The sequence below is a fragment of the Lycium barbarum genome, chromosome 7, assembly GCF_019175385.1.
Source record: "Lycium barbarum isolate Lr01 chromosome 7, ASM1917538v2, whole genome shotgun sequence".
Lineage (NCBI taxonomy): Eukaryota > Viridiplantae > Streptophyta > Magnoliopsida > Solanales > Solanaceae > Lycium > Lycium barbarum.
Window position 1 is genome coordinate 55906193 of NC_083343.1, and position 144179 is coordinate 56050371.

A 144179-nucleotide genomic window follows, 5' to 3' on the forward strand; every position below is an offset into this window, starting at 1 on the left:
TTTATTTAATTTTTCATCCTCCATAAGTCTGGAGAGCTCAAAACCCTTCTCCAAACATATTCCACCCCAATCCAAGAGAAAACAAAGATCAAGAGACAAGAACCAAGGTACCCATGTGTTAGGAGCTTTGCTATGGTTAGTAGACTACAAGGAATTCTTGAGTATTGAAGCTAGGATTCTCACCCAAGATGATAGCTTCTCCGAAGCTCATTCCCATGAGATAAAAGGTTAGTTTTCATGCTTATTTCATGTTATCATGAATGCTTGGTTGTTGAAGAACTTGGGTAGAAGAAGAAAGTAGAAAATGAGGGTTAAATGTAACTTTTGTGATGTTTTTGAGTAGTAAGATAACTTGAGTCATAATTCATAGTATAATATGGATATAATCTTATTATGGAAGGTAGTAATGGTGATAAGGAAGCATTGTATGAAAATGTGCTAAAATGGGTGTGATGTTGTTGGTATAAGTTGAACATAAGGATGAATTTTGAAGGCTTAATGGAATGTGATTGCTTCATTAGGATATTGTGGGTGTATTATGGATGTTTGAGAGTTCTTTTGTAATATGATGGAAGTTGACAAAATAGGGCAAATGCAGTCCAATTTTCCTTAGATCATGAATTATTCTAGTTTGAATTTAAGAGTGTCATTAAGGCTTAACTATGGTATGAATCCTTCTAAATGTAGATTGTCCAAGCTTCGACGGTGCACATTAAGTAGTTAAGAAGACGAAGAGGTATGTAAGGCTAACCCTTCTTTCATTAAGGCATGATTCCTTTGCTATATACCCTCTCAAGAGTTCCATCATATCTTCCAAATGACTCTGTCTCTAAAATTACTAAAGCTCATGATTCTCGATGCTTTCATGATATTAGTACCTCTTTTATATGATAGTTGATCCTCTAAGGAAAGATGTAATGAAAACGATGATAACAATGATGTTGATGATACTTATGGACTTTTATGTATACGTGTCTAAGTATGTATGACTATTATGTAACACCGAGCTTATATGGCCGGGTATGATACTTCTCGCGCGCACACCTCTACAGTTGGGTATGGATAACACTGAGCCTTGGTAGGGCCAGGTATGTATAATCACCGAGCCTTGTCATGGCCGGGTATGTGAACCACTGAACCTTCATGGTTGGGTATGATATGGATATGAATACGGGTATAAGTACGAATACGAATATGCATATGCATATCGCGACCCAAACCGATAGGCCATGACTAGTGCCCGAGCCGGACACTCGTACACGAACCTGTTAGCTATAATCAGAGTGATACTAGGACAATGCGAAAAATTTGCAAAATCATGTTGTAAACTCATAATGCCATATATCAAAATGAACCTGTCTCCTGAGGAGTCACAGTTAACCAAACATAACAAAATATGCAAGCCGACAAGGCTGCCACTATACGCGGGAATATCCAAAATGAACTACATCGATATAGCTGACCAAACCGTATATACACAACCCACATATGTCTACAGACCTCTAAGAGTATAGTAGAATCTATGTCAAAAGGATCTGTACCAAAATATCTCAAGCTCCGGAACAATGGAGCTCTCCAAGTGGCTGGGCAGAAGTCCTAAGCCGGAGGATCACCAAACTGAGTGTCTGTACCTGCGGGCATGAAATGCAGCCCCCGAAGAAAGGGGGTCAGTACGAATAGTGTACTGATTAAGTAAGGCATGAAATCAACATATACATAAAATCCTGGAAAACATTTGAGGCATGTCAATTAATGGGTAAAATAAATGCATCAGATTAACTATATCAAAGAAACACATATATCCATAGAAATATCACAATAAAGGCCACAACGGCACCCCCTGTCAACTGTGCCTTATATATACACATCACAACAAAGGCCACAGCACACCCTCTGTCAACTATGCCATATATATATACACAACAAAGGCCACAACACACCCCCTGTCAATTGTGTCATATATATATACACAACAAAGGCCACAGCACACCCCCTGTCAACTGTGACTTACATATACACATCACCACAAAGGCCACAACACACCCCCTGTCAGCTGTGCCATATATATATACAACAAACGCCACAACACACCCCCTGTCAACTGTGCCATATATATATACACAACAAAGGCCACAACACATCCCCTGCCAACTATGCCTTACATATACACATCACCACAAAGGCCACAGCACACCCCCTGTCAGTTGTGCCATATGTATACACAACAAAGGCCACAACACACCCCCTGTCAACTGTGCCTTACATATACATCAAGAATGAAAATGAGTGCAGTGCATAATCAAAACGAAATAATAGAACTCTCTATAATGTCACAAAATAGCCATATACATGTATTATACTCATGGCATGCATAGGGGTTCAAATGAAAACTATCACTCTATCTCACCTTGGAGGAACAATTTATAAGGTGAGATCAACAACAATGAAATAAATTGAGAAAATCATGCAATAGCTTAACATTTTCATATCATCGTTGAAATCATATTTGAGACCTTTAAGCATAAATCATCCTCAACGTAATCCTTATAAAAACATTCTCATTTGTAACGTCATAAGAAGCTTTAAAGGTCATAACATCTAGCTTTTGAAATCAAGGAGGTTATGGAAACACTTATGGAATCATACCATAGAAATCATGCCTTTGAAAGAAAATGACGATCCTTAACATACCTGTTCAGCCTCCTATTTTCTACGCTTATCTGTCCGTACTCGTAAATCTACATTTAAGAGAATTCACACTATCGTTAGACTCATTGTTGCATACGTGTACTAAGCTTTCAATTTAAACTACTTTATATTCTGCCGAAAATCGGGCAGCATCTCCCCTATTTATATGCCTAGCCCGAAATCATAATCCAATAACCAACAACACAACAACAATACCAACATCAGCAACATCATTTCAAACACCAATATGTACCATAGAACAGCCCACACACTGTTTTCCAACTTCCATAACTAACCAACTTACTACACAATTAGTTAACGACTTTATCTCCGTAAATAAATCTTAAATAATACCAAAAGAGAAAGATCCATACCTCTTTTCTTGTTAAGACAGAAATACCCTCAATATCCACGCTAAAATAAACCGCAAAACAATACTAGAATCACAACTATGCGTTACCCGGACTTAAACCACTACTCCGCGACTTAAAAATTGCATGCTTTTGATTCCCTCACTTTCTCTCTTCCAATTTCAGGAGATTTCCAGCAAAATCTGGTGAAAAAAGAGGTTCTTCAAATTCGGGTTGGGTCACTGTAGCATTATGCTGTAGCAGTACTGTACCAAGTCGGTTACTGTAGCAGTATGTATGTATCTATGCATGAGTAAGCATTGGAAGTGGAAGGTCCCTATGAAAGACAAGTAAGTAAATATGATGATCGTTAATAGAGGTACAAATGGCTCTATTACCTCCTGATTCTCCCATCCTACGCTACTTCCTATGCTATTTCTTATGTTATTTCTTATGCTCCTACTATGATGTTGATTATGCTTTACATACTCAGTACATTATTCGTACTGACGTCCTTTTGTTTGTGGACGCTGCGTCATGCCCGCAGGTGGACATGGAGACCGGCTTAATCCATAGATTTCTTTTCAGGGACTACATAGAGGAGCTCCATTTCATCCGGAGCTACAACTTTTGGGTATTATTCTTTTGTGTACATACATATGAGCATGGCGGGGTCCTGCCCCGCTTATATGATATTACCTACTCTTCTTGGAGGCTCGTAGAACGTTATGTATAGTTAGATGTCTTGTAGCCTTGTCGGCTCATATTTTGTATACAATTTTGATAGCCTCGTCGGCTCATGTATTGGGATGTGGGCATTGCTAATGACGATGATATAAATGTGTTGTTGCCCAATGAGATTTTTACTTTTGATGTATGTGAATACAAGAGTATGATAAGGGGTGCCCTGGTGGGTTAGCACTGGGTGCCCGTCATGGCCCTCCGGTGGGGTCGTGACATCAATCCACGATTCTGAGACTAACATCAGATATCAGACTCTCACATCACTCTCATTTAATAAACAAGCGCAACACATCACAGTGTTTCATTAAGTACCAACAGGGTATCAACAGTATATCATAAAGAATGAAAATGCGTGCAATGTATGTATCAACATCAATAATCGAATCAATATCACAAGTACCAACTTGGGTATGCCAACTATATCATGAAAGATTATACAAGTCATACGGAACTCTATCCTCGTATCAATATCAATAAGTAAGTTACTACCATATCAACATTAAGATATAAACACAGTTTCCAATATCTACTAACAACACGTGGCATTAAGCCAATACAATAGAACAATCAAGCCATAACACATCAAGGTGGCTAGCCCAAATCAAACAACAAGGCCTAACCTTGGGCAATATCCAACCCAACTTTATACCCGAAGGTTTACATGCTGTCTCCGACAATATCATCTAAATATATGCTTCGCTACACGAAGTCTCACCAAGGGTAAGCCATAACCTACCTGGATGGCCGAACAGCAAACACCAACAAACTCTCTTTAGCCTTGCCCTTCCGTTGAGCCTCAAGATCAACGAAGTCTAGGGTTTTTTTAATACACACTTGGGGGGAACGGGCCCCCACAAGGGCAAAACGAGAAACTCGGGGATAAAATGTTAAATTAAACAACAGGTGATCAAAACCCCTCAACTAATTGCTAAATTAACTCAGAGATTCACCTAATTTTGAAATTCAAGCAAAAACCCTAATTTTAGGTATAAACCCTAACTCTTTGATTCAAGGATTCAACACTAATAATAGAAGATATATGATTAACAACCTTAGATACATAATAATCTAGGATAAACTCATCAGTTCATCATTTAAAAGCCTAGGTATAATATTAATTAAATCCACGTTTATCTTCCATTACTAAGGAATTAATAAGGAAAGAGGAATTCTATGATGATTAGGAATAAGGATTTAGTAAAGAGATTAGCAAGACTTACCACCATGATTTTTCCCCAAGAATCTTCTAAAACAGTTCCCAAGAGCTCAATTTTCATAATGGTGATTGTCACGACCCATCCCCGTAGGCCGTGACTAGTGCCCGAACTGGGCTCCCCTACGTGCTCATTTACCAAATTCAGCATTCAGACGACTCGTATATAAATGAATATCAGACATGGCTCCACACTGGTGCCTACAACCATATATACTGCATAGAAGCCGGCAAGGCTATCATACTATACATAATGTACCAAAGCATACATACATGCGGCCGATAGGGCTGCCACGGCTGATGGGCCGCCCAAACGCAATTCACACAAAGCGTCCAAACAAAACTGTACATTTCCCACGTCTATGTCTACAGACCTCTAGTACGGAACAACAGAATCAGATGGCGGGACAGGGCCCCGCCGTGCCCTGAATAAACATAAACATATACATCAGAAGAGTATGTACCCAAAACGTCGGCTCCGGATCAAAGGGAGCACTTCGAACAGCAAAAGGGAAATCCTACGCCGGTGGGTCACCAAAACGTGAATCTGTACCTGCGGGCATGAAACGCAGCCCCCGAAAAAGGGGGTCAGTACGAAAGATGTACTGAGTATGCAAAGCATGAAGTACAGTAAACGAAGACATAACCGAAGTAAAATGTACAGAAGGTGAGCACAATAGCCAAAATACCAAAGTGTTGCATCTGACGTACAAATCATACATAAAAGGTTCCGGAAGACAAATACGGCAATCAAAATTCCAAAATACTTTGCTTTCCTTTGAGGAACATTTCCGTCTCATACACACAGAAAATCAACACACAATTACCGCGGCCAAGAGTCCCGCGGTCACTATCACATACCGCGACCAAGTGTCCAGCGGTTAGCATCCCAAACCCGACATACCGCGGTCAGGGGTCCAGCGGTCAATGTCGCAGATACCGCGGTCAGGGGTCCTGCAGTCAACATCACATAGTGCGGCATACCGCGGTCAGGGGTCCAGCGGTCAATGTCGCACACACCGCGGTCAGGGTTCCAGCAGTCAATACCACACAGTGCGCACAATAATACAAGTGCTAACTTTATTACTTTCCAAACATAAGTCACACATGCCAGAATCATGCATCACCCGAGAATCGTATATCAGGAAAAATACAGAAGGTAAGTAGCTTATCCAGAATATCAGAATACTTACTTTTATATCATACAAGAATAGCTCAAGTGAGACAAGCGAAGGAAGTTTCGAAACTTGTGGGCCCACCTCGGGTCAAGTCGAGGTGGCGGATATAAATTACAAACATTGGACTCTATGGAGTCATCCAAGAAAGTTTCAAAGCAATCCGAATACGCTTGTGGAAGTTATGGATGTTTAGACACTTTTCCAACAAAACATAAGAATTATAGTTCAATTACATTGAACGAATAGTATTCAAAATCAAACTCGGGTTTCGATGGACAGAATTGTTCCCGAGGCTCAAGTCTTGACCTAGTATACATAGGACATGCCAAAAGAAGGAAAGAGTGAGCTTTACATACCTCGTACGCACTCCAAGCAAACTCAACTCAAGCTAATCCAACCTACGCCTCGGGCTCCCCAAGGTCTACAAATACGTCAACGAGTATTACACATTAGCCATCGGCACTAGGCAATTTATTCCAAACTAACACTTAATTCTACAGTAATTTGGGCAGCATTTCCCCTGTAAATAGGCCTATCCGAATTTCCAACTGCTCTCCTGTTGACACAGAAATACCAACAATAACATATGGACACAACCATATCTTCAATTCTTTTATTTCAACAAGAACAACAACATATCAAAACAGCCCCCAACTATAACATAACGATGCCCGAAATTCTAACGAACCCTTACAACACACCAAGCAGCCCATATACACTTTTTACACCTTATTTCATGCAATCTTTTCAGCAAATTTCAGGGAAATACAACAGCAGCCACACGACACCACATCATCTATTCAAATGCAAGTAAACCACATTATTATCTCTATAATCCTTACAACAACCCACAACAATTTTAACTCCAACTCTAACCATTAAATTCCTTCATTATCATCACATAATCCATGATTACAACAACCAAAATATTAATTCAAATCAGTCCATCAAATTTCAATTAAAAACAGCCCATACGGCATTCAACAACATTCCAACATGCGTGCAATTCATGTTACCAAGTTACAACTATGCTTCAACATCAAGATACATAATTTCATGGCTTCAACCATGCTTCAACATTAACACACATAATTTCACACATACAATTTACATTTGCATATTCCCTACACGTCCAACTTCATCATCAAACACATAGAAAAATGATCAACTCTTACCTTAACAAGTTGGCTTTTCCACTTAGCTAGAATTTGTGAAATGAACTAATACTTGTTCTTGTTGCTCCAAATGACTTCTCCACGTTATTATCACCTTCCTAAGGGCTGAAATACCTAGAAAATCGGATTTTTGAATCAACAAATTTGAGCTCCAATTTTGCTAGCCATGGCCGAATGCCATGGCTTATGCTCTCTCTCTCTCTCTCTAGCTTGTATATCAACATTTCCTTCACGTATACACCATATTAAACCTTTAATCCAAATTAATAACATGAGTAGGAGGTTGAAATTACCTTTAGCAATCAGAATCTTCAAGAATCTTGTTCCTCTTTCCAGCTGCTTGCTTAACAACACAAAGAAAACTTAGGCTACAACTTCTCTTTAACTAATATCATGTCAAGGGTCTAGGATTTAGCTTATATGATGGCTCAATTAGAAAGGGGGTTTGGGAGAGAAAATAAGGGTTCTTGGATCTGTTTTAGGTCGTGTGAAGTGATATAGGGCAAAGTGGTGACTTATATATTGAGTTTAATGGGCCTCATGGGCCGAAATATGAGTGTTTGGGTCGGGTCCAAACTTGCTGCCCTGCCAGCCCAAATTGCATCGTTCATATGTCCTTATCCAAATATAATTTTGACGAGCGGTTTGTTCATATGTCCTTATGTACTTCATTTTAGTCTTTTGAAACACCTTAAAATTCCTCATATACTAGGAGATATGCCTCCAACAATATGGGCTAAAAATCTGGTCCGAGATTTTACTGAAGTTGTCCCGATTCATTTCGTTTAACTTCTTATCCTCTTCCAACCTCATGTAACCTCTTATACATATATATACACACTCATATACATCCATTAAAATCCATATACGCATATCGAAGGGTCCGGAGAATCACAATAACCTTAAACATAACTAGAGAACTCACAACGCTTCGACGAAACTCCAATCGCAAAAGTATATTCATATCTTTTGTCCATCTTCTATATCATTACTAATAATCTCAAATACTTTAAAAGGTCACTCACATTACCTCATATACATACTCATAACGCGATTTCAAATCCTTTATGTTACCATGTCACCTCGGGATACTTAAGGCAACCATATATATAACGATATTCTTACTAACTCGATTAACTTTCCTTGAACCTTCTTAACTCATTCTTTCTTGTTTTACTTCAAGTAGCACGGATTATTATGGAGTGTAACAGTGATAAATGATAGACTAAGGTTTTTTTTAATACACACTTAATAAAATAACAGGCCCGATACCACCATGGCGGCATCGGGGCCGCCACTGCCCAGGCGTCCCTTCAGACCATCGGGATGGTCTGGGAAAATAGGCTTGGCCGCCCCAACGGTCTTCCCACTGCTACGACGGTGCCGCTGGGACGGCACTGGTGCCACTTTGGCGGACACCAGCTACCAGAATCCTAATATTCTTCTAAGTCTCAATTGAAATTCCGACCCACTCCCGAGGCCATCTGCTCACAAACCACATACACAGACCCACATAAAAACATGCTAAGAACGTACTCGTAGCCTCGGAATGTCCAGCGGATGTCTCGTTGACCGAGTCTACCCCAGATAGTTCATTTCTAACTTCCCAACCCAAGTCCCAAAATGCATCCGAGTGTATTAGGAATCGTACCAGATATACACACAAGTTCTAAAAGACTATCCGGACCTCTCAAAATCGATGGACTTTCGATAAAGGTCTGTTTACCCAAAATTCAAGTTTGAGTCAACTCTTTTTCTCTTAAAGCCCAAATTTCACAAAAAGTCACCCAAATCAAAACTAGACACCTCAAAAAGCGTGTCAACGGTCCCCTCGGGCCAAAAGTGAGCTAACCAAGATCAAATGAGGGGTGGAAGTGCCAGAAAGACTATAACGACCAAATGGGTCGTTCAAATACCAATTGAACCATCGCTTGTCCTCTAGCGAATAAGAGGAAGGAGCGAAAAAATACCTGAATCAGTGAATAATTAGGGATATCGGCTGAGAATGTCAAACTCAGTCTCCCAAGTAGTCTCCTTGACGGGACGGTGCTTTCAATGCACCTTCACAAAAGCAATCTCCTTCGGCCTCAACTTTCAAACCTCCCTATCCAAGATCGCAATAGGCTCCTCCTCATAGATCAAATTCTCATCAAGTAATATCGAATCCCAACGAACAATGTAGGTACCGTCGGCATGGTACTTCTTCAGCATCGAAACGTGGAAATGCGGATGTACTCTCGCCAATCCTGGAGGCAATGCCAACTCATAGGCTGCCTCGCCCAAACGGTCAACAGTCTCAAATATACCACTATACCGGGGGCTCAACTTGCCCCTCTCCCGAATCTCATAACACCCTTCATGGGCGTAACCTTCAATAGAACCTAGTCACCAACAGCAAACTCTAAATCTCAGACCTTCCGGTCTGCATACATCTTCTGTCGAATCTGAGCGGTCAAAAGCTTGGCCTGAATAACTCTCACTGTATCAAGGGACTCTGTCAATAGATCCGTACTCCAAGGTCAAGCCTCAAACCCATCAAACCAGCCGACCAGAGATCTATATCTCCTACCATATAAAGCCTCAAAAGGCACCATGCTAATACTCGAATGATAACTGTTGTTGTACGCAAACTCTACCAATGGTAAGGGTTGATCCTAATGACCACAAAAATCAATAACACATGATCTCAACATGTCCTCAAGCACCTGGATGGTCCGCTCGGACAGACCATTGGTCTAGGGATGAAAAGCTGTACTGAGATCCAATCGGGTACCCAAATCCTCATGAAAAGCCCTCCAGAATTGGGAAGTGAAGATAGTACCCCGATCAGATATGCTAGAAATAGGAACCCCATGCAATCTCATAATATCTGGAATGTACATCTTGGCTAACTTCTCTGCGGTATAGGAAACCTGCACTGGAACAAAGTGTGCGGATTAAGTCAACAGATCAACTATTACCCAAATAGAATCAAACTTGCCTAGGGTCTTCGGAAGACCCACAACAAAATCCATGGTAATCTTCTCTCACATCCACTCAGGAATGGGCATCCTCTGAAGCACACCATCGGCTTACTGGTGCTCATACTTTACCTATTGACAATCCCCACACTTAGCCACAAAATCAACTATATCTCTCTTCATCCGATGCCACCAATAGTGCTGCCTCAAATAATGATACGTCTTAGTCGCCCCCGAGTTAATGGAATATCGAGAGTTTTAAGCCTCAAACAAGATCAACGGAATCAAATCACCAGCACGGGGAACGTACAGGCATCCCTTAATCCTTAAAATGCCCTCAGATTTAATCATGGCCTCTTTGGCCTCACCCCTTAAAACTCTATCTTGAATCTTGGTAAACTGAGCTTTCTCAAACTGATAGGTCCTGATCTGATCTAACAAAGACAACCTCGCCTCTACACAAGCCAAAATCCTACCTGGGGCTGAAATATCTCGGCGAACAAAATTGTTGGCCAGAGTCTGAACCTCCATGGCCACCAGATGCTCGGAAACAATCAATCGGGCTAAACTCCCCATACTCACTGTCTTGCGACTCAAGGCATCAGCCACTACATTGCCTTTCCCTGAATGATAAAGAATCGAGATGTCATAGTCCTTCAGGAGCTCTATCCATCGGCGCTGCCTTGAATTAAGATCTCTCTAGGTAAACATGTGTTGGACACTACGATGATCGGTGAAAACCTCACAATGGACATCATACAAATAGAGCCTCCAATCTTCAAAGAAAAGACCACAGCCAACAACTCCAAATCATGGGTAGGGTAATTCTTCTATGAATGTTCAACTGACGGGAGGCATAAGCTATCACTCTAGCCTCCTACATCAGCATAGTACCCAAGCCCACATGAGAGGCATCACAATAGACCGCGAAATCCTTACCCTCCATGGGTAATGCTAAGATCGAGGCTAAAGTCAAAAGAAGCTTGAGCTTTTGAAAGCTCTCCTTACCATCATCTGACCACTGGAAGGGGGCATCTTTCTGAGTCAATCTACTCAAAAATGAAGCAATAGCAGGAAAACCATTCACGAAGCGACGGTAAAAGCTGGCGAAACCCACAAAACTATGAACCTCAATAACAATAGTGGGCCTTACCTAACCCCTTACAGCCTCAGTATTCTGTGGGTCAACCATAATCCCATCCTTAGGCACAACGTGGTCCAAGAAAGCCACAGACTCTAACTAGAACTCACACTTAGAAAACTTAGCAAACAGGTTATGCATCTTCAACAACCCAAGAACAGTACTAAGATCGCTCTCATGCTCCTCTCTACTCTTGGAATACACTAAGATATCATCAATAAGCACAATCACGAAGGAATCAAGGAATGGCCGAAATATGCCATTGATCAAAGTCATAAATGCAGCTGGGGAATTGGTAAACACAAAAGACATCACTAGAAGCTCACAGCGGCAATATCTCGTCTGGAATGCTGTCTTTGGAATATCTTTTTCCCTGATCTTCAATTGGTGATAGCCTGAACGCATGTCAATCTTCGAAAACACCAAAGAACCCTGAAGCTGGTCAAACAGATCATGAATACGAGGCATAGGGCACTTGTTCCGAATGGTAACCTTGGCCAGGTGGCGATAATCAATGTACATCCTCATGGTCCCATCTTTCTTCTTCACAAATAACACAAGAGCACCCCAAGGGGAGAAACTCAGTCTAATGAACCTGTTGCTCAATAAATCCTGTAACTGCTGCTTAAGCTCTCTCAACTCGGCAGGTGCCATCTGTTATGGCGGAATGGAAATAGGGCGAGTGCTCGGATCTAAATCAATACAGAAATCAATGTTACGATTAGGTGGCATACTCGGCAAATCAGACGGGAATACTGCGAACTCGCTCTTAATAGGAATAGACTTAAGGGGTGGAGATATAACAGTCGTGTCTCGTACATGGGCCAAATAGGCTAAACACCCCTTATTGACTAACTTCTTCGCCTGAGGAAGGAAATGATCTTCTTCAAAACAGGACTAGGAGCATGTTACACCTCAAAAATTTCGGGTTTATTGCGTTATGAGTAGGCTAATGTGAGCTTAAGGTGATTATGAAATCCTTACAAGATTAAGAGAAGTATTAGATAGCTTAAAGTGCATACTATAAGATTTTGAAGTCATATAAATATGTGAAATTTGGTTTGTTGAAGGAAGTGAAATGTAAGTCGCATTCGGAAAGGTTTTTGCTATAATTGAGCTAATATTTATTTGGTAATATCTTGAGGGTATGCTATAGGGCCTATTGTATGGTTAATGAATTGTTATATAAGTGCCAAGAAGGTTCTACGAGGATTGGAAGTCAAACGAATCAACGAGAGAAAGTTTCGGATAACTGTGAGTGATACGACCACTTATACAGTCCGTATAACCTTATACGGTCCGTACAAGGGGGTCCGTATAACATAACCCTTACAGAGAGGGGTATTTTCAGGGTGGTATTTTATGGTCCACTTATATGGACCGTATAAGTTGTCCGTATAAGTCCATCGGGCAGATTTTTTATTTTTGTATAAATATATGACCCTTGTTCTTTTATTTCATTTCCCACATTTCCAAAAGTCTTGGGAGCTCCAAAACCCTTCTCCAAGAATATTCCACTCCAACCCAAGGGAAAACAAAGATAAAATAGCAAGAATTGAAGTGTTCATGTATTATAAGGCTTACTAGGGTTAGTAGACTTCAAGATCTACTTAGGTATTGTTGCTAGGGTTTTGCACAAGTTGGTATATTGCTCTAAAGATCATTATTGTGATATAAAAGGTTATTTTTCATGCTTATTTCATGTTATTAAGAATACTTAGTTGTTGAACAAGTTGGGTAAAGAAGAAAGTAGAAAATGAGATCTAAATGTTGCTTTTATGATGTTTTTGAGTAGTAAGCTAACTTACTTTCTGATTCTTAGTATGATATGGATGTAATCTTATTATGGAAGGTAATAATAGTGATGATGAAGCGTTGTATGAAAATGTGCTAAGGTTGGGTGTGAAGTTGTTAGTATAAGTTGAACATGAGAATGAATTTTGAGGACTTAATGGCATGCGATTACTTGATTACGATATTGCGGATGTTATTATGGATGTTTGGGAGTTGTTTTGTAATATGATGGAAGTAGATGAAATAGGGGAGATGCTACCAAATTTTTGTTAACTCATGAATTGTTCAAGTTTATATTTAATAGTATCTTTAAGGCTTAACCAAGGCATGAATCCTTTAAATGTAGATTCTCCAAGCTTCGACGGTGAACGTTAAGTAGTTAAGAAGACGGCGATGTATGTAATGCTAATCCTTCTTTCTTAAGGCATGATCCCATCTGTCACGACCTGACTAGGGGCCGTGACGGGTACCCAGGGCTAACCAATGAGCACCACTCATTCCCTTACTTACCATGCTCAAATCATAAGAAAATCATTTCTCATTTGGAAACATAATTACTTTTCATATATATATATATATATATACATACACATAAGCCCTTCGTCTATCCACATAATACATACATACCTGTGGAAAATCGTGAGACCATACTACCCACACATACGTATCTACGAGCCTCTACTAGAATACTAGACATATGGACGGGACAGGACCCCGTCGTGCCCAAAACATACATGTACAGAAAATGGTAAATCAATGGCACCTCCAAAATAATGGAGTGCTTTCAAAACTCTGCTTATCGACTTCTATAAATCTGGGTCGCCTCCTTGTCTACCTATGGGCATAAACACAACGTCCAAAGTAAACGGACGTCAGTACGAATATTGTACTGAGTATGTAAGGCATAAATGAAATAAACATAATAGAGAATCATAAGACATAAGATGAGGACATAACCTGCGTAACTTTTAAGGGAGGATACCTTTCATGCCTATATCATATATTATCACGGTACATGTATCATCATAGCTCATACATCATTGTATCATACATACATATGTATTATAACACCGCATCTGCTCATAAACATTAAACGTTGTCCGTATAGGGCCACATAGTGGCTTGACAATATCACACACATATTTTCCGGGCTTTTCCTACATATATCATATTCATGTCTATATCATGTACGTATCCATATCATATACATATTCATATCAGATACATATTTATATCATATACATACCTGGCCAACCAAGGCTTCAGGGTTACACATACCTGGCGAACCAAGGCTTCAGGGTTACATATACCTGGCTCTACCAAAGCTTCAGGGTTATCTGTACCCAACTGCAGAGGTGTGCGCGCGTTACATAAATATATATATACATATACATATACATTCTACCTGGCAATATTAGCTCGAGGTTTCATAATAGTCATACATAGGTACATAGATATATACATAGAAGCCCATAAATATCTTTAGCGTCATCACTATTATCATCGCCATCATTATCATCATCACTATCAACATAGTCATCAATATTATCACATATATCTCATAAACTTATCATAACCTCTCATACATTTGGATCTGTGAGAATCGCATCGCATTCATAGCGTGAACTTCATAATAATGTCGCATAATAAACTTTATAATCTCTAACTTAGGCTCATGATTACTATCATCGTATCTATGGCATATCTCTTTCCTTAATCTCATATGGAACACCTTATGAACATAGACTCGTAACTTTTCGGAACATTGGTCATAGGACACGTATTAGAGCTTGTAGACAACATATAACAATGTCGGGGTGACATAAGGTCAAGAGCCCCCCGATTCCATTATAGAGTATTCATAAGCATTATGCCTCACCTTGAAGGAATAAGCATATAAGGTGAGTGTATTCAATGAACAACATCAATGGATCATAATATGGATCATTAGCCTTGTAGAACCATAATATTATAGGCCTTAGAATATTTAGACTTAGACTCATCATCATCATTATCTCATTCGTAAAATATCTCTTATCTTATCCCACATGGCTATTCATGAACATAGGCTCTTAGTTTTCCGGAAGGTAGGAAAGTCATGGAGAGGTAAGGAAAATACTATCATCGGAATCATGTAAGGATCATCGGCTTCTTAGGAATATCATGAGCTTTATGACTTCTAGACTTAGATTCATCATCGGTATCGTCATATTCGTAACGTATCTCTTTTCTTTATCTCATATGAAGTTCTTTATACTCGTAGATTCATAGTTCCCAATGTGTAGGAAAATCATAGAGAGATAGGAAGATTCATACCATAAGATTCATGCCTTAGAAAGGAAGGACTAGCCTTACATACCTCTTTCATTTAACAATTTCCATCGCTTGGTTGTTCTCCTTCAATGCTCACGTTTCTACCTTCAAGAGAATTTGCATTCACATTAGCGAATCGATTATATGAATGTGCCTACTAGAGCTAGAGAAACTTGGGCAGCATTTTCTTTTCTTATACAACCTTTCCCATATTGTATATCAACTCCCAAAAATTCATAAGAACGTTCACAATATCATAATCATCAATCGTCATTCATCTACATTACCCTCATTTCACAATTTCACTTCAATTCATCCATAATCATGGTCATAGTATAATAGCACGTTTTCTTGCATATAATACCTGTCCCTTGTCATCAATATCATTGATAACATAACCATATCACAACACATCAATAATCGTGACTTAATTCAAGTTATCACTCAAAATGACACTATTCACACTTTCTTGACCCATTTTCTATATCCTTTCACAATCGAAGTGTTTCAACTTTCAAATACCTTAATCAACATGTAAATACCATAAAACTTACCTTAGATGGTCTAGGAATGACCCTTGAGTGCAACCACTTCACTTGAGAAAAACCCTAGTTTCACCTTCACTTGGATTCCTTGACTTAGATGAACTTTAATGAGTTTCTTACATTTGATTCACTTGGTTTGATGTAATTGATCACAAATACCCCTTGAATTCTTATTGGAGAAGTATAGAGAGATGTTTTATAGAGAAGGGGTGTGAAGAGAAATGAAATGAAATGAACTTGGTCCCTTATTAAATACACATAATTCTGTCCCGACCCATTTATACGGACACACATACGGTCCGTATGTGTGACCATATAATGGTTCCAGTGGAGTATCTCCTCTGGACAGGTTATACGGCCATACCTACGGTCCGTATCTTTTGTACGGTCCGTATAATGGACCGTACAATCCACAGTTTTCCGAAAATAATTTTCGTCGACTCGTTTGATCTCAAATCCTTATGGAACCTTCTTGACACTTGTTTATAAGTTCATTAACAATCTAGGGGATTGTCACGACCCGACCAGGGGCCGTGACGAGTACCCGATACTTGTACCGAGCACCCCTTAGCTATCCTGAATAAGCAGTGCCATATTTTGTTTTTTCTAAACATTAACATTTGCAGTAAACTTTCTAATATCGCGTTACACCAGAACGCGGACCATTCGGAATAAAATACATTAAACTGTACATAGCTGACTGTGTATATCTGTCTACGAGCCTCTAGACATAGTACATTTATACAGAGAAAGGGCCGAGTACTGTCGCGCCCGAAAATACATACACAAAATAGTACCGGTGAAATAAGGCTCCGGAACAACTGGAGCGCTGTCGAATGCTGCTGATAGGGCACTAGGAATCTGGTCCGTATACCTGCTGACCTGCGCGGCATGAAACGCAGCGTCCACAAGAAGGGACGTCAGTACGAATAATGTACCGAGTATGTAAGGCATGGAAAACAGTTCAAGCAGTAACATAAAGTACGATCAATAATAATATCACAGAGTCATAGCGCGTATAACGAGGCAAGAACGTAACCTGTAAGTAGGGAGGCCCCTTTTCGGGCCGGCTGTCATGTAGACTTGCCTTTCCATCCTTGAAACGTTTCTTTTCATAGGCATAGGACTCAACATTTTCATATTACTTATTCTCGTGTACAGAAATAAAACAGTACGTTTCAGTAACGGTATCTTTTGCTTACATTTACAGACGCCGAATACAATCGGCTCCCCCAATCCCCTCCCCAACGATAACCCAACATATTACATCACACATGTATCACACATTATATATATATATACAGACGCCGCGTACGGCTCATCCCATATCCCGCGTCCGGGCATCCCGCGTCCAGGATGGAATCCAGCTGAATCAGGTGGTGATATAGCAGTGGCCCTTCCCTTTTTCCCCATATACACATACATATACGCTTACTCCTCTTTTATGCATATACATGTCTCATATACAATTTCTTTATCTAGTATACATACATATCCATACACGTTTACTCGCTTTATATACATATATCCTATAAGCACACAAGAGAGCCAAGGAAAATCATGTATCCATCGGAGTGACGTAAGGTCGGTAACCTCCGATTACAGTACGAAATGCTAGTGATAGCTTTGTCTCACCTAGAAGGAACAAGTATTTTAAAGTGAGATTATTAACGGAGAATAGTGTTACAGTAACCAAAAATGAAATCGCAGGCATTTTAGGTGACAGTCATAGGTTTTGGAATCTTAGAAAATAAGATTATAACTAGAAGGTATAAATACGATTTAGAAAATTAGTTTATCAATTTAATGTTTACATAAGGTACTTGGCTTAGTCATAGGGTCGTTCCGGTCGTATTTATCATAGCTACATTCTCTTGCCCGACATTGTCATTATCATTATCATCATAGGGGCACTCCCGTTGGGGTAGTCATAGCACTTATTACTTGGTGACGGAATCGGGATCAAAGGCCCCCTTTAGATTCACTGCAAGTACGTTAACCAAGACTATAGGAAAATCCGAGAGTATCGGGCCCACCTCGGGCCGAACGAGGTAGCGTATACAATTTACCCATATTACGTGTCATAGAGTTACTTGTATGAGTCTTAGGGTAATCGGGTCCCACTTAGGCAAGTTATAGGGGTCTAGAAGGTCTTTTCATCATTTTGCACACTTTCTACTTCAATTCAATTGAACGAAAAGTTGAAAACTTTAGGTACGGATTCCGGGGAACCGGGTTGTCCCCGAGGCTCGTGCCCGACTCATTATATCTAAGACATGCCATAGAAAGAAGGGCGAAGCCTTACATACCTCTTTCCGCTCCTTTAGCTACTCCAAATTCACATCACAATCTCGTCGAAATCAGCGAATTGGTCATTTTTACCAAAACTTTCATTAGTACATTTTGAGTTAGAATCTTAAGGAAGCACTTTGCTACCGAAATTTCGGCAGCATTTCCTCTGTAAATATACCATCCTCAACATTCAATTTCGTCAAATTCTCATCAAATACAACCCGGGAATTCAAACCCGGCCAAACGGTTAACATAATTCGACAATTACACTAGCGCTTCACATATTCCAATCAAGGCACATAATATCGATTTGCTACCTCCCTCAAAACTTTACAACTTCAATGAATACAATATCAACCTCATAATATACATTCCGATAACCCCATACTAACGTTATTGTCATTCATACATACAAAGAGACATCCCGTTCCATTCACATAGCTCCTAAACAAGTCCCTAATTACAACAACTTCACTAGAGTCATTATGCATTCATTAACAACACAGAACCCGCAACATAACCACAACCAATACGCTACATAAAATTGACTCATTCCCTTCCATACCCTACCACAAGCTCACGGCCACACCTTACACACACATGCACGGTCATACACGCACTTACAACACACGGCCAACATGCATGTATACCACAATTTTTCCAAATTCATTCAACTTTCATTTTCCACATCTCAATATAGTATTCACAACAACAACAACCAACTACTAGGCAAAATAATTGAAACATAACCCCTACAACTATATACATGCACACGGCTATATATTATATTCCTCTACTTCATGGATTTCATCTATTTAAGCATACTACAACACATATAAACCATATAGAACCCATAAACAAGATTGAAACTCACCTTTCTTCCTCAACTTCTTCACTTGTCTACTCTTGGCAACTTGTATGATTTTGAACTTTCCTTGCTCCAACAACAACTCCACTTTGTTGTGTACCCTCTAATTAGTTGAATACAATTTTTGGAGGAATTTTACAATTTCTTTCTTGGAATTTTCCTTATGGCCGAATGCCTTGGGGTTTTTGCCCTTCCTTTCTATTGTTCTTCTTTTCTTGAAAGTTCTAGAGAGTAAGGTGATAAAGATGACTTATTCATCTTATTTATTTCACAATATATTCAATTTTGGGCCTAGCCCATCAATATGGACGGTTGGGCTTATGATTTTCCCTTAAAAAAAATGTCAAGCCCACTTTGTCTTTTGGCTAATTCTTGCAATTCTTGAAAACAATTTTTCCGACTTCCAATTTGCCCTACGTCTTCCTTCGTATTTCCACGAGTCATGTCGCGAATTCCCCTTTATGCTCTTAACCATTCTCATTGTCTTCACTTCTAAATTTTTCATAACCAACTCATGTGCCAAGAAATCATAAAATGGGGCCTTGCTTGTCGTCTTCCCGCGATTGTCTTGAATTATCCAATTGCATAAAATGCGGGATATAACATCCTCCCCCCCTTTAGAACATTTGTCCTCGAATGTTAAACTGGCCTCATAACACAGTATAGTACTTCGGGGAGGTCTCCTTTGTAGACACCTTATGTCGCTTAGCATGTCCACCTTAGAGGCTTAGGTTGCCCACTTGCGATCTTTACAGTTGTGCTTCTTTCTTGTGGCGTCTGCTGCGTCTATCCCCTCACTAAACATGTTACTGTATGTCGCCATATTAGGAATTCCTTGCCTTAGACAGTGTGGATTCAATATTGGTCCCACCCTGCGACACCTGTACTTTTCTCCTTCATTCCCAAGGCTTTCTGTTGTCATGGCTTTTCTTTTTCTGTTAGCTTCATCCGTCTCAGCCTATATGGCTCGTATGGGGTTTCTAACCACTTTCCACACCCCAACTTACTCTGGGCTGCCTAATTTTACACTCGTCTCTTGTTTCCTCATTTATGAAATTTTCAGCATATTTCCCAGGGGGTCACCCATCATGGAATTACTCCCACCTGAGCACGCTTAACCTTGGAACTTTAATGCATTCCGATATCTCGGCGTCAATATTTTTACTTCCGCTTCCCCGTACTACTTATGTCACATAATATGGAACAAGTTGAGGTCTCGGCAGTTTTCGAAACGTCCGCGTCACACGTCTTTTCCTTCATTTACGGTTCGGACCTTCGCAATTTCCCGTATTCGCCTTTTTACCTATGCGTATGACCATTTTTTCGTCCAAATTCTCAGTGTGTTCAGTAATACAGAGGACAGTATAGGGAAAAATAAAATTTGAGTTAATTAACACACGTCTATCACAGAAAATACTGAAAAATTACCTGTGGCCGCGTCTGCGGAAGGCTCAGGGTCCTGTCGTCCTGTCAGTGCATATAGGCGGTGCGGAGGACCGGCTGAACTAGGTGCTCCTCCCCTACCTCGGCCGCGGCCTGCTGGAGCCTGAGAAGTCTGTCCACGAGGGCGCACGGTCGACGTCGAACCGATCGCTGATCCGGCTGGCTGAGTTTGGCCTCCTCCATCCTTTAGCGGGCAATCACGTACAAAATGGTCAGTCCGACCACAGGAAAAACAACCACCGGTGTCTAAGTAGCACTGCCCAGAGTGTGGCTTGCCACACCGAGCACATCGTGGTGGGGGAATCCCCGTCCTGCCGGAATCAATTCTGTACTGGGAATCCGAAGCTCTGGCACCCTGACCTGGTCCTGAATAAGTAGGGCGATCAAATCCCCTATCCACAAATCGAGGTGGGGCACTGGCCGCTGATTGGCCTGAATACCTGGATTGCTCTTGTGCTTGCCCCCCTCTATACTCGCTTCTAGCCCTGGAAAATCTGCCTCTTTTTCTGGAACCCCTTTCTGGATAGCTCTCCTCTCTCCGTGGCTGATACTGCTCTTCCAGATTTTGGGCGTGGGCCTGGATGCGGGTAATAGTCATCCCGTCCTGGAGTGAGGCCGTCAAACACTCCTTAACCAAATGTGGCCCTAGCCCACTTACAAACCGGTGCACATGGTCTCCCCTATCAGCTATCAGGGCGGGGGCATACCTGGCTAGCGAGTTGAAACGAAGACTGTATTCTCGAACGCTCATATTTCCCTGTCTCAGGTTCAAGAACATATCGGCTCGAGCCCGTCGAACCTCTGGCGGTAGGAAATGTCGTAGGAAAGCCTCAGTGAACTCCTGCCAAACCGGAGGGGGTGCATTTGCTCCCCTCGATGATATCCAGTTACCGTACCACAGAACTGCCACATCCCGCAGCCTGTATGAAGCCAACTCTACGGACTCCGTATCCGAAGCATGTATGATCCTCAGAGTCCTCAGCATCTCGTCTATAAAACCCTGCGGGTCCTCCTCTGGCTTCGATCCATAGAACTCTGGCGGCTTCAGGGTAATAAAGTCTCGGGCCCTTGCGCTTACCGCCCTGCCGCCTGTGTCCACATCTTGCCGCTGAGCTTGTGCGGCGACTAGCTGGGTCAATAACTGGATGGCCTCTGCCATCTGCTGGCCCGGAGCTGCTGGCGGTGGAACTGGAGGTGCGGGGGCTGGAGCTGGAGCTCTTCCCTGCTCTGCCGGTGCAGGGGGTGCAGGAACAGTCTGAGGGGGAGCTTCATTGTGAGATTCTTCTTCGTCTAGCTCCTGTTCAACTCTGCGGGCCGCCACCCCCTTGGCTTTCTCGGTCGTCGTAGCCTTTCTCTTCGGCGGCATTACTGAAACCATAACATCGGTTTTAGAAAAGGAGCATGGAAGCCTGGTAACATAGCTCTATCGCACGATTTCAGAATACAAAGAAGGTCACATTTCCTAAATGCCCTGTAGCCTCCCGTCTATAAGTGTGGCGCGCTACACACCCATAGACAAGACTCTACTGGACACGGCTCGTAGACAAACCCTAGGACCGAACTGCTCTGATACCACTTCAGTCACGACCCGACCAGGGGCCGTGACGAGTACCCGATACTTGTACCGAGCACCCCTTAGCTATCCTGAATAAGCAGTGCGATATTTTTTTTTTTCTAAACATTAACATTTGCAGTAAACTTTCTAATATCGCGTTACACCAGAACGCGGACCATTCGGAATAAAATACATTAAACTGTACATAGCTGACTGTGTATATCTGTCTACGAGCCTCTAGACATAGTACATTTATACAGAGAAAGGGCCGAGTACTGTCGCGCCCGAAAATACATACACAAAATAGTACCGGTGAAATAAGGCTCCGGAACAACTGGAGCGCTGTCGAATGCTGCTGATAGGGCACTAGGAATCTGGTCCGTATACCTGCTGACCTGCGCGGCATGAAACGCAGCGTCCACAAGAAGGGACGTCAGTACGAATAATGTACCGAGTATGTAAGGCATGGAAAACAGTTCAAGCAGTAACATAAAGTACGATCAATAATAATATCACAGAGTCATAGCGCGTATAACGAGGCAAGAACGTAACCTGTAAGTAGGGAGGCCCCTTTTCGGGCCGGCTGTCATGTAGACTTGCCTTTCCATCCTTGAAACGTTTCTTTTCATAGGCATAGGACTCAACATTTTCATATTACTTATTCTCGTGTACAGAAATAAAACAGTACGTTTCAGTAACGGTATCTTTTGCTTACATTTACAGACGCCGAATACAATCGGCTCCCCCAATCCCCTCCCCAACGATAACCCAACATATTACATCACACATGTATCACACATTATATATATATATACAGACGCCGCGTACGGCTCATCCCATATCCCGCGTCCGGGCATCCCGCGTCCAGGATGGAATCCAGCTGAATCAGGTGGTGATATAGCAGTGGCCCTTCCCTTTTTCCCCATATACACATACATATACGCTTACTCCTCTTTTATGCATATACATGTCTCATATACAATTTCTTTATCTAGTATACATACATATCCATACACGTTTACTCGCTTTATATACATATATCCTATAAGCACACAAGAGAGCCAAGGAAAATCATGTATCCATCGGAGTGACGTAAGGTCGGTAACCTCCGATTACAGTACGAAATGCTAGTGATAGCTTTGTCTCACCTAGAAGGAACAAGTATTTTAAAGTGAGATTATTAACGGAGAATAGTGTTACAGTAACCAAAAATGAAATCGCAGGCATTTTAGGTGACAGTCATAGGTTTTGGAATCTTAGAAAATAAGATTATAACTAGAAGGTATAAATACGATTTAGAAAATTAGTTTATCAATTTAATGTTTACATAAGGTACTTGGCTTAGTCATAGGGTCGTTCCGGTCGTATTTATCATAGCTACATTCTCTTGCCCGACATTGTCATTATCATTATCATCATAGGGGCACTCCCGTTGGGGTAGTCATAGCACTTATTACTTGGTGACGGAATCGGGATCAAAGGCCCCCTTTAGATTCACTGCAAGTACGTTAACCAAGACTATAGGAAAATCCGAGAGTATCGGGCCCACCTCGGGCCGAACGAGGTAGCGTATACAATTTACCCATATTACGTGTCATAGAGTTACTTGTATGAGTCTTAGGGTAATCGGGTCCCACTTAGGCAAGTTATAGGGGTCTAGAAGGTCTTTTCATCATTTTGCACACTTTCTACTTCAATTCAATTGAACGAAAAGTTGAAAACTTTAGGTACGGATTCCGGGGAACCGGGTTGTCCCCGAGGCTCGTGCCCGACTTATTATATCTAAGACATGCCATAGAAAGAAGGGCGAAGCCTTACATACCTCTTTCCGCTCCTTTAGCTACTCCAAATTCACATCACAATCTCGTCGAAATCTGCGAATTGGTCATTTTTACCAAAACTTTCATTAGTACATTTTGAGTTAGAATCTTAAGGAAGCACTTTGCTACCGAAATTTCGGCAGCATTTCCTCTGTAAATATACCATCCTCAACATTCAATTTCGTCAAATTCTCATCAAACACAACCCGGGAATTCAAACCCGGCCAAACGGTTAACATAATTCGACAATTACACTAGCGCTTCACATATTCCAATCAAGGCACATAATATCGATTTGCTACCTCCCTCAAAACTTTACAACTTCAATGAATACAATATCAACCTCATAATATACATTCCGATAACCCCATACTAACGTTATTGTCATTCATACATACAAAGAGACATCCCGTTCCATTCACATAGCTCCTAAACAAGTCCCTAATTACAACAACTTCACTAGAGTCATTATGCATTCATTAACAACACAGAACCCGCAACATAACCACAACCAATACGCTACATAAAATTGACTCATTCCCTTCCATACCCTACCACAAGCTCACGGCCACACCTTACACACACATGCACGGTCATACACGCACTTACAACACACGGCCAACATGCATGTATACCACAATTTTTCCAAATTCATTCAACTTTCAATTTCCACATCTCAATATAGTATTCACAACAACAACAACCAACTACTAGGCAAAATAATTGAAACATAACCCCTACAACTATATACATGCACACGGCTATATATTATATTCCTCTACTTCATGGATTTCATCTATTTAAGCATACTACAACACATATAAACCATATAGAACCCATAAACAAGATTGAAACTCACCTTTCTTCCTCAACTTCTTCACTTGTCTACTCTTGGCAACTTGTATGATTTTGAACTTTCCTTGCTCCAACAACAACTCCACTTTGTTGTGTACCCTCTAATTAGTTGAATACAATTTTTGGAGGAATTTTACAATTTGTTTCTTGGAATTTTCCTTATGGCCGAATGCCTTGGGGTTTTTTGTTACATCCGACATTTTTGTTCATCCGGAAAATTCAAGATAAAATGACTTGTGATGAATAAGGCCACTATTGGACCTTACTTGGTATGCATGTGTAGGTTATGAATACACTGATGTGGAATTACGAAAGGTGGCCAAGGGCAATAATTGGAATTTTGGAAACTTGTTCCATGAATTACCAAAATTAGCCACCACTTTTGGGCCAAAAAAATAATAATAATAACAACAAAACAAAGGCCCAACTTAAGGGGGCCCAACCGGCCACCATAGGTCCAAGCCAATGGAATAATTAAATTCCATGGGAAATTATATATTGGATAAGTGTGAGGAATATTCAAGAAGCAAGAACAAATCAAGAAAGAAAAAAAAGAAGAGAGAGGGTTCGGGTTTGGAGAGAAAAAAGGAAAGAAAAGAAAGAAAATTTTTGGAGCCAATCCCTTGGTTTAAAGAGTTCATCTCTTGAGAGATTATTGCTAAGCACAAGATTCTCTACAAGTTGATATAAAGATTGTGGCAAGAAAACAATTTCATCCTCCAAGTGAAGAACTTGAAGAAAGGTAAGGATTTCATGCTTTTGTTGTGTTATAAATGGTATATGTATGTTGTAGTATGTGTGAATGAATGAAAAATATGGAAATTTGGTGTGTTGGAATTTTTGGATGTGTGGCCGAATGCATATAGGGTTATTGCATGATTTTAATGGTTTGAATTCTTGTGTAAGTTAGTTGTAGTGTGGTGGAAATTGTATTAGAAATGAAAGTGGAATGAACTAGTGAAATTTGGAAAATATAGCATGTGGCCGTGTGGTGTGTGTTGGTGTTGGAAGGTGAATTGAATCTTGTTAGCATGTTAATTATGTTGTTATGGAAGATTGGTTATTAAGTTGTTGAAGGAAATTATTGAACTTTGTTATGATTTGTGTATAAGTGAAAATGAAAGTGTTAAGAGGCAAATTATGCTTATGACAATGAACTTGGAATATAAAAATGTGTTGATGAGTTTGCATGTTGAAAGTTAGGAAGGGATTGGAAAAGTAGTGACTTGATGGAAAGTTGAATGTTTGTGAATTTTATGAATATCTTGTGAATATTATGTGAACATGTTATGGATTCCTCCGATGTGTGTCGTAATGATTTTGATGGATAATGGATATGAAAATAATAAGTTTTGGTTGGAAATGTAAGCTTGAAACGAAAGATGATTCGTCGTGTCGAAGGGTGGCTAATAATGCCATAGCGTATGATTTAGTGGTTATTGATGTTTGTTGTTGTTTGGATGTCTCCTCTGGGTTGTTGTGTTGCTAAGTTGAGCCGAGCTAAGTCTCGGGGATGTCGTATATACAGAGGAAATGCTGCCGAAATTTCGGTAGGCAATTATGTGTAAAGATAGAGTATTGAAAGAATGAAACTAACCAAATGGTAAACTTGACCATTTCCAGATTTTGGGCGAAATTTGGATTGACGCCCAGAGAGAATAAGGCGCCATCGAGGTATGTGAAGCACTTCTCTACGTTCCTAGGCATGTTCTGGATGTGGTAGGCTCGACCGCGAGCCTTAAGTCCGACTCCGTTCCCCGGAATTCGAGACGGAAAAACGCTCCAATTCCTTCAATTCAATTGAAACTATTTTATTGCAAATTGCCCTTAAAGTGAGATTTTGTACAAAACTTCCCCAAACGGAGTCGGAACACTTCCGAATGAGTATGGGTGACCTCATAAGGTCAATCATCAGTAATTTACGTATGTAGCCTCGGGTTGGTCCGAGGTGGGCCCACAAGGCCCGATACTTCCGGTACGATTTTTAAAATACTTCTGTTTTGGTCCGATCTTCTCCAAAAACTTCTGAACTATTATTTTGTGAATATTATGGATATTTTTGTGTAATTTATACAATATTATTTCTGAACATCCGAGCATCCCACTCTGATAATCTGTCGTGCCTTCCTAATTAGGATATGAGCGCGTGCTATGCATACTATCTGGATATTCTGATTTTGGCTCGCCGTTTGGCACCCTTCTGATTGATCGAGTCTGTATGTTGAGTCTGTAGGTAGGTGGTTTCTCATTTATCGATTCGTGTCTGTCTCAATGCATTCTTTCACTGCGACCCGGGCCAGGTTCTGTTATCGTGCATATTTCTCTGCATTGTTCACCGCGTCCCTCGGCGTACGGGCCGGGATCTGTATGTCTGTATGATCTGTGTATGGGGATGGCGGCCAGGATGGCATATGATCTGATATGATTCTGTCTGTCCACCGCGTCCCGTACTAAGAGGGCCGGGTTCTGTTACCGCGCCCCCAGACAGGGCCGGGATCTGTATGAATATATGCGTGTGCCATCTGTATTTATAAAGCACACGTCTTTGTATGATTTTGTGTGACTCTGTGCTACTCTGCATGCATAATTCTGTCCGTCATACTACTGGCTGTCTGTCCGTCTATGTTACGACTATTTCTGTTTGTCCGTATGGCTTCTGCTTCTGTATGTCCGTATGGATTCAGATTCTGCTCGTCTGTCCGTATTATGATTCCGTCTGTCTGTCCGAACTATAATTCTGTTCATTTGTGTAAAACGATTCTATATGTCTGTCTGGATCATAATTCTGTCCGTTAGTTTGACTTATGATTTTGCCCGTTATATTTCTGTGACTCTAGTTCGGACTATGTTTATATCTGTTACGTTTCTGCTTTACATACTCGGTACATTTTCCGTACTGACCCCCGTTCTTCGGGGGCTGCGCTACATGCCCGCAGGTACAGACGCACCAGGTGATACGCCGCCCGCGTAGGTTTCCGACTCTGCTTTTTGAAGAGCTCCTTTGACCCGGAGCATATCTTTTGGTATATATTTTCTGTCTTCTGTGTACTCCGTATGTGTGTATATTCTGGGTACGGCGGGGCCCTGTCCCGTCATATGATTCTGTATGTCTGTAGAGGCCTGTAGATGGATATGTGGGTTACGGGTTTCGTCTGTATGTTAGCCTCATCGGCTTATCTGTAAATGTCTGTATGTTCAGGTATATATGTATATATACGCATGGTTGCGCGCGTGCCGTATTTGCATCGGCCTATTTCCGTACTTCTGTTTTGAAACGAAAAAAAAAATCTGTATGATTCGAATTCGATCAGATAGGTACGCATGGGTATCAAGTTAGGGTACCAGTCGCGGCCCACGGGGTTTGGGTCGTGACAAAAGTGGTATCAGAGCGGTTAGTCCTCGGTATGTCTACAGGCCGTGTCTAGTAGAGTCTTGTTTATCGATGTGTTGTGCACCACATCTATAAACGGGAAGCTACAGGGCATTTAGGATGTTACCCTTCTTTGGATCTTTAGATCGTGCGATAGAACTGTATTAGTAGGATGAACCTCTCCTAACGATCTGCTATGTTTCAGTGATGCCTCCGAAGAAGGCAACAGCTGCCCAGAAGGGCAAGGCCAGGATTGAGGCAGGAGAGACCAGCCAGGCCCCGAGGGTTACCAGGGCCAGTGTGCACCCTGCACTTGAGGATGTGCCCCCGTCGTCTGGATCTGTTACACCCCCCTTGCCGGAGGATATCAGAGCAGCAGGAGCTGCTAATCGGGAGACGGCTCCACCGCAAGCCCCTGAGGTTCCAGTGCCCGAGCCTCCAGCTCCACAGGCAGGGGCGGAGGGTAGGGCCATGCGAGATGCGGTTCAATTATTGACCACATTGATGGCGGAGCAGGTTCGCAGGCATGGATTTGGGGGTGGTCGTGCGGATAGGTACGAGAGCTCCAGGGCTCGTGAGTTTCTGACATGTAATCCTCCAGAATTCTCCGGGGCAAAACCTGAGGAGGATCCCCAGGAGTTCATTAGAAAGATGGAGAGCACACTACGACTGATTAAGGCTTTGCCGACTGAGTCTGTGGAGTTGGCTTCGTATCGATTATATGAGGTGGCAGCAAATTGGTATGAGTCTTGGCAGCTCTCCAGGGGTGACGATGCTCCCCCAGCGGTATGGGCAGAATTTACTAAGGCCTTTCTTGACCATTTTCTACCACCAGAGCTACGAAGAGCTAGGGTCGATCGGTTCTTGAACTTGAGACAGAATGGTAGGAGTGTTCGCGAGTACAGCCTAGAGTTCGATTCATTGGCTAGGTATGCACCCACCATAGTAGCTGAGATGGCCGACAGGGTGCACAGGTATGTGATGGGACTGGACTCTTATCTGATTGATGGTTGTTTGGCTGTGGCTGCTCAGCCAGGGATGCATGTAGCCCGGGTACAGGCACACGCCCAGGGCATGGAGGACCGACGTAGGGAACGTCGGCCTGATAGGGGTTACGACAGGGGCCAGCCTAAGAGAGCCAGATCGGCTGGGTATTCAGAGGGATTTCAGAGCGAGCCTTCCCAGCGGCAGAGAAATAGGTATTCGTCCCAGCCAGCCTACAGTACGCCCCCACAGTTCGCAGGACAGAGCTCCAGAGGTCCCGGTCAGTCGAGGCCACCCATACCCCCGTGTTCTTACTGTGGGAGGCCCCACCCGGGGGAGTGTTACCGCGCTACGGGCGCTTGTTATTTTTGTGGGAGCCCAGACTATCGAGTCAGAGAGTGCCCACTTAAGGGCAGTTCGGGTTCAGCCCGGCCTGCTGGGTCCGTTGCAGGCTCATCTTCTCCTTCAGCGGCCATGCGCCCTGCGGGGCGAGGAGCACCAGCACCAGCACCAGCGCCAGCGGGTCGTGGCAGAGGACGTGGTGCAGCTTCTGGTTACAGCGGTCCTTCGAACCGCGTGTTTGCTTTAACCGGCCGGCAGGACCCAGGAGCGTCTTCGAGTGCACGCCCAGGTACGCCAGCCAATCCTTTTTGAGAAATGTATGTATGGATAAGTTTGTATTTTGCTGAATTACGTGATCTTATACTTCTGGGTATTAGAAATAGTAAGATAAATGTTAATTTGGTGGATACCGAGATTCAGAAAAGCAATATGGTAATGGTATGACTTAGCCGGGGGTGGGACCCGCTACCAAAATTTTTCCGAAAATCTGCGAAGACCCCGATTTACTCTAAAATTACGTGACAAAGGTCGTGAGGGGCAATCGACGAAATTATATTAGCCCTAACGTGTCGAAATGCATGAAAGTTTCGGAGTTAAGCGTGCTCAGGCCATAGCAATTCTGGGATGGGTGACCCCCTGGGAAGTAATGCAAAGTTTTTGCTCAAGTGTAGGTATGACCAATATAAATGAAAATTTGGGGTAATCTAAAGGTGAAGGAGAATGTGTGGAGTAATCAGAGCCTTTACAAAAACCACACAGTCCGACGCGGATTAAATGGGCAAAAAGAAAAGATGCGATACCGCTCGGAAAATTGAACGAATCTGGATAACAGTTAGCGACGACCCGAATGTTATCAGGGGATAGGAAAAAGCCCAATTACATCATAAGTTAGTCTGGTATGACGATGGTTGAAAAAGGAAAGAGAGTATGGATAGTAGGGAAGAAGAGAGATAAGAAGGGCGAGTAAGAAGAATCTTTGAAAGAGTCGATAAGCGACACCTAAGACGATTTGTATGATTGATTCTGAATACGTTCCTGTCTGACATGTCTCTGTACGATTAAACCTGATTACGAATCTGTCTGACACACCTCTGTATGTCTGACTCTGGATATAAATACGTCTGGTGTGCCTCCGTACGTCTAATTTTGGTCACGCATCTGTCTGATACATCTCCGCATGTCTGATTCTAAGTGTGACTCTGTATGATACATTTCTGTAAGCCTGATTCCGATTTCGAAGTCCGTCCGATACCTTTTTATACATCTGACTCTGATCTCAGATCTGTCTGACATACTTCCGTATCTCTTCTTTTGATTATGAATCTATCCGCCATAGTTTGGCATGTCTGCTTCCGATTACGAATCCGTTCGATATGCTTCTACGCGTCCGGTTCCAGTCCTGAATCTGTTGGTAAGAAGTGTCTGGTATGAAGTGGGATTATATTGATGTGGTAGAAATCTCCGGAGTGTAACAAGAAATGATACGGACTATGACGTCTGGAAAGCGTTCGTCAGTTACAAGAATATAGCTTATGGTTCGACGATTGCGTGGGGTACGAGAAGATATATTATGAAGGTATTTAAATCAGTGATGTGAAAAATTACCCCATAATGTGGGCAGAGAAGCCATGTCGGAAAGTCGGTAAAGGACGATTGTAAAGAGAACCCTCCCGAAGTAGTATGACGCCCCATAAGGTCAATTTAACATTCGAGGACGAATGTTCTAAAAGGGGGGGAGAATGTTACATCCGACATTTTTGTTCATCCGGAAAATTCAAGATAAAATGACTTGTGATGAATAAGGCCACTATTGGACCTTACTTGGTATGCATGTGTAGGTTATGAATACACTGATGTGGAATTACGAAAGGTGGCCAAGGGCAATAATTGGAATTTTGGAAACTTGTTCCATGAATTACCAAAATTAGCCACCACTTTTGGGCCAAAAAAATAATAATAATAACAACAAAACAAAGGCCCAACTTAAGGGGGCCCAACCGGCCACCATAGGTCCAAGCCCATGGAATAATTAAATTCCATGGGAAATTATATATTGGATAAGTGTGAGGAATATTCAAGAAGCAAGAACAAATCAAGAAAGAAAAAAAAGAAGAGAGAGGGTTCGGGTTTGGAGAGAAAAAAGGAAAGAAAAGAAAGAAAATTTTTGGAGCCAATCCCTTGGTTTAAAGAGTTCATCTCTTGAGAGATTATTGCTAAGCACAAGATTCTCTACAAGTTGATATAAAGATTGTGGCAAGAAAACAATTTCATCCTCCAAGTGAAGAACTTGAAGAAAGGTAAGGATTTCATGCTTTTGTTGTGTTATAAATGGTATATGTATGTTGTAGTATGTGTGAATGAATGAAAAATATGGAAATTTGGTGTGTTGGAATTTTTGGATGTGTGGCCGAATGCATATAGGGTTATTGCATGATTTTAATGGTTTGAATTCTTGTGTAAGTTGGTTGTAGTGTGGTGGAAATTGTATTAGAAATGAAAGTGGAATGAACTAGTGAAATTTGGAAAATATAGCATGTGGCCGTGTGGTGTGTGTTGGTGTTGGAAGGTGAATTGAATCTTGTTAGCATGTTAATTATGTTGTTATGGAAGATTGGTTATTAAGTTGTTGAAGGAAATTATTGAACTTTGTTATGATTTGTGTATAAGTGAAAATGAAAGTGTTAAGAGGCAAATTATGCTTATGACAATGAACTTGGAATATAAAAATGTGTTGATGAGTTTGCATGTTGAAAGTTAGGAAGGGATTGGAAAAGTAGTGACTTGATGGAAAGTTGAATGTTTGTGAATTTTATGAATATCTTGTGAATATTATGTGAACATGTTATGGATTCCTCCGATGTGTGTCGTAATGATTTTGATGGATAATGGATATGAAAATAATAAGTTTTGGTTGGAAATGTAAGCTTGAAACGAAAGATGATTCGTCGTGTCGAAGGGTGGCTAATAATGCCATAGCGTATGATTTAGTGGTTATTGATGTTTGTTGTTGTTTGGATGTCTCCTCTGGGTTGTTGTGTTGCTAAGTTGAGCCGAGCTAAGTCTCGGGGATGTCGTATATACAGAGGAAATGCTGCCGAAATTTCGGTAGGCAATTATGTGTAAAGATAGAGTATTGAAAGAATGAAACTAACCAAATGGTAAACTTGACCATTTCCAGATTTTGGGCGAAATTTGGATTGACGCCCAGAGAGCATAAGGCGCCATCGAGGTATGTGAAGCACTTCTCTACGTTCCTAGGCATGTTCTGGATGTGGTAGGCTCGACCGCGAGCCTTAAGTCCGACTCCGTTCCCCGGAATTCGAGACGGAAAAACGCTCCAATTCCTTCAATTCAATTGAAACTATTTTATTGCAAATTGCCCTTAAAGTGAGATTTTGTACAAAACTTCCCCAAACGGAGTCGGAACACTTCCGAATGAGTATGGGTGACCTCATAAGGTCAATCATCAGTAATTTACGTATGTAGCCTCGGGTTGGTCCGAGGTGGGCCCACAAGGCCCGATACTTCCGGTACGATTTTTAAAATACTTCTGTTTTGGTCCGATCTTCTCCAAAAACTTCTGAACTATTATTTTGTGAATATTATGGATATTTTTGTGTAATTTATACAATATTATTTCTGAACATCCGAGCATCCCACTCTGATAATCTGTCGTGCCTTCCTAATTAGGATATGAGCGCGTGCTATGCATACTATCTGGATATTCTGATTTTGGCTCGCCGTTTGGCACCCTTCTGATTGATCGAGTCTGTATGTAGAGTCTGTAGGTAGGTGGTTTCTCATTTATCGATTCGTGTCTGTCTCAATGCATTCTTTCACTGCGACCCGGGCCAGGTTCTGTTATCGTGCATATTTCTCTGCATTGTTCACCGCGTCCCTCGGCGTACGGGCCGGGATCTGTATGTCAGTATGATCTGTGTATGGGGATGGCGGCCAGGATGGCATATGATCTGATATGATTCTGTCTGTCCACCGCGTCCCGTACTAAGAGGGCCGGGTTCTGTTACCGCGCCCCCAGACAGGGCCGGGATCTGTATGAATATATGCGTGTGCCATCTGTATTTATAAAGCACACGTCTTTGTATGATTTTGTGTGACTCTGTGCTACTCTGCATGCATAATTCTGTCCGTCATACTACTGGCTGTCTGTCCGTCTATGTTACGACTATTTCTGTTTGTCCGTATGACTTCTGCTTCTGTATGTCCGTATGGATTCAGATTCTGCTCGTCTGTCCGTATTATGATTCCGTCTGTCTGTCCGAACTATAATTCTGTTCATTTGTGTAAAACGATTCTATATGTCTGTCTGGATCATAATTCTGTCCGTTAGTTTGACTTATGATTTTGCCCGTTATATTTCTGTGACTCTAGTTCGGACTATGTTTATATCTGTTACGTTTCTGCTTTACATACTCGGTACATTTTCCGTACTGACCCCCGTTCTTCGGGGGCTGCGCTACATGCCCGCAGGTACAGACGCACCAGGTGATACGCCGCCCGCGTAGGTTTCCGACTCTGCTTTTTGAAGAGCTCCTTTGACCCGGAGCATATCTTTTGGTATATATTTTCTGTCTTCTGTGTACTCCGTATGTGTGTATATTCTGGGTACGGCGGGGCCCTGTCCCGTCATATGATTCTGTATGTCTGTAGAGGCCTGTAGATGGATATGTGGGTTACGGGTTTCGTCTGTATGTTAGCCTCATCGGCTTATCTGTAAATGTCTGTATGTTCAGGTATATATGTATATATACGTATGGTTGCGCGCGTGCCGTATTTGCATCGGCCTATTTCCGTACTTCTGTTTTGAAACGAAAAAAAAAATCTGTATGATTCGAATTCGATCAGATAGGTACGCATGGGTATCCAGTTAGGGTACCAGTCGCGGCCCACGGGGTTTGGGTCGTGACATTTTTGCCCTTCCTTTCTATTGTTCTTCTTTTCTTGAAAGTTCTAGAGAGTAAGGTGATAAAGATGACTTATTCATCTTATTTATTTCACAATATATTCAATTTTGGGCCTAGCCCATCAATATGGACGGTTGGGCTTATGATTTTCCCTTAAAAAAAATGTCAAGCCCACTTTGTCTTTTGGCTAATTCTTGCAATTCTTGAAAACAATTTTTCCGACTTCCAATTTGCCCTACGTCTTCCTTCGTATTTCCACGAGTCATGTCGTGAATTCCCCTTTATGCTCTTAACCATTCTCATTGTCTTCACTTCTAAATTTTTCATAACCAACTCATGTGCCAAGAAATCATAAAATGGGGCCTTGCTTGTCGTCTTCCCGCGATTGTCTTGAATTATCCAATTGCATAAAATGCGGGATATAACAGGGATGTTATAAATCTTCTCCAAAAGTCATCGTTAATTCTTTATTCATAAATCATTTCCGATCATCTCGTATGTCTTGCCTCCTCTTGACAACTTTTTTCTCTTACTTCGAATGTCTTTGAAATCTCCTTTGGAATCGTCAATTGTTATTTCTTACTTATCCAAACTTCGCATACGTCGTACCCTTCGTCAGTCTATTCACTGTGCATGAACGGAAAATTTTCCAAGGTGTAACATTCTTCCCCCCTTGGGAACATTCGTCCTCGAATGTTAAGCTATCCGAGATTCTACGAAAATTTCGCGATATATTTTTCCTTCAATTGACCCGGAGTATCATAACCACACTATTATTGATTACCTCTTACTCCTCCTTTTAAGCACCCACTCGGTTTCATCGGCGATGCATAAATACTTGCAAGTTACATAATCATTCTTTCGTGATTCGTGTACGTATATATCTATACATAGACAAGTGTCGATATCCGTATCCGTATTCATAATCGTACGCATTTACCCATCGTATCCATAGTCATATTCATATGCATATCATTTACATAGCATGCCCGACCACGAAGGTTTGGTGTTTCGCGCGCCGGACCATGGCTAGGGTCGGTGATCAGATATACTTAAACTCTTTTGTCTATCTGTAGTAACTTGTCTCATCATGCTCTCTTCCTTCGTTTATTCTTCCCCTTGATTATCATATCTTATGTTCTACTATAGAAACTTTAAGTCTCTTTCTTCATTGTCACTTATAAATAGCAATACCATTAGCAACGACTTTACCGTTAGTGCTTTTGCCTCCATTCTAGTATCACATTGCCATCCTTTGCAATACCCCTTGAGTTATTTTCTCTCAATGTCACGTGGTTCAAGGTCTCCATGAATGATATCCCGTACAGTCTCTGATGCTTGCACAATTGGTGTTCATTCATTTACTAGTCATTAGACTTATTTTTGCATAACTCTCACTCTTTGTTTTAGAGTCTATATTTGTCACATCTTAGAGTCCATCATTTCAATCTCTACACTCGTATTCTCTTTACTCGCTTCCCCTCTTGAATTGTTTTACTTGTACCATTTTCAAATTCGTTGCCTCACCTTCAAATCTTGAATTCATATATCCCTTACTATACTACATCTCATTTATGCCGTTACCCATAATTTATAGCTACGATAATTCATGTGTGAAGTCTTAACATACTCACCTTGCAGTTTATAATCAAGTAATACAACCAACATAGCAATCCGAACAAGGATGTATTTTACTTAGCTCATCTGGTCAATGTCTACATCCGCTCCAATTAACAACTTTTTGCCCCATAGGGATGCACACAATAGTAGTAGGCCTAGTTATCCATACCATCCATATAATGCCACTTGCCCTCTTCTTCGGTGCTCAAAGTCCACTTGTAGCACCATCTTTGTTTTCCAGGGCCTAATTCTCAAACGCGCTAATACTCCTTATGCCTCATACTCTTTTACTCTTGTTTTGAACTCAACATTGGTTTCAAAACACATCATAATCATATTGATTTGTCGTTGATGATAGCTTTACTCTATCGGTTTATCGTCGTACAGTAAACTCATAATTACTGTCGAGCTCTTGGGGATTGTTCTTGGAGATTATTGGTTAAGGTTCTTGTTGGTAAGTTCTCCAAATCCTCTTTATTAATTCCTTATTCCTAATCATCATAGATTTCTCTTTCCTTAGAAATTGCTTCGTAATGGAGGATAAAAGTGGAGTTAATGAATGTTCTATCTAGGCTTATTAATGATGAAATTGATGGAGTTTATGCTAGATTTTGATGAATCTAAGGTCGTTAGTCATATCTCATCCATTATTAGCGTTGAATTCTTGAATCAAAGAGTTAGGGTTTATACCCAAAATTGGGGGTTTTGATTGAATCCCAAATTAGGTGAATCCATGAGTTAAATTAGCAATTAGTTGTTGGTTTATGATCACCTAGTGCCTAAATTGATATTTTGCTGCCGAATTTTTCGTTTTGACCTTATGGGCCCCGTTTTCCCGAATTCTAGGGTTAGATTTGACCTAAATCGAATGATAGCAATATTAGTATCGTTCTTCTTGATTTCTAATCTAGATTTCAAATATTCCTAGACTTCTTTGATATCGCGGCTCAGCGGAAGGGCAAGTCTAAAGAGTGATTGATTGGTGTTTGTTGTTCGGCCATCCAAGTAAGTTATGGCTTACCTTTAGTGAGACTTCATGTAGCGAAGCATATATTTAGATGGTATTATCGGAGAAATTATGTAAACCTTCGGGTATGAAGTTAGGTTGGTCATTGACTTAGGTTGGGCCCTGTTGCGTGATTAGGGCTAGCCACCCCGTTATGTTGTGACTTGATTATCCTATTATGTTAGCTTGATACCACGTGCTGTTAGTCGATATTGGAATTTGTTGTTCCTTCTTGACTGTGATATTATAGTATCTTACGGGTGACGTTGATACGGGGATAGAGATTTATATGATTTTTGTAGGTTTTCATGATTTGTTGGCGTACCTATAATGGTACTTGTGACAGTGATATATTGCTGGCATACCCCTTTGTTGGTACTTGTGCTATTGATCTAATTATTGATGTTGATACATGTATTGCCGTACTCTCATAATATATTGTTGATGCATTGTTGGTACTTGACGAAACATTGTGATGAGCCGGGCTCTATTTTTTTTAATGAGAGTGACGTGAGAATCTGATATCTGATGTTAGTTCTGGAATCGTGGATTGATTGAGTGCTTAGACTCTGCGGGTCCCCCAGAGTGGTGTCGGTGAGAACCCCCGTATGCAAAGATCCAGTTCTCATCTGTCTGTTGGGCAAAGATCCAGGATGAGTGGTACTTAGACTTCGCGAGTCACCTTGGGTTGTGTGTCACGACCCAGCCCCGTAGGCCGCGACTGGCGCCCGATCTGGGCACCCGAACCCATCTATCAAATGCGTTCAAGTAAATAGCAGAAGCTGACAAGTCTATAATCCAAATTTAGATAATTTCCAGAAACATTTCGGCAGAGTTTCCTTTGTTTTACAGACTATCCAAAATAAACCTGTACACAACAAACACCAACAAAGGCCACACAGGGCTAACAAAGCAACGTATAAACATATGCGGGCCGGCCGCCTCTGTTATATCCCGCATTCTTTTCCGCATTCGGATAGTTTAAGGTAATTGCGGGAGATTAAGAGCAAGATTATAATTTTGACCTTGTTGGTGTACAAGTTGTTTATAAAAAATTTTTAGTGGAATTAATGAGGAAGGTCAAGGGCATAAAGGGAAATTCGCAATATGACTCGTGAAAATATGGAGGAAGACGAAGGGCAAATTTGAGATTTGGAACATACTTTTTCATGAATTAGAGGAAATTTGCTAGAATTTTCAAGAAAAGGGGCCACTTGGCCGTGGACCCCACTTTCAACTTGGCCAAATGAAATCAAGCCAAGCTAGGGGCAAAATGTTTAATTACTATTGGAAGGGACTAAGTATATATACATGTGGAAAGATGATTTATTCATCTTATTTCCTCTAGAATTTTCAAGAAAAGAAGAACAAAATAAAGAAGGAGAAAAGCCCTCAAGGCCTTTCGGCCAAGATCAAATTTCCAAGGAAAAATTGATAAAAACTCTTCAAAAATTATTTTCTACCAAGTAAAGGGTGCTTAACAAGGTGGAGTTGTTGTTGGAACAAGAAAGATTCAAAATCATACAAGATGCTAAGTTGTAGTTAAGTGAGAAGTTGAAGAAGAAAGGTGAGTTTTGATCTTTCTTTATGTGTTGTACATGGTTTATATGTGTTGTAGTAAGTTAAAATGGACGAAATTCATGAAAGAGAGGAATATGGTATGTGGCCGTGTATATATGTATATGTGTAGGAATCATATTTCAATTATTTTGTTTAGTGTTTGGTTGGGTTGTTGTTGTTGTAAATACTATATTGATAGTGGAAGTTGAATGAATTTTGAGAGGTTGTAGTGTGTATGTTGGTGTTGGCCGTATGGTTATGGTGGAAGATGGAAGAGAATAAGTCAATTTTATTTAATATTTTGCTTGTTGTTATGTTGTGGACTCTATGTTGCTAATGAATGTCTAAGGACCTTAGTGAAGTTGTAGTAGTGGAGACTTGTTTTAGAAGTTATATGAATGGAATGTAATGTTCTTGCATGCATGGAAGGTAATGTGGTTAGTATGATGTTGTTGGAATATAGATTATGAGGTTGCTATTGTTTTCATTGAAGTCGGAAGGTTTTGAAGAAAGTAGTAAATTGAGATCAAGCATATTGAATGGAATATGTGAATTGCTAGTGTGATTGTTGAATTATGTTAATAGTTTGGCCGGGTTTGAATTCCCGGATTGTGATTGATGAGAATTTGGTTGTGTGGAATATTGAGGATGGTGTATTTACAGAGGAAATGCTGCCGAAATTTCGGTAGCCAAGTGTTTCCTTATGATTCTAACTCTAAGAATCCTAATAAGAGTTTTGGTAAACATGACCAATTTGCAGATTTTGACGAGATTGCGATGTGAACTCGGAATAGCAAAAGAAGCGGAAAGAGGTATGTAAGGCTTCACCCTTCTTTCTATGGCATGTCTTAGTGGTAATAAGTTGGGTACGAGCCTCGGGGACAACCCGGTTCCCCGGAATCCGCACCTAAAGTTTTGTACCTTTTGTTCAATAGAATTGAACTAAAAAGTGTGCCAATTGTTGGAAAAACCTCCTACACCCTTAGAACTTGTATAAATGGGACTCGATTACCCTAAGACCCTCACAAGTAACGCTATAACGCGTAACATACGTAAATCGTATACGCTACCTCATTCGGCCCGAGGTGGGCCCGTTACTCTCGGGTTCCCCTATAGTCTTGGTTGACTTACTTAAGGTGAATTCAAAGGGGACCTTTGATCCCGATCTTGTCACCGAATGATAAAGTACTATGACTACTCTAACAAGAGTGTTTCTATGGGATAATGATAACGACAATGTTAGACAAGAGAATGCGCTTGATAAGTACGACCGGAACAATCCTATGACTGAGATTTCTAAGCTAAGGATCCAATGTGAATATGAAATTGATAAACTAATTTTCTAAATCGTATTTATATCTTCTAGTTATAACTTTATTTTCTAAGACTCCAAAGCCTATGACTGTCATCTATAATGCCCACGATTTCATTCTACGGTTACTGTAACACTATTCTCCGTTGATAGTCTCGCCTTAAAATTACTTGTTCCTTCAAGGTGAAACAAAGCTATCACTAGCATTCCGTAACGTAATCGGAGATCGCCGACCTTATGTCACTCCGATGAATACGTGATTTTCCTTGGCTCTCTCGTGTGATTATATGATATATGTATATACAACGGGTATATGTGTATGTATATGTATGTGTGTATGGGGAAAAGGGAAGGGCCACTGTTATATCACCACCTGATTCAGCTGGATTCCATCCTGGACGCGGGATGCCCGGACGCGGGATATTGGAAGAGCCGTACGCGGCGACTGTATACATATATATATATGATGTATGATACATATGTAATGTAATGTGTTGGGTCACCGTTGGGGAGGGGGTTGGGAGAGCCGATGTATTCGGCGCCTGTAAATGTGAATGAAAGATACCGTTATTGAAATGTACTGTTTTCTGCACACGAGAATAAGAAATATAAAAATGTTGACTCCTATGCCCATGAAAAGAAACGTTTCAAAGATGAAAAGACAAGCCTACATGACAGCCGGCCTAAAGAGGGGCCTTCCTATGTACAGGTTACGTTCTTGCCTCGTTATACGCCCTATGGCTCCGTGATATTATTATTGATCGTACTTTATGTTACTGCTTGCATTGTTTTCCATGCCTTACATACTCGGTACATTATTCGTACTGACGTCCCTTCTTGTGGACGCTGCGTTCATGCCGCGCAGGTTAGCAGGTATACGGACCGGGTCTCTAGGGCTCTATCAGCATCATTGGGCAGCGCTCCAGTCGTTCCGGAGCCTCATATCATTGGTACAATTTTGTGTATGTATTTTCGGCGCGACAGTACTCGACCCTTTCTATGTATAAAGGTACTATGTCTAGAGGCTCGTAGACAGATATACACAGTCAGCTATGTACAGTTAAACGTATTGTATTTTGAATGGTTCGCGTCCCGGTGTAACGCGATATTAGAAAGTTTACTGCTAATGTTTATAAAAAAAAAAGAAAGGTGCCACTGTTCATACAGGATAGCGAAGGGGTGCTCGGTACAAGTATCGGGTACTCGTCAAGGCCCCTAGTCGGGTCGTGACAGCCTCGGCGTATGGGATCGCCCAAACAACATATACACATATCCATACAGAAAGACCATAACCCACAAACATGTCCACAGACCTCTAAACTGACCGACAGAATCATATGGCGGGACAGGGCCCCGCCGTACCCAAATAGTCAAATATACGGAAATATATACATAGCAAAAGATATATATACCAAACGTGGACTCCGAATCAAAGGGAGTACTCTGAAATAGCAGAAGTGGAGCCTATAGTGGTAGATCACCGGCGTCTGTATCTGCGGGCATGAAACGCAGCCCCCGAAGAAAGGGGGTCAATACGAAAGATGTACTGAGTATGTAAAGCATGAAGTACAGAAGTATAGGCCACAACTGAAAGCGAACAGGATACAAAAGAGAGAAATGCCGAACAGTATATCAAAATGTGTATCCAAATCATATATACATAATGCAAACGAAATCATGCAAAGCTCAGGAACGTGGTCACCACTCCGACGCTGGTGCCACACACAGCATAACACCAGAAGGTTCAAATCTCCGTACATCCCCGAGCACACACATATCAGCATATCATATCACCAGCCATATCACAACATAACACCAAACGGAACCCGGCCCTATGGCGAGGTCTCGGGAACCGTAACACAGCATACGGCCGAATTTATCATAATGCGCACGAATCATAACCAGCCTGGGAACCGGTGAACGAATCATAATAAGGACACGAGCGGAGTCATGAGCAAACAATGCAATTTGTATGTCAAAATATCCTTTGAAACTTGTCAAAATCATAAGTCAATTTATTAGTCAAAATAGTCGAGCGATTAGTTAGTACGGAGTTCTTTTCACAAAGATATTTCCAAAGTAATATTTATGGTTCAAAATATAGTTTAGAATATCGTGGCAGTTATAACATTATTGTATGATAGGCAAATTCATAACAAAAGTCTTTTACCGACTTTGTACACAAATGGGCATAATAGAGCAAACAAAGAAGTCTCGGGGTTAGCGGGCCCACCTCGGGTCAAGTCGAGGTGGCGGACATGAATCACGGACATTTGAGGTCTATGGAATCATACATGGAGGATCCGAAGCGATTTGATTATATTTGCATAAGTTTCGAACATTTAATTACTTTGAAAGCAAAAGAAGAACTTTAAGGTTCAATTCGATTGAATGAATAGTAGAGATTCTCTAATTCAAATTTCGGGGAACAGGATTGCTCCCGGGGTCCCGATATTGACCTAGCATACTAAGACATGCCAAAAGAAAGAGTGGGGAGCCTTACATACCTTATATACGACTAACGCTCGCCCAAAACGTAAGTCCCGTTTCGCTCAGAATCTGCAATTTGTCAAAGTTACCAATTAGAGATTTCAAGGCTTAAGAATGCACTTAATCCCATATTTGCCTACCGAAATTTCGGCAGCATTTCCCTTATATATATAACACCCCGAGACTTAGCCCGGTGCCATATACAACAACACAACAGCCCACAATATCACAAACATCATATGTCGCAACAAAATAAGTTTAACGTCAATATTCTTTCTTTCTACATAATTCAACAACTTTCATCCAAACTTCACAACATCAAACTAACATCCACATTATCATATTCATTTACTCATTCAAAGTTATTCAAACACATTCCAATAATATTCCAAGCGATATACATGAATTCAAGTAATCCGCCACTTTCCATATTCTATCTGAAACATCAACAACTACGACGAACCTACTAACTCGCATTGTTTCCTCCCAAATTTATTAACAACAACCATAATCCACATTTAAAGTCTTACTTTCACAATTATATAAGAAGATACAAAAATCATATAATTTCCCATAAAAACCCGCAACCATCTTCAATGCCAATTCAACTCGTTAAACATTCATTTACGTCATAAATGCCACAACGACGCAACTAACAAACTAAACAAAATCAAATTCACTCCCCTTCCACACCAACATGGCTCACGGCCAAACACACCCTTCACACACACACACAGCCATGCTCAAACACAACACAATTCCAAAATCTTCATGCTACTCTAATCACTATAGCATATATATCCATTCCATAACATAAAAACATAGAAATCTTACCTTTTTCTTGAAATTCTGACTTGCCGCAAACGTCGCTCTCTCGCTTAACTAATTGTATCACGTCGGAGAGCGTCTTGCATACTCTACGAATACAAGAAGAACAAGATTTTTAAGACCAAGATCAAGGCTAGAATTTTTTTTTCTTTTTCCCCTAGGTTTCGGCCGAGAGCTTTTCTTGGCTCTTCAATGGTTTGCTTTATTTTGTTCTTGAACTTTCTAATGGCTAAGTGTATATATACTTATCCTCTCTTAATTAATTGATCACATGATCAATTAAAGGGGTTGGGCCAAGACTTGGCCAGCCACCCCCTTAGTTGGGCCTAATTTTTTTCCTTAAGTTTTAGTTGAGCCCAATTCATTAAAACTCTCGTTTTGTAATTCCCGAAACTAATTTCCGAAATCCCAATTTTGTCCTTGGACTTCCTTCATATTTTCACACCAATATTTTTCATAAACAACCTAGACATATTAACTAAAATCAAGATATTGCCTTATAACATACAAGTCTTAATTATTTCCAAGACTTTCCAATTATGCGAAATTACGGGATATAACATTGTGCTACCGAGATGTCGGTATTTTCGTCCAGAGTACATATGTACTCAACATTTGCATGGCATTGCGTTGCATTCATACATTATTGCATTGCATTGCATCACGGCTTACCTTCAGATGATTTGGTGTTTACTTGTGATGTTGGATTCGGATTTAACACATTGAGACTTTGCACATTTGGGATTAGATGCTCTATTAGGCAATGACGTGTACTTGGCTTCGATTATGTTTGACTTATACTTGTTGTTTTATCTGCCTATTTGCTTTATTGTCTGAATTATGTTAGCTATACTTAGTCGGCCTATGAAACCTATAAGTACTGTGGTTTTGTACTGATCTACATTTGCTGCATTCTTTTGTGAATGCAGAGTACCAGGTTGGGTCTTCCTCCGTCTCCCGTGGCTGACGGTCGCCTTCAGCTTAGCATCGAGTTTCCAGGGTGAGCACGAGTTGTTAGCCGCCTTGAAGACTCCTTTTATCATTGTGTCTTACTTTTCTACTCTGCGACATAGACAGATTGATGTATTATTATATTATTCCAGACTTGTATTTATTCCTGTTAGATGCTCTTGTATGACTTAGATCAGCCCTGGGGGTGTTTCCTCATTTCCGCACTATTTCTATTATATATTATTGTGAGACTTACATAATTATTCTTTTCCTCTTGCTGGATTTATTTATTCATGCCTTTAGTTATCGTTGGGTTAAGGGTTCGCTTACGGAGTTGAGAAAGGTAAATGCCCGCACGACCTAGTCCAAATGGGTCATGACACCTATACCTTTCAATTCCTAGGTACTTTATCATCTTGCTCACTCCCTATACTCAATATTCTTTATGATCAACACTACAAGGACAAACCATCATTATATTTCATTCTAGTTTCGCATATACTCTTAAGTCTCGTAACCTCATTATAACACTTCTTCAAAATATTAGCTATACCATAATAAAGTCTCACCACATATTCTAATAACCAATTAATTTAGTGCAACTAGCCACTACCACCAATCTCATGTTATGAGCAGGTTAAAAATAGAATATTGTCCAAAGTTCCTGAGTTGGTCTAAAAAATGGAAATCTTGAGAAACTTAAACTCTATGGTTCTCATTTATTAGATAAAATATAATATCATTATTCTTTTGAATGTGCTCTCAAATATGCTTTACAGGTAGCTACTGTAAAGTAAGGTAACAAGGAATGAGTATAAGTGTTAATACCTTATTCTTTTGAATGTGCTCTCAAATATGCTTTTCTCCACTTGCTATTACGATATATCCCCAAATTACATTACCTCTTTGTCAATACCTAAGGACATAGCTATCCCATTCTTCACTTAACGACGCTCAGCTACATACTTTCATGCATCACTGTATCATATTTTTCCTACTACATCTCCTTTTTTTAGCAGAATTGAAAACTTTATCCGTCTTAACAATTCTCGTAGGTCTACCAAGATTTCGATAAAGTTTCTCTGTAATTAGAACTACTGTTGTTCCTACACATGTCTCAATTATCAAAACCCACATGCTACAATCACCCTATATACACACCTACTATTGGATTCCAAGCGACTTCGTACCAGCCTTCACACTATACATTACCACCAATGTGTACCGCATAGCACCATTGTTCCGATAGTTAGCAGGTGCATTGCAAGTTTAAACCATTTATGCGAGGCACGAGTATCAAATACGTCAGAACGATCCTAAAGAGAATTTCAAACTCTAAAGCACAATCTAGAATCAAGAAGAGTAATAAACTCCTATAATGTCTTGGCAGTCATACATCCATACAGGTGCTGTTTGAAGAGGACTCCACTAGACACAGCTTCACAGACAATCCTAGGACACTTCTAAGCCAAGTCAACACCGAAAACACCTTTTAAAATCAATAAACATATATCCTCTTTCAGTGGTCTTTCAATATTTATTTAAAACAGTCATTTACAGCTAACTGAAAGCATACTCATACTTATAAAATCAGCGGATGTCTAATATGAATAATCAATTATAAAATATGGCAAAGGCCTCCATAAGTCGAGCGAGACTTCAACAACTACTCGCAATAGGACAACTATCTATGGATCTTCTAAGATAAATAAATGAATGAACTAACTTCGAGACGCAACCTGAAAACAAAAAGCAATAAATTTTAACATAGGGTTGTCCCACGAACAAACATTTGGGCTCACCAACAAGTCTTGAAAGCAGCGAATTCTCCTAGTCCGTATGCGTATCACAAATCTACTCTTCTTCATTACCTAACATACAATAAAAAACAACAATGATATGCCTGAGTACTTGTTACACCTCAGAATATCTTCCGTTGGTACGCAAGTGAATGAACTAGTGAAATACGAGTATCGGGTTAATGATGACTTAAGGGCATTTTGGGAAAGAGTTATAACGTCCCTTAGATTGCTAATGAAGTGTTAAACAAGTGTTAAGAAGGTTCCATAAGGATTGGAGATCAACGAAGTGACGAGAACAAGTTCAGTGGACTGGTGAGTTTTACGGCACATTATACGGACCGTATAATGGACCGTAAAACCATCACAGCGAAGGTTGTTCACTGGTGCAATTTTACGGTCAATTATACGGACCGTATAAATTTTTACGGCCCGTATAATAAACCGTCAAATGGTCACAGTGAAGGGTGAAGGAAAGACATGTTTTACGGTCAATTATACGGACCGTATAACGATTATACGGACCATATAATGGACCCGACAGATTACTGAATGGGTTATGTAATAGGGACCAAGTTCATAAAATCATTTCCACATTTCATCCCTTCTCTCTAAAACATCTCTCTACATTTATTACACAAGTTTTCAAGGATTATAAGCCATCAACAACATAAATCAAGTGAATCAAGGGTAAGGAAACCCATTAAAGACCATTCAAGTCAAGAAATCCAAATGGAGGAAAACTAGGGTTTTGCTCAAAGTGGAGTATTATCAACTAAAGCTTGTTCCTACAACATCTAAGGTAAGATTCATGATATTCATATGTTGTTTAAGGTATTTGAGAGTTAAAATGCTTGGTCATTAGAAGAGTATAGCAAAATGGGTTATGAATGATGAATAGTGACATTTTTGAGAAATAGTTTGAATTGAATCATGATTGTTGTTGTGTTGTGACATGAATGTGTTATAAATGGCGTTAAGACCATGAAATAGACATTGTATATGAATGGACGAAGTTGGGTGTTGTGACCGTGAGCATGGACAAATAAAAGTAAATTGAGAAACCTTGATAATGTGGATAATGTGGATGATTAATGGCCATTGATATGATATTATGAATGTATTGTTGACGTTTGGGAGTTGAATTATGATATGGACAAATGTTGTATAAATAAAGGAGATGCTGTCCGATTTTCTCTAGCTTTGCCATGTGTGTTAGTTATCGATTCTAATGATAGTATGACCTTAATGAAGGTAGAAACGTGAGCACCGAAGGAGTACGTGCAAGTGTAGAATAGTTCGTCGAAAAGGTATGTAAGGCTAACCCTTCTTTCATAAGGCATGGTTCTTTGGCCAAACGTCTAAATCCTCTATGAGTCTATGATTTCTTCAATGATTGATCTTCTGAGCTAGTAAGCTCACGATGCTTGAGATGTACTACGATTGTACTAAGTTCCTCATATGACGAGTAAGCCTAGAATATAGATGTCACGATAACGATGATGATAGTATGATGATAAGAGTAAAAATGATGTTAAAGACGCTTATGAGCTATTAGATGTATATGTGCCTATGAAGGGCTATAATGAGACCCCGAGCTTATGATGCCGGGTAAGAATATATGTATATGAATATGTATAAAGTATGTATATGATTACGTAACGCGCGCGCACGTCTGCAGATGGTACGGATAACCCTGATGCCTTGGTAGGGCCAGGTAGATATAACCCTGATGCCTTGGTAGGGCCAAGTAGATATAACGTTGAGCCTTAGTTGGCCAAGTATGTATGAAACACCGAACCTTTATGGTCGGGCACGCTATGTATCTATGTATATATGTATATATGTGAATATGCTATGTATAAGAGATGTAAATGATTATGAGGGTAATTAAGTACGGATATAGATATATGTATGCGGATACGCAATAGGAATGGAAAGTCCCTATGGAAAGTAAGTGCCATCATGATGATATTATTGTCTCCCCTCCTATGCTACTTCATATGTTGTATATTGTGCTTCTATATCGATATTGATCATGCTTTACATACTCAGTACATTCTTCGTGCTGACATCCTTTTGTTTGTGGATGCTACGTCATGCCCATAGGTGCACAGGGAGACAGACTTGATCCATAGCAGCTTTCTCAGAGATTACATAGCAGAGCTCCATTTCATTCAGAGCCATAGCTTTTGGGTACTTATTCTTTTATGTATATAGTTATGGGCATAGCGGGGTCCTGTCCCGCTCATGTGATATGTATACTCTTCTTAGAGGCTCGTAGACATATGTATGTGGGTAGATATGTTTGGCCTTGTCGGCCTATGTTTTGTATATCATTTTGTTGGCCTCGTCGGCCTTGTACAATTGATGTGGCATAGATGCCTATGATGTTATCCAAGATGAGTGTCACCCAACGGGACTAATATGATTGATGACTAGAATGCATGACTTGATTAATGAATCGCCTAGATATTATGTGAATGTGTGTTAAGGGGTGCCCGGGTGGGCTAGCACCGGGTGCTCGTTGCGGCCCCCTAGTCGGGTCGTGACAGTACTGGGCACTCAGTGAGTGTCTAAGGGTCGATAGTTAATCGCAAAATATATAAGTCGTAACTGTAATTGAAAACAATACTGAGAAACAATTCAAAACAAATGATAACATCTCATGAATATCTAGTATAAGTCAAAGATGAAGAAATAATCACTTTGAATCTTTAATTCATTCTCGTCACCTTAAGTTCTTTCAAAAACAGTTTGAAATCTAAAGATAGAGTAAGCCAATAAACTTAGTGAAAGTCATCTGGGACGAAACCAATAACAAAGAACACTCAAGCTTAGCTCATTTACTCTTTACTATATTAAGTGTTCACTTACGAATCATGAATCATCAACAAGCCAACTTATGGGCAACCAAAGAATCAACACATGCCAACTCATGGGCAAACAATCAATTGATGCACTGAGGTTACCATCCCTCAAAGGCTAATCGTCCTCTGGACTAACATAACAATAGATACACCAGGGTTATTTTTCCAGGGAGGCTAATCGTTCTCAAGAATAACAAAACAATAAATGCACCGATTTTAATTTCCCACGGAGGTCAATCGTCCTTTGTACAGACACAACAATGCTCAAAAGAAATACATTAGGATCCATAACGGCTAATCATCCTATGGACTAGCACAGTTTGCCCATACAGGCCCAAACACAAACAAACCCAAGTCATGGTATATCAACTGAATCATCAATCGTGGCTTATATATCACTTCTCAAGTTATATTCTCTCAATAGAGCTAGTTCAAGTCACAACAAATTGATAAACCTTATTTAAATAACTTATTAATTTCAAGTTATTTAAATAACGTATAATTCGTATAAGGTTCGATGCGGGCGAGACTCTACATTTGCATGACCTTATTCAAAATATTGCATTTAATTCGAAAATAAATTCAAAAAGGATCAATCACCAAATCATGTTTTCAACATGTACAACAATCAAATGAGGATTCTAAAAACCAATCAAGCTTTCAAAAACATTCTTAAAAGTAGACATGTTTCAACCAATGGTTTCAAAATATAATGTATATCAAAACATTTTCGAAAAGGTAGACATACCTCAATTTTCGCTCAAAATTATTCTTCCCAGTTCAACAAATCTTTCTACAATGATTATTAATGATAAATTTTAGAACTTGAACCAAATTCTAAGATTTCTGCCCTTGTCGAAAAGCTAGGGCTTTATCATGCCCAAAAACATATTCTTTAAACCCCCCACCCCCACCCCTTTCCCCGTGAATCACCCATGGATTCTCATAATTCTATAACCCTCCACTTGTATAGATCCTTTAAACATTATTAAGCATCAAAGATCGTAGCAGTAAGAGATTTCCCAGAGTCTCCGACGATTTCTCTTTCTTCGATTTTCAAGAATCTATGGGTTCGAAGGATGAACTAGTGTAAATTTGATGTTAGATTGATTTAGTAATGATAGGAATCGATCAAGAACTTCCTTAGAGGTTTGGCGAGGCCTTAGGTTTGTTTTCTCTCCAAAATACGATTTAGAATGAAGTCTAGAATGTGAAAAATGACAAAATCGTCCAAGGATCATATTTATAGGCCTGGAAATTTTAGACCTCATACCTCGCTAAGAAAGGCCTACAGTGAGCTCATATCTCAAGCTCCCCTGACCAGTTCACACAGCCAAAAAAATTTGATTTTTCACTGTGCAACAGCGTTCCGTAAAATGGGTATAACTTCTAGCACCGAGTTCCTCTTTTCCTCCACCATATATCCTTGGAAAGCTATTTCAAAGGACTACAACTTTCGTATTTTAAGTTTTCTCAAATTCCCAACAGATTTGCATATATACAAGCTTGAAGGAATACTCAGTGTAAACTTAGTCGATTCTATCAAATCTTATGCACCTCACTATTCGACTTGATCTTAAATAAACTATTTCCTCTCAAACTCATCTTGATGAGACTTCATATGCCTAAAATTCACATTACTTCTCACTTAACACATTTACACCTAACCCAAATTCATGGAGCATTACAAAAAGTTAGATGACCCGAAGATAAAATTGATATCTACAGCGGTAAAACTTACGTGTTAGATTCCATGCCTCCGGGATAGGAATGTATATTTGTCACACCCTAATCTCCCTAGGGTGTGATGGGCACCCGACCCTTACTTAGGGCCGAGCGAACCCTCAGACCCTTAGTGCACACATAATCTTCTTAGACTTTGAAATCAAATAAAGATGAAATACGTAATACAGCTCTCAAAAATATTCTTTTTCATTGTTATTCTCAAATCAAACAAAATCTGTAATCATGTAGAATTTATCACATAACACAGAATGACATATCGACTGTTGGAGCCGCATACAAAACTGACATTCTATACCCACGACTCTGTCTGCAAAGTCTCTAACTCCAATCAGAAATCATAACACATGTACTCTGACTCGGCAGCACTCCCTCTTATGAAAGTCGGTATCTCACTTTCGAAAGAGAGTCTCGACGTGGCGGTGTACACCTAGCTCCATAGCTGGGCTAGTCACTGGCTAGAGGGCGACCGACCTACCAGACCGGAGGCAGCCGAGAATGTTATGTAAAAAGGACCAGGAGCAAAGGGAGCTTGCCAACGCCGCTGGAACATCTTCTATAATGGCTTCTACTCATCTGGGTGTACCTGCGCGGCATGAAACGCAGCCCCCGAAGAAAAGGGGTCAGTACGGAATATGTACTGAGCATGTAAGGCATGGAATACAGAAAACTGAACCATAATCGGAACAATGGTACAAGAAGTAAGTACATTAACCAGAATACCAAGGTGCTTGTTTTCCGAACGTAAATCATACTTACCGATGTCATATGTCAGAAAAAAGTACCGAAAATGAGTAAAACATCCAGCGTACCAAAATACTTACTTTCCAAACACAGATCATACGTGTCGACATCATATGTCACCATATACCTATACATATAACCGACCCATACGTAATATGATAGTGCCGAGGAACGTACGGCCCGATCCATACATAACATATTAGTGCCGAGGAACATTCGGCCCGATCCATATGTATAACATATTAGTGCCGAGGAACGTTCGGCCCGATCCATATATATAACATATTAGTGCCGAGGAACGTTCGGCCCGATCCATAAATATATATTATACTGTTGCGGAACGTGCAACCCGATCCATTTATATATATATATTATACTGCCGCGGAACGTGCAGCCCGATCCATACATATATTATACTACTGCGGAACGTGCAGCCCGATCCATATATATATTATACTACTGCGGAACGTGCAGCCCGATCCATATATATATTATATACATATATCCATAGTAATACTTCCTTTGAAAAAAAACATTTCTTGTTCATATATATATACCGAAAATAGAACATATCATGTTACCGAGGCGTCGGCTCCGATCCCTTTAACCCCATATAATATTGCCGAGGCGTCGGCTCCGATCCATATATATAACATAACATGTTAGTAGCGAGTATAACATAGTGAACACAATGATATAACCGACTCGAGGCTCGGCGAACGATATAATAGTAGCACGCACGAGTGGAGTAGTGAGAACCATATGAATATAAATCAATTCTAAGACTCGATGGACAAGTATACTCACCGACCCCTGAAGGCTCAGAAACAAGTTTCGGGTCAATCCGACTTAGTATAAGAAAGTTATGAGCGTTTGAAGTACAGAACCTTCTACAAGCGTTTCAGAAGCCGTTTTTGAAAAACCAAAGCCATAATCATGTTAGGTACCCTTCGAATATTGTTATGGCTCACATCCGACAGAGCCTTTGGAACCATATGTACGCATCAAAATGTATCAAAGACTCGATGGAATAACCAAACGTGCTATCGTTTGAAAACAAAAACATTGATCACATCAATTATCTCTCGAATGCCATTCGGAAACATATCAAACTGAACTTCGGACATCATAGGTACGCGTCAAAACCATATGGGACAACTTATGGAAATCAAGAACGTTAGCCATCCTAGTGGCTCTAAGAATGGGAGTTCCTTTGGAATCATATACATATCGTCTATTCGTTTCACAAAGATCATGCCAAAAGAAAGAAAGGGTAAGCCTTACATACCTGTCCCGCGTCCAATTAGCTATGCTTATTCGTCCAAACTTGCTAGTTTACATTCAAAAGAATTTACATAATCATTAGATTCATCGTCATATACTTGTTTTAGTTCTTTCAAATGAACTCATTCATAATCTGCCGAAATTTCGGCAGCATCTCCCCTGTAAATACACCATCCCCGAGAATGCAACTCGGCCAATTTATCAACAACAATCCGAGAATTCAACTCGGCCAAAGTATCAACAACAATATCAACAATCGTATCTCCAACTTCAACAATTAATTCCAAATGCATTCTAACATTAGTAATTCCTTTTGCATAGTTCGACGACATTTCATTTATATTCAATTCAATCACATACAATCAAGCCAACATTAATACTTACACATACTAGTCCGAGAGCTTCCAAACAAGACTCAAGAACAGTTTAACAATCCGCGCAATATTTAAAATAGCCCAAACAATATGCAACACCATCCGAAACCTTCCAACTCCATAGGAACAACATCGACACATTCTTTTCTTCTAAATTCACAAACTACTCCAACAATCCGCACATTAGCAAATTTATCCGTACAAATATGAGAAACCATACTAATGTCTCATTAATTTCTTCCATAATCCCACAATGATCACAACTTCATTTCAAGTTATCAAAACTTCATTTTCATTATGGAATCCACAACAACAACAATCAAAATACTAAATAAAAATCAATTCATCACATCCTACCATCATCACTACTATTCGGCCATACCACACTTATACATATTTCATGAATTTCATTCATTTCTCAATACCACAACATGCATAAATCATTCCTAACACAAGTAAAAGAAGATTGAACACATACCTTTCTGCACACATCTTCTTCACTCGGCTAGAGTCCCCAACTCACGCAACGAATACTTTGCTTACTCCAACCATTACTCCATGTTAAAGAGGACCTTCCAATTAGTAGGAATGCTTGAAGAAAATAATTTTTAATCAATATTTTCAAGGGTTCATTTTTGGTTGGTCATGGCCGAATGGCCTTCTTCATTTTTCTTTGTCTCCAAGTTTCTTGAGTCTTCTAAAGATGAAGATGGAAAAATGACTAATTGGTCATCTAATTACACACATATATAATTCATTTATTTGGGCCAAGGCCCACCCCATAGTGCACGGCCACATGGGCCTTTTTCTATTTCAAGACTATAATTTTTTTTTGTCTTGCAATTCATGAAAAATTATTTTTCCTAATTCCAAATTTGCCCTTAGCCTTCCTCCATATTTCTATGAGTCATCTTGCGAATTTCCCTTTTTACCCTTAGCCTTTCTCAATATTTCCATACTAATAAACAACTTGTTCATTAAAATAATTTTGGAAAATAGTCTTGCCTTTAACTTCTCGCAATTATCTCGAATTATCCAAACGTACAAAATGCAGGATATAACAATATCTCCTAAATGATTTTTGTCATTGGTACATCAACAAATCTTTCCATCCAGCCTCAGTCATTATCTTGATCTAAGTTGGTGATGAACGAAGATTTTCCACGCATGGATATGGTAATGGTTTCGCCTCGAAAGAGTCTAGGTGTGTAAAGATAGATGATACCATCCAAAGCAAAGGGTCGATTCGCTTCATAGACTAGGAACTGGTTGCATACTACCTGTCACACCCTAGCAATGGTAAGGCATGACGGGAATCCGACTCTCATCAGAGTCGAGCGAACCCTTAAACATTCGCTCTATCAAAACCTATCATTTCAAAAACTTTTAAAAACATGAAACTTTTCCAAATAGAGAGCATTATCTTTGTAATGATTATGAAAACTTTCAATCAATTAAGTACTTTAAACCAATTGAAATCATCTAAAATACATACTCTTTTAAAATCTACAATTGATTCGTCTGACATCGTTTTGTCGACATCTCGACAAACATACCGCAGGACACTATCTGCAGAAGTCTCTAAGAAGTGAACTGAACATTATGAGTCAGGACAGGGCCCCAACATACCCATAATCACGCATATCTAGACATGACTCAGCACAACTCCAGGATGAGGTGGAACTTTCCAATCCCAGCAGATGTCAGAGCATCCTAGTTGTATACTCAACCTGCCAAACAATCTGGGGCTGCGGGCATGAACACAGCGTCCCCAGGCAAAAGGACGTCAGTACGGACAATGTACTGAGTATGTAAGGTGGTAACAAATCATAACCATAACTTGATTTAGGGGAGAAGAAATCACAATCAAACTCAATACCTGCAGCCTTCGCTGGAAGAAACATAAATGTATACATGAGGTCTCAAAACAATCTTTAAGTAAATAATGCAATCTAACACACATTCTTTAAGTAAATAATGCAATCTAACACACGTTCCGCTTCCGACATGTTAACAAAATAGTCCCTTCTGACAGCCGCTTCCGGCATAGTAATGATGGCCCCTTCGGGCAGCCGCTTCCGGCTTAATAACAATGATGGCCCCTTCGGGCAGCCGCTTCCGGCTTAATAACAATGATGGCCCCTTCGGGCAGCCGCTTCCGGCTTAATAACAATGATGGCCCCTTCGGGCAGCCGCTTCCGGCTTAATAATAATGATGGCCCCTTCGGGCAGCCGCTTCCGGCTTAATAATAATGATGGCCCCTTCGAGCAGCCGCTTCCGGCTTAATAATACTGATGGCCCCTTCGGGCAGCCTCTTCCGGCTTAATAATAATGATGGCCCCTTCGGGCTGGTTTTGAAAGTCTAATAGTAAAATCTCGCACCCCCTTTGGAGTGGTTTTGAAAGTCTAAATAGTAAAATCTCACACCCCCTTCGGAGTGGTTTTCAAAGTCTAAATAGTAAAATCTCGCACCCCCTTCGGAGTGGTTTTTAATGTCTAAATAGTAAAATCTCGCACCCCCTTCGTTGTGGTTTTAATGTCCAAATAGTAAAATCTCGCACCCCCTTCGGAGTGGTTTTGAAAGTCTAAATAGTAAAATCTCGCACCCCCTTCGGAGTGGTTTTGAAAGTCTAAATAGTAAAATCTCACACCCCCTTCGGAGTGGTTTTGAAAGTCTAACTTTATGTTTCCTTTAGTATAAAACCAATTTCCTCGAAATCATTAGTAAAACCATATGTGTATAAGTCAGTTTTTAGGACTCAGTAGGTAAGTACACTAATCGACACTTGAAGGATCATAAACACGTCTCGAGTCAATCCGAGTTAGCATAAGAAAGTTATGGACGTTATTCATTACAGAAACCTTTATGAACGTTTCAAAGCAATCCGAGTTAGCATATGAAAGTTAAGGGCATCAATCCTTATAGGAACCTTTTAGAAACAGAAACTCTTTATGCTTTGCTCGTCATTCCATCATACAATAAGCTCGACCATACTAAGCATGCTCATATCAAGAAGCGAATAAGAATCATAAACAAGCTCGGAATTAAAGAATAGAGTTACCCCAAGGTGCGTGTCATATCTTACTTAGCTCTAGGACATGCCAAAGAAAGAAAGGGTAACTGTTCAACCTCCTATTAGCTACGCTTATTCGTCCAAGCTCGTAAATCTACATTCGAGAGGATTAGCACTACATTAGTCTCCATATCACACGCTTATTCCGAGTTTCAAATTTTTACTATTCTATATTCTGCCGAAAATCGGGCAGCATCTCCCTTGTTTATATGCCTAGCCTGAATTTTCAATTCAACAACCAACAACACAATCACAATACCAACATTAATAATAATACTTCCAACTCCAAAATATTCCATAGGACAGCCCACACGCTGTTTTCCAACTTTCACAAATAATCAACTCAGTATACAATCATTTAATCACGCTTTCGTCGTAAATAAACCGGTATTAACACAAATAGAAAAAGATTCATACCTTTCTCCCTTTAATATTTCTTTATCTTCACTTTTCCACGCTAAGTTTAGGCCACCACACGCCGCTATATGATTTTGCAACGAAAACTATACGCTACTCGGACTGGAATTTTAAAATTATACCTGGTTTAGGCTAAAAGTAGGTGTGGAATTGTTAGGGAACTTTCCAGAGAATTGGGGTGTTTTTGGGTGGGTTTGGCTGAAAATGGGGGGTTTACCCCTTTATATAAGGTTCTGGGTTCTGCTCAGAACCGATATAAAATCCTTCTGCACGTTCGCGCCCCCTTTGGGCTCGTTCGCGCAGAGTTAAACTTTCTGACTAGACCTTCGTTCTGTAACAAGGTCATAACTCTTGATCCCGATATCGTGTGAGGGCCCACGACCTATGGTTGGAAATATCTTTCCATTATCTACAACTTTTATTTCTGGGAGTTTTCCCAAATTCGAAACGTATAATGCCGTTTTCGCCCCTCCAAGTCAGATCATCCGAAAACGTTTCCTTAAATCGTCCTTTTGGAGGGCTTATGTCCATATTTGGTTTATGGGTCTTTCTTAGGACTTGCTCAACTTCACATGTACTACCCATATATCTCTTCATATGTTTTTTATAAAATCCCGACATCTGGGCCCCACCTTAACTTATGGTTTCGACGGCTATTATCAGGTAACTTGTTAACTGATTTATTCCATACGATCTCCAAATGTCACATGAATACTCTTATACGCAGATAATACAATCTTCATCCCTGATTCTTGTATAACTCTGCTCTCTGTTATACCTTCTTATTTATTGTCACGACCCAACCCCGTAGGCCGTGACTAGTGCCCGATCTGGGCACCCGAACACACCCATCTAATGTTATCTCAAATTCTATCAAACGCATTCTATGACATGGCAGAAGCCGACAAGGCTTTATTTCAAATTTAGATAATTTCCAGAAAAATTTCGGCAGAGTTTCCTTTGTTTTACGAACTATCCAATATACCCTGCACGCAGAAAATACCAACAAATGCCACACAGGGCCAACAAAGCAACTGTTAAACATATGCGGACCGGCCGCCGCGGCGAATGGGATCGCCCAAACACAACATATACACACATCCCTACAGAAAGACCCCAACCCACAAACATTTCCACAGACCTCTAAACAGACCGACAGAATCATATGACGGGACAGGGCCCCGCCGTACCCATGAACGAGAATATACATATACAGTAATGACAGACTGTACCAAAAGATGGGCTCTGAATAAAAGAGCGCTCCAAATGGCAGAAAAGATATCCTAGACGGACGGATCAGCAAACCTGTCGTCGGTACCTGCACGGCATGAAAACGCAGCCCCCGAAGAAAGGGGGTCAGTACGAAATATGTAAAGCCTGAATTACAGAAACAAAATCATAACTGGTACAGAACGTACAGAAAGTAAACAGAAAACCCAAAGTATCAGATACATATTTTCAAAACATGCAGAGTGTGTACAGAAACATATGTCATATCAAATCCATCCCCTGCCAAGGGACTCGGCAGACAGAACGTGGCCACCCTCCCGACGCTGGTACCACAACACAGAAGAATCAGAATAGGGGCATAACCCCGAACATAATATGTCATATCAAATGGCCATAGCAAATCATATCAGAACAAGCGGACATGGCACATCATACTCCACAGACCCATGTACGCGGATACCTGCCCCCTCACATCGAGGCACGACGAACAATGCAGAGGATCACGCTTGACAACATATCCTGGCCCGGGCTCAGTGTGGGAAACATTGGGGCATCCACGAATGGAGTAGTGAGAGACTAATGCAGTTAAAATATCATAAATGTTTCCATAGACTCGATGAGGCATATCAAAAACAAACCAATCCAATGAAGTCGGAAGGGATCATAATAACTGAGCTTCGGATATCATAGTGAATTACAGAGTATAACCTTTCTGAAGTCGTTCCGAGTATCAAAACAATTTATCAGACTTAATGGAATATTTAAAACAATGTTTGTTAAGTAATTAGAATGGTAGTCAAAACATTCCTTTCAAAAATCGCTCGAAAGTAAGCCTAGAGTACAATAAGGGCAAAACCGGGAATAGTGGGCCCACCTCGGGACAAGCAAGGCGGTGGGCTCAAATTGCATGTTTTAAGCTTGTGGGGTCACCTTCAAAGGTTCTACGGACGTTCTATAGCTTTCCAAGTAGTTTAGGGAAAGTTTGCATGATTATCAAGAATACAAACCAAAAGGGCTCAATCTTACTGAAGGAAAAAGCGAGATTTTCAATAGCGGATTCCGATGGGCAGAAAGTCTTTCGAGGCCCGAATTCGATTCTAATGCACTTAGGCATGCCAAAAGAAGGATCGGGGTAGCTTTACATACCTTTTGAGCTTTGCACGCCTATCCAAGCTCACTTCCCGTTTCGTCAAAAATCTGCAAATGGTCACATTTACCAATTGTAAGTTATAGATGCTACGAATTCAATTCAACTCATATTTGACTACCGAAATTTCGGCAGCACTTCCCCTATACATATAGCACCCCCGAGAATTCAACTCGGCTCAAACCCATCAACAACAACCAAAACAACAACATCAACATCAACAACAAACATTAGAAACACAATATGACACAACTAGTTCTACTTGCCGACATAATGCCGTAACCCTCATTTCAACTTCGATTTCCAAACCAATCTCAATGGTTTCACATTCATTATCAGTCTAGATCATCATAACATAGTTTAGAAGCGTTTCATATCGTTTTCTCAATTTATACACACGATATACCTAATATACTAACTTTCCGCCAAAGTCATAACTCGGTCAAAACATCTAATCTTTGGCATACATATTCATAACATGTTTCCAACTTCCAAATCTATTAATGATCATCATAATTAGCAACCTAATAACTTCATTTTCATAATGTCGTAAAATCATACTTAAGCGACATAAGTTCCTACATTCCATTTCAAAGCAAACTCATATCATTTTACTTTCATTTACATTGCAAGAATCACAATAACACAACTAACACACTAAACAAACTTAATCCATTTCCATTCCACACACACCATACTACACGGCCAAACACCCCACTACCAACTTCTATCAAATTCATTCAATTTTCGTTTCCAACATGCATTTCACCACAACCACAACTAGAATATAACATAATTCAACACATTATAGGTATACAGCACATATACCCTCACGGCTACACACCATATTCCAAACCCACTTTGAAATCTTCCATTTTTCCATACAATCAACTCATTCCCACATACTACAACACAAACAAAACATCATAACACAATAAAAAGAGATAAATTCTTACCTTATTTTCTAGTCTTCTTCACTAGAATTTGTGCTCACTTTGATAAACCAAGGGCTCCTTTCTCCAAACCAACTACACCAAGTTGAAGAGGCTACTCAATTTAGTAATAAAACCACAAAATACAAATTTTTAACACAATATTTTTTAGGGTGAAATTTCCATGGCAAACCCGAACCCTCTTCTTGTTTTTTCTCTTGTTTCTTGCTTGCTTTTCTTTCTTGCTTCTTATCTTAAGTCTTCTAAATGATAAGATGAAGATGATATATAATATATAATATGGTCCCTTAGTTAATTAGTCACATGGAGAATATAATAAGGCCATGGGCTTTGGCCACCCCATGGCCGGCCACCCTTCAAGGAAAATGGGCTTCATTTGGCTTCTTATTTTACAAGCCCAATTGGCTACAAATTTTATTTTTGCAATTCCCGAAACTAATTTCTGAAATTTCACGTTTTGCCCTTAGCCTTCCTCGACACTTCCATATTAATATTCTTTCACAACAACTCAAGTGCTAGATGTAATCAATTATGACTTTATTTCATACAAGTCAAGATTATTTCTAATTTTCTAAATGTGCGAAAACACGGGATATAACATCCTCCCCCCCTTTAGAACATTCATCCTCGAATGTTAAATTAATCTTATAGGGTTTGAAAATACTTTGGGGGAAGTTTCTGTTTATAGACAGCACATATGACACACATTCATTATTGAAATAAAATTAAGCAAGGATTCAAGATTACCTGTGGGCATAGGGAACAAATGAGGATATTTCTTCTTCATTTCCTCTTCGGCCTCCCAGGTCATTTCCTCCCTATTGTTGTTCCGCCACAGCACCTTAACAGAAGCTACATCTTTATTTCAGAGCTTTCTTACCTGGCGGTCCAAGATGGCTACGGGCTGCTCCTCGTAAGATAACTGCTCCGTCACCGGAATGTCATCCGCAGGGAATATTCTGGAGGGATCACCAATACACTTGCGGAGCATAGATACACGAAATACCGGATGTACCGCTTCCAAATCAGATGGCAGATCTAGCTCATAGGCGACATTTCCAATTTTCCGCACAATCAGATAAGGCCCAATATAACACGGACTAAGCTTACCCTTTCTGCCGAACCGCATTACGCCTTTCATAGGCGATACCTTCAGAAATACCCAATCACCGACCTGGAATTCCAAAGGACGACGCCGTTTATCTGCGTATGACTTCTGTCGACTCTGGGCTGCTAACAGTCGCTCTCGGATAAGTTTCACCTTATCAACGGCCTGCTGGATCATATCTGGGCCAATTAACTCTATCTCGCCAATATCAAACCAACCAATAGGTGACCTGCATTTCCTGCCATACAAAGCCTCGTACGGAGCCATCTGGATGCTGGAATGGTAACTGTTATTATAAGAAAATTCAATCAATGGCAAGTGATCATCCCAGCTACCTCTGAAATCAATAACACAGGGCCTCAACATATCTTCAAGCGTCTGGATAGTGCGGTCGGCCTGTCCGTCACTCTGAGGATGGAAAGTTGTGCTCAGGCTCAGCTGAGTCCCTAATCCTTCCGGAAAAGATCTCCAGACGTTCGCTGTGAACTAGGCACCTCTGTCAGTGATAATAGATATAGGAACTCCATGAAGTCGTACAATTTATTTAATATACAGCCTGGCATAATCCTCAGCGGAATAAGTAGTTCTGACGGGGAGAAAATGGGTTGATTTTGTCAGCCTATCAACAATAACCCAGATGGAATCATACTTCCGTGGAGTGCGAGGTAAATCTGTAATAAAGTCCATATTAATGATCTCCCACTTCCAAGTCGGAATTTCCATTTCATGCAACAGTCCACCCGGTTTCTGATGTTCAATTTTGACCTGCTGACAATTTGGACACTGGGCGACGAACTCTGCGATATCCCGTTTCATGCCATCCCACCAATATAGGCATCTGAGATCATGGTACATCTTCGTAGACCCAGGATGAACAGAATAGCGAGCATAGTGTGCCTCGCCCATAACCTGCTGCCGTAGCCCTGCAATATCAGGTACACACAACCTGAATCTGTATAGTAAGGTTTCGTCTAGTGTAAACTCGAACGGAGTCTTTTCCTTTTCATGGGCTGTGTCTCTGTACCGAGCTAAAACATGATCTTCATATTGATGCCGCTTAATATCTTCCTTAATGGATGATTCAGAAGCCCCTCGGACAGAAATCCGTGTACCGCCAGAATCGGCCAGACAAACCCCAAGATTAGCCAACTGATGAATATCACGTACTATCTCTTTCTTGTCTGGCTGTAAATCTGCTAAACTGCCCATAGATTTCCGGCTGAGTGCATCTGCAACAACATTAGCCTTACCCGGATGATACAGAATATCCACATCATAGTCTTTCAGGAGCTCCAGCCACCTCCGCTGTCGCAAATTAAGCTCTTTCTGCTTAAAAATATACTGGAGACTCTTATGATCTGTATAGATATCAACATGAACGCCATATAAGTAATGTCTCCATATCTTCAGGGCATGAATCACCGCTGCAAGCTCCAGATCGTGGGTAGGATAATTCTTTTCATGCTTTTTGAGCTGTCGGGAAGCATAAGCTATAACTCGGCCGTGATGCATCAATACACAGCCTAACCCCACACCAGAAGCATCATAATAAATAACATACCCGTCTGGTCCCTCGGGAAGAGTCAGAACTGGAGCTGTAGTCAGCTTCTCTTTCAGCAACTGGAAGTTTTGTTCACAAGCATCAGTCCATTGGAACTTGGCTCCCTTCTGAGTTAGCCTTGTCAAAGGCGTTGAAATCGAAGCAAACTTTTCCACAAATCTTCTGTAATAGCCGGCTAATCCCAGAAAACTACGTACCTCTGTGGGCGTCGTGGGTCTAGGCCAATTCTTCACGGCCTCAATCTTCTGTGTATCCACCCGGACACCATCAGCTGCAATAATATGCCCCAGGAATGCCACTGAAGCCAGCCAGAATTCACATTTAGAAAATTTTGCATATAATTTTTATGCTGAAGTACCCCTAATACCGGTCTCAGATGATCTGCGTGCTCTGCCTCGGACCGAGAATAAACCAGAATATCATCGATAAATACAATTACGAACATATCCAAGAACGGCCTGAATACCTGATTCATTAAATCCATGAATACCGTAGGAGCATTAGTTAACCCAAACGACATAACTCTGAATTCATAGTGCCCATATCTGGTCCGGAATGCTGTCTTAGGAATATCGGCCTCTCGTACCCGTACCTGGTGATAGCCTGACCGAAGGTCTATCTTCGAAAAATATTTGGCGCCCTGCAACTGATCAAACAAGTCATCAATTCTGGGGAGGGGGTATTTATTCTTTATAGTTACCTTATTCAGCTGCCGATAATCAATACACATACGCAGCGACCCGTCTTTCTTACGCACAAATAATACCGGAGCTCCCCAAGGTGAAGTACTGGGTCTGATGAAGCCTTTTTCTAATAGATCCTTCAACTGCTCTTTCAGTTCTTTCAATTCTGCCGGTGCCATTCTGTACGGGGGAATAGATATCGGCTGAGTATCTGGAAGCAAATCAATAGTAGAATCTATCTCCCGCTCTGGAGGAAGGCCTGGAAGCTCATCTGGGAATACATCTGGAAATTCATTAACCACGGGAACTGACTGAAGAGTCGGCGTTTCTGTTGTCAAGTCTTGTACCCGAACAAGATGATAAATATAACCCTTTCTGATCATTTTCTTCGCCTTAAGGTATGAAATAAACTTACCTTTCGGCGATGTTGTATTACCGGCCCATTCTATAACTGGCTCCCCAGGAAACTGGAAACGAACTACCTTATTTTGGCAGTCCACATTAGCATAACAGGAAGCTAGCTAGTCCATACCCATAATAACATCGAACTCGATCATATCTAACTCCACCAGATCTGCCTTAGTCTCACGGCCACATACAATTACAGAACAGTCTTTATATACCTGTTTTGCTACAATAAAGTCCCCAATCGGTGTGGCTACCTCAAATGGCTCTATAGGTTCAGACGTTATACCAATTTTTCCAGCAACAAGAGGCGAAATATATGACAAAGTCGAACCTGGATCAATTAATGCATACACAGACCGAGAGAAAACCAATAATGTACCTGTAACGACATTAGGCGATGCCTCCTGGTCCTGGCGGCTGGACAAAGCATAAATGCGGTTCGAAGGACCGCTAGTACCAGAAGCTCCACCACGGCCTCTGCCGCGACCCGCCGGTGCTGATGTACTCGGCCCTGTAGGGCGCATAGCCACTGACGAAGATGATGACCCGGCGGCTGATCCGGTAGGCTGCGCTGCACCACCCGAACTACCCTTATACGGGCAATCTCTCACAGAATGGCCCTGACGGCCACAAGAAAAACATGCACCGGTGGCTCTGTAGCACTCCCCAGGATGGTATCTTCCACAATAAAAACACTGAGGCCTAGGTGGCCTCGTCTGACCAGAACCCCTATCTGTCCGCGAACCTGAAGCCCTGGAGCTCTGACCTGCTTCTGAATACCCTGGGCTATCAAATCTGCGACCTGTAGGCTGTGGAGGTGCGCTCTGTGCCGGCTGGGATATATGTCTGCTAGGCTGCTGCGGCTGCTGAGGCTGTCTGCCCCGAAAATCTCCAAAATACCCAGATGATCTGGCCCTCTTAGGCTGTCTCCGATCCTGACTCCTATCAGGCTGACGCTCCCTATGCCGGTCCTCCATGCCCTGGGCGTGCGCCTGAATCTGGGCAATATCCATGCCGGGCTGAGCAGCCAATACCAAACAGCTGTCAACAAAATAACGGTCCAGCCCCATAATATACCTGTGCATCCTGTCAGCCATAGTAGCTACCACAGTAGGCGCATATCGGGCCAATGAGTCGAACTCCATACTGTACTCTCGGACGCTGCGGCCCCTCTGTCTCAGCAATAAGAATCTGTCAGCTCTGGCCCGCCGTAACTCCGGAGGCAGAAAATGGCTAAGAAAAGCCTCAGAAAACTCATCCCAGACTGCTGGGGGAGCGCCGTCGCCTCTGGCCAACTCCCAAGACTCGTACCAATTAGCTGCTACATCATACAACCGGTACGAAGCTAACTCGACTGACTCTGTCGCAGAAGCCTTAATCAAATGTAAGGTGCGCCGCATCTTCCTGATAAACTCCTCAGGATCCTCCTCGGGCTTTGTCCCGAAGAAATCTGGAGGGCCACAAGTCAAGAACTCACGAGCTCTCGAACTGTCACGCCTATATGCTCGTTCACCTCCCAATCCGTGCCCCTGAACCTGTCCCGCCACAAGTCTGGTCAATAGTTGGACTGCCTCTCTCATAGTCTGATCCTCAGTCCCTGGCCGTGGAGCTGGAGGCTCAGGTACTGGAATCTCGGGAGCTGGCGGTGGAGCCGCCCCTCGACCTGCAGCTGCTGCTGCTCTAATCTCCTCTATATGTGGCGGTGTGGAAGAGCCCTCTGTCGGGGGCAAAATATCAGGAGCAATATATGCATGGGCCCTGGTAACCCTCTGGGCCCGACTAGTTTCTCCCACAGCTGCTGCCTTGGCCTTTTGGGCCGCTGTCGCCTTTTTTGGAGGCATAACTGCAAATGTAACAATTCGTTAGGGAGGAATCATCCTGATAACACAGCTCTATCGCACGATCTAAGACAGAAAGAAGGGTATTATCCTAAATGCCCTGTAGCCTCCTATTTATAGGTGTGGTGCACAACACACCGATAAACAAGACTCTACTAGACACGGTCTGTAGACATTCCGAGGACGAACCGCTCTGATACCACTTTTGTCACGATCCAACCCCGTAGGCCGTGACTAGTGCCCGATCTGGGCACCCGAACACACCCATCTAATGTTATCTCAAATTCTATCAAACGCATTCTATGACATGGCAGAAGCCGACAAGGCTTTACTTCAAATTTAGATAATTTCCAGAAAAATTTCGGCAGAGTTTCCTTTGTTTTACGGACTATCCAATATACCCTGCACGCAGAAAATACCAACAAATGCCACACAGGGCCAACAAAGCAACAATTAAACTTATGCGGACCGGCCGCCGCGGCGAATGGGATCGCCCAAACACAACATATACACACATCCGTACAGAAAGACCCCAACCCACAAACATGTCCACAGACCTCTAAACAGACCGACAGAATCATACGATGGGACAGGGCCCCGCCGTACCCATGAACGAGAATATACATATACAGTAATGACAGACTGTACCAAAAGATGGGCTCTGAATAAAAGAGCGCTCCAAATGGCAGAAAAGATATCCTAGACGGACGGATCAGCAAACCTGTCGTCGGTACCTGCGCGGCATGAAAATGCAGCCCCCGAAGAAAGGGGGTCAGTACGAAATATGTACTGAATATGTAAAGCCTGAATTACAGAAACAAAATCATAACTGGTACAGAACGTACAGAAAGTAAACAGAAAACCCAAAGTATCAGATACATATTTTCAAAACATGCAGAGTGTGTACAGAAACATATGTCATATCAAATCCGGCCCCTGCCAAGGGACTCGGCAGACAGAACGTGGCCACCCTCCCGACGCTGGTACCACAACACAGAAGAATCAGAATAGGGGCATAACCCCGAACATAATATGTCATATCAAATGGCCATAGCAAATCATATCAGAACAAGCGGACATGGCACATCATACTCCACAGACCCATGTACGCGTATACCTGCCGCCTCACATCGAGGCACGACGAACAATGCATAGGATCACGCTTGACAACATATCCTGGCCCGGGCTCAGTGTGGGAAACATTGGGGCATCCACGAATGGAGTAGTGAGAGACTAATGTAGTTAAAATATCATAAATGTTTCCATAGACTCGATGAGGCATATCAAAAACAAACCAATCCAATGAAGTCGGAAGGGATCATAATAACTGAGTTTCGGATATCATAGTGAATTACAGAGTATAACCTTTCTGAAGTCGTTCCGAGTATCAAAACAATTTATCAGACTTAATGGAATATTTAAAACAATGTTTGTTAAGTAATTAGAATGGTAGTCAAAACATTCCTTTCAAAAATCGCTCGAAAGTAAGCCTAGAGTACAATAAGGGCAAAACCGGGAATAGTGGGCCCACCTCGGGACAAGCAAGGCGGTGGGCTCAAATTACATATTTTAAGCTTGTGGGGTCACCTTCAAAGGTTCTACGGACGTTCTATATCTTTCCAAGTAGTTTAGGGAAAGTTTGCATGATTATCAAGAATACAAACCAAAAGGGCTCAATCTTACTGAAGGAAAAAGCGAGATTTTCAATAGCGGATTCCGATGGGCAGAAAGTCTTTCGAGGCCCGAATTCGATTCTAATGCACTTAGGCATGCCAAAAGAAGGATCAAGGTAGCTTTACATACCTTTTGAGCTTTGCACGCCTATCCAAGCTCACTTCCCGTTTCGTCAAAAATCTGCAAATGGTCACATTTACCAATTGTAAGTTATAGATGCTACGAATTCAATTCAACTCATATTTGTCTACCGAAATTTCGGCAGCACTTCCCCTATACATATAGCACCCCCGAGAATTCAACTCGGCTCAAACCCATCAACAACAACCCAAACAACAACATCAACATCAACAACAAGCATTAGAAACACAATATGACACAACTAGTTCTACTTGCCGACATAATTCCATAACCCTCATTTCAACTTCGATTTCCAAACCAATCTCAATGGTTTCACATTCATTATCAATCTAGATCATCATAACATAGTTTAGAAGCGTTTCATATCGTTTTCTCAATTTATACACACGATATACCTAATATACAAACTTTCCGCCAAAGTCATAACTCGTTCAAAACATCTAATCTTTGGCATACATATTCGTAACATGTTTCCAACTACCAAATCTATTAATGATCATCATAATTAGCAACCTAATAACTTCATTTTCATAATGTCGTAAAATCATACTTAAGCGACATAAGTTCCTACATTCCATTTCAAAGCAAACTCATATCATTTTACTTTCATTTACATTGCAAGAATCACAATAACACAACTAACACACTAAACAAACTTAATCCATTTCCATTCCACAAACACCCCACTACCAACTTCTATCAAATTCATTCAATTTTCGTTTCCAACATGCATTTCACCACAACCACAACTAGAATATAACATAATTCAACACATTATAGGTATACAACACATATACCCTCACGGCTACACACCATATTCCAAACCCACTTTGAAATCTTTCATTTTTCCATACAATCAACTCATTCCCACATACTACAACACAAACAAAACATCATAACATAATAAAAAGAGATAAATTCTTACCTTATTTTCTAGTCTTCTTCACTGGAATTTGTGCTCACTTTGATAAACCAAGGGCTCCTTTCTCCAAACCAACTACACCAAGTTGAAGAGGCTACTCAATTTAGTAAGAAAACCACAAAATACAAATTTTTAACACAATATTTTTTAGGGTGAAATTTCAATGGCAAACCCGAACCCTCTTCTTTTTTTTTCTCTTGTTTCTTGCTTGCTTTTCTTTCTTGCTTCTTATCTTAAGTCTTCTAAAAGATAAGATGAAGATGATATATAATATATAATATGGTCCCTTAGTTAATTAGTCACATGGAGAATATAATAAGGCCATGGGCTTGGGCCACCCCATGGCCGGCCACCCTTCAAGGAAAATGGGCTTCATTTGGCTTCTTATTTTACAAGCCCAATTGGCTACAAATTTTATTTTTGCAATTCCCGAAACTAATTTTGCGAAATTCCACGTTTTGCCCTTAGCCTTCCTCGACACTTCCATATTAATATTCTTTCACAACAACTCAAGTGCTAGATGTAATCAATTATGACTTTATTTCATACAAATCAAGATTATTTCTAATTTTCCAAATGTGCGAAAACACGGGATATAACATTTATCTTCCCGTTTCATTCTTTAGCCTTCCATCTCAATCATACATGCAATACACTTACCTTACCCGACATGCATCTTTCGTGCCATTGCTTACCTTTGTCCAGTTCAAAGATTTATGAATGAATTCATCATCACGAGATACATTTAATCAATTCCTCTACTTGTTCTTACACTGACCTACCTCTATGTCAACCGATCCATCATCATCATATATATATATATATATATATATATATATATATATATATATATATATATATATATATATATATATTCTGATAACGTAGCCTCAACGAAGTGACTTACCTCTGTGACTTCCCATGTCATCACTCACTTTCTCCCGTCGATACTGCGCTTCTGCTGAGATCAAAGGTTAGTATAAGGAATCTCATTTCCTATGACTTGGCTCTATCGCACGATCTTAGATGTGAAAGAAGAGTACCAACCCTGGATTCCCCATAGCCTCCTGTTTATAAATGTGGCGCGCTTCACACCATAAATAGTACTCTACTGGACACGACTTTGCAGACAACCCCTAGGACGAACCTGGCTCTGATTCCACTTTGTCACACCCTAGCAATAGTACGGCATGACGGGCACCCGACTCTCATCGGAGTCGAGCGAACCCTTAAACATTCGCTCTATCAAAACCTGTCATTTCAAAAACTTTCAAAAACATGAAACTTTTCCAAATAGAGAGCATTATCTTTATAATGATTATGAAAACTTTCAATCAATTAAGTACTTTAAAACAATTGAAATAAACTAAAATACATACTCTTTTAAAATCTACAATTGATTCGTCTGACATTGTTTTGTCGACATCTCGACAAACATACCGCAGGACACTATCTGCAGAAGTCTCTAAGAAGTGAACTGAACATTATGAGTCAGGACAGGGCCCCAACATACCCATAATCACGCATATCTAGACATGACTCAGCACAACTCCAGGATGAGGTGGAACTTGCCAATCCCAGCAGATGTCAGAGCATCCTAGTTGTATACTCAACCTGCCAAACAATCTGGGGCTGCGGGCATGAACGCAGCGTCCCCAGGCAAAAGGACGTCAGTACAGACAATGTACTGAGTATGTAAGATGGTAACAAATCATAACCATAACTTGATTTAGGAGAGAAGAAATCACAATCAAACTCAATACCTGCAGCCTTCGCTGGAAGAAACATAAATGTATACACGATGTCTCAAAACAATCTTTAAGTAAATAATGCAATCCAACAAACATTCTTTAAGTAAATAATGCAATCTAACACACATTCTTTAAGTAAATAATGCAATCTAACACACGTGTCGCTTTTGACATGTTAACAAAATGGTCCCTTCGGACGGCCGCTTCCGGCATAGTAATGATGGCCCCTTCGGGCAGCCGCTTCCGGCTTAATAACAATGATGGCCCCTTCGGGCAGCCGCTTCCGGCTTAATAACAATGATGGCCCCTTCGGGCAGCCGCTTCCGGCTTAATAACAATGATGGCCCCTTCGGGCAGCCGTTTCCGGCTTAATAATAATGATGGCCCCTTCGGGCAGCTGCTTCCGGCTTAATAATACTGATGGCCCCTTCGGGCAGCCGCTTCCGGCTTAATAATAATGATGGCCCCTTCGGGCAGCCGCTTCCGGCTTAATAATAATGATGGCCCCTTCGGACTGGTTTTAAAAGTCTAATAGTAAAATCTCGCACCCCCTTCGGAGTGGTTTTAAACGTCTAAATAGTAAAATCTCGCACCCCCTTCGGAGTGGTTTTGAAAGTCTAAATAGTAAAATCTCGCACCCCCTTCGGAGTGGTTTTGAAAGTCTAAATAGTAAAATCTCTCACCCCCTTCGGAGTGGTTTTTAATGTTTAAATAGTAAAATCTCGCACCCCCTTCGGAGTGGTTTTTAATGTCTAAATACTAAAATCTCGCACCCCCTTCGGAGTGGTTTTTGAAAGTCTAAATAGTAAAATCTCGCACCCCCTTCGGAGTGGTTTTGAAAGTCTAACTTTATGTTTCCTTTAGTATAAAACCAATTTCCTCAAAATCATTAGTAAAACGATATGCGTATAAGTCGGTTTTTAGCACTCAATAGGTAAGTACACTAATCGACACTTGAAGGATCATAAACACGTCTCGAGTCAATCCGAGTTAGCATAAGAAAGTTATGGACGTTATTCATTACAGAAACCTTTATGAACGTTTCAAAGCAATCCGAGTTAGCATATGAAAGTTAAGGGCATCAATCCTTATAGGACCCTTTTAGAAACACAAACTCTTTATGCTTTGCTCGTCATTCCATCATACAATAAGCTCGACCATACTAAGCATGCTCATATCAAGAAGCGAATAAGAATCATAAACAAGCTCGGAATTAAAGAATAGAGTTACCCCAAGGTGCGTGTCATATCTTACTTAGCTCTAGGACATGCCAAAGAAAGAAAGGGTAAGCCTTACATACCTGTTCAACCTTCTATTAGCTTCGCTTATTCGTCCAAGCTCGTAAATCTACATTCGAGAGGATTAGCACTACATTAGTCTCCATATCACACGCTTATTCCGAGTTTCAAATTTTTACTATTCTATATTCTGCCGAAAATCGGGCAGCATCTCCCCTGTTTATATGCCTAGCCCGAATTTTCAATTCAACAACCAACAACACAATCACAATACCAACATTTATAATAATACTTCCAACTCCAAAATATTCCATAGGACAGCCCACACGCTGTTTTCCAACTTTCACAAATAATCAACTCAGTATACAATCATTTAATCACGCTTTCGTCGTAAATAAACCGGTATTAACACAAATAGAAAAAGATTCATACCTTTCTCCCTTTAATATTGCTTTATCTTCACTTTTCCACGCTAAGTTTAGGCCACCACACGCCGCTATATGATTTTGCAACGAAAACTATACGCTACTCGGACTGGAATTTGAAAATTATACCTGGTTTAGGCTAAAAGTGGGTGTGGAATTGTTAGGGAAATTTCCAGAGAATTGGGGTGTTTTTGGGTGGGTTTGGCTGAAAAATGGGGGGTTTACCCCTTTATATAAGGTTCTGGGTTCTGCCTAGAACCGACATAAAATCCTTCTGCGCGTTCGCGCCCCCTTTGGGCGCGTTCGCGCAGAGTTAAACTTTCTGACTGGACCTTCGTTCCGTAACAAGGTCATAACTCTTGATCCCGATATCGTGTGAGGGCCCACGACCTATGGTTGGAAATATCTTTCCATTATCTACAACTTTTATTTCTGGGAGTTTTCCCAAATTCGAAACGTATAATGTCGTTTTCGCCCCTCCAAGTCAGATCATCCGAAAACGTTTTTTCTTAAATCGTCCTTTTGGAGGGCTTATGTCCATATTTGGTTTATGGGTCCTTCTTAGGACTTGCTCAACTTCACATGTACTACCCATATATCTCTTCATATGTCTTTTATAAAATCCCGACATCTGGGCCCCACCTTAACTTATGGTTTCGAGGGCTATTATCAGGTAACTTGTTAACTGATTTATTCCATACGATCTTCAAATATCACATGATTACTCTTATACGCAGATAATATAATCTTTATCCCTAATTCTTGTATAACTCTGCTCTCCCTTGAGCTCATACTAAGCCGCCGACAGTCTTGGTGATGTAAGCTTTCCGGGGTGTAACACTACCGTCCTCTATATTGACGCACCAACTTGAGCAAGGCAAACATTGCAACGTTTGCATTTCAATTATCACTGGGTCATTGCCAGTTTTACACCTAACGTGAATGGATTGGAGAAACCTGGTCTTAGTTTTTGGTCAGGGATAATGATATCAAATAGGATTTCCAATTAGAATCCTCGCGGACTATTTTATGACAAGCGGCAGTAATAGAAGAAGGGTAATTTTTTACCATATCACCTCGGCCACTTAGGGTGAGTGCTTTCTTTGGGGAGAATCCATCAGTGAAATTAAATAAGCTGGATATAAATGGAAAGAAAATTTCTCTAACGGAAACCTGGCTATTACCATCATCGACGCTGTCACGGGCGTCCGGTGGTAGGTAAGAAGTTGGAGTAGATGGTGCATTTGTGCAGAAGAAGGAGTTCTAATCCTTGCCATACTTTTGTATCTGGGATTTGGGTGTAAAAGCTGAAGATTAGGAGATTTGAAAGGTGTTGGGAAAATTTTCAAAGAAAATAAGATCGATTAAGAAAAAGTTTTTGAATGAAAAAATAAGAATAAGTAAGATTTGGGATTTTTATTAAGGAAAACCATCATTACGAGACAATTCAAAAACCAGAGCCGGCCATTTTGCCCAGTCATAAGAAGGCACGTGGACGGAAGTGATACAATTGAAAGGATGCACATCCCATCAAGAGCAAGAGGGAACGTTTCATTTTCCTGCAAAAAGAGAAGTAATAGCTTTTGAAGCGTTTCAGATGAGTTTTAACGTTTCGAATCCACTCCTTGGTCTCACTTTTCCATCGGGAAGTGAGGGGACTATTTGTATACATAAAAAATATAGCTATACACAAGGCATGAAGAAAGAAGGACACGTGGCAGATGGAGTCAAACGATGGAGTGAAGTTTGATTCATCTGGAAGGAGTAATTTCATATGCAGATCTAGTGCTACGGAACAATTGATACGGGTCGTTTATGAGCAACTAACGTTACGTAACCGGTTCGGATTCAGAGCCGAATGTTACTGTAACATCTCGTACCTTAAAATAAGCTATGCTCATGATTTGGGACTTAGAAAATCAGACGGGAAATGTTGGAATTAAATTCGTCTCAGTTCAGCAAAGTTCCATTTTTAGGACGAGATATACGAACCGTATATTATTATACAACCCTTACTTCCAGTACGTATTTTTTAGGTGGAAAATCCCAATTTCTGCCAAGTTTTGAAATGCTTCGACACGGACCATATAATGGTATATGGACCCTATAAAGATATACGGACCGTATTTCAGTCCTTGAAACTCATTTGGGAAGTCCTAGTTTCTGAAATTTTAATTGTTGTTAAATAAGGTCAGTTTATATGGACCATATAACTTTATACAGATCGTATAAGTTGACCGTATAATTTTCCAACTCAGTTAAGTATGAATACGTCATGTTTAGTTCTTTTTCCACTTTTCACATTCTCCAAGCCCTAGAACAAAGGTTTTCTCCTCCCAAAAATCCAAAACACCAAGCTAAGCCTATTCCAAACATTCCAAGTCCATTCTAACATGTATTCATGTGATCTAATGAGAGTTTATCATTCCTAACCTTGGAATTTCAAGAAAACCCACCCATATAAAGGATTCAAGACTAAAGCTTTAGGGATGCTTCTTCAAGTTCAGATTATTGATACAAGTTTTGAAGCATTACCTAGGTATGGAGGGTTTCTATCTATGTGTGGGAGCATAATTGTTCTTCCCCATGCCTTGTTCCTCCATGATTATAGAAGGATTCACAAAAATTAGGGTTTTAGCCATGTTAATGATAACCCTAAGTTCATATTCCATGATATACCATGTTTGTATGATTACTTCATAATTGTGTTCTTAATATTCCCTTTTGGTTATTGAGAATCTGTCTGTAATCCATGAAAACCCATACTTTGCATTCCATGGGTTCTTACATGCAAGATATGAACCACTATGCTTATTTTCCTGAAACTCCTACATGTCTCTATGTTTTTATACAAGTCATGTTATAAGTTATCTCCATGTTGTAATACAAGGAAGAATCATGTTTACAAGAAAGGTATATAATTCATGGGCTACTAAGCCAACTATATCCATGTTCATGTTTTGGTAGTAGTACAGATTACCGAGAAGGCTAGACAACCCAAAACTACATATGGTAGCGTAGGATAAGGATCGCTCCACCCAATTAGGATTATACCTTCATGTTTACCCATTGTGGTTATTAGATCCATTCATGTCATGTTTATGTCTTGTACCTCGGCAAGGTACAAGATGGCTTAGCTGATCGGGCAGAGATCGGACGCAACGTTCTTACGTGGTGGTTACATGTCGATTATACTAAGGTTGTCCGCTTAAAATATTTTACTTATGTTATATGCATATATGCTCATGATAGATATACTCATGTTCATGTTCCATTTACAGTCTCAGTTTCAGCTATATTATTTCATGTGCCATGCTTATTTCATTCAGTTGCTTTACATACCAGTACATTCAATGTGCTTACGTCCCCTTTCTATTGCCCGAGGGCCTGCATTTCACGATGCAGGTATGGATTTACAGGACGACGCATCTGCTCAGTAGGATTTGCTTGTGTCAGCTTTTGGTGAGCCCTATCTTCTTCGGGGTTTAGTCATTAATTACTTTCATGAATGTTTAGCAAGTTAAGGTATGTTGGGTGCCTTATCCCAGCAAGTATGTTTTACAGTTTAGATTCATGATAGAGGTTTCATAGACTAGACAGTCAGTTATGTCAGATGCTCAAAGTTGTGTAGCCATCATTGGCTCAGTTTATGCTATTTCTGCATTTATGTTTTATGCAAGTATTTTATTAAATATTATGACTTCTCATATTTTATGAAGGCTCATCATGTTTCATGTTATATTCTGCTCATGTTTATCCACCATTTTGATTCAGCAAGCCATATGGTTCGCTCAGTCACATGCAGTTAGGCATCGAGTGTCATGTTACTCCCAGGCTATGGTTCGGGGCGTCACAAAGCTTGGTATCAGAGCATAGGTTCGGGTGTCTTAGGGAGTCCATGAAATCATGTCCAGTGGGGTCACTTTTATATGTGTGAGGGCCCCACACATATAAACAGTTGACCACCAAGACATCTAGGATTGTCTCACTTCTTTCATACTCTAGTTCGTGCAGTTAGAACTACGCTTTCAGGAATTCCTCTAACTCATGCGTATTGCATATTTCAGACAATGCCTATGAAAAGAAAGTACTCCAAGAGGGCTACAGCTACCAGTCAGAGGACTACTGCTAACGTTACTCCAGAAGTGGAGCCTCGGACTTAGGGAATTGCATCAGCTGCAGGATGTGGCTCACATTTGGTATGAGACTTGGGACAGTCCCGAGGGAATAATGCACTTCCCACTACTTGCGATGAATTGTAGATGCCTTCATTGGCCAGTTCATGCCATATGAGGTTAGGGAAGCAAAAGCTATGGAGTTCGAGAGGCTAAGGCAGATTATTATGACTGTTCAGGAATATTATCTCAAATTTGTGTGGTTATCCAGACATGCTCCCCGCATGGTTCCCGATATGAGGGTCGTGGTTAGAAAGTTCGTGCTCGGGCTTAAACCCAAATTGCACAGAGATGCTAATACGGAAGCTCAAAATGACAAGATGACTATTTCCTAGTTGTTGGCGTTTGTGCAAGGTAATGAGGAGAAACTGAAGGAAGAAGAAGCACTGCAGCAGCAGAAGTATAGGGACCTCAGCAAGAAGGCCAAGTCTTCAGGTAACTTCATTCTGGGTGGAGGTAGACAGTTCTTTAAGAACAGGTGAGCGGGACCCGCTCCATCCGCAGCCAGTGCCCCAGCCCCGAAGTTCAGGTATGATCAAAAGAAATAGAATTTTAGACCAGCAGGTTCCTACTCTCAGGCTAGTGTGGGTCAGCAGGCCTATACTAATCCGATTTGCGGCAAGTGTGGTAACAGACACCCAAGTGAGTGTCACATGGTATTGATATATGCTATAGTTGTGGCCAAAAGGGTCATATTTAGAGATATTGTCCGTCAGTCAGGCAAGGTACCGGAGGATATATGGCTCAGTCCACAAATTCAGCAACTCCATGTAACAATCAGGCCCAGCAGAGGCGTGGAGCAGCAAAGTGTGATAATACGAGCAGTGGTCAGAACCGTTTGTATGTGCTACCAGGTCGTCAAGATACAGAGGCCCACGGAGATGTGGTCACAGGTATGCGAACCTTCCTCATGATGTTTATGCTCTCATAGATCCCAGATCTACCCTATCATATGTAACCCTTTTTATTTCTAAGAAATTTGGGCTGGAACCAAGAAAGTTGCATGAACCCGTTGAGGTCTCCACTATAGTTGGAGAGCCAGTTATAGCTAGACGTATTTATAAGGGTAGTCCAGTGATGGTCTATCAGTGTAGAACTACAACAGACTTAGTAGAACTAGAGATGGTAGACTTTGATGTAACCAGGTTGAGCTTGACCCAGGGGACTTTCTGGTCATACTTATGAGTCGACCTGTTTTGAGACCATCTTTTGTGCCCTCTCCCCTTTTGACCAGTTCGAAGAATGGTCTTCCGGCCATTGAAAACATTCACTTATAGAAGTTCATTTCTTACGAACGGATAAATACCAACAATAATGTTTCCTCGCCCATTGGTGGTTGTACCCCGAGCGGCTTCTGTTCTCTACCTACTTGCACACTCGTGGAAGTTCATGGTGGATTTAAGTTTGACCTTTTCGAAATAGTACCTGTCAGGTACTGTTTCAATGTTAAAGCAGAATCTTTCCATGAAGGTCGTAGCCATGTCTTCCCATGTGATCAAATGGCATATGTCTTGCGCTGTGAACCACTCTGAGGCTTCTCTTGTCAAACATCGGCTGAACAGTCTCATAATAAGCATTTGGTTGTCTCGGTCTCCAACCAATTAGTAACAGTAAGCCTGTAGATATACTTTCGATGTCCTATTAAATAGCTCAAAATGTGGCACCTTAAAGCCTTCGGGTAAATCCAAATTTAGATGCATACTCAAATCGTCATAGCTCAAGCACGTGCCAGTGAGGGTGGTATTCATGGACCGTTCCAATATTGCGGTTATCTTCCATTCAAGCCTTTCTTCCTGTTTTTCCTGCTTGACCTTCCATGCCTTTTCCGTCTCCTCATAGTGATCAATTTCCTGATCAGGTGAAAAAGTACTTGGGGTGACAGGTGTATGGAAGGAAACAGCAGGGCAAGTTCGGTGGGTAGGGTTAGTTTTGGCGGTTGGTAGCGAGATGATGCTTGGTTGTGTAGTGATGCCGGGATGGGTGTTTTGTGGTGCTGGGTAAGAGGGGATAGAGTGAGCGTTTTCGGGAATCTAGGTAGTGTTAAGTGATGGCGAGGTATGGTGCGAGGCACCAATGTGTCCGTCGATTGGAGGAAATGGTATGGTGGTCATAATGGACTGGGCGGGAAAGTGATCAGGTAATGGTGAGATTAGGGACGGAAACGGCGGCGGAGGCCTTCTTGTTTCATCTGGCGCCTCTCGAGCAGCATTAGCGACTTTGTTTCACTCGACTTCTTCTTGCAGGTCAACAATTGTCTCAAACATCATTTGATAACGTCCTCAGTAGGCGAGAACTCAGGAAATTCTCGAAGAGGTGAATCTCTGAGAGTGATGTCAGTTTGAGCAGTCTCCTTGTCCAAAGTACTAGTCATTTTTGCTTTGCCTTTGTCTTGTTAGGATAAGGATGCTATTGCAGCGTTGGATCTAGAGAAGTATGCCAGTGTTAACACGAATAAACCTCTTTTTCTATAAGAAAATAATAGTAATAGAAGATAATCAAGATATCACACATAGATGATAGTCAAAAAGACTTAGCACATAAATAATCATGTTTGATTTGAATGCTCAATTGATCTCTTATACTAGGTCTTGGGTACTTGGGCTTTTTTTATAAGTGGGGGAAATAGAATATTTATAATATATGAGGGACCGAGTCTCACATATACTACCTACGTGTCCCTTCGCGAAAAATCAGGCCCTTCCGTAGTTTTCTTTACATAAGATAAGACTCCCTACCTTAAAACCTAGCTGGGATCAGGCCCGATTGGGGCTTCCTGCGTATCCTTCCATAGGACATCAGGTCGGCCCAGTTCCATTTAAATAAAATGGAAGGGGGGGGGGGGGGGGAGGGAGGGGGGAATCTGTATTAAATACAAAAAATGGGATCCCCTAAAACTACCCAAAAGGTGATCTTTCTTTTGAGGTCAAAACAAGTTGTTTGTCGGTTTAACCATTTCCTGGCCCTACATTCTAATACTGATGTGGGAGCACCAACCAAATGGCGCCTTTGTGGACCAGGTTCTCCACCTCAAAATTGAATGCCTCACATTCTTTTATGTCGTGCCCCAAAGCTCCAGAATGGTACAGACACATTTTGCGGTGGCCAACCCCTTTAGTTTGGGCCCTTCTGGTTCTGATGGGACTAATCTTTCCGATGCTGACCAACTTCTGAAAGATGCTGGCGTAAGAGTCCTTAAATACTGTAAAGTCATAATGCCAAATATTAGTGTTCCGCTTAATCCCTTCTGTTGGGGAGATGTTTTCGTGGACCAAAAGTGAAGGTGGGCTCCACATCTTAGTGATGCTTTCCTTGTCTATCAGCTCGATGTTTTTTTTCTTGAACGACAAACATTCGTTGATGGTGTGCCCTGCTTGATCCTGGTCAAAAGGACATCTCTTGAGCATGAAAGTCGGAGCACACGGTGGCAACCTTTTCAAGCTGATACTGACTATCCCTCTGCTTCGAAACTTGACCATCACTTCCTCGCTTGTTACGTGCTTAGGCGAGACGCGGTAGGGAAAATCTAACGCCTTGAGTGCAATAGCCCACCATTCAAGCGAAGTTGGTCGGACATACTTTATTTGTTCCTCGGGTTCTCCTGGAATTGATAGCACAACAGAAGCTCCTTCTTTTTTTGGGCTTAATGGCGCAGCGGAGGCAGCCTCTCTTGATGGCCAAGTAGGCTCCTGTGGGTCCGATTCAATTTCTTCCTCCTCAGACTCCTCCATTATCGGGATGTATTCAGGAAGGATTTCTTTGCCCTTGTCCAGGACATTCTCTCCTTGAGTTTCAGTTGGTTCCTTGGGTGGATTTTCAACCGAATCCATCAACTCATCAGCTTCTTCGATCTTTCCCTTGACTGCTCGGATTTGCTTTTCGAGGTCCTGAATCATTCGACAAAGCGAGACGTTATTCTTTCTCGTAGCTTCCAGCTCTAGTACGGGTATTTTTGTTGATTATTTTTCTTTGGGGGAGTGGATGGTACTTGAGATCATTAAACATTTGAGCGCAACATATGAAAGCAAGTAAGTCACATAAAGCAATTTGTAAAATTACACTACTCGCGTTCCTAAACATACTAATCGTTTGAAGCATAAATGTGCCATTTGAATCAAACCATTGCCCCATAATCATTAATAATAATATTCTTCCCCAAAAGGGTACAAAAGATAAAGTAAAGACAGTGCATAAAGTAAATTAGCAAAAGCGTCCTCTGGTGGTGGATGATGAAGCCCGATCTCGGTCGGTCTTGGCCTTCTTCGCCTTTTGGAGGGTAGTCTAGATATGAAGATGGGCCAATGTCAAAGTGGCTTCCATCAAAATTCCCTTATGTGTGAAAGTCAGTGGAGCAACATCATCTAAAGTCTTCTTCATCGGATCATCGAGCTTAACCAAACAGTAACTCATGTCTCAGACTCTCTATGACGGCTTTATCATGCTCAATCTTCTCCAAATACTTGGCATCTCTATCGTCAGCTCTTCTCTAAACCAAACAGGCTGGAATCTCGGCTTGCGAATCCTTATCTTGCACACAACTATAGAGAATAGGTCTGGGAGGAAGTGTACTGTTATAGCCCGTATCTTGTACATTTGGAAATCCCAAAGTCGTCGTGGGAAGTTAAGGACGAGATCATTTTCAAAAGTTATTTTAATAGACGAGTTGGTTATAAATATTATTTATGAATATTATTGCATGGAAATATTGAGAAAGGTTAAGGGTAAAAAGGGGAATTCGCAAAGTGGTCAATGGAAATAATGTGGAAGCTTAGGGGCAAAATGGTAATTTTACAAAGTTCAAGGAAAAAAATCCATGAAGGAGCCATGTTGGCCGTGCATTATATGCCTTTATTTTAAGTATTGGGGGCTATTTGTAAATTCTAAAAATGTGGGGGTTAAAGCTTCTTCAAGAAGACAATTAGTCTTCTTTGACTAAGCTTAAGGAAAAATCAAGAAAATGGGAGAATTTTCTAGAGAGAGGCATGTGCCCCTCACATGATTGGACACACACACACACACACACACACACACACATATATATATATATATATATATATGTTGTCTTCTAATTCAAGACAAGTTCATGAAACTTCAAGAAAGAAAAAGAAATGGAGAGCAAAGAGAAGGGCAAATTCGGCCAAGCCATGGAAATTCAAGCCATAGAAATATTGCTCCAAAAATTATTTTCTTGTGGTATCTCCACTAATTCAAGGGTCCTCTACAACGTGGCATAATTGTTTCGGAAGATAAGTCATCCGTTTCGTCGTTCCCGCATCCGAGGCAAGTTGAGAAGTTGAAGAAGAAAGGTGAGTTTTAACCTTGTTTTATGTGTTATGAAGGGTTTATATGTGTTGTAGTAGGTTAAGATGGAAGAAAGTCATGATAGAAATCAAGTTGAAGTTGAGGCCGTGTAAGTGGTGTTGGGCCGTGTGTGTATGTTGTGATGAAAGTTATGAATTAATGTTAATTAGTATGTTTTGAATATTGTAGTGTGAGGAAAAGAATGAAAATCATCCTTAGGTGTGTGTTGAAAAATGAACAAATTGTCGTTAGCATTTTAGTTGCCGTCGTTATGGATTCTATGATGAGAAGTGTAAGTTTAATGACTCAAAATAATGTTAGGTTGGTTGTGGGATGATTTGGAAATTTATGTGAATTTTATGTAATTTTTGTATTTAGGAGAATTGTATTGTTAAGGTGTGGGGTAATGGTGTAAGTTATGAATTTGGAAGACAAGAATGTGTTTGGTACAGTTCTCGGGTTTGGAGGCAATTTCGGGTGAGTTGGAGCCTTCTTTGAGTTGTTTGAAATATTGTGTGAATTGAATTTGATATTGAAGTTGAAATATAAATGTTGGTATTGTTATTGATAATTTGGCCGGGTTGAATTCCTGGAATGTTGACAATTGGCCGAGTTGAATTCTCGGGTGTGTTGTTGTTGATTTGGGGCCGAGCCATATTCTCGGGGTTGGTATATTTACAGGGGAGGTGCTGCCAAAATTCCGGCAGAATATAAGTGAATGTGTTTGAAAGGTTAAGGCAAGTATATGATAATGAAACTAATGAATGGATGGATTCTCTTGCATGTAGACAAACAGGTTGGATGCATAAGCGTAGCTGGTAAGGCGCGGCACAGGTATGTAAGACTTACCCTTTCTTTCTTTTGGCATGTCTTAGAGCCAAGTAAGGTGTGATACTGATATATTGGGGTTATTCCATTCTGTGATTCCGAGTCTGTTTATGATTTGTATGTCCTCCCTAGTTTAAGTATCTAATAATCCTGATAGGCGGATTCTGACTTAGGTGTTCTGACATCTGTATTTTGACATAAGTATTCTGGTCTGAGAATTCTGACATAAACATTCTGATGTAAGTATATGGCATAAGCGTTCTGGTATGAAAAGTTCTGATACAAATAAGTATTCTGAAGTAAGTATTCTGACATAAATACGCTGAGATAAGTATTCTGGCATAATCCTTCTGATATAAGTATTCTGGTATAAGTAATCTGTTACGGATATTCGGATAGTACGTTAGGTTAATCCCTTGAGTCTTGATTATGTGCATTTAGTTTTCTCATTTTCTGCTCGTGCATAGAGTCTGTTTCCTTCACCGAGTCTCGGGCCGGTTTATATCGTGCGCGCGGTTTCCGAGTTCCTCGCTTGAGGGCCGGGCGCCGTATATGAATTCTGAAGTATGATGTGTTACGAAGTATGATGTGTTCTGGTTCGCTCAACCACATATGATCTGCTATTATGATATGATATGATGATTGTGTGTCGGAGATTGGAGCAATACTTCTGGATTTAGATGTGTGTGGCGCCGAGGGCAGGGCGGCGCCACATTTTCCCTGGGTCCCGCAAGGGACTGGATACCGTTCTTGGCATGCATGGTCTGTATTTCCCGTAAGTTGTTTCTATCACTTTGCATATCGTACATAAGTTCTGTACATCTGTATCTGATTATGACTCCGTCTGTTATACTTTTGTACCTTTGATTCTGATTATGATTCTGCTTACTGTATTCTTGCCTTACATACTCAGTACATATTCCGTACTGATCCCCTTTCTTCGGGGGCTGCGTTTCATGCCACGCAGGTACACCCAGATGAACGGAAGACTTGGCTAGGAGGTTTCAGCGGGATTGGCGAGCTCCACTTCCCATCGGAGTGTCGCCGAGTCTGAGTATGCATAAGTTGTGCTTTCTGATTTGTGTTAGAGACTTTGCAGACAGAGTCGTGGGTACGAAGAGTCAGTTCGTAAGCAGCTCATATGTCCACAGATTCTGTTTGGTTTGGTCCGAGATCTGTGTCTTAGGCGGCCCTGTTTGCTATGGTGGCCTAATGTGGCCTATATGTTCGTAAATGTACGTATGTTCAGGCGATGTACATTCCGCCTGCTTACAGGATTTGATATGATATGTTTGATATGTTTGATACACGTGGCCGCTTAGGACGATGTCTCTCCTCTGTTTCTGTTGAAAGTCCTATTATATGCTTCATGTGATTTGATCTGTAAATTGGAAATAATATGTATGAAATGAGAGTCTGAGGGTTCGCTCGGCTCCGTATGTGGGGTCGGGTGCCCATCACACCCTAGTAAATTCGGGGTGTGACATGTACCTTGTAAGTTGACCCTCAACCAATCTTTATACTCCACAACACAACCTGGACAAAACATATCTTCGGATAAGGTATCAGGACCCCAAATCATGTGACCCTTCCATTCTCGTATGCAATCTAAAGCCCTCAGTGGTCTATTGATGTCATAGTCAATGACAAAATCTCTCATGCCTCCGACCTGCGGTACGACTTGAATCCTCCCAAATTGTCTCAAGACCCTAGCAGCTGCATAAGGACGAATCCCTCGGATTCCCATAAGCGGTTAGAATGGACACTTTCTACCCTTAACCACAACTTTGTCGGACACGAAATCGTGGAACATCCATTGAACGTTTTCTTCTTTCAACATGGAAAATGTAAAAGTCCAACTTTGTTTGTTTTGCTCCCCGAAGCTCGGCCAAAAATCCAGAAGGCCATCCCTTTCGGCTGGCTCACTTAGGTGCTGTTCACCCCTGACTTTGATCATATGCTTAAGGATCCACCATTGTAGGAGTAAGTTACAACCTTGGAAGTATTTGTAATGGCTTCGACAGAGGCTCAAGGCTCGGTATAAGTCAGCTAGGATAATTGGGGTTAGGTCAAAGTATTTACTTTCTTCTTGTTGGGTTATGCCGTAGAAGATGGCATGGACGACTGAAATGACTCAGGTGTCTATGGCTAATGACCAATCTTGAGAAAAATCATGGTTCCCAGAAAGCAAATGGTGAAAGCTAAATGTCTGGTGGCCGTCCATTCGGCATAAGTCTTGAACTCCCCAGGATGGCTTCCAAACCTTTTGTATAGCTCTCTAAAGGGTATAGTTGGACCATGGGCCCAATTGGCGTAGTTTGAGGAAAGCATTTTGCAAATTTGGGAGTAGGTGGTTTTTCTGGGATTAAGGCATTTTGGTCGGGTTTTCTTTCTTCTTTTCAATCCCAAGCCTACGCTAGTCAACATATCTCTGAACTCCTTTAATGTAGGCGTCATCTCGACCTTGTCCCCAAATTGGAAAACCATCCAATCTCTGTCCCAAAACCCGGTAATTACTTCTATTAATTCCTTGCAACCCGTCATAGTCATAATGGATGTGAGATCTCATAAATGACATGAAATCCCCTTTTTCTCATCTGGGGACATTTGACCCCACCAAATACGTAGCAACTCTAGTGTAGTTAAAACGATGTCAAAATTCAAGTTGATCGACATCTACAAAATAGAAGTTAAGGTTAATTCCCCCCCCCCCCCCCCCACCACTAGGCAATAGTTCCATTCATAGGAACAAAACATGTTTCCAAATAACACATAATATGAGATGTGGTGTTTTATCGGGTCATAGACCGTACCTGAAATGGGGTAGTCTTCCTATGGGGTTTGGATACGTCTAAAATATCCAAACCACTCGGTCTACTTCATATTTGGATTTGGCTTAGCTCTAACATATGCATATGCAAGAGTGGGCTTTTCGAATTGACCTTGGACCCGAGTAGACTACTCGGGGTGAACCGTTGTTGGTCATTGGGTAACCGCACACCAACTTAATGTTCAACGCGTTCCAAAGAAAGGGTGTTTCGGGTTTTTAGTGAAGGCTAGACTACGATCCCGCGTGTCCCCTTTGAAACCATACTTTTTGCCAGGAGTGGCGGAGGTTTAGATATGAATGCCTAACAGTTCAAAATTGCGAAATTTTAAACACATAAGCAAATAAAACAGGGTAAACCACATTATATTAAAACCCTTATGGTTAGAACCTAGAAACTTGTCACGACCCAACCCCGTGGGCCGCGACTGGTATCCTAACTGGATACCCAAATGTACCTACCTGACAGAATCGGCATACCAGACAGATAATTCACACTAGCTGTATACAGACTTAAGCCAATACAAATGTAGCGCGCACTATAACATACATACCCGAACATGCTGAAATTTCATATAGGCTGATGAGGCTAACATAACGGACAGAGTCACAAAATCGTACGTACCTACCCAAATCGTAGCAACCCGTAACCCACATACATATCTACAGGCCTCTAACAGACATACAGAATCATATGACGGGACAGGGCCCCGCCGTACCCAAAACTACCATACATACAGAATATATAGATGTCAGAAGATGTATACCAAAAGTACACGCTCCGGATCAAAAGGAGCTCTCCAAAATGGCAGAATCAGTGCCCTAGACTGGCGGCGTATCTCCGGGTGCGTCTGTACCTGCGGGCATGTAATGCAGCCCCCGAAGAACCGGGGGTCAGTACGAAAAATGTACCGAGTATGTAAAGCGAAAATATAACAACATAATCATAGTCTGAATCAGAAGCACAGAAATATAGCGAACGGAATCATAATCCAACGGACAGACAGAGGTGTACCGGACAGAGTCATAATTCAGACAGACAGACGGGAGTATACCGGACAGAATCATAATCCGAACGGTCAGACAGAAATGTACCGGACATAATCATAACCCAGACGGACAGACAGAATCATAGTCCAGACGGACGGACAGAATCATAGTCCAGACGAACAGACAGAATCATAATCCATACGGACAGACAGAATCATGCATGCAGAGTCATACAGAGTCATATGCTTATACAGATGCAGATAGCATATACATACATACATATATCAGATCCCGGCCCTCTCATGAGGGACGCGGTAACAGAACCCAGCCCTCTTAGTACGGGACGCGGTGGACAGACAGAATCAGATCATATGCCATCCTGGCCGCCATCCCCATACAAAAATCATAATATCATACAGATATAAACAGATCCCGGCCCGCACACCGAGGGACGCGGTGAACAATGCAGAGGAATATGCACGATAACAGAACCTGGCCCGGGACGCAGTGAAGGAAGCATTGAGATATCCACGAACAGATTAATGAGAAACCACATACATACAGATCATTATACAGACTCAATCAAACTGAAGTATGCCAAACGGCGAGTCAAATCAGAGTATTCGGATAGTGTTCATAATACGCGCCTATATCCTACTTGGGAAGGCACGACAGATTATTACCGGAATCAGATTTCCAGATGTCAAAACCATTTTGTAAGATTTATATAAAAAGTAGTCATATCATGATCAGAATAATAGTCCAGATGTTGCCTGTGAGGATGGACAGACATAAGGCAATTTAGGTTATACAAAAAGTGTCGGGGCCTTGTGGGCCCACCTCGGACCAACTTGAGGCGACATACGTAAATTACTGATAATAGACCTTATGAGGTCATCCATAGTCATTTGGAAGCGTTCCGACTCCCTTTGGGACAATTGCATACAAAAGTTCACTTTAGAGACAAGTTATAAGAAAAGTGATTCAATCTTACTGAAGGAATTGGAGCGGATTTCCACCTCGAATTCCGAGGAACGGAGTCGTATTTAAGGCTCGCGGCCGAGCCTATTATGTTCAGAACATGCCTAAGAATGAAGGGGTAGGCTTTACATACCTCAATTGCGCCTTATGCTCGCTTGGCTTCACTTTCAATTTCGTCCAAAATCTACAAATGGTCATGTTTACCAATTGTCAAATTCAAACCTTAAGACTCCAAACTTAAGCACATATTTGCCTACCGAAATTTCGGCAGCATTTCCCCTGTATATATAACATCCCCGAGACTTAGCTCGGCTTAATATATCAACACAGCACCCAACAACAACATCAATAACAACAACAAGTATTACAAAATGCACAATATGGCATAACTAGCCATCTTTCCGACACAACACAACGTCTTTCATTCTGATCTTACAATTCCAAACCAATCTTACCATTTTCTTATTCATCACTTCTCAAGATCACTACAACATAATTCGGAGGCATATCATATCGTTTTCACCAAATATACATAAGGTATACACAATATACAAGTTTCCTACCAAAGGCATAATTCACCCACAACTTCCAATCTTTTAGCAAACATGTTCATGACTTATTTCTATCTTCCAACTTCATCAATGACAATCATAATTTGCATCTTACTACTTTCATTTCCATATTTACATAAGTTACAATAAACTTGTATGTTTTTCTACAACAACTTAACAACCATTTTTCCATAGCAACAAGAAGCATTATCCTTTCATTCACTTCACAATAACACACTTAACATACTAACAAGATTTAATTCACATTCCATCATCAACATGATGCCACACGGCCATGCCTCATATTTTCCAACCTTCACAAATTTATTCAACTTTCACTTCCAATACAATTTATACCATAACCATAACTAGAACACAACATAAATTCAAGTCATCATAAGCATGTAACATATACATACACACACGGCCAAAACCTCATACACACGGCCCAACTTCAACATTAGTTTTATCATGAATTTCTTCATCTTTAGCTTACTACAACATCTCCAAACCATGTATAACACATAAAACAAGACTCAAACTCACCTTTCTTCTTCACTTCTCAACTTGACCAAAATTGGTGGATAGAGAAAACAAACAACCGATTGTCCGAAACAACGACTCCACGTTACTTAGCACCCTTGAATTAGTAAATTTACTTGAAGAATCAAATTTCTTGATGGCTAAATCTTGGTCTTGAATTTCCAAGAGAGGGCCGAATGGTCCCTTGTTTGTGCTCTTCTTTTTGGTTTGTTCTTTCTTCTAGTTTCTTGAAAGCTCTAAAGGATAAGGCTCATAATATAATATGCTCCTTTATTTGTAATTATCACATGGAAATTTAATTAATTCCATGGTCTTGGGCCCTTGTTTGGCCGGTTGGGCCTCCCCCCTTTGGGCCTCATTCTCTAATTTCTTTTTGAGCCCAATTGGCCACAAATTGTTTTGTAATTTCCGAAACCAATTTCCAAAATTCCAATTTTTGCCCCTTGGCCTCCCTCCGTATTTCACACCAATAATTTCATAGCCAACACATTCATACTAAGCAAAGTCCAAATTTGGCCTCATTCATTACGAATCAAAATTATTTCGCATTTTTCGAATATGCAAAAATGCCGGATGTAACAAAACTCCCCAGTAGAGTCACCATCTATTACGATTCACTTTTACACGGGCACATAAAAGCTATTAAGAGGTTGTTGGCGCTCTAATTGGATTTTAGTATTTTAGAGTCACCACCTAATTTATTAAGGGAAATTAGAAAAATTGGGTAAAAGGGTTTATCAAGCAAGAGAAAAACCCTTTTTGGACCAGCGATTGAGGTAAGGGTTCTGGTGATTCCCTAGGGAAGGTTTTAAGCACCTTAGTATTAAGGATCCGTAGAATACGGTTGACCGACGAGCTTCAATGTGTAATTAATGTATTTATTTGCTTAAGAGTGTTTAATTTTCTGCAAAATGTCATTCTTTTATCATAAATTCAAAATTTCGGCAAAATGTCCCTCTTAAAAAGGGAGTTTTGTTTTCAAAAATTCGTATAAATGTTCAACTCACTTTATTGCCGGACTAAGACACACCCGGGATTTCTCCCAGTAGAGTCACTATTATTTTAGTCCTAATAAAATGAGTTTAGTACTTATAGGTTTTATACATATATATAAGAAAATATGGAATATATCTCCTATTTTATAGATATACGTAAGAAATGAAAGTTTTTATTAAATCCAATTTTTTATTTATTTGAAGCTCATATGGGCCAACTTATAGTCTAGTCCAAATTCCATCTTACTTCAAACTTGGTCCCTTTGTTTTCAATCTGTAGTATCTTGGGCTTCTCGGCCCAAACAGCTCAAAACAATCATTTAAGTCCAATTTCAAAGAGTCCATTTCTGTTGCCAAATGGTCACAAGTTTTCGACTTTCAAAATTCTAGAATTTATTCCATGTTTTTGAAGTATTTTTACCAAAGTAGTTCCGCCCAAAACAATCCTTGAGTTGCATCTTTATTTCTTTACCTCAAATTTCATTTTTTTAAATCTCAGCAAAGCGGTTCTCGGTTCCAGCAGCAGGCTTGAGGCCCCAAAACGAATTATCAGAATTTTGCTAAAGGTGGAGGGCCTAAAATTGATTACTATTTAATTGCCTTTTTCAAACCTTTGAACCGTATCAAACCAGTTCTTAAATTTTAACAAGAATCCGAATTAAGTGCCATATTCATGTCAAGTTATATTAACTGATTTTGTTTTTAAAAAAAAAGATTTAGGTGACATCCAAATATACTATGCGTTTACTAAGTTCTACACATGCGTAAGGGGTTTCATTTTTTTTTCATGTCTTTACATATACATATATAAATTCAAAATAAAAGAAGAAAGTTAGGCTGGTGGGCCTACCTAAGCCCACCAATTGGCTATTTTCGCCCATAGCTGGGCCTTCAACCATTTTCACCCATGGCTGGGCCTTCAACCAATATTAGCTTCCCTTTCATTTATCGAACTCGATCACAGAGGAGTGGTTGGGCCTGAGGCCCAATAGGTTTGAACTGCAGAATGGTGGCCCAAATGGCCTCATAATTATTTACATGAAACACATACAAAGATAAGGATTGGGACATGTTTAAGGTTTGCATGCATATGATAAAGGATATATATATACATATAATTCTCAGAAATAGGATAGGGACTGGCCCAAGACGTAGAAGCACAAATGGCCCAACTGGGTCGAATAGAGAGCCCACATGCTATCAGAAAAAAAAAGGGAACAGACCAAACATAATAGGCCCAATCTCATTAGATCCCAATACAAGAATACACATATACTTAGCATTCAAACAGCCATAGGATATAGGTCAGTCAAAATAGAGGATATACATCATATATACTAAGTATACAAACTCATATACACTTGAGGTGTATAGAATTTTGGGTATACTTAGTATATTTTAGATTACCCCCTGTATACAGTCATTATACTTAAACTGACCGTTATACATGCTTATGAAAGATTTAATCATGGCATAAGTCACCTAAAAGGAACATGAAGGCAATTCAAGAGTTATGGCAAAGATGATATACCCCATTATACCTTCAATGTACAGACATAGAGTGCTCAAAACCACATGAACAAGCAAATCCCAGTTTATTTATCATGTTATACCCTTATCATAAGCCTAAGGTTACTGATACTTCACATAACTGGCACACACAAACCCTTTTAATTTAAAAGGTCACATAATGAGTAGGTTCACATGAGAACCCCAGCAGCCTAGATTCAAAGTGATTGGACTGAGTTAGAATTGTAACTCAAAGCCTCATCACTTCTTCCTGGCGCTAGGTGAATCATTCATGATCCTTTACACAATAAGTGACCAAACTCTAAGCTAAATTTCTCAAATTAAGTTAGACCCTAGAAGGACACAAGATGCAGAGAACAATAAAAATGTTATAATTTAAGACCAGTCATGCATAATTATCAAGGATATTAGTGCTTCAAAGTTAAGAAAATCAGTGATTCATACATGATTCAAGCACATGCTGTGGATGGCAATAAGTAGACAAGGTATGCATATGCTTTTTAGGAAACTGCCTCTTTAAAACATCTAAACAAGTTTCTTTTGAGTCAACTCCTATATGCATCTCTAAGTCTCAATTTAAATCTCATAATAATAATACTGTACCACTAGTATACAGTGAAGATAACTAGAAGACTAATAGAGGTACCATCAAGTTTCAAACAAACATAAAACATGACACTTGGCATGGAAACATGAGCATACACTTAATGGAAAACATGACAATAGACGCAAAGGCTAATATTGGATCATTTTTAATCATAAAGCATCATATATCACAGGTTTATAGACACATATACCAGCTTATTAGTCAGACATAGGTAGGGTGCATATACTGATGTATCTAGATCAGATTTTAAACAATATGCAAGATACTAAACATGACCTCCCTTGGCTAATACACAGATTCAAAACACCATATAGAGTGACATTTAGACTAACTCTAGGTGATCTAAAATCTATTAACATAGGAGTATATAGGGTCCCATTCTTAGTTTAGCATGCTAAATATTACTGTCAACTTAATAGAGTTCAAATTGAGTTCAAACTAAACAAAAGCACATAATTCATTTCTTCTAATCAAATAAACATCTCAGTAGAGAAATAGACCACAGTTTGGTCACATGATGACTCACAACCCTCCTTTTAATCAATACTGATGTATCCCACACAAGTTATCATTCATGTATGTACTGTTATTAATCCCTAGGAATGTAACATAGCTTGTAGTCATGCATTTGACAAGGTAAATAAAGTTTAAGCACGCAAGATATTAGTAGAATGTGGTTTTGAAACTGTAATTATTACATTCTGACATGATAAAGACTGATTCATTAAGCACATAGCAACTATACAGGGTTTAGGCTAATTAACATGTTAAATCAGGTCTAAAGTAAGCATAATAACCTTAAACATGTTGAGTCTAGACCAACGAAGAGCTTGAACCAACTAGTGACACATAAACAGTTATTAACCATTTTTAGACATGATCAAACATCTCAAATGAATCATACAAATCACAGCTAGACTAGTATTTTAACATATATGTAGTTAAACTAGGCTAGCAGTGCCATTAGCAGCCTACATAATCAAACTTGAAACAGGAAACCCAATCTAACAGGGGTATACCTAAAGCAAGATAACATGCTAAGATACACTTAATAACATACAAACTAACTACAAGATTCTAACAATACCTTAAGCTAAACAACATGATTAACAAGCACATAATAAATTCAACGACAATAGGATAACCTACTAATTACTGCAAACTGAATATACAACCAGCATTTAAAATATCTCAAAAGACTAAAATAAAAGAGAATAAGAAGATTTACCTTTTATGAGTCCAGCCGTTTGTCAAGACTCGAACTTGGAAGATTTTTGCATCCTCAAACCCTAATGCTCAAGCCAAACCCACACATGAACAAAGAAAATATTTAAATTTTTTAACTTAACTCGAACAATGAAAGTTCAAAGCAAAATTGCCAAAAAACTTAAGTATTTTGAGTTTTTTGTGAATATGCAGTATATTCGGTGCTGAGGTCTATCTAAAATGGTAGAAATGGGGTTCTTTGTATAGAACCCCAAATCTGAAACCTTTGCCCTAAATTTTGATGTGGGATAATCAAATTGGGGGAAAACCCCCTTAGTTTCCCCCTCAGATCACCCATATCCAATGAAATTCGTGGATTAAAAAATGAATACAACAAAACCCATTAAGAGTTCAGTCCTATTTGACCGTTAATTTGCCAAAAAAAAAGCAAAGTAACACCTCGTTTGGTTGAAAACTCAGTGGAGAGAGGGGGGTAGCATTAAATACTTACCCCAATCGACCATGACAACGATGAAAAAGGCGACGTACGCCTATGTTTTTGCCATTATCGGCAAAGTGACACATAAGAGAGGAGAGAGGGTGGGGCGGCGCACTAGGGTTTACTCGAAACCCTAAAGGCTTCAACTAATGAGACCTTAAAGGTCTGTTTGGTGAAGTTGTGTATAAGTGATGGCAGATTTGGGCCGATCTGGCCTTGTTAGGCTGAGCTCGGTCCAAATTTTAAGGGAAGGGGGGAGGAGGCCGATATACATACATACATACATATATATATATATATATATATATACATGATATATGTGCATATAAGTGTATAAATATTGTACGTGCTTATATAAAGAGGGCTAAAAAATGCAAGTTATGCAATAGCCATAATTCAAAGTTTATTCGTAACTTGAACATTTCAAAATATGGCCCCATTTAATCTAACTAACCTAATTAAAGACTAATTTTGTAGAATATAACATAATTAACTTAAATCATGTAATTTGGATATTTCAAATATCGCCAAAATTACCACGTAGCAAGCAATTAAACACATAGCAAGCAATTGGCTATTTCACATTATAGCCACAATTAATCACATGGCTAATTGTAGTTAATTTGAACATAAAATGCCAATAAAATTATGCAATTTGTGAAATTGAGAGGCGAAATGATTATTTTATTTAATTAATCAATTTTCTTGAATTAACGAAGTAAAATACTTGTTAATCAAACCTTCGGTAATTTTAACAATTAAATAATTATTTTAAATCATTTTCTGATTAAGCTTGGAAAATGCTTCCTATTAATTATAAAAATATGTAAATTATTTTCTAAATGACTTACAATATGAAGTTATTTTGCCAAATGAAATGCCAAACATTGTCTAATAATTTTTATAAAATTATTTTGATTCGTAGAGAACACATACTTTACTCCGTTTGTTATCCGAGGACTCTAGTCAGTTAAAATAAATTATGGAGGTAAAAAATTAGGTGTCAACATTCTCTGCCCAACAATCCAAAACACCAAGGTAAGACTATTTCAATCATTCAAAGTCAATTCTAACATGTATTCATGTAATCTAATGTGAGTTCATCATTCCTAACCTAGGGTTTTCAAGAAAAATCATTTAAAGGATTCAAGACTAAAGCTTTAGGGATACTTCTTCAAGTTCAGATTGTTGATACAAGTTTTGGAGCATTACCAGTATGTAGGGTTTCTATCTATGTGTGGGAACATAATTGTTCTTCCCCACGCCTTGTTCCTCCATGATTATACAAGAATTCACCAAAACTAGGATTTTAGCCATGTACCATGATATACCGTGTTTGTATGATTACTTCATTATTCTGTTCTTAGTATTCCCTTTGGTAATTGAGAATCTGTTTGTAATCCATGAAAACCCATACTTTGCATTGCATGAGTTCTCACATGCAAGATATGAATCATTATGCTTATTTTCATAAAACTCCTACATGTCTCTTTGTTTTCATACAATTCATATTATATATTATCTTCATGCTATAATACAAGCCAGAATCATGTTTACAAGCAAGTTATATAATTCAAGGGCTACTAAGACAACTATATCCATGTTGATGTTTTGGGAGTAGTATAGATTACCGAGAAGGCTAGATAGCTCGAAACTACATATGCCAATTACGAAGATACCTTAATGTTTACCCATTATGGTTATGTAACAATCCTCCCGATCGTTATGCAAAATCTAGGATGACTCTACCAAATAGAACCCTCCCAAGGGTAGAGCGAGGTAATAGAAACTTGAATGTAGAAGTATATGAACTAAAAACTTTTCTTGTTTGTGATTATTGTTTGTTTGTGTTGAGTCCATTTAGGGGGTGACGTAGGAAATTGGACCTCCATTGGGGATTTTGAGATCATGGGTGAGTCCATATGGTGTTTTAACATTAATGTGCATGTTTTGTTGTATTTGTGAGGCCTCAGATGAAGTGTAGTGTGGTAGAGTGAAAAACTATGGAAATTAACGAGCTCACTGGTCCAGTGGCACCACTGCGGCAGACGAAGTACCCCTGCAGCGGGGCCGTTGGAGCAGCAGATCTCTCCCCGCCGTAGACAGATGGGAAATGGGGGTGTCCACTATGGTGGAAAGTGTACCGCTGTAGCCCTTGCGCTATGGCGGGTCCGTGCTTACTACAACAAAGGTGAGCATTTAGTGGAGTTCCGCTATAGTGGGACCTTGCCCGTATAGTGAGACCGCTGTAACGGATAGAATGACTGCCGTAGCGGTCGACGAGGGTAGAATCTCGATTTTTAAACACTTAATTTCGAATTCTTTATTCATAAAACTCCAACACAGTTTCCAAGGAGCACCTAGGGAGAAATTCTAAGGCTAGTGCAAGAATATTCTTAAGAGGTAAGTCGCAACCATTCCTTTCTTCAGTACGCTTTCATATCTAAGATCATCATTCTAATGTGTCAACAATGGTGAATTGAGACTAGAAACCCTAGAACTTAATAAACCTTTAATAAGTGGTGGGTTATGAATATTATTGAGTGGTTATCCTCTAAAGTCATGGGTTATCACTTTCTAATCAAGAATTGAACTGTTAGAGACATGAACTTAGTGAATTGAGACTTAGGGTTTCATAAAGATGGTAGCTTAACCATAGAAATTGTTTGTAAGAGATAACTTGAATGAATAACCCTATGAATTGATAGTTTATGGTTGCTAAGGCCAATGTTAGGATGATTTACAACTAGTAAGAATTCACCCATTAGAAAGGGGTAAAGTGGAAGGGTGTTCATTGAATTGATATTGTTGACTAGAGTGATTGTGACGTACTTAGCATCTTAATTGCTAGACTTTGAGCGTTCTGATGCATTATGGAAGGGAAAGGTCATAGTGGAGTGATTCGCACTGTTCCAGCTTTGCAGTTGAGGTAGGTTATGGTCTACTTAAGTTAGACTTTGATTATTTTATTGTATGTGTTATGAGATTGATAGGAGAAAGCATGCCTAGTCTTCGGGCATAATGCGTGGTTGGAATTCCTATATGCTATTGATTGATTGATAATGTGGGCTTAATGCCATTATTTGATGTGTTGTGATCTATATTTTGATGACAATTGTGGTAAGAAGTTAATATGATCTTCTTGATGAAAATGAGATACTACTTGATAATCGATCATTGAAATGGATGTGACAATATATATATATATATATATATATATATATATATATATATATGTGTGTGTGTGTGTGTGTATGTGTGTATGTGTGTATGAAAAGGCATACTTGACAGGGGACGAGGATGTGACCAAGATTATGGGCAGAATTGACAAGGGGTGAGGATGTGACCTAGATTATGAGCTCATGGTTCAAGGTCAGTTTTGGGACGAGTGGTACATGAACACCATGGGTCCCCTGCGGGTCATAGCTATTGGGCAAGGACACCAATTAGCATGTATATACATGATTGATCAGTGGCTGAGTAAGTGAGAATGTTGTTGGGAGGTTTATTCCATTGCTTGTTTCCGTTGACTTGATTGTTAATATCATTGGTTGACTTAATTGTTAATATCATTGATTTACTTGGTGTTGGCTATCTGATTATGTGTTGTTGACTGGTCTTTCTATTTTATTGATTTTATGATTCATGCATGATACTAATCTTAGTTGGCCTATGATATCTACCGGTACATAGTGTTTGCACTGATACTACCTTACTGCATTCTTTTGAGTGCAGATTGTGATCCAGAGAATGCTACTCGACCTCGCATTTAGCTTGAGGCCATTTGTTGACAGATTGAGGGTGAGCTTTTATCCGTACCAGGACGCCTGAAGATCCTCATTTATCTGATGTCTATTTCAATTCCAGACTGATGTCATTTATTTCTAACAGTATGAATTCCTTAAACATGTTTTGGATTAGAGTCTTTGTACGGTGACTTTCATATTTTAGGGTTGTAATAGTTATGACTTCTGCATTTACATTATTGTTTTATGGCATGACTACTTTTGATTAATCTTGTATTTAATTTGTTGTGAACTGAATGAATTTGCTAAATAAAAATGGACCTTGAATAAGTAGATGGTTAAGCGTATTGGTTCGCCTACTAGGAGTTAGTGTATGTGTCAGTTATGGCGGGTTGGGATTTGAAAAGGTTTGTATTAAAGCCTTAGGTTCATCGATCTCGCGTACAAGGAGATGTCTATTTGAGTCTTGCGGATTGGTATGGAGATGTCTGTACTTATCTTCGGTAGGCTACCAGACACTAGGAAAATTCCCTTCCTTTCTTTCTTTTGTGCTACTTGATTCCAATTGGTATTTGGATGATTCAAATTGGTATCTAACTATCCTTCATTCTCTCGCAGATGGTGAGAACACGCGTGGCAGCAGCCAAAGGTAGAGGTGGAGGTAGAGGAGCAGGTAGAGGGGCAGTGTTGGTTGAGGGCGGAGTCCTAGCAGTTGATCTCATGCCTGCAGTTGCTCCTAATGAGGCCGCGGGAGATGCAGCCGCACCAGCTCAGCCAGCGGCTGTGCCAACTCCTCCAGAGGCTGCAGCTGCTCCGGGTTTACCTGGTGCGATGGCTCAGGTGCTGAACTGGTTACATGGGTTGGCACAGACCGGAGAGATACCGGCCATTCCAGCAGGTAGGGGTGCAAGGATAGTAGTCCCAGGTTCGGACAAAGTTAAGGTTCTGGGAGTTCAACATGCCATAGCCGTGGCTCCTTGCTTGGATGAAGTTTCGGGTTTCTAGGCATTTCCAAGGCTAGTTGCAGGGCTGGTGATGACCGGTGAGGAGCATGATTTATTTTATAGGTTCACTAAGATGAAGCCTCCGGCTTTTTATGGTACTGCGTTAGAAGATGCATAAGAGTTCATTATAGATTGTTATGACAAGCTCCATAAGATGGGGACAGTGGATAAGTACAAGATTGAGTTTGTGACTTTTCAGTTCTTGAGTGATGCCAAGTTGTGGTGGAGGGCATATGTGGAGTGCAGGCCAGCTGGGTCACCTCCGTTAACTTGAGTTCAGTTCTATTCAGTGTTTTTAGAGAAGTATGTTCTGCGTACTTTGAGGGATATGAAGAAGGACGAGTTTGCTAATATTGATCACGGGAACTCATCTATTGTTGTTTATGAGTCCCGTTTTCATTTCTTGTCCCAATATGCTCTTTAGTTGCTGCGTACTAAAGAGGAGATGATCAAGCGTTTTGTGAAAGGATTGAACACCGGACTTCAGCTATCAATTCTTCAGCTTGTAGCCACTAGGGCTTCATTCCAGGTGGTAGTGGATCATGTCCATGTTGTTGAGTGGATTAGACAAGAGAGTTATACAAAGCAGGCAGAGAAGAAGGCCCGGAAGGGTGAAAATTTCAGCAACTCCTTCTCCAGGGGTCGAGTTATCAAGTGTATTCAGGGCGTCCAGTTCAGTTCACTATGCAGGTGTCTGTTTGGGGCCCATCAGTGGCCAATTATCATTCTTCGGGATAGCATGGGGGCTACACTACTTCATCAGCTTCTGTTCAGTGACCTACACTGGACCGTTCTTGTTATGAGCGTGGTGAGCAAGGACATATTAAGATGTTTTGCCCCAGACTCAGATAGGGTGGTCAGGGGACTCAGTATCAGGCTCTCCGAGCTCCATTCGTACAAGATATGGGATACAAAGATTGTGTACAGGCCGAGTGGGGCAGCCACACCGTGGGTAGGGGTGGCGCTGGGCCTAACCGAGGTGGATCACAATAGGGCAGAGTTGGGCAGCAGCCCTACAAGGGCGGGGCTCAAACTGGACAGGGAAATTGGAATGGTTCACCGGCTATAGGAGGGCGCGGTCACTTGTACGCCTTTCCAGGCAGACCTGAGGCTGAGGCCTCCGATGGCGTCATCACAGGTACTATTTTAGTTTGCGACCGGATGACTTCTGTTTTATTTGATTCGGGTTCTACTATTGATATTTTGATGTGAGTTCGAATGTGATTTGTGATACACTTGATTCCTCTATTCATATATCTACTCCGATCGGGGATTCGATGGTTGTAGATGGAGTCTACCATTCTCACTGTTACATTTATAGGATACAGTACTTGGGCGGATTTAATGATCATATACATGGTAGACTTTGATGTCATCTTGGGCATGAGTTGATTGTCCCCGCATTATGTGATTCTAGATTGTCACTCTAAAACACTTACCTTAGTTATGCCCGGGGTACCTAGACTTGAGTGGAAAGGTAACCTTAATCCCCTCCCTAAGAAAGTTATATCCTTCATTCGTGCTAAGAAGCTAGTAGAGAAGGGTTGTTTAGCTTATTTGGCATATATCCGTGATACCAGCACAAATACTCCACTTATTGATTCAGTTCTAGTGGTACCCTAGTTTGCAGATGTGTTTTCCGCATACTTGCTAGGTATGCCACCTGACCATGACATTGACTTCCGGATTGACTTAGACCCAGGGACTCGCTCTATCTATATTCCATCATATAGGATGGTGCCAGCAGAGTTAAGAGAATTGAAAGAGCAGTTGCAAGATCTCTTGAGTGAGGGGTTCATTCGCCCGAGTGCCTCTTCTTAGGGTGCTCCCGTATTTTTTGTTAAAAGAAGGACAGATCTATGCCCATGTTTATTGATTATCATCAGCTGAATAAGGTTACTATCTAAAACAAGTATCCCATCCCCCGTATTGATGATTTGTTTGATCAGCTACAGGGAGCTTCTGTGTTCTTTAAAATTGACTTAAGGCTAGGGTATCACCAGTTAAAGATTCGGACAGAAGATATTCCTAAGATAGCGTTCAGGACCAGGTATGGACACTATGAGTTCTTGGTTATGTCTTGGGCTTACTAATGCCCCCGATGCGTTCATGGATCTGATGAACAGTGCTTTTAAGCCCTATTTGGATTCTTTTGTGACAGTGTTCAATGATAATATCCTGGTGTATTCTAGAAGTTTGGAGAAACATGAGAAATATTTGAGGATTGCACTTAGGGTATTGCGGGAGAAGAAGTTGTATAATAAGTTCTCCAAGTATGAATTTTGGTTGTCTTTTATGTTCTTCTTGGGGCATGTAATTTCGAAGGAGGGTATTAGTGGATCCGCAGAAAATTCAGGCATTAAAGAATGGGCTAGGCCCATATCAATGAATGAAATTCGTAGTTTTGTGGGTCTAGCTAGCAATTATCGTCGGTTTGTGAGGGAGTTTACCTCTACTGCTTCTCAGTTGACCTGTTTGACTCAGAAAGAGGTACCGTTTCAGTGGTCCGACGACTGTGAGTAAAGCTTTCAAAAGCTTAAGACCTGACGACAGCTCCTATTCTAGTGTTGCCCGTGGAGGGCAAGAATTTTTTCATTTATTGTGATGCTTTATGCTCTAGTTTTGTTGTTGTATTGATGCAGGAAAAGAAGATAATTGCTTAAGCTTCTAGACAGTTGAAAGTGCACGAGAAGAACTATCCTACTCATGACTTGGAATTGGCAGCAGTGGTGTTTGTGATGAAATTCTGGAGGCTCTACCTGTATGGTATCCGTTGTGAGGTGTACATTGATCATCGCAGCTTGCAGCATGTGTTCACTTACAGGGATCTGAACTCTAGGTAGTGGAGATGGATGGAGTTGCTGAAGGATTATGACATCACTATTCTATATCTCCCAGTAAGGAGAATGTGGTGGCCAATGCATTGAGTAGAAAGTCAGCCAGTATGGCAAGTCTGGCTCGTTTGATCTCTTCAGAGCGTCCGTTAGCTAGAGAGATTCAGACTCTGGCTAACAGTTTTATGAGGCTGGATATGTCTAGCACGGGCAGAGTGTTGGCTTGTGTTGAGGCTAGGTCATCGTTTCTAAGGCAGATTAAGGCTAAACGGTTTGAGAATTCTAAGTTGTGTAAAATTCATGACAAGGTGTTGCGTGGTGAGGCCAAGGAGGCTGTGATTGATGAAGAGGGGGTGTTACGGATTAAGAGGCGAGTGTTCGTACCACGTGTTGACACCCAATTTTGTCCCGCCTCTCCTCCGAAATACCTATTTACGCTTCTAATATTATTTTTTTGAAAAATTAAAAATATATATTTATATTTCTACTATAATTATTAGCCTCTTATCAATACCGGCGTTTCATTATTCTATTACAGTTACTATCCATCATTATTATTATTATTATTATTATTATTATTATTATTCACATTTTTTTTATCATTTCGGCATTTTACCAGCTTACGCAGATGCATCGCATTTATCTTTGCATAATTAAATAATAGTGTTTATTGCACGACTATTACAACGCCATTTTTTATTATCTGAGCACTAATGATTGCATATTCTATGTTGAGTAATATTTTAACACAAGCTATTTAAATAGATGTAGTAGCCCAATCAACTCATACTATTTTCAGACTAATTCACAAAACCAGTCCACATTTTAATACCCAATCCACATTTCAAATACCAGCCCAATATTTCAAAACAGACCAGCCCAACCCAAATTATTACCCGACCCGACTGGCCCAAATTTTTTCCTAAAACCTAATCCTCCCCCCCCCCCCCTATTCTCTTTCTCTTTCACCTGCGCCGCTTCCCGCTCCCGCTCCCTTCTCTCTCCTTCTCTCCCACTTCTCCTCCACGCCCACGCCTCTGCCACTCCACCATGCCCTGTCCCCCCACGTTGCTACTGCCACCCCACTTCTCCTGTTCCCCACTCCTCTGCATCCTCCACCTCCGTCTATCCCCCCCCCCCCCCCCCCCCCCCCGCTCCTCTCTCTCCTTCTTCAACACAAAAACCTAAAGAACCCTATAAATAGTGGTGGAGTGGAATCGAGAAGGAGGATTGGATTCATGAAATTACCCCAAAAACAAAAGGTCTTTCGATTCACGAAATTCCCCCAAAGCAAATTTTCAGCCGCACAAAATCCCCAAAATATTGAGCTTGTAGTAGTTGTGATAATCCAAAATATTGAGTCAAAATATTAGAATATTTGTTTCCTGTTTTTTTTCGTCTGCCTTGTTTGATGCTGCGAATTCGAGCATCGCAAGCTCTGATTTAGTAGTCTTCGAGGTAGATATCGAAACTTTCGCCTCACTTCGCTGCACCCGAAGAAGGTAATACCCCTTCCATTAGTGATTTTTTTTAGCAAATGTTTGAGTGCTTAAACTGCTTACGTGACTCGTTTGATTATTGATGATTTAGTTCCTGTTTGTGTTCGGTTTTAGTTGTATTACGCGTGTTTGAGCTTAGTTTAATCCTGTGTGTAGTTCTGTAGTTATTCAGTTCTATGTTAGGTATCAATTCAGATTAATCATGTATTTTTTTAGGTTCACATTGCTTATTTGTTCTTCATAAGATTAGTTCTGTATATTAGTTTGTGGTTTGCTAACGATGTGTATGGGTTTACTTTTCAGTTTGTTCCGCGATGGTTCATTTTATGTTTTTGTTTTGATCAACCATATGCATCCAACTTATAGCAGTTTAAGTATATTTTTATGCTCAATAATGTTTGTTCACATATTAGTTCAGGTCTGTAGCTACTTAGCTATGCCATACATGTCCAGCTTTGACTAATCATGCATCAGATAAACCTGTGGTTTACCTGGCTATGGTAATAACATTTAGTTTAGGTATATTATTATCCCCCATACTAGTTTGGCAGAAGTCCTATCGACACAATTGCATATGTTTACTCAGATTGTTTTAGTAGTTCAATAAAGAATGTGAATGTTGTTTCAGCTTAGTGTCTCTTTCATATCGGTTTGGCATAAGCATATTGATCTTTTGTGCCTCTGTAGTTGTTTGGTTTGATTTGAACGTTGTTTGGCAGTTGTGTCATGGTAACCTCACTCAGAATATGACAATGGCCTTCCTTATTTGACTAGAATATGTTGTAATAAAAAATGAATGAGTTTCAACATGTTAGACTAAGTCATTAAAAATCTATGTTCTGAATCTCATCTGTTTGCACTAGAAATGGCAGTTTTTGGTTTTGTATTGTTTGAATCCCCTGGGTATGAGTTCATACACTAAGGTCTCTGAGTGTTCTATAAGAATTTGGATAAACATTTGACCCTAGCATAAGTTCATTTTTGTCCGCTTGGTGGAGTGTATATTAGTCCAAATTAAACATTAGCCTGTTTCTTTTGTTGCCATTCTTAGTTTGGTTGCTGTTGTAATCTATACCTAGTCTAGATATTAGCATATGGTGTAACTTTAAAATTGTTTTGAAGCCACTACTGAGACTTCAAACTGATGACAGTTTTAAAAGTGTAACTTTGTTTTTAACATAGTTTGTCTAAATTTCTAGTTTGTAGCTGTTTCTTGGCAAGAATCTGCATTACTGCTGTTAATCTCCAGATCAGCCCTTAGTTGAACTCTAGGATCCAGGATCATATATTGCATCTCAACCATGCATTTGTAGGTCATACTACCCTTAGCATCATTCATTGACTAGTGTATCCTGTGGGAACACCGTATTAGCTTCATCCTGGTTTATGACCTCTGTGCATGTCAGCATTTGCATTGTACCTACACTGTTCTGATTAATCTCCTATATGTTGATGTTGATATATCTTCCTTCCCTGCTATCCTGCCTCTCATCGTAAGCATCCCCTCCATCTCTGTGTATGTTTCCTTACAGTTCATAGCCTACTTGTATCTCTTTGCATCCATTCCCTTTACCAAGTTATGTCATAAAATCTAGCACTTCTTAAACCACCTATTCTATTGACTAACTGCAGTAGTTGTCTCTTGATGATCCTGACAACCTTGTGATCTTGCATCTGTTTTATTTGTTTTAATTTAGGAACATATAATGATTTTGAGAAAAAGAGGTAACTATGACAATTATTTTTTAACTAGATAATGCATTCTTCTTTTCATTTGCTGAAAATATACAAGTGTTAAGATGATTCAGTATATATGAACTAGTCCATTGAACTTCCACCTGCCTGCTCCCTTACCAGAAAAGTATTTTGTGAGTCAATCATGTCTGATGTTTGTCTGCGTTTGCAATAGCCGTAACATTATCATATATTACTTGTTTCAAAATGACTTTGAGGCCTGGTATTCTACCTGTCTGTGTTATGTCTCTGCCTCAATATTTTGTCTTCCTCTTTATATGTTCATGATAAATGAGAAACTGATTGAATAATGTGAACTGAGAGGCGACGATGTTTTGTTATCGCTCTAGTATTATAAGCTACAGGCAGAGACGATTTTTACTATAACTACTGGTGTCTTGCCTTGTTAATATAAAGATATGAACTAAAATGTGTCTGAATGCCATAAATGTCCCTCCTAAATTCAGTAGATGTTTAGTATACCATGAATCATCCCAAAATCTGCAGACCCTCGCTACTGCTAGTGCTGGGCAGATGTTGCCTTAGTATGTATAAATACTCTAATGCTGTTTGCCTTAGCATACTGGGCAGTTTTCTTGCAATATTCACCGCTATTGCTGTGTTGATGTTGTTTGCCTTAGCATATTGTATAATTTTTCTTGTAATGTCCACTGTCGTTGCTGGGCAGATTATGTGCCTCAGTACGTTATAAATGCTTTAACGTTGTTAAGGCAGTGAGATCGTATACCTATGTATACACGAGGTATACTTCAAATATACATAGAATATACAAATTTGTTTGAGTTTATATTCTACATGTTTGACCTTATTCATCGATTATATACTAATCCTTTTCTTCCGTTTTTGTGCATGAACACCGCATACGAGTCCAAGGGACTCGTTCTTCTACCGCATTCGGTGTTGGGCTAAAAGCCCAACGTAATCTCCTCGGGTCATCGTCCGTCAATCCTGTCCGCAGCTGTGTATAAAGTTTCTGCTGGGTCGAGGCCCAACAGCAGCAAACAGATCCTAGCAGTTCCAAAATGGGCAGAGCCCATTTAATGTTATTTGCTCCTTATTTTATTTTATGCATTTAATTTGTATTATGCAACTAACTCTTGGTTTGTTTTTGTTTTTGTTTTTCTTAGTTTAGAAGAATACTAATGAATTAGTAGGTTAGTTTTAGTAATGGGTAGTTAGTTAAAGGGAGATCAATAATTAATTCCATAAATTTCATTTTCTTCTTTTTATATTAAAATTATTTATAGTATACATAATATTCACTTCTAAAATAATTGTTAGTGTAAATTCATATTTTCGAATTAAAGGAGTCATATCCTTATTATCTTAATTTAAAAACATCACTAATATGCAAATATAAATTCAAACATATTTTAAATAACTCGTCAAGTTTTGAGTCAATCACGCATATTCTTATTTAAGCATAGTTAATAAAGATAATAAAATGGATAAAGAAAATCTATTAGCTATTTTGTATTTTATTCACACTTCTAAAACTTAAAGTCAATTAATACCTCATCGCTTAGTTCGTTTTAAATATTTATTAAAACATTGCATAAACTCGCATCTTCTTCTACTTATATGTAAATTATCATATTTCGTAAATTTCATTTTCATTATGCTGCTTCCATTTAAACCATTAGCAACATTTATAAGCTTTATTTTAAATAGCATTTTAAAACCTCCTTTTATGCAAGTTATTATATCTTCTACAAGCCTTATTTTATATAGCATTATTATTTTCAACATTTATAAGTTTTATTTTAATAGCATTTAAAATCATCTTTTATGCAAGTCATTGTTTTTTTTGTAAATTTTATTTTAAATAACATTAGTATGTTTTCCTTTAAAACGTTAGCAACATTCTTTAGCCATTTTTCTTAAAACTTTAAAATGCTACATTAATATCTTTAGTCTTAATTAATTAACCTAAGTTTGGCCGGATAACCGTAAGTTAACGGATCTTAAAGGATGCCTAACCCCTTCCCTTTAGGATAATATAGAACCCTTATCTAGAATCACACTGGTTAAGCAGACCATTAACGGAGGTTTAGTTTTAACTTTACCTTAGTTAACAATTAGGTGCCCTAATTCACCTTAAAAATTAATTAGGTGGCGACTCCTTAAAGTAAAACAAATAGGAATCACCAATATGTTGTACTCTAATTTAACCCGATTAAAATGGGGTATAACAGCTTGGCGACTCTGCTGGGGATTATAGGTTCTAACCATAACAAACTTAGGTTAATAATTAATTTGTTGGATGATTGGTTGTTTTTCGTTATTTTTGCCTTTATTGTTGCTTTATTTGTTTCTCTTATGTTCTTTTAAGTGATTGTTTTATTATGTGAAATTTTCTATGTAATAATATGTTACTGCTTTCATAAACTGGCATTCCGTTCATATTTCCTCCATTCCTGGAAAATTCACACAAATTCACACACTTAAAGCGGTTTCGCGGTTCGCGGCCGTGCACTACTAAATTACCCTTTCGTTGGATCGATCTTGTGGATTTAGTCGATCGGCGGTGCAGTCGATGGCCACGGACTTTCCACCCCCAAGTTGTCCGCTTGGGTGGAACCTTGCGTCATAGGAAGCCAACTCCTAGTCAGCCTAAGATAGAGCTAAACCAAAACTCTTTTAAGGACATGCACGAGCCTAGGAGGCTTAATACCCAAGGTGTATTAAGTCCATTAGTCAGCCTTGTCCAAATGTCCGAGTGGGTCTATGACCCCACGCGACGGTCATCATGTTATGTGTATTGATTTGAAGGATAAACATGTGTGTTATATGGACCGTGTGCTATTTAGGTTGAACTAACCATTTGTGAACGCAAGTAGCCATGAGTCAACACAACATTTACCCGAGGTTTAGCATGGTTTTGAGCGTTCCTCCTCAACTAAAAGCATGGTGGATCGAATTGGGTGACTACGGACAGCGGGTAGTACGTGGAGCGTTGGGGCATTTACCGTCTTTGATGGATATCCCACCGTGTAGAGACATCATCGAGGCAGCAACTGTGTTTTGGGACGAGAAAAGGGTCGTGTTTAGGTTTGGCAATAATGAATGGCTCCATTGTTAGAAGAAATAGGGGGCTCTGTAGAAAATGCTGCTTTGTTACGTAAGAAGAAAAAATGGCAAAATTGTGGCATGATTATTCCAAAAGAGCTTTCACCAAAAGAATTGGTTGACAGTTTCGGATTTAGGAAGGGTAAAGGCGTAGAATGCTTACAAGGGTCTGCAATACTGTTTGATTACTTGTATCATAGATTTGGCTATCATCGGATTTTCACCCATCATCAAGATGAATTCTTCTCGCATGACTCTTGGGAACAAAAACGATGCTTTGCCTTCGCAGTATGTTTTTTGGGCACTATGGTATTCCCTAAAGGAACAACAAGAGATATTCACACCCGTCTCATTACCGTAACTGAAGCTCTATTTAGTGGCATTGAAGGGAAGTACTACACAGTGGTCCCCATGGTCGTGGCAGATATCTACCGAGCATTAGGACGTTGCAAGCACGGCTACAAGCATTTTGAGGGATGCAACTTGCTTTTACAGATTTGGTTGATGGAACATCTTCAAAAGGTTGACTGAAGTCTAGCACTTCGAAAGCCGATGGGTGAAAATCACATTCTGGGACATGTTCCAGGCGCAATTGTGACTAATAGAACATTCCAAAAGCCAAATTGTGTAGAAGGGTGGGTAAGATTTCTCAGCCATTTGAACGATGATTCAATTCAATGGATGTTCAGTTGGTTTCCATCTGAGGGTTTGGTATTTCGTGTGAAGATCGTGCCGTTTTTAGTTTTGATAGGACTTCGGGGCTTGCAACCTTACACCCCACTGAGAATTTTAAGGCAATCTGGAAGAAAGCAAAACATACCTTTAGTGGCAGACATGGATCATTATCGAGCCGACTACAAGGAAGGAAAAATTCCTTTTGCAAAAAAGGTTATCAGCATCTGGAAATCAAGGGCAACTATGAAAGTAGATTCAATCGAGCCAAATAGATACCAAGCTGGATGCGAGGATAACTATCTGGAGTGGCTCAAGAGCAACGAAGGGCCTTCCTCATTTTAATTAGCTTATGAAAGTCAAGTAGTAATTATAATAATTTCTTTTACATTGAGATTTCAAATTCTAAACACTGTATGTTTTGGGGCCTTCAATTAATAGCACATTGGGATGACATATAATTGCATATTTTATCCTTCAAATTCGCGTTAGGCCCACCTCTGGCACAAAAGAGGTCCTTTGCATAATAGGTCGCCCTGTATCTTCTTTTATTATGTGATTTGTTTGCTATGCAGTATGTGTTTTGTTTGCTATGCAATATGTGTTTTGTTTGCTATGCAATATGTGCTTCTTTCAACGTTGTTTGCTAAATGTTCACATTATTTTAAGCAACAATCATTCGCACCATACTAACACAGTTTTTTTCATTCTTTGAAGGTTTTATTTTACTTTTATTATTCCCCCAACTGTTGATTCGCGTTGACCGCAAGCTGGCAGGCCACCCATACTTCACAAGATCAAAAACGCGAGCATCTAACGACATAAATGATTCAGGGGCATCCGAACAAACTGGCTTGGGACTCGTCACCCTTCCAAGAGACGAACCCGAGGCTTCAGGAGGAGGGAATGATGAACTCGTCGCCCAATTGTTGCAGCAAATGGCCAATATGCAAAGTGAAATTGAGCTACTACGAAATCTCACCAACCTGTCCATCACCCTAAACACTCCTCACCCTGAACAAAGAACAAACATGACAATCCCACCATCCTTTTCGCCTGTCGATTCGCCCACTCCTCAGCCCTCTCCCTCAAACCCTCCGCTTCACACAGTCCATCCAAATACTACCAATCCCCAACAAACTAGCCACCAAAACACCATCTCACAACAATCAAATCCACAACAAGCCATTCCACCCCCGATCCACTCAGAACAAACCATCCCGCAACAAGTCACCCCGCAACAAACCAACATACAACAAACCACCCCGCAACCAAATGACCAGCAACAAGCCAACTCCCAACCAATTAACTTCCAACAAACCAATTCGCAACCGTTCACTACTCCTTACATTCCTCAACCCGCAGTCACCCAAACTAACCCACATACCCAAAGCTATCAAACAGCTCAACACATACCATTGGCACACATCGCTAGCCATAACACACAGTATGTGCCACCGGTATATGTAGCAGAAGCTCAACCTTTCACTACCCAGTTACAGGCTGTGCAGCATCCAGAGGTTGACCCTTATGAGGAGATAGAAAGGGAAGCCAGGGCAAGAGCGGACGAGAATGTAGCAAAAGAGCTTCGCAGTATGAGAGAAGCAGTTAGAAATATCCAAACCAACAAAGGATGTGAGGGACTTGAGTATGAAGATCTGTACATTCATCCTGACATCGAGTTACCTGCTGGATATAAAGTACCGAAGTTTGACATGTTTGATGGGAAGGGAAATCCTCGGGCTCACTTAAGATCATACTGTGATAAGCTTATCGGAGTGGGGAAAGATCAGGCCATTCGAATGAAACTTTTTATAAGGACTCTGACGGGAGAAACGCTGGATTGGTATACATGCCAAGACCAGCAGAAAAGGCACAGTTGGGGAGAAATGGCCCAAGATTTCATGGACAGGTTTAGGTTCAACACCGAAACTGTCCCAGACCGGTTCTACTTGATGAAGTTAGAAAAGAAGTTGACAGAGACTTTCCGAGAGTATGCTATGCGCTGGAGAGCAGAAGCTGCGAAAGTCCAGCCCCCAATGGCAGAGAGTGAGATGACAACGCTTTTTGTACAGTTTTTAAAAGATCGAACATACTATGAGAGAATGTTAAGCGTCCTCGGACAAAAGTTTTCCGAAGTCATAAGATTGGGAGATTTCATTGAAGAAGGAATCAAAACAGGAAGAGTTACAAATCTTGCGGCCTTGCAGGCCACAAGTAAGGTAATTCAAGCAGATTCAGCTAAGAAGAAGAGGGACGGAGTGTCCCCGGTCATGTCCATCCAAGAACGAAGACCGAACCATATGTTAACTCACCAATACCCTTCATCCCAGCCTCTACAACCAATACACCCAAGCCCCTCAGCCTTATTACCAACCTTCACCCATTCCCCTTCCTGTTTACCATACCCAACCAGCATATCACTCTCCTCGAGCGCCTGCCCATCAAAGCCCATCATAATACCAGCCAACCTACTCACCACAACCCCAATAGCAATCACCAAACCATCTACAAAACGGACCCAGACCGCGCCCAAATGTCGAAAGAAAGCCAGCCAAGACTTACACACCGTTAGCCGAACCATTAGCCCAACTATATGAAAGGCTGAGAACTGCAGGGATACTCCAACCGATTCAGGGAAGAGTTCCTAATCCCCTTCCTGGATGGTACGACGGGACTAAACGTTGTGCGTATTGTGCCAGTTAAGAAAGAGGAGAAGGTGGAGTCGTCAGCTTTTGTTGCCCCAGTAATCACGGTTCAAATGAGGACCCCATTTGAAGTGCTCACTCCAAGGCCTAGGATCACAACCTTAGTTGCTCTAGCACCTCCTCGCAACACCAAAGCAGTTCCCTAGAATTATCAGTCCGATGAAAGGGACAAAGCAGAGGGAAGATTGGTGGTGGAATCTGTTGCGGCCGGAATGACTAGATCTGGGCGGTGCTATGCTCCCGAAGAGGTAGAATGAGGGGCACAAAGTAAGGAAAATGGCCAAAAGAAGACTGTTACTGAGGCTGAAGTCGAAGAATTCTGGAGGAAAATGCCAACCAAAGAATACTCTGTTGTAGAACAGTTGAAGAAAACGCCAGCTCAGATTTCCTTATTGGCATTGTTGATGAGTTCTGAAGCTCATAGGAACGCTTTAGCGAAAGTACTAAATGAAGCCTATGTTCCGCCTGAGACTTCCAGCGAGAAACTTTCAGCTATGGTGGGGGAAATCCTTGAAGCCCATAGAGTTTCTTTTCATAACGACGAATTGCCACCTGAAGGTTTGGGGCACAACAAGGCACTGAAAATCACCATCAGATGCAGAGACAAATTCATCTCCAAGGTGTTGATTGATGGAGGTTCAGCTGTGAATATATGTCATATCACTACTCTACGAGCCTTAGGGATTGATGTCGGGTGAGAGTCAAAGGTTTTGACGGAGCCCAAAGAGGTGTGGTTGGAGAGATTGACTTAGCTTTGGAAATTGGGCCTGTGGAGTTCATGGTGGAGTTCCAAGTAATGGATATATCTGCTAGTTATAATCTGCTGATAGGAAGGCTATGGATCCACATGGCTGGCGCGGTTCCCTCTACCTTGCATCAAAGTCTGAAGTTTGTTTGGAATCATCAAGAAGTGGTGATCCATGGAGAAGGCAGCAATTCAATCTATCCTGAAAGCTCAGTTCCTGTTATTGAAAGTCTAGATGGATCTGTTTTCCATATCAAGGAAAATATGTGTGCTGCTCAAGCGGAAAGGGTAAAATTGCCACAGGTGCTTATGATGGTGGCATAGGAGATGTTGAAGAACGGCTTCCGGCCCGGTCAAGGCCTCGCATTGCACTACACTTGCATTGCTTTATTATTTTAAAATGCTCTGCGTATGCTCGCAGATGCATTGCACCGTACCCGCATTGCTTTATTACTTTCAAATTCCCCTGCGTATGCTCGCAGACGCATTGCACCGCACCTGCATTGCTTTATTATTTTCAAAATGCCCCTGCGTATGCTCGCAGCCGCATTGCACTGCACCTGCCTTGCTTTATTATTTTCAAATGCCCCTGCGTATGCTCACAGCCGCACTGCACTGCACCTGCATTGCTTTATTATTTTCAAATGCCTCTGCGTATGCTCGCAGCCGCATTGCACCGCACCTGCATTGCTTTATTATTTTAAAATTCCCCTGTGTATGCTCGCAGCCGCATGGCACTACACCTGCATTGCTTTATTATTTCCAAATGTCCCTGCGTATGCTCACAGCCGCATTGCACTACACCTGCATTGCTTCATTATTTTCAAATGCCCCTGCGTATGCTCGCAGATGCATTGCACTGCGCCTGCATTGCTTTATTATTTTCAAATGCCCTGCGTATGCTCGCAGACGCATTGGTTCGCACTTGCATCCCTTTATTGTTTTCAAATGCCCCTGCGTATGCTCGTGGTGCATCGCACCGCACCTATCATTTTAATCACTGCAGTTTTTAGGGGGTTTATTTTACATCGCTTTATTTCGATATTTATTTTTTACTGACTATTTTTATCCTCCAAAATCCTTTAGCCGGGACAAAATAAGCTACTAGGTCAACGTCTTTGCCCGAAAATTCTTTCATCATTACCGGGCAAAGAGGGACAAGTTGTTGACACCCAATTTTGTCCCGCCTCTCCTCCGAAATACCTATTTACGCTTCTAATAATTTTCTTTTGAAAAATTAAAAATATATATTTATATTTCTACTATAATTATTAGCCTCTTATCAATACCGGCGTTTCATTATTCTATTACAGTTACTATCCATCATTATCATCATCATTATCATTATTATTATTATTATTATTATTATTATTATTATTATTATTATTATTATTATTATTATAATTCACATTTTTTTTATCATTTCGGCATTTTACCAGCTTACGCAGACGCATCGCATTTATCTTTACATAATTAAATAATAGTGTTTATTGCACGGCTATTACAATGCCATTTTTTATTATCTGAGCACTAATGATTGCATACTCTATGTTGAGTAATATTTTAACACAAGCTATTTAAATAGATGTAGTAGCCCAATCAACTCATACTATTTTCGGACTAATTCACAAAACCAGTCCACATTTTAATACCCAATCCACATTTCAAATACCAGCCCAATATTTCAAAACAGACCTGCCCAACCCAAATTATTACCCGACCCGACTGGCCCAAATTTTTTCCTAAAACCTAATCCTCCCCCCCCCCCCCCCCTTATTCTCTTTCTCTTTCTCTTTCACCTGCACCGCTTCCTCCTCCCGCTCCCTTCTCTCTCCTTCTCTCCAACTTCTCCTCCACGTCCACGCCTCTGCCACTCCACCATGCCCTGTCCCCCCACGTTGCCACTGCCACCCCACTTCTCCTGTTCCCCACTCCTCTGCATCCTCCACCTCCGTCTGTCCCCCCCGCTCCTCTCTCTCCTTCTTCAACACAAACACCTAAAGAACCCTATAAATAGTGGTGGAGTGGAATCGAGAAGGAGGAGGATTTTGGATTCATGAAATTACCCAAAAAAAAAAAGGTCTTTCGATTCATGAAATTCCCCCAAAGCAAATTTTCAGCCGCACAAAATCCCCAAAATATTGAGCTTCATCTCTGTGTATGTTTCCTTACAGTTCATAGCCTACTTGTATCTCTTTGCATCCATTCCCTTTACCAGACACATTTCAGTAACGAGGGTCTGCAGATTTTGGGATGATTCATGGTATACTAAACATCTACTGAATTTAGGAGGGACATTTATGGCATTCAGACACATTTCAGTTCATATCTTTATATTAACAAGGCAAGACACTAGTAGTTATAGTAAAAATCATCTCTGCCTGTAGCTTATAATACTAGAGAGATAACAGAACATCGTCGCCTCTCAGTTCACATTATTCAATCAGTTTCTCATTTATCATGAACATATAAAGAGGAAGACAAAATATTGAGGCAGAGATATAACACAGACAGGTAGAATACCAGGCCTCAAAGTCATTTTGAAACAAGTAATATATGATAATGTTACGGCTATTGCAAACGCAGACATACATCAGACATGATTGACTCACAGAATACTTTTCTGGTAAGGGAGCAGGCAGGTGGAAGTTCAATGAACTTGTTCATATATACTGAATCATCTTAACACTTGTATATTTTCAGCAAATGAAAAGAAGAATGCATTATCTAGTTAAAAAATAATTGTCGTAGTTACCACTTTTTCTCAAAATCATTATATGTTCCTAAATTAAAACAAATAAAACAGATTCAAGATCACAAGGTTGTCAGGATCATCAAGAGACAACTACTGCAGTTAGTCAATAGAATAGGTGGTTTAAGAAGTCCTAGATTTTATGACATAACTTGGTAAAGGGAATGGATGCAAAGAGATACAAGTAGGCTATGAACTGGAAGGAAACATACACAGAGATGGAGGGGATGCTTACGATGAGAGGCAGGATAGCAGGGAAGGAAGATATATCAACATCAACATATAGGAGATTAATCAGAACAGTGTAGGTACAATGCAAATGGTGACATGCACAGAGGTCATAAACCAGGATGAAGCTAATACGGTGTTCCCACCGGATAGACTAGTCAATGAATGATGCTAAGGGTAGTATGACCTACAAATGCATGGTTGAGATGCAATATATGATCCTGGATCCTAGAGTCCAACTAAGGGCTGATCTGGAGATTAACAGCAGTCATGCAGATTCTTGCCAAGAAACAGCTACAAACTAGAAATTTAGACAAACTATGTTAAAAACAAAGTTACACTTTTAAAACTGCCATCAGTTTGAAGTCTCAGCAGTGATCAGAATCGGTTCCACAATTCCATCCAAGTTCGACCCATTTGGGGATTTTGTGCGGCAGAAAATTTGCTTTGGGGGAATTTCATGAATCGAAAGACCTTTTTTTTTTTGGGGTAATTTCATGAATCCAAAATCCTCCTCCTTCTCGATTCCACTCCACCACTATTTATAGGGTTCTTTAGGTTTTTGTGTTGAAGAAGGAGAGAGAGGAGCGCGGGGGGGGGGGGGGGGGGGAGGGGGGGGACAGACGGAGGTGGAGGATGCAGAGGAGTGGGGAACAGGAGAAGTGGGGTGGCAGTGGCAACGTGGGGGGACATGGCATGGTGGAGTGGCAGAGGCATGGGCGTGGAGGAGAAGTGGGAGAGAAGGAGAGAGAAGGGAGCGGGAGGGGGAAGCGGTGCAGGTGAAAGAGAAAGACAAAGAGAATAGGGGGGGGGGGGGGCAGTGGACATTATAATTTTTCTTGTAATGTCTACTGCCGTTGCTGGGCAGATTATGTGCCTCAGTACGTTATAAATGCTTTAACGTTGTTAAGGCAGTGAGATCGTATACCTATGTATACACGAGGTATACTTCAAATATACATAGAATATACAGATTTGTTTGAGTTTATATTCTACATGTTTGACCTTATTCATCGATTATATACTAATCCTTTTCTTCCGTTTTTGTGTATGAACACCGCATACGAGTCCAAGGGACTCGTTCTTCTTCCGCATTCGGTGTTGGGCTAAAATCCCAACGTAATCTCCTCGGGTCATCGTCCGTCAATCCTGTCCGCAGCTGTGTATAAAGTTTCTGCTGGGCCGAGGCCCAACAGCAGCAAACAGATCCTAGCAGTTCCAAAATGGGCAGAGCCCATTTAATGTTATTTGCTCCTTATTTTATTTTATGCATTTAATTTGTATTATGCAACTAACTCTTGGTTTGTTTTTGTTTTTCTTAGTTTAGAAGAATACTAATGAATTAGTAGGTTAGTTTTAGTAATGGGAAGTTAAGGGAGATCAATAATTAATTCCATAAATTTCATTTTCTTCTTTTTATATTAAAATTATTTATAGTATCCATAATATTCACTTCTAGAATAATTGGTAGTATAAATTCAAATTTTCGAATTTAAGGAGTCATATCCTTATTATCTTAATTTCAAAACATCACTAATATGCAAATATAAATTCAAACATATTTTAAATAACTCGTCAAGTTTTGAGTCAATCACGCATATTCTTAATTAAGCATAGTTAATAAAGATAATAAAATGGATAAAGAAAATCTATTAGCTATTTTGTATTTTATTCACACTTCTAAAACTTAAAGTCAATTAATACCTCATCGATTAGTTCATTTTAAATATTTATTAACACATTGCATAAACTCGCATCTTCTTCTACTTATATGTAAATTATCATATTTCGTAAATTTCATTTTCATTATGCTGCTTCCATTTAAACCATTAGCAACATTTATAAGCTTTATTTTAAATAGCATTTTAAAACCTCCTTTTATGCAAGTTATTATATCTTCTACAAGCCTTATTTTATATAGCATTATTATTTTTAACATTTATAAGTTTTATTTTAATAGCATTTAAAATCATCTTTTATGCAAGTCATTGTTTTTTCTGTAAATTTTATTTTAAATAACATTAGTATGTTTTCCTTTAAAACGTTAGCAACATTCTTTAGCCATTTTTCTTAAAACTTTAAAATGCTACATTAATATCTTTAGTCTTAATTAATTAACCTAAGTTTGGCCGGATAACCGTAAGTTAACGGATCTTAAAGGATACCTAACCCCTTCCCTTTAGGATAATATAGAACCCTTATCTAGAATCACACTGGTTAAGCAGACCATTAATGGAGGTTTAGTTTTAACTTTACCTTAGTTAACAATTAGGTTCCCTAATTCACCTTAAAAATCAATTAGGTGGCGACTCCTTAAAGTAAAATAAATAGGAATCACCAATATGTTTTACTCTAATTTAACCCGATTAAAATGGGGTATAACACCACGTGTGGGTTATTTGATCAAGACTATTCTGGCAGAGGCTCACAGTTCAAGGTATTCCATTCATCTTGGCACTACTAAGATGTATTGATATCTAAGACAACATTACTAGTGGGCTAAGATGAAGTGTGACATAGTGGAGTTTGTTGCTCAGTGTTTGAATTAAACAGGTGAAGTGTGAACATCATAAACGTGGGGGTACACTTCAGAGGATGCCCATTCCCTTTAAAGGATGCCCATTCCTGAGTGAAAGTGGGAAATAATAGCAATGAATTTCGTGGTTGGTCTTTGAAAGACGTTGGGGAAATTTGATTCCATATAGGTTATCTTTAATAGGTTGACTAAGTCTGCTCATTTTATTCTGGTTCGAAAAACTTATAACGCTGAGAAATTAGCTAAGATCTACATTCTTGAGGTTGTTAGACTACATGAGGTTCCTATTTCCATCGTATCCGACCTTTACATCTCGATTTTGGAAGCATCTGCATGAAGAATTGGGTACTAGGTTGGACCTTAGTACAACTTTCCACCCTCAGACTAACAGGAAATCCGGGCAGACTATTCAGGTTCTTGAGGATATTCTTCGGGCTAGTGTTATAGATTTTGGTGGTCACTAGGATCAGTTCTTACTATTGGCAGAGTTCGCATATAGCAATAGCTACCACTCGAGCATCGACATGGCCCTCTCTGAGGCTTTGTATGGGAGGAGGTGTAGGTCTCCTATTGGTTGGTTCGATGCATCTAAGGTAAGACCTTGGAGTACGGACCTTCTGAGAGACTCCTTAGACAAGGTGAAGGTGATTCAGGCTAAGCTTTTGGCAGCACAGAGTAGGCAAAAGATGTATGCAGAACGAAAGGTCCAATATCTTCAGTTTATGGAGGGAGAGCAGGTTTGTTGAAAATTTCACCCATGAAGGGTGTGATGAGGTTTGGGAAGAGAGGCAAGCTCAGCCCGAGATTCATTGGGCCATTTGAGATTCTCAAGCGTGTAGGGGAGGTATCTTATGAGTTTGCTTTACCTCCGAGCTTAATAGGCATTCATCTGGGATTTCATGTTTTGACGTTGAGAAGTATCATAGTGATGGTTCGTACATAATTCGTTAGGATTCGGTTTTACTAGATGAGAACTTGACTTATGAGGAAGACCCTATTTTTATCTTAGAAAAAAAAGTTCACAAGTTGAGGTCGAAGGAAATAGCCTCCGTGAAAGTTTAGCGGAAGAATCGCCGAGTTGTGGGAGCTACTTGGGAAACAGAATCAGATATGCATAGCAAGTATCCTCAGCTTTCGCAGAGACAGGTACCTTTTCCAAAATTCCTCTTCCTTGTCTGTTCGGGGATGAACGGTGTTTTAATTGGTATCTAATGTAACGACCCTCCCAGTCGTTATAGAAAATCTACGATCACTCTACCAAATAGAACCCTCTCAATGGTAGAGCGAACTGATAGAAACTCGAATGTAGAAGTATAAAAACTAAAAACCTCGCTTGTTTGTGATTATTGTTTGGTTGTGTTAAGTCCATTTAGGGGGTGACGTAAGGAATTCGACCTCCGTTGGAGATTCTGAGGCCACGGGTGAGTCCGTATGGTGTTTTTACATTATGTGCATGTTTTGTTGTGTATATGAGGCCTTAGATAAAATGTAGTGTGGTAGAGTGAAAAACTATGGAAATTAGCGAGCTCACGGTCCAGTGGCATAGTTGCAGCGAACAAAGTACTGTTGCGGCGGGGCCGCTGTAGCGACAAATCTCTCACCACCGCAGACAGATGGAAAATGGTAGTGTCCGCTGTGGCAGACACTAGACCGCTGTAGCGCTTGCGCTATGGCGGGTCCGTGCTCGCTACAGCGGAGGTGATCATTCAGTGGAGGTCCGCTATAGTTGGACTTACCCACGATAGCATAACCACTGCAGCAGACAGAATGACGGTCGTAGCGGTCGACGGGGGCAGAATCCTTGTTTTTAATCACTTAGTTCCGAATTCTTTATTCATAAAATTCCAACACAGTTTCCAAGGAGCACCTAGGGCGAAATTCTAAAGCTAGGGAAAGAATATTCTTGAGAGGTAAGTCTCAACAATTCCTTCCTTCATTACGCTTTCATCTATAAGATTATCATCATTCTAATGGGTCTACGATGGTGAATTGAGACTATAAACCCTAGAAAGTAATAGACTTTTAATAAGTGGTGGGTTATGAATATTATTGAGTGATTATCCTCTAAAGTCTAGGGTTATCACTTTCTAATAAAGACTTGAACCGTTAGAGACATGAACTAAATGAATTGAGACTTAGGGTTTTATAAAGATGGGAGCTTGACCATAGAAATAGCTTGTAAGAGATAGCTTGAATGAATAACCTTATGAATTGATAGTTTACGGTTGCTAAGGCCAATGTTAGGATGATTTAAACCTAGTAAGCATTCACCCATTAGAAAGGGGTAAAGTGGAAGTGTGTTCGTTAAATTGATATTGTTTACTAGAGTGATTGTGACGTATTTAGCATCGTAATTGCTAGACTTTGAGCATTCCGATGCATTACGGAAGGGAAAGGTCATAGCAGAGTGATTCACACTGTTCCAGCTCTGCAGTTGAGGTAGGTTACAGTCTACTTGAGTTAGACTTTGATTAGTTGATTGTATGTGTTATGAGATTGATACGAGAAACCATTTATAGTCTTCAGGCATAATGTGTGGTTGGAATTCCTATATGTTATTGATTGAGTGATAACGTGGGCTTAATGCCATTATTTGATGTGTTGTGATCTAAATTTTGATGACAATTATGATGAGAAGTTAATATGATCTTCTTGATGAGAATGAGATACTACTTGATAATCGATCATTGAATGTGATGTGACAGTAAATATATATATATATATACGAAGAGGCACACTTTACAGGGGGTGAGGATGTGACTAAGATTATAGGCACATTTGACAAGGGGTGAGGATGTGACCTAGATTATGGGCTCGTGGTTCGAGTTCAGTTTCGAGACGAGTGGTACATGGACACCATGGGTTCCCTGCAGGTCATAGCTATTGGGCAAGGACACCAATTAGCATGTATGTACATGAGTGATCAGTGGTTGAGTAAGTGCGAATATTGTTGGGAGGTTTATTCCATTGCTTGTTTCCGTTGACTTGATTATTAATATCATTGGTTGACTTGATTGTTAATATCATTGATTTACTTGGTGTTGGCTATCTGATTATGTGTTGTTGACTGGTCTGTCTATTTTATTTATTTTATGATTCATGCATGATACTATTCTTAGTCAGCCTATGATATCTACCGATACATAGTGTTTGTACTGATACTACCTTGCTGCATTCCTTTGAGTCGAGATTGTGATCCAAAGACTGCTACTCGACCCCACATTTAGCTTGAGGCCATTTGCTGACAGATTGAGAGTGAGCTTCTATCCATGCCAGGCCTCCCGAAGATCTCGCTTTATCTAATGTCTATTTCCATTCCAGACATTGATGTCATTTTTTTCAAACAGTATGAATTGCTTAGACATGTTTTGGATTAGAGTCCTTGTACGGTAACTTTCGGATTTTGGGGTTGTAATAGTTAGGGACTTCCGTATTTATATTATTTTTTTATGGCATGGCTACTTTTGATTAATCTTGCGTTTATTTTGTTGTGAACTGAATGAATTGGCTAAATAAAAATGGACTTTGAATGAGTATATGGTTAAGCGTATTGGTTTGCCCACTAGGAGTTAGTGTGGGTGCCAGTCATGGCGGGTTGGGTCGTGACAGGTTATTGGATCCATTCATGTCATGTTCATGTGTTGTACCCGGGCAAGGTATAAGATGGCTTAGCTAATCTGGCAGAGATCGGACGCCACATTCTTACGTGGTGGTTACATGTCGGTTATACTAAGGCTCTCCCACTTAAAATGCTTTTCTCATGTTATATGCATATATACTCATGTCATTGCATATACACTTATGTCATGTATTCTCATGTTCACGTTCAGTTTAAAGTCTCAGTTTCAGCTCTATTATTTCATGTGCCATGCTTATTTCACTCAGTTTCTTTACATACCAGTACATTCAATGTGTTGACATCCCTTTTCTATTGTCGGGGGCCTGCATTTCACGATGCAGTTACGGATTTACAGGACGATGCATTTGCTCAGTAAAATTTGCTCATATCAGCTTTTGGTGAACCCCATCTTCTTCGGGGTTTACTCATTAATTACTTTCGTGAATGTTTAGAAAGTTAAGATATGCTGGGTGCCCTGTCCCAGCAAGTATGTTTTACAGTTCAGATTCATGATAGAGGTTTCATAGACTAGACAGTCAGTTATGTCAGATACTCGGAGTTGTGTAGCCATCTTTGGCTCAGTTTATGCTATTTCTGCATTCACGTTTTATGCAAGTATTTTATTAAATATTACGATTCCTCATGTTTTATTAAGGCTCATCATGTTTCATATTATATTCCGCTCATGTTTATGCCCCATGTTGATTCAGCAAGTCATGTGGTTCGCTCGGTCATATGTAGTCAGGCATCGAGTGTCGTGTTACGCCCAGGCCATGGTTCGGGGCATGGAAAAGCTTGGTATTAGAGCCTAGGTTCCGGTGTCTTAAGGAAATCTATGAAACTGTCTCCATTAGGATCACTTTCATATGCGTGAGGGCCCTACATATATAAACAGTTGACCACCAAGACATCTAGGATTGTCTCACTTCTTTCATACTCTAGTTCGTGAAGTTAGAACTATGATTTCAGGAATTCCTCTAACTCGTGCATATTGTGTATTTCAGACAATGCATGCGAAAATAAAGTACGCTAAGAGGGATACAACTACCAGTCAGAGGACTACCGCTAAGTTACTCCAGAAGTGGAGCCTCAAACTCAGGGTGTTACATCAAATGCTGGAACCCTAGATGCAGAAAGGTCTGCGGAGGTCCGTCCCACCAATATTCCACATCACAATGCTACTGACATGGATGTTAGGGGAGCCATTCAACTGCTTACCCAAATTTTTGCTAATCAGGCACAACGTCAGGAAACGGCTCCTAGTACAAGTGCTAGTGGATAGTTAACCAATTCTAGAACCCAAGAGTTTCTTCGCATGAAGCCTTCTATGTTCACAGGGTCTATGAAGGAGGAGGATCGAATTACATTGATAGGCTGCAGAAGCTGTTCCGTGTTATGCATGCCACGAAAACAAAGGCAGCAGAGTTTGGCGCCTCTCAGTTGCAGGATGCGGCTCACATTTGGTATGAGACTTGGGAACAGTCCCGATGGGAGAATGCACTTCACGCTACTTGGGATGAATTTGTAGATTCCTTCATTGACAACTTCATGCCAATTGAGGTTAGGAAAGCAAAAGCTATGGAGTTCGAGAGGCTAATGCAGAATAACATGATTGTTCAGGAATATTATCTAAAATTTGTGTCATTATCCTGACATGCTCCCCACATGGTTCCCGCTATGAGGGTCGTGGTTAGAAGGTTCGTGTTCGGGCTTAAACCCGAATTGCACAGGATGCTAATACAGCTGCTCAAAATGACAAGATGACTATTTCTAATTTGTTGGCATTTGTGCAAGTTAATAAAGAGAAACTGAAGGAAGAAGAAGCACTGCCGAAGTAGAAGGATAGGGAATTCGGCAAGAGGGCCAAGTCTTCAGGTAAATTTAACTCAGGGTGGAGGTAGAAAGTTCTTTAAGAATAGGTTAGCAGGACCCGCTACATCAGCAGCCAGTGCCCTAGCCCCAAAGTTCAGGAATGATCAGAAGAAATAGAATTTCAGACCAGCAGGTTCCTACTCTCAGGCTAGTGTGGGTCAGTAGACCTATACTAATCCGGTTTGCAGCAAGTGTGGTAAGCGACACCCAGGTGAGTGTCCTAAGTGTCACGACCCAGCTAGGGGCCGCGACGGGTACCTGGGGCTAACCGCCGAGCACCGTTCGATCTATTACCCTCCTTACTCAATTAATGCCTTATCATCATATTTATGCTCGAAACATAGAAAAAGATCATAACTTATATGGAAACATAAATACTTGTGTATATAGAAAGGTTTGGTACATCAAAATAATGAGTGCACGTATACATGAAAGATGTGAGACCATGCTACCCACACTACGCATCTATGAGCCTCTACTGACATACTATACAATGGACGGAACAAGAATCCGTCATGCCCAAATATATATATACATATGTACCAAAAGAGAAATCACAAGCACCTCCGAACCATGGAATGCTCTTAACAGCTGGAAGCTCCTAAGTATCTGGATCAAGCTCGCCTCCCTGTCTACCTGTGGGCATGAACACAGCGTCCAACGAAGGGACGTCAGTACGAACATTGTACTGAGTATGAGAGGCATGAATAGTGAAGAAAGGCATCAATAATATAATGAGAGCACCAATATAAAGCATATGGATCTGACCGATAGTAAAAAATGGAATAATGCATGTTGTCTTACTCATACTTATCATCGTAACATGTATGCATCATATGCAAGCTGCCCGCCCAAGTCGGGACGGTGTGATAATCAATAATATAAGCCCGCGTCCAGGCCTCTCGCGTCCGGGGTACCATCTCGTGCTGCCCACTAGTGGTGTCTGCCCACGCCCGAAGGTTGTGGTGTATCCGTATCGCCGCCCGCCGAAGCGGTGTCTGCCCGGCCAACTAGGCCCGGTATGCAATGCTCATGCCATGCTTATCATAAAATAGTCATAATAATGTACTTATTGTAAAATATTTATCTTATCATAATCACATGCATAAGGTTTGAGAACAACTTTACTCTATCGGGGTGACGTAAGGTCGTGACCCCCCCCCCCCCCCCCCCCGATTAATTTATGGAGCAATTACGGACATTCTGCCTCACCTTGAAAGGACTAGTACATAAGGTGAGTGTAGGCAAGGACTAACATCATCATATCGTATAACTTATCTCATATAGACATTTAACTTTTTCGAATGTAGGAGCTCATGGAAAGATGGTAATTCAGACTATAAGATTCATGCCATTGGAAAGAAAGGACTAGCCTCACATACCTTATCGTTTAGCTAAGTTGTTGTCCACTTATTCTCCTTCGTTATCACATCGTCACCTTCATGAGAGAATTCGTATTACATTAGTTAATCGACTATGAGAACGCATCGTTATCCCTAGAGAAAATTAGGCGGCATTTCCTTTGAGTTTAACACTTATATCATCACCTATACACCATTTGTAACGTATTCATAATCATAGCACGTCAACTTCTATGATTCCATCCAACTACCATTCCATAGTGACACTATTTACTCAATCATGACCCATTCCTATGTTCTTCTACATTTTAAGTATCTAAGTCTTCCAATACATTGAATTACGTGGTATAGTCATGAAACATACCTTAAAATTCACTTAGCCAAAACCCTAGTTCCACCCTTTTGAGGATTTATTGACTTAGATGATCCTTTGATGTGCTCTTACACTTGTTTTCATGAATTTAATGGTGTTGATCTTGATGTTCCCTTTGATTCTCTTAAATTCTTATGGAGGAAGTATTTGGAGAGTTCTAGAGCATTCTTGAATTGTATAGAAGAGAAATGAAATGAAATGAGGCTTAAGTCCCTTTTTAGTAACTCAAAACTGATGTTTAATGAATTCTCGCCAGGATGAACAGTGGTCGTAAACCACAGTTTACGGACCGTCCTCCGCGATCGTTTTTAAGCATTTCAAAAACAGAAAGTTTGGCTAAGGGACATGGCTGTTTACGACCGAGGTTTACGAGCCGTCCTCCAAGTTGTTTTTAGCCATTTCAACACTTGACAGAACTTGAAATTTTTGGACAGCTGGAGGACGATTGCACTATACGGTCCGTAAATCACTTTACGGGCCGTATAGTGCCCTTTACGACCACTGTGCTAAAAATTTTCCGCCACCTTCTTATTTCCAAAAATTCATAATTAGCCATTCCCGACTTAATAAAACATCATACACTCAAGCCCTTCATTGTTCTACTCATCACACAAGTACGGAAAGATTTCCGAGGTGTAACACTAAGGGTATAGATGTATGTTATGGCTGTGGTCAAAAGTGCCATATTCAGAGAGATTTTCCGTCAACTAAGCAAGGTACCGGAGGCAATATGGCTCAGTCCACAAATTCAGTAGCTCCTCGTAACAATCAGGCCTAGTAGAGGCATGAAACAGCAAAGTCCAGCAATACGGGTGGTGATCAGAACTGTTTGTATGCGCTGGCAGGTCGTCAAGATATAGAGGCCCGTGGATATGTGGTCACAGGTATGCTAAATGTCTTCACTCATGATATTTATGCTCTCATGGATCCCGGATCTACCCTATCATATGTAACCCCTTTTATTGTTAAGAAATTCAAGCTGGATCCAAAGAAGCTGCATGAACCCTTTGAGGTCTCCACTCCAGTTGGAGAGTCAGTTATAGCAAGACGTATTTATAGGGGTTGTCCAGTTATGGTCTATCATCGCTGAACTACAACGGACTTAGTAGAACTAGAGATGGTAGACTTTGATGTAATCATGGGCATGGATTGGCTAGAATCATGTAATGCTTTAGTGGATTGTAGAACCAAAATAGAAAGTTTCAATTTTCCTGTCAGACTTATAGAATGGAAGGGTAATTCAGTAGTACCCAGGGCTAGGTTATTTCGTATCTTAGAGCCAGAAAGAATATTACCAAGGGATGCATTTATCACCTAGTTCGAGTCATGGATGCAGATGCCCAGACTCCAGCTCTCCAGTCAGTACCGATTGTCAATGAGTTTCCAGATGATCTACCCGGCGTTCCTCTCGATAGGGAGATTGACTTTGGAATTGATCTACCTCCCGGCACTAAATCGACATGTATTCCGCCATATAGAATGGCTCCGGTAGAGTTGAAAGAATTAAAAGTTTAGTTGAAAGATCTTCTTGACAAAAGATTTATTAGACCAAGTGTCTCACCTTGGAGCGCACCGGTCTTTTTTTTTTCGAAAGAAAGATGGATGCTTACACATGTGCATAGATTACCGTCAGTTAAACAAGGTCACTATTAAGAAAGTGTATCCTCTCCCCAGAATCGATGACTTATTTGATCAACTTCAGGGTGCTCAGTGTTATTCCAAGATTTACCTCAGATCAGGCTACCATTAGTTAAAGGTTAAGGAAGTTAATATTCCTAAGACAACTTGTCCGTTATGATCACTTCGAATTTCTTGTCATGTCTTTTGGATTGACAAATGTGCCAGCTGCTTTCATGGACCTTATGAACAGAGTTTTCAAGCCTTATCTCGATTTATTCGTCATTGTGTTTATTGATGACATATTGGTGTATTCCCGCAGTAAGGCTAATCATGCATAACATCTCAGAATAGTGTTGCAGACACTCAAGGATCGTGAGCTTTTTACAAAATTCTCAAAGTGTGAGTTTTGGCTTAAGACAGTGGCATTCTTAGGCTATGTGATTTCAGGTGAAGGTGTGAAAGTCGACTTTTAGAAAATAGACGCTGTAAAGAATTGGCCCAGACCCACCTCAGCATCAGATATCAGAAGTTTCTTGGGTCTGGCAGGCTATTACAGAAGTTTTGTAAAGGGGTTTTCCTCTATCTCAGCTCCGTTGATTAAGTTGACTTAGAAGAAAGTCAAATTTCAATGGTTAGATGCATGTGCACAGAGTTTCGAAGAGTTGAAGAAGAGGTTGACTTCTACTCCAGTTTTGACTCTACCAGAAGGAATCGAAGGGTTCGTGGTTTATTGTGATGCTTCGGGATTTGGTCTCAGATGTGTTTTAATGCAGCATGGCAAGGTTGTTTCTAATGCATCTAGACAACTTAAGACTCATGAGAAGAACTATCCGACTCATGACTTAGAGTTGGCAGCAGTGGGTTTTGCACTTAAGATATGGCATCATTATTTGTATGAAGTGCATGTTGATATTTTCACGGATCATATAAGCCTGCAATATATCTTCAAGCAAAGGGATCTAAATCTTAGGCAAAGAAGATGGCTCGAATTACTTAAGGACTATGATGTGGATATTCTCTATCATCCGGGAAAAGCGAATGTTGTAGCTGATGCTCTTAGTTGGCATTCTATGGGAAGTTTAGCCCACGTTGAGGAAGATAAGAGAACTGTGACGAAAGAAGTTCACCGTTTGTCCAGTCTTGGAGTTCGACTTTTGGACTCCGAGGATTATGGGGTTGTTGTTCATAACATAGCTTATTCCTCCTTAGTGGTTGAAGTCAAAGAGAAGCAGTTTAGTGATCCCTACTTGTTACAGCTGAAAGAGAGGATCCACAAGCATAAGACAACAGCTTCTAAACAAGGGGGATATGATGGTACCTTGAGGTAACGAGGAAAATTATGTGTTCCAGATGTAGATGGGCTCAAAGAGCAAATTATGTTGGCAGCTCACAATTCTAGGTATTCCATTCATCCAGGTTCCACTAAGATGTATCATGATCTTAAAGAGATTTATTGGTGGAATGATATGAACAAGAATGTAGCAAATTTTGTGGCTAAGTGTCTGAATTGTCAGCAAGTGAAAGCCAAACACCAGGGGCTTGGTGGCTTGGCTCGGAATATTGATATTCCTATCTAGAAATGGGAGATGATAAATATAGACTTTATAACAGGTCTACCTCGTTCATCCCGCAAACATGATTCAATTTGGGTGATTGTGTACCGACTCACCAAGTCAGCACACTTTTTGCCAGTCAAGACCACAGATTCAGCAGATGATTATGCTAAGTTGTATATTCAGGAGATTTTCATATTGCATGGGACTCCTTTGTCTATTATTTCAGATCGTGGTGCTCAGTTCACAGTGAACTTTTGGAGATCCTTTCAGAAAGAATTAGGTACTAAGGTAAACATAGGCACAGTTTTCCACCCTCAGACAAACGGCCAGGCAGAGCATACCATTCAGACTCTTGAGGACATGTTCAGAGCATGTGTCCCAGATTTTAAAGGTAATTGGGTGTTACACCTCGGAAATTTCTCCGTGAACGTACAACGAGTAGACCAACGAAGTGTATGAGTCTGCGATGTTTTACTAAGTAGGGAATGACTATTTATGAATTTTGGAAGTGAGAAAGTTACATATTGCACTTCGACCCAGTGGGTCGTAAAATAAAATACGGCCTGTAAAGTAGTTTACGAACCATAAACTGCTATCGTCCTCCAACCATCCAAGATTTCAACTTTCTGCCAAATGTCTAAATGGTTAAATACGACCCAGAATACGGACCGTAAATCAAAATACGGCCCCGTAAACTGTGACCGTAAACTACCATGACTCTAGCAAACCTATCTGGTTCTGTTATGCTTAAATACAGTCGCGAAGGCCGGACCGTAAACCAGAATACGGCCCGTAAAGTGGGTTTCTTGACCACTGTACACCTCAGTCACTGTTCATTCCGGATTAGATTTTAAGTCATTAAAAAGAGACCTAAGCTCATTCAATTCATTTCATTCCACGATATTTCTCTCAAGAAGCCTCTAGAATACTCTATACTCTTCATCACAAGAAAACCAAAGGAAATTAGTGATCAACTACATGAAACCCACAAAATCAAGTGTAAGAATCACACTAAAGTTCATCTTTCTCAAGAAAACCCAAAAGAAGTGAAGTAGGGTTTTGGTGCTAGAGGAGAAACTCCACTCAAGACTTGTTAAACCATCATCTAAGGTAAGTTTTATGACTAAACTATGTTTTTTAAGGTATTGGAAGGTTAAGATACTTGAATTGTAGAAAAACATAGGAGATGGGTCATTAATGAGTGAATAGTGTCATGTTTGGGTGGTAGTTGGATTGAATCATAAATGTTGGAGTGTTGTGATTGTGAATACATTATAAATAACATTTAGACCATGAAATAAGTGTGATACATGAGAAAACACTGTAGTAAGTTATAACCATGAATGTGGAGAAATCGAAGAGAAATGGTGGATTGTGGCCAATGTATATAAATGATGATTGTTGATTGCAATATCGTGAATGTTGATGTGAGCATTTGGGAATCGATATAGAATATGGGAAAAGAAGTATAAACAAAGGAAGAGTTGTCCAATTTTCCCTAGAGTAAGTAACGCGTTTTTATAGTCGACCAACTAACGATGGTGCGAATTCTCTCTTGAAGGTAGAAACGAGATATCGAAGGAGGACAAGCGAACGATAGCTTAGTTAAACGTCAAAGGTATGTGAGGCTAGTCACTTCTTTCTAACGGCATGAATCCTATAGCGTAACTCCTTTCTTATCCATGAGCCTATGACCATAATTAGATACACAAGGTAATGAGTTAAAATATATGGATTCTAATGATGTTATTTATCGCTTACACTCACCTTATATGCTAATTCCTTCAAGGTGAGGCAGAATGTCCATGATTGTTCCATAATGTAATCGGGGGATCACGACCTTACGTCACCCCGATAGAGTATCGCTGATCTTGAGCCTTATGTATGTATTGTGATAAGCTAAGCATATTGTGATGAGCATATGATGATATTACTATTACACCGCGCCTATTTGGCCGGGCAGTCACCGCCAAGGCGGGCATATGATACACCATGACCAAATGGCATGGGCGGACACCATTAGTGGGAGGCATGAGATGATACCCCGGACGTGGGAGGCCTGGACGCAGGCTAATGTTATGATTATCACACCGATCCGATATGCTATTATATGTATATACCCCGGACGCGGGAGGTTGGACGCAGGCACGAAATGCTATTATATGTATATACTATTTTGATGGCCGAGAGGCAAATGTATATAAAAAGTATCTATGTTTCCATGTAAAATATGATTTCCTACAATTGGAGTGTAAAGCCGATAAAAGACCACTAAATTAGCAAGATAAGTAGTAGCACGAGTGGTGCTCGGTGGCTAGCCTTAGGTACCCATCACGGCCCCTAGCTGGGTCGTGACAAAAGTGGTATCAGAGCGGTTCAGTCCTAGGAAGTGTCTACGAGCCGTGTCTAGTAGAGTCTTGTTTATGGTGTGTTGCTCGCCACATCAATAAACAAGAGGCTACAGGGCATTTAGGAAAAATGACCATCTTTCTTCTTTGAAATCGTGCGATAGAGCCATGTATAAGATTTTATCCTCCCTAATAGTGTGTTATAATTTAAGAATGCCGCCAAAGGGAAAGGCTACAGCCGCCCAGAAGGGAAAGACTATGGCAAAGAGGCGGGTAGAAAGAGAGCCTCCGATGAATATAGATTAATGAGAATCACATAATGAGGCCACGTCTAATACTTCCTCTACCCCGCCCAATGTGGGAGAACAAGGAGGAGCCCCAGCTCCAATTCCTCCGCCGGCTGCTTCGGGTCAACAAATGACCCAGGCCATCCAGTTATTGACACAATTGGTTGCCGCACAGGCACAACGACAAAATGTATGTTCAAGTGACCGGGCAGCAAGTACCAAGGCCCGTGATTTTATGAGCCTAAATCCTCCGGAGTTCTTCGGGTCAAAGCCGGAGAAAGAACCACAAAGTTTCATTGATGAAATGTTGAAGACATTGAAGATTTTCCATGCTTCCGAGACCGAATCCGTGGAGTTGGCATCTTACAAACTCCGGGATGTGGCGGTGTTATGGTACAACAACTGGTATTATCAAGAGGAGAGAACGCGCCTCCTCCGGTTTGGCAAGAGTTTGTACATGCTTTTATTCATCACTATTTTCCACCCGAGGTCCGCCGAGCTAGAGCGGATAGATTTCTGAATTTGAGGCAAGGGAACATAAGTGCCTGGGAGTATAGCACGCAATTTAATTCCTTGGCTAGATACGCTCCGACTATGGTGGCCGACATGGGAGACCGGGTATATAGATTTGTGAGTGGCCTAGGGCCACGTCTATTAAGAGATTGTCTGATAGCTTCCTTGCAAGATGGGATGGATATTTCCCAAATACAGGCCCATGCACAGAATTTGGATGGGCGACAACAACAACAAAGAGGCGACCGTGATATTGATAGAAGGCAAGACAATAGGGCCAGATCCATGGGAGCTAGCAGTGATCACAGAGGGGGATCAAGGCAGACATATTCTAGGTACTCAGGCCAGTCAGTGACGAGTGCACCTCCTCGATTTGCAGGTAGGATATTTGATCGCTCCTTCCGTTCAAGACAGGGCCAGAGTTCGAGGGCTTCAGATTCCCAGCTCAGGGAAGATTATAGTCAGAGGAGACCCCCTGTAACGCGATGCAACCAATGCGGCAGATTACATTCCGGACAGTGTCGTCAGGGTTCGGATGCCTGTTATACTTGTGGCCAGGTGGGGCATATGATGAGAAATTGCCCGTCGATGAGTGGGAAGGTTGGAGTTCAGCCTACATGTTCAGTAGCTAGTTCTTCATCAGTACGCTTGGTAGGGCAGACTCCTCAGATGACAGCAGGCCGAGGTAGAGGCCGAGGGGCATCATCTACTTCAGGTGCCACTCAGCCCCGTGTATATGCTTTAGCTGGACGACAGGATCTCGAGTCCTCTCCGGATGTAGTTACAGGTATATTGTCTATATTCTCCCGTGATGTGTATGCATTGATAGATCCAAGTTCTACATTCTCTTATATTACTCCATATGTTGTTGGTTGTATTGGGGTGAAACCCGCGTCAATTAAACCCTTTGAGGTACTCACTCTGGTTGGTGATCCCGTGATAGCAAGACAAGTGTACAGAAATTGTGTCATTGTGATATGTGATCTTCAGACCAAAGCTGACTTGATTGAGCTGAAAATGGTAGATTTCGATGTAATCATGGGTATGGATTGGTTGGCGTCGTGCTATGCTAATGTTGGTTGCCGCACAAAAGTGGTTCGATTTCAATTTTCGGGAAAGCCCGTGCTTGAGTGGAAAGGTAATGCAGCATCACCAAAGGGCAGGTTTATTTCCTACCTTAAGGCGAGGAAGATGATCGCGAAAGGCTATATTTATCACTTAGTCCGGGTTCATGACATCGAGGCAAGGCTGCCAACTTTCCAGTTAGTTCCGATAGTGAATGAATTTTCAGATGTGTTTCGAGACGAGCTTCCAGGTCTTCCACCAGAAAGAGAAATCGATTTTGCTATTGACGTGTTGCCGGACACCAAGCCTATTTCTATTCCTCCTTATCGATTGGCCCCGGCAGAATTAAAGGAGCTGAAGGCGCAGTTGAAGGACTTGCTCGAGAAGGGATTTATTAGGCCTAGTTCATCACCGTGGGGAGCACCGGTCTTGTTTGTGAGAAAGAAAGACGGTTATATGCGAATGTGCATTGATTATAGGCAATTGAACAAAGTGACAATGAAGAACAAATATCCTCTTCCAAGGATTGATGACTTGTTCGACCAGTTGCAAGGTGCCAAGTGGTTTTCTAAGATAGATTTGAGGTTGGGCTATCATCAAGTGAGAGTTAGAGAAGCAGATATTCCAAAAACAGCCTTCAGAACGAGATATGGCCACTATGAATTTCGGGTGATGTCATTCGGGTTGACTAATGCTTCGGCCGTGTTTATGAATCTGATGAACAACGTATTCAGACCCCTCTTGGATCTATTTGTGATAGTATTTATTAATGATATTCTAGTGTATTCTCGCACAGAATCTGAACATGTAGTTCATCTGAGAATTGTTCTTGGCATTCTTCGAGCCCGAGAATTGTATGCAAAATTTTCAAAGTGCGAGTTTTGGCTAAATTCTGTAACATTTCTGGGCCATGTTATTTCAGATGATGGTATTCGAGTCGACACTCAGAAGATCGAAGCTGTGAAGACTTGGCCAAGGCCTACGACACCTACAGAAGTCCGTAGTTTTCTGGGTTTGGCAAGTTATTATAGAAGATTCTTAGAGGGCTTCTCATCTATTTCAGCCCCCTTGACAAAGCTAACCCAAAAGTTAGCTAAATTCTAATAGAATGATGCTTGTGAGCGCAGCTTCCAAGAGTTGAAGGACAGGTTGACCTCAGCTCCGGTCGAAACACTTCCAGAAGGGTCAGATGGCTATGTTGTGTACTATGATGCTTCCGGTGTCGAATTGGGATGCGTATTGATGCAACGTGGTAAAGTTATTGCATATGCTTCGAGAAAATTGCGGAAACATGAAAAGAATTTGTTATATCCCATATTTTCATACATTTGGGACATTTTAAACTAAACGCGACAAGTTAAAGACAAGACTATTTTAAGATACGAAGTAGAGACTTTAACTTCCGGTTTCGTTTCAAGTCACAAGTTACCTACAAATTTCGTTTGGTATAGAAGCATTAATGGAAAATTGGGATTAAATTAACCATGGTTAGATTATTAAGTGGGATTGGAAAACTAAATCAGTCCATTAAAAATAGCCATAGTTGGCCGTGTAGTTTAGTGGGATGGTCAAAGATAATTGACCCAAAATTTAAGTGGTACACATGTCCAAATCTTCTAATGCATATATATAACACAAATGCTGATTCACTATCAACTAACTACATCATTTTCAACATTTACAAAGTTTAGAAAGTATAGTGATAGAGAGAGAGGCTCTCGGCTACAAGCTGGCCGAGAACACCCTCCTCCAAATTGCTCCAAAAACAATCAGTTTCTTGGACAATTTAACTCCCCTAAAGGTGTATTAACGTGTAGCATTCATTGGAATAGCAAGAACAAGTGTTAAAATTCAAGAAGTGAAAGTGAAGGGCTAGTCGATTGAAGTGTTTAGTTACAAGGTAAGAATGATCATTTTTCTTGTGTTGTATGATGATTTGAATGTATAATTCGTGCATGTTGTTGTTGTTTTGTTGTTGTGGTTGAAATTGAGGTGAGCCGTGAGCTTGGGTGAAGTCATGTTGGTCTCATTTTGCACGTATTGTTGATGGGTTGAACGTGTGTCAACATATGTAAATGAACAAAGATTGTAGAAGTATGTTTATGATGTTGCATGTTGGTATTGGACTGTTTTTCTTGAAGTTGAAGTGGGCCGTGTGTTGTAGACTTAAATGGAATCATGCTTAATCTTCTTGTACATGTATTGGGAAGGAATTGAATGTGTTGTAGTGTGGATAAATGGATGAAAATCATGAAGTTGTTGTAGTTGTGTTGAAGCCGTGTAGGGGGCTGTTTTAGAGGAATTTATGGACTGTTTTGTGTCATGTTTTGATTGTTGTTGTTATGGACATTGTGGTGTATTGTATGCATTATGAATATGTGAATTGAAGTGTTAAAGAAATGAATCATGTTGAAGGGGGAAAACAGTCCAAACCGTGGACTGTTTTAATGTTAGGAGTGAATTAGTGTATGTTGAATGTTGGTTATTGTTATGAACGTATACTGAAAGTGAAGTTTAATGATTCAAGTTGAAATTTAAATGGCTTGTGGGCTGTTGTAAGAGTTAATATGATGCTAAAACAGTTCCAATAATCGTATAAGTAATGTTGTAAACGTGTTGTTGTCGTTGTAGTTGAAGTTGGAAAATTGCGAAGCGAAAATGGTAATGTTGTGTGTGCTGTTTGGCCGTGGATAAGGGCCTGTTTTAAATGATGTACGGAATGTGCAAAGTTCCCTTAAGTCATGTTTAAACAAGTTCGGATTGATACATGAAAGAATGACTAACAATATTAGCTCGTAGTACTAGTTGGTTTGAATGCGAACGAAACGTCGTCTAAATGTTGGAAAGGGATTGTTAACGTTAAAATACATATTGAATTCCCTCGTAGACTAATTGTAGCTCTTGATATCTTGATATAGGATAAGTACTATTGGGCAGCAAGTACAAGTTATAATACGACTAAACGCTAAAGGTATGTAAAGCCTATTCCTTCTTTCTTTTGGCATGTCCTAGACGTAAGTAAGAAATGATATGAACCTTGGGGTAAATTCTACTCTCTAGTTCCAAGCATGACTTATGATTCTATTTATTCCGTAATGTTATGGTCACGAGCCTACTATATGATTGACTAATGAATGATGTATAGAAGATCCTACTCTTAAAGAATTGCATAATTAGAGGCATACTTGACTATCAAAAGTTACACCATGTCAAATTGATACATGTACATAAAATCTGAAACGTTCCGTACTATAACTTGTAATGAGATTTAAAAAGAACTGAATATGATTATTATCCTGACACTTTAGAGCTGGTTAGTTACTTATCTATTGAGTCTCAAAAGATGAATTGCATATATGTGGTTGCTTATTATTCTGCTCGTGCTTACCGCTATATCCTTCACTGAGTCCCGGGCCAGGACACGTTTTCGTGCGCATATTTACTATATTACTCACCGAGCCCCTCACTAGAGGGCGGGGACATGTTATATATATATGATGATATGATGATATGATGATGATATGATGACATGATGATATGGAGATGGCGGCCAGGAGGGCATATATTCCTTATTACCGAGTCCTCACTAGAGGGCCGGGACACGTATATGTTTATGTTATGATGCTATGATTATAATTACCGAGTCCCTCACTAGAGGGCCGGGACACGTATATGTTTATGTTATGATGCTATGATTATAATTACCGAGTCCATCACTAAAGGGCCAGGACACGTTATATATGTTATATACAGAATGATTATTCAGCCTTGGTTACAAACCTCTATATTGATATTGATATGAGAACGATACAGATGAAATATGTTCAACGGTAAGTTTTATGAAATTCTGTTTGTTGCATTGGGTCCTACACACCTTGTCTCAGTATGAGTCTATCACTATATTTCATGCTTTACATGCTCAGTACATATTCCGTACTGACCCCCTTTTCTTCGGGGGGCTGCGTTCATGCCAGCAGGTACAGACGCTCGTTTCGGAGATCCGCCAGCCTAGGATATCTATTCAGCTACTTTGAAGTGCTCCTTTGTTCCGGAGCCTAGCTTGTGGTATAACTCTCTTTTGTTGTATATGTATGTGTTTATTTGGGGTACGGCGGGGCCCTGTCCCGTCATATGATACTGTCATTACTCTTAGAGGTCTGTGGACACATGTGTGGGTCTGTATATAGTTGTTGTTGTGTTGTATGAATATGACTTATGTTTGGGGCGCACCCATTCGTAATGGCAGCCTTTTCGGCTTGCATATATATATATATATATGTTTGGGATGTTGCGTGTAGTGGCAGCCTTGTCGGCTTGCGTAAATATATATATGTTGTTGTTGAAGATCGTAACTCCTCAGGAGACAGGTGCCTACGACATACAGAATTGTGACAGCTTTAGAATAACGTCCTGTTTTTTTTTATACAAATAAGTTCATAATATGCTGGTTATAAAAGATTATAGTTAACAGGTGATATGAGTGTCCAATTCGAACACTAGTCACGGCCTACGGGGTTGGGTCGTGACAAAAGTGGTATCAGAGCGGTTCAATCCTCGGAGTGTCTACAGACCGTGTCGAGTAGAGTCTTGTTTATCGATGTGTTGTGCACCACATTTATAAACAGGAAGCTACAGGACATTTAGGATGTCATCTTTCCTTCTCATTCTAGATCGTGCGATAGAGCTGTATTATCAGGATAATCTTTCCCCAACAGATTGTTATGTTTACAGCGATGCCTCCAAAGAAGGCGATAGCCGCCCAGAATGGCAAGGCGGTAGTTGAAGAGACCAGTGAGACCCGGAGGATTATTAGGGCTTATTCCCAATATGTGCCTGAGATTAGGCTTCAGTCAGCGAGCTCCGCTACACCACCATTATCAGAGGAGCCTAGGGCAGCAGCAACTGCAGGTCAGGAGACAGATTTACCACCAGCTCCTGAGGTTCCAGCACCTGAGCCTCCAGCTCCCCAGCCAGGGGCGGAGGATAGGGCTATGCGTGACGCAGTACAGTTATTGACCAGGTTGGTATCGGGACAGGCTCGCAGATGCGGGTTAGGAGGTGATTATGCGGACAGACACGATAGTTTGAGGGTCCGCGATTTCTTGACTTGTAACCCCCCAGAATTTTATGGGTCGAAGCCCGCGGAGGATCCATAGGAGTTTATTCGACAGATGCTGCGTACGTTGCGGGTGACTAAAGCTTCCGAGACTGAGTCAGTTGAATTGGCTTCATATCGGTTGTGTGACGTAGCGATTAATTGGTACGAGTCCTGGGAGTTGTCCAGGGGTGAGGGATGCTCCACCAGCAGTATGGGATGCGTTAGTGGAGGCTTTTCTGGGTCACTTTCTGCCTCCGGAGATGAGGCAAGCCAGAGTTGACAGATTTCTACACCTAAGGCAGAATGGTAGAAGTGTTCGAGATTATAGCCTCGAGTTTGATTCACTGGCTAGGTACGCGCCCACTATTGTAGCTGACATGGCAGATAGGGTTCATCGTTACGTAATGGGGATGGATAATTACTTGATTGATAGCTGTATGGCAATGGCTTCTCAACCCGGTATGGATGTCGCTCGAGTGCAGGCATATGCACAGGGGGTTGAGGAACGACAGAGAGGGCGTCGATTTGATAGGGAGCAGGACAGGGGTCAGCGTAAGAGAGTTAGATCAGCTGGGTACTTTTCTGGTGACTTTCGGGGCAGGCAGCCCCAATAGCAGTATAGTAGATATCCTTTCCAGCTGGCACGGAGTGCACCTCCACAATTTACTGGTAGGAGGTTTGATAGCACGAGGTATTCGGGAGCTGGTCAAAGCTCCACGACTTCAGGTTCCCAGATGCACAGGAATACAGGCCAGATGAGACCACCTATACCTCCGTGTCTTCGATGTGGCAGACGCCATCCAGGGGAATGTCGTTTCATTACTGGTGCTTGTTTCTCTTGCGGCCGTCAGGGCCATACTATGAGGGAGTGTCGATTTGGGGGTGGTGCAGGTGGCGCAGCTCTGCCTACGGGATCAGTTGCTGGTTCTTCCTCTTCGGTGGCTATGCACCTATGGGGCAAGGTATTCCCACACCAGTAGGCCGTGGCAGAGGCCGTGGAGGGGCTTCCAGTTCTGGCGGTCCTTCAAACTGCATATATGCTTTAGCCAGCAGACAGGATCAGGAGGCGTCGCCAAATGTGGTTACAGGTATACTATCGCTTTTCTACCGAGATGTATATGCATTGATAGACCCAGGCTCCACATTATCATATATTTCCCCTTTTGTTGCTAGTAAAATTGGGATAAAATCTGAATCTATAGAGCCATTCGAGGTAGCTACACCGGTAGGGGATTTTGTCTTAGCAAAACTAGTGTATAGAGATTGTTCGGTGGTTATATATAATCGTTGTACCAAGGCAGATTTGGTAGAGCTAGATATGATTGAGTTCAATGTTATTATGGGGATGGACTGGTTGGCTTCTTGTTATGCTAATGTTGACTGCAGAGGCAACGTAGTGCGATTTCAGTTCCCAGGGGAACCAATTATAGAATGGAGGGGGAATACAGCATCGCCGAGAGGTAAGTTTATTTCATACCTCAAGGCAAGGAAAATGGTTAGGAAGGGCTATATTTACCATCTGGTTCGTGTGCAGACTTGAAAGCAGAAGTACCGACTCTCCAGTCAGTCCCAGTGGTTAATGAATTTCCAGAGGAACTTCCAGGTCTTCCTCCTGAGCGTGAGATAGAGTTCACTATAGACGTATTGCCAGATACTCAGCCCATATCTATTCCTCCTTACAGAATGGCACCTGCAGAATTGAAAGAGTTGAAGGAGCAACTGAGAGATCTATTAGAGAAGGGCTTCATTAGGCCCAGTACATCACCTTGGGGCGCACCGGTATTATTTGTAAGAAAGAAGGATGGGTCGCTGCGGATGTGTATTGATTATAGGCAGCTGAGCAAAGTAACAATAAAGAACAGATATCCCCTCCCCAGGATTGATGATTTATTTGACCAGTTGCAGGGTGCTAAATGTTTTTCAAAGATAGACTTGCGGTCAGGTTATCACCAGGTGCGGGTAAAGGAAGCATACATTCCGAAGACTGCGTTCAGGACCAGATACGGGCATTACGAGTTTAAAGTGATGTCTTTTGGGCTGACCAATGCTCCAGTAGTGTTTATGGACTTGATGAACAGGGTGTTTAATACATTCCTTGACTTGTATTTATTGATGATATTCTGGTCTATTCACGATCGGAAGAAGAGCATGCAGATCACTTGAGGACAGTACTTAAGGTCCTCCAGCATCAGAAATTATATGCTAAGTTCTCTAAATGTGAGTTCTGGTTGACTTCAGTAGCATTTCTGGGGCATATTGTTGGACCAGACGGTATTCAGGTAGACTCGCAAAAGATTGAGGCAGTCAAGACTTGGCCTAGACCTACGACGCCTACTGAGGTACGTAGCTTTCTGGGGCTAGCAGGATATTACAGGAGATTTGTAGAAAAGTTTGCCTCAATTTCAGCGCCTTTAACAAGGCTTACACAGAAGGCAGCTAAGTTCCAGTGGACCGATTCTTGTGAACGAAGCTTCCAATTATTGAACGACAAGTTGACTACAGCTCCAGTTCTAACTCTTCCTGAGGGGCCAGATGGCTATGTTATTTATTGTGACGCTTCAGGTGTTGGGCTAGGTTGTGTATTAATGCAGCATGGCAGAGTTATAGCCTATGCCTCCCGACAACTCAGGAAGCACGAAAGAAATTATCCTACCCATGACCTGGAGTTGGCGGCGGTGATACATGCCTTGAAGATATGGAGACATTATCTATATGGCATGCATGTTGATATTTATACAGATCATAAGAGTCTCCAGTATATCTTTAAGCAGAAAGAGCTGAATTTGCGGCAAAAGAGGTGGCTAGAGTTGCTGAAAGATTATGATGTCGATATTCTATATCACCCAGGAAAGGCTAACATTGTAGCAGATGCACTCAGCCATAAATCTATGGGTAGTTTGGCAGGTGTACAGCCATGAAGGAAAGAAATAGTCCATGAGATTCATCAGCTAGCTAGTCTTGGAGTTCGTTTGGCTGATTCTGATGATGGCAGAATTTTTATGCGAGGTGTTGCTGAGTCCTCTATTGTAGAAGAAGTGAAGAGACGTCGATATGAGGATCCTATTCTTGTACATTACAGAGACACAGCACTACAGAAGGACGAGACCCCATTCAAGATGTCATCTGATGGAGTATTACAATACAGAAACAGATTATGTGTACCTGAGGTTGCAGGGTTACGGCAGCAGGTAATGGGGGAGGCACACTATGGTCGTTATTCTGTTCACCCAAGATCAACAAAAATGTATCATGACCTTAGGTGTTTGTATTGGTGGGATGGTATGAAAAAGGACATAGCAGAATTCGTGGCCCGGTGTCCGAATTGCCAACAGGTCAAGACAGAGCACCAGAAGCCTGGAGGACTACTGCAGGAGATGGAGATTCCGGCCTGGAAATGGGAGGTAATTAATATGGATTTCGTCACAGGTCTACCTCGCACTCCACGGAAATATGACTCTGTCTGGCTTATTGTTGATAGATTGACAAAATCAACCCACTTTCTTCCAGTCCGGACTACGTATTCAGCTGAAGATTATGACAGATTGTATCTTAAGGAGATAGTGAGACATCATGGGGTTCCCACAGCTATTATCTCTGATAGAGGGGCCCAGTTTACAACTAATTTCTGGAGATCCTTCCAGGAGGGATTGGGGACACAGGTGAGTCTCAGCACAGCATTCCACCCTCAGACTGACGGACAGGCCGAGCGTACCATTCAGACGCTACAAGATATGTTACGGGCCTGTGTCATTGATTTTAGGGGCAGCTGAGATGATCACTTGCCGCTGATCGAGTTTGCCTATAATAACAACTACCATTCTAGCATTCAGATGGCACCGTACGAAGCTCTATATGGCAGGAAGTGTAGATCCCCTATAGACTGGTTTGACGTTGGTGAGACTAAGCTAATAGGCCCAGATATGGTTCAGCAGGCTGTCGATAAGGTGAAGCTTATTCAGGAGAGGTTACTGGCAGCCCAGAGTCGACAGAAGTCATATGCAGATAATCGACGTCGACACTTGGAATTTCAGGTTGGCGATTGGGTGTTCTTGAAGGTGTCGCCCATGAAGGGTGTTATGAGATTCGGCAAGAAAGGGAAGTTGAGCCCGAGATACATTGGACCTTATCAGATTATCCGTAAGGTAGGCCAAGTTGCCTACGAGTTAGATCTACCAGCGGATTTAGAAGCAGTACATCTGGTCTTCCATGTGTCAATGCTTCGGAAGTACATAGGCGATCCTTCCAGGGTGGTTCCTGCAGATGATATCCAGATGACAGAGGAGCTATCATACGAAGAGCAGCCTATAGCCATACTTGATCGACAAATCAGAAGGTTGCGAACAAAGGATGTGGCGTCGGTTAAAGTGTTGTGGCGGAACAATAATAGGGAGGAGATGACTTGGGAGGCTGAAGAGGAGATGAAAAAGAAATATCCTCACTTGTTTTCCACGCCTACAGGTAATCTAAACCCCCTTGCTTGATTGTGTTAATTGTCTGCTCAATCTATATGTTAGCGATAAGGAAAACCCTTCCCAAGACTCTTATAGAACCCGACGGGATAAAATCGCCATTCGAGGACGAATGTTCTAAAGGGGGGGAGGATGTTATATCCCATATTTTCATACATTGGGACGTTTTAAACTAAACGCGACAAGTTAAAGACAAGAATATTTTAAGATACGAAGTAGAGACTTTAACTTCCGGTTTCATTTCAAGTAACAAGTTACCTACAAATTTCGTTTGGTATAGAAGCATTAATGGAAAATTGGGATTAAATTAACCATGGTTAGATTATTAAGTGAGATTGGAAAACTAAATCAGTCCATTAAAAATAGCCATAGTTGGCCGTGTAGTTTAGTGGGATGGTCAAAGATAATTGACCCAAAATTTAAGTGGGACACATGTCCAAATCTTGTAATGCATATATATAACACAAATGCTGATTCACTATCAACTAACTACATCATTTTCAACATTTACATAGTTGAGAAAGTATAGTGATAGAGAGAGAGGCTCTTGGCTACAAGCTGGCCGAGAACACCCTCCTCCAAATTGCTCCAAAAAAATCAGTTTATTGGACAATTTAACTCCCCTAAAGGTGTATTAACGTGTAGCATTCATTGGAATAGCATAAACAAGTGTTAAAATTCAAGAAGTGAAAGTGAAGGGCTAGCCGATTGAAGTGTTTAGTTACAAGGTAAGAATGCTCATTTTTCTTGTGTTGTATGATGATTTGAATGTATAATTCGTGCATGTTGTTGTTGTTTTGTTGTTGTGGTTGAAGTTGAGGTGAGTCGTGAGCTTGGGTGAAGCCATGTTGGTCTCATTTGGCATGTATTGTTGATGGGTTGACCGTGTGTCAACATATGTAAATGAACAAAGATTGTAGAAGTATGTTTATGATGTTGCATGTTGGTATTGGACTGTTTTTCTTGAAGTTGAAGTGGGCCGCGTGTTGTAGACTTAAATGGAATCATGTTTAATCTTCTTGTACATGTATTGGGAAGGAATCGAATGTGTTGTAGTGTGGATAAATGGATGAAAATCATGAAGTTGTTGTAGTTGTGTTGAAGCCGTGTAGGGGGCTATTTTAGAGGAATTTATGGACTGTTTTGTGTCATGTTTTGATTGTTGTTGTTATGGACATTGTGGTATATTGTATGCATTATGAATATATGAATTGAGGTGTTAAAGAAATGAATCATGTTGAAGGGGGAAAACAGTCCAAACCGTGGACTGTTTTAATGTTAGGAGTGAATTAGTGTATGTTGAACGTTGGTTATTGTTATGAACGTATAGTGAAAGTGAAGTTTAATGATTCAAGTTGAAATTGAAATGTCTTGTGGGCTGTTGTAAGAGTTAATATGATGCTAAAACAGTTCCAATAATCGTATAAGTAATGTTGGAAACGTGTTGTTGTCGTTGTAGTTGAAGTTGGAAAATTGGGAAGCGAAAATGGTAATGTTGTGTGTGATGTTTGGCCGTGGATAAGGGCCTGTTTTAAATGATGTACGGACTGTCCAAAGTTCCCTTAAGTCATGTTTAAACAAGTTCATATTGATACGTGAAAGAATGACTAACAATATTAGCTCGTAGTACTAGTTGGTTTGAATGCGAACGAAACGTCGTCTAAATGTTGGAAAGGGATTGTTAACGTTAAAATACATATTGAATTCCCTCGTAGACTAATTGTAGCTCTTGATATCTTGATATAGGATAAGTACTATTGGGCAGCAAGTACAAGTTATAATACGACTAAACGCTAAAGGTATGTAAAGCCTATTCCTTCTTTCTTTTGGCATGTCCTAGACGTAAGTAAGAAATGATATGAACCTTGGGGTAAATTCTACTCTCTAGTTCCAAGCATGACTTACGATTCTATTCATTCCATAATGTTATGGTCACGAGCCTACTATATGATTGACTAATGAATGATGCATAGAAGTTCCTACTCTTAAAGAATTGCATAATTAGAGGCACACTTGACTATCAAAAGTTACACCATGTCAAATTGATACATGTACATGAAATCTAAAACGTTCCTTACTATAACTTGTAATGAGATTTAAAAACAACTGAATATGATTATTATCCTGACACTTTAGAGCTGGTTAGTTACTTATCTATTGAGTCTCAAAAGATGAATTGCATATATGTGGTTGCTTATTATTCTGCTCGTGCTTACCGCTATATCCTTCACTGAGTCTCGGGCCAGGACACGTTTTCGTGCGCATATTTACTATATTACTCACCGAACCCCTCACTAGAGGGTCGGGACACGTTATATATATATATGATGATATGATGATATGATGATATGATGATGATATGATGATATGATGACATGATGATATGGAGATGGTGGCCAGGAGGGCATATATTCCTTATTACCGAGTCCCTCACTAGAGGGCCGGGACACGTATATGTTTATGTTATGATGCAATGATTATAATTACCGAGTCCCTCACTAAAGGGCCGGGACACGTTATATATGTTATATACAGAATGATTATTCAGCCTTGGTTACAAAACTCTATATTGATATTGATATGAGAACGATACAGATGAAATATGTTCAAAGGCATGTTTTATGAAATTATGTTTGTTGCATTGGGTCCTACACACCTTGTCTCAGTATGAGTCTATCACTATATTTCATGCTTTACATGCTCAGTACATATTCCGTACTGACCCCCTTTTCTTCGGGGGGCTGCGTTCATGCCCGCAGGTACAGACGCTCGTTTTGGAGATCCGCCAGCCTAGGATATCTATTCAGCTACTTTGAAGTGCTCCTTTGTTCCGGAGCCTAGCTTGTGGTATAACTCCCTTTTGTTGTATATGTATGTGTTTATTTGGGGTACGGCAGGGCCCTGTCCCGTCATATGATACTGTCATTACTCTTAGAGGTCGGTGGACACATGTGTGGGTCTGTATATAGTTGTCGTTGCGTTGTATGAATATGACTTATGTTTGGGGCGTACCCATTCGTAATGTCAGCCTTGTCGGCTTGCATATATATATATATATATATGTTTGGGATGTTGCGTGTAGTGGCAGCCTTGTCGGCTTGCTTAAATATATATATATGTTGTTGTTGAAGATCGTAACTCCTCAGGAGACAGGTGCCTACGACATACAGAATTGTGACAGCTTTAGAATAACGTCCTATTTTGTTTTATACAAATAAGTTCATAATATGCTGGTTATAAAAGATTATAGTTAACAGGTGATATGAGTGTCCAATTCGGACACTAGTCACGGCCTACGGGGTTGGGTCGTGACAGAATTACCCAACTCATTATCTCGAATTGGCTGTGGTCATTCATGTCTTAAAAATCTGGAGACATTATTTGTATGGTGTGTACGTTGATATCTATAAAGATCACAAAAGTCTTCAGTACATTTTCAAACAGAAGGCGTTGAATTTACGGCAGAGGCGGTGGTTAGAGTTACTGAAGGATTATGATGTAAATATTTTGTATCACCCTGGAAAGACGAATGTAGTAGCCGATGCGCTTAGCCGCCGGTCGATGGGCAGTCTATATGAGACCCCTCCGGAAAGGAAGGAGATGATTCAAGAACTTCACCGATTAGCTAATCTGGGAGTGCGTGTAATTGATTCGGGTGATGCAGGTATTAGTATCAAAGATTCCACAATTTCGTCCTTGGATAGGGAAGTAAG